We start from the raw sequence: 144,179 nt of genomic DNA, 5'->3' as shown, positions 1-144,179 counted from the left end.
TGTTTTCTGTGTTCTGATGCTTTGATATCCAAGGCCTTGCTGGCCTTTTGCAGGGTTAGCCAGTTTCTAGAGCTTTCCCAGGAGTGTATCTTTCAAATGCAAACCAACCAACCACCTCTCCCTTCACCTGTCGCCTGCATTATTGGCTTCTCACTTTTCAGGCCTCTATCTCCCTTCTATAATCACCCCAGGGCCAGGGCCAGGCACCAGACAACTGTCTGGGACAGTTCTGAAGTCCCAGAGCCTACTGAAATTATTCAAAGTAGCCAATCAGAAACCTGCTTACCTGCCTTACCTGATCCCTGCACACACGCGTGCACACATACACAAACACACACCCACACCCCGCCCCCGACCAAGAGGTCACAATAAAAGCTCTTGCCCTTAGTTTACCCAATTCTCTCTGCTTCCTGACTGATGGCCAATGCTTCCCCCTATGTGGCCTCCCTTTGTCTTGGGTTCTCTGAATATCACAAAATATCTTTTTATAAAAAAGTTTTAACTGGAGGATAATTACAATATCGTGATGGCCTCATACATCAACATGAGTCAGTCATGGGTATACATATGTGCCCTTCCTCACAAACCTCCCTGCTACCTCCTCCCCCATTCCACCCCTCTAGGCCGTCCCAGAACACCAGCTTTGGGTTCCTTGTGTCATACAACAGGGCTTCCCTGGTGGCTCAGATGGTAAAGAACCTGCCTGCAGTGTGGGAGAGCTGGATTCTCTCCCTGGGTCGGGAAGACAGCAAATTCCCACTGGTTGCTACTGAAAAGATCAGTAGCAGTTGTTTCCTGATCTTGGACTTAAGAGTACCTAAACAAACAATAACCAAATATAGCTTGAAAGTCTGTGGTGGGCAGAATTCTGAAGATGGCTCCCTCGAGATCCCTGCCCAGATTATTCAATCAGACACTAACTTAGCTACTGCTGTGAAAGGACTTTGCAGACACAAATAGTCCTGGGTTGCTTGGCCTTAAGACACAGACATTATTTGAGGGGCCTGATGCAATCAGGGGAGATTTTTAAAAACAGAGAGTTTTCTCTGGCAAGTGACAGGAGAGGAAGTCATGGGGAGACAGGCCCCCGCTGGCTTTGAGGAAGAAGCAATAAGCTGTTACACTGCAAGATACTGTGGAGGACACGTGCCACCAAACCAGGAAAGGGACCCTAGCCTCAGATAAAAACTGCGGCTCCACTGACACTATGATTTCAGCCCCTGAGACCTGAGCAGAGGATTCAGGTCAGCTGTACCCTAGCCTCCTCATCCACAACAATGAATGTGTGTTGTTTTACAGCAGCTGAGTTTGTGATGACTTGTTATGGCAGCAAAAAATGATGATTAGGAGGATGCCTCCTGCAGCCAGACTGGGTTCAAATATCCACTCTGGCACCTCCTAGCTATGTGAGCTTGATGAAATTACTTAGCCTAAGTTCCTTCATCTAGAAAGTAAGGATAAGTATAGAACCTGCCTCATAGTTTAGTTGAAAGTTAGATTGTGTGAGTTAATGCATGGAATACATGCATACAATGCTTAGAATACATCTGGTACAGAGTCCGTGCTCTATAATTGTTAATCATTTTTATGCCTCTAAATTTAGATGGAAAAGTCATCTGTTGAAAATAACCAAAGTGAAAGTGTCAGTTGCTCAGTTGTGTCTGACTCTTTGCAACCCCATGGACCGTAGCCTGACAGGCTCTTCTGTCTATGGAATTCTCCAGGGAAGAATACTGGAATGGGTTGCCATTCCCTTCTCCAGGGGATCTTCCTGACCCAGGTATCGAACCCAGGTCTCCTGCATTGCAGGCAGATTCTTTACTGTCTGAGCCACCAGGGAAGAAAATAACCAAGGAGAAGTGTAAAAGAAGATGAATGAGAGGGTTGACTCTGTCAGATGTTTTTTTATTAATAAAAAGCAAACTTATGAAGCTATGATAATTAAATCAATATGATAATGATTCAAGAGAATAGAACTGAGAGCCAAATACACACATGCACACACATGTATTCATTCATTTAACAAATATTTATCAAATGGGTGCTATTCTATACACTGGGGATATGACAATAAAAGAAAACCAAAACGTAACACATAAAGTTCTTTTTCTTAGGGATTTTTAGTCTAATAGACAGAGCCAGACAATAAATAATATGTAGCATTAAATAAATAAAGTATATAACGTTATGGTGGGGGATGAACATTACATAAAGAACCAGTTAGAATGAGGCCTGGGGAGAGATGGACTGTTGTTCTAGATAGAATGGTGGGAGGCAGGAGGGGCTTTTAATAAGTGGATAAGGAGTCATGCAAATCACAGGGGAGGAGTGTCTAGGTAGAAGGAGAAGGAACAAGGGCTGAGGCTGTGGCAGGCACAGGTGACCTGTGCCAGGTTGATACGTTTGCAGAAGAACAAAGGAAGGAAGCCAGTGGCTAAAATGAGACTTGCCTGAGTTTTTAACCAGAAACTTGCCAGATAAAATATAAGACACCATTTACATTTTAATTTCAGAGACACAATGAATAATTTTTTTTAGTATAAGTGTGTCCCATGAAGTACTTAGGAAATACTTATGCTACAAATTTATTTACCTGTCTCCAAAATTCAGTTTTAACTGGGTGTCCTGCATTTTTGTTTGCTAAACTTGGCAGCCTTATCTGAGGAAGATGGTTATGAAATAATATTACATTTAAAAATCACTGTTATAGACTGAACATTTGCATGCCTCCCCACAGTTCATATGTTAAAATCCTAACCTCTCAGTGTGATGGATTTAGGAGGTGGGGCTTTTGGAAGGTGATTAGGTCATGAGGGTGGCACTCTCATGAATGAGATTAGTGTCATTATAAAAGAGACTTCAGAGAGCTCCCTTACCTCTTTTGCCATGTAAGGACACAGTGAGATGACCAGGAGGTGAGCTCTCACCAAACACCAAATCTGCTGGCACCTTGATCTTGGACTTTCCAGCCTCCAAACTGTGAGAAATAAATGTTTTTTCAGGCACTCTTGTATTTTGTCATATAAGCCTAAATGGATGAAGACAATCATGATACAAAATTAGGTTTGTCCAATTTGTTCAAATCGGTATTATAAACACCTAGAAGAATGCCCTTGGTAGATACTGAATGATTGTTGAATTATTGAATTAATTCTACATGTGTTACTTTTAAATCAGGACATCTTCAATTCAACCACGGGGCAAAGTTGCTGTAGGTAAGTTCACAACCTATAGGGCTTAGAAGGGAGAGAGGAGAGAGTTTCCAGGAGGACCTCTGGGTGCTGACTGCCTTGTCTGTCCCAGCAGGAAGAAGCTGAGTGCTTATCTGAGGCTTCCATTCAGTGGGTGCAGGTTCCGTGAGGTTTGGCTTGGATGGTGTGATTCTGAGACCACGAGGTGTAAGGGACCATAGTGACAGGACTGGATGACTGTGGACCCTGTGAGATGAATAAGGGCCTCTAAAACTGGGTAGGTCTGGGGTTTGCAGGAGTATGCTTCAGGCTGCAAGTGGCCTGCCTTAGGGACCTACAGTTTCTTGAAGACAGTCTGAGTCACTTGCATCCCTCCATGCCCCTAGGTTAAGTATTTAGGGGAAATTTTAATTCTTTCAAAAGCTTAATGGATTCTGGATTAGTCCCTAAAAAGCATTTGCCTTGAATGGACTGACCCCCTCATGGCCTGCAATCTTATAATCGCCAGAGATTTGGAGTGTACTATTAGCAAGCATAACACTTCAATAATGCATCCTCCTGTTGGCAACCACAGCTTCCAGAATTCCAAACCTCAATGCCTGTGTTTGGGCTCATGTTAGAAAACAAACAAAAGAGCAATAAGCAGCAGTTGGAGAGCGGCTGTCAAACCCACACTGCGATCTTTTTCTGTGGCTTTGCAGGAGCAAAGCCCTGGACAGTTACTGATCAGCCTGACAGTGTAGGTGGGCCTTTGTGTTCTGTTTATGAGGCTGTCTCTTCTTCTAGGCTACTCTTCATTCATCCTCAAACCCCCCAGGCCAGTCTACCGCCCAGCACTTAGCAGACCAGGGCCGCACAGGTTTGTCAATCTCAGTTGGACGCTGCAGGCAGTCCTGCCAACTTACAAGTGGAAACCACGCCTAAAACACCTCCCCTTAGAAAACAAACTCCTCTGCCCCACAGAGCGAATGGCACCAGCATGGGGAGTCCTGAAGGCCTTGTCTCCAGCCTGGGTCTTTGAGGGTAAACCCAGGAGAAGCTCCAGGCAGCGACAGGACCTCAGAGTCCCTGAGTGTCTACGGCATCCTTCGTGGAAAGAGGGTTTGGTCTGGACGCTTCAAATAGAAGCGTCCCTTTTTTCCATATAGGGGTTGATTTCAGTATCCCAGAGACAAGCTTTTTCTGCAAAGAAGAGGGACTGAAGTCAGCTTTAGGGTCTCCCAGCTGAGAGATCCTCATTTTGATCTATCCCTTTCTGCTTTAGTAATGGGTTCCTGCCAGGAGAACCGCATGGCGGGGGGTGAGGATTCAAACCTGGAGGGCTGGAGGAGGTCTGTAATGGGAAAGCCATCAGTCACCACTTTCATCCCCCCAGGGCCACCCCTCACGGATGAATCTGGGCCCTGTCTCACGTATGTGTTCACTCAGCAGATACTTTTTAAGCACGCGTTCTCTGAGAACTCAGCTAGGCTCTGGGGCATGGAAAAGAAGTGAGGTTCTCCTGGGGCTCCCCTTGCTGACTGAGCCTTCCAGCTACTTTGCCTTCAGCTTGCATCCCAGCCCCTCCCTTCATTTACCAGGTGCTAACCACGCTCACCTCCAGCTGTCTCTCCAGCACACCAAGTTTCGGTCTATCTCGGGGCTTTGGTGTGTGCTGTGCTGTCTACCTAGGACTTTGCAAGATGGATTTCTTCTCTTCATACTGCTGTAAGATACCTCATTACCACCTTGGAGGGGTGCCCATAAACACATTTCTATGTCCTTATTATTCAAAATTCACTTTCTAGCATTTGCTCAGCACTGTGCTGTGTGCTCCCCTCCTCTAAAAGTTAGTTTCGTCAGAGCAGAGGCCCTTTCGGCTCTGCCTGTGCTTTCTACCTGGAACATGGAACAGGACATGGCAAAAGGCAGGTGCTGGGGAGGAACGCATTGGCTGGCTGGGCGTTCATTACCTCACCTGGCCTCTAGGGGCGCTCTGCTCAGCCAGAGGGATAAGCATTAACCCAGCCTTGCAATGTTGGAGACCCGAGTTTGAACCCTGAGTTGGGAAGATCCTGTGGAGAAGGCAACCCACTCCAGTATTCTTGCCTGGAGTATTCCATGGACAGAGGAGTCTGGTCGGCTGCCGTCCATGGGGTCGCAAAGAGTAAGGCACGACTGAGTAACTAACATTTTCACTTTGGCTCATACAGGCTGATGTATTTGGAAAGAAAAATTATGAAGGAAAGATAGAAAACTCAGTTCATTCCAAAAGTTGACTGTTAATCAAATGTGTATCCTAAGGTGACCTAAAATCTCATGGGCGTCTTGACTGCCACTGATACTGGTTGATCCTGCTTTCATTGGACATCAGGCAGCTGTGCCTCCTCACTGCCGGATTCAGAGGGACTGTCAGGCCTGCTGCCCAGCCTCCTCTCTGGCTGAGTGTTCTCCATGTGCTTCCTGGCCCTGAGTTGCCATGTGTATCCCTCTGCAGCTGTCCCGGCCTCTGGGGTTGACGTGGGCTTTTGCTCTGGCACAGTCACTTTACAGAAAGTGTCATGGGCTCCGGCTGTGCTGCACGGAACAGCAGGCATCTCCACTGTATATTCTGCAGGAAAGCCTCTCCCTTTGATCCTTTTAGCCTCCCTTTCTGTAGCATGATCACTAATTGACATATGGATGGTTTTCTTTCGTCTCACTACCTCATCTAACCCAAGGCCTGCCCCAGCTGCACCTGGGGCCTTATGGCCTTGAAATGAAAGGCGTCCACTCCCTATGTGGAATCTTGGGATGTTTGTTATAGAACTTCTGAGTTTTGTTGCTCTCAGTCTACAAAGTAGAGGTGATAAGACATGGCTCATAAAATTTTGTGAGGTCCAAAGAGATAATAAATGTACAGACATTGCAAAAAGTGGGGGAAAGGCAGAGATGATGATCCTTGTGACCATCATCAGGTCTTTAGCCCCATTACCTGCTGAGCTCCTGATTGGCTGGTAGGGGTTTCAGGACTCCCTGAAAAATGGGTGAATTTCTTCCCATTCTTAGGGGAAGGGCACTCCCAGGTTTCCCCCAGGCAGGCAGTGTGCTGAAAGGCAAGGACATTAGACTGGAAGTCAGGACCTGGTATGAGCCTGACTCTGGGTGACTATAACCAGGTATCCCCCATGTGATCAAGCATTTCCTCTTCAGATCTGCTGTGCCGGGCTTTGCAGCCTGTGTGTTCTGAAACCTACAGGAATAGCTGGAGAGCTGCTTTCAAGGACTGAGGAGGGGGATGTCGAGCCTTGTAGAGTGAGTGAGGGCTGTAGACAGTGCTTGCCCAGACCTGAAGGTGGTTTTTTAGAGATAAGGGGATCATTTGGATTCATGAAACCAATTTTGAGTGATCTCTGAAGCTGAATCCCTATTGAGAGTAAGATCCACAGGAGTTTTCCAAGCTCCTGAGAAAGCAGAAGGGGTTCTTTGCTTTGGTTATATTTGAGACATGGAACAACAGACTGATTCAAAATTGGGAAAGGAGTATGTCTAGGCTGTATATTGTCACCCTGTTTATTTAACTGCAATGCAGAGTACATCATGTGAAATGCTGGGCTGGATGAAGCACAAGTTGGAATCAAGATTGCCAGGAGAAATATCAATAACCTCAGATATGCAGATACCTCTCTAATGGCAGAAAATGAAGAGGAAGTAAAGAGCCTCTTGATGAGGGTGAAACAGGAGAGTGAGAAAGCTGGTATAAAACTCAACATTAAAAAAACGAAGATGATAGCATTCTGTCCCATCACTTCATGGCAAATAGAAGGGGGAAAAGTGGAAACAGTGCCAGATTTTATTTTCTTGGGCTCCAAGATCACTGCAGCCATGAATTAAAAGATGCTTGTTCCTTGGAAAGAAAGAGATGACAAACCTAGACAGCACATTAAAAAGCAGAGACATGACTGCAGAGAAAGGTCCATATAGTCAAAGCTATGGTTTTTCTATAGTCATGTACGGATGTGAGAGCTGGACTGTAAGGCTGAGCACTGAAGAACTAATTCTTTCGAATTGTGGTGTTGGAGAAGACTCTTGAGAGAGTCCCTTGAACTGCAAGGAGATCAAACCAGTCAATCATAAAGGAAATTAGCCCTGAATATTCACTGGAAGGACTGATGCTGAAACTCTAATACTTTGGCCACCTGATGTGAAGAGCTGACTCATTAGAAAAAAACCCTGATGCTGGGAAAGATTGAAGGAGGGAGGAGAAGGGGACAACAGAGGATGAGATGGTTGGATGGCATCACTGACTTGATGGATGTGAGTTTGAGCAAGCTCCAGGAGTTAGTGATGGATGGAGAAGCCTGGTGTGCTGCAGTCCATGGGATCGGAAAGAGTCAGACATGCGCAACAAATGATCACGGCAGTGGGCCCCACGGCCCTGGCACAGAGACATCTAAGGAATGTCCCTCAGGCACAAGAGAGAGAGAGAGGCTGGGCTGCTTTGCTGGGGATGGTCCAGGCGGTCCTGTGCTTCTCTGCTGTCACAAGCCATGAGCACAAGTCTCTGTCCGGGTCCTCAGGAAGCAGAGTGTAAGCGAGAGGGTCTAACCTCATTTAACGGCAGATGCTCCAGGTGCCCTGTTAGGGCACTTTGGGGAAAGCATCTAACCTCTAAGCCCCGCCCCCTTCCTCCTGCTGTGAACCAGAGCGAAGTACTGTGGTGTGATGATCTTTGCCTTGCCAGGATGCAGTGCAGTCAGTGAGACTGAGAAAGTGACTTCCTCACTTGGAAGATGCATGACTACTGATAAAACTCCTGGAGGAAGGGCGTCCACGTTATTTCAGGCGAAGAGACCTGAAACTGACTGATTTATTATTTATTTCCATGCTTCACCTCAAGTTAGCAAGCATTTAGTATCTTCTACTCTTGGTGATGCAAAAATGAACTGAACATGGCTTCTGCCTATAGAACTCACATTGTAAGTCCCCACTGTCTCCCCTTGGGTACTGTCACCCTTCATACGAAAGGCTCTGAGCCTGTCAGCATTCTGCTTGCCTTCCAGCCTCCTGGATGTGCTTATGTGTTTCACTTAAGTCTCATAGTGACACCCGCTACAGTTGCTATTTAAGCATTGCTTTGCAGGTGTGGCACAGAGGCTCTGAGATGTTTCTAGTGGGGTGGAGCCAATGTGAATGTGAGGAAGGGGCAGGGCTCCTCCAGAGAACCTGGAGGGCTTCATGGAGGATGTGACACCTGCCTGGATTTTCATGGACAAGCTGAAGGTCCCTGGATGGACAAGAGGGCAAGAGGATTGCAGGCAAAGGGAAAAAGTTTGCTCAAAAGCTTAGAGGTGGGAACCAGCTGCCCATGTAATGCAAAGAGCAGGCAGTTACAGTGGCACTTTAGAAAAGTCAGGAAGACCCTTGTGTACCAGGCTGAGGAACTGGGACTTCATCCTGGGGCGGGGCTGTGTTTGTGTAACCCTGTGTGTATGTGTGCATGCACGTGTGTGTGATGTGTTTACACTGCACAGAGTCGTCGCTTGGTTGTAGATGTGATCGCTGCTCTGATGAGAGGCAGATGATGCAGACAGAGATGGGGCTGGTGGTGGACAGACCAGTTGAGAGGTCCTCGCAACCGCCCAGCGTGTCAGCGTGCCAGCATGTTTACTGAATACTCTCCCCACGCCAGGCATGGTGCTCAGCGCTTGCAGAGCTTATCTCAGAAATCTTACAACAGCCCCTGAGACGGTACAGTGATTCTCCCCAGCATTACCCAAATGGAGACTGAAATTTTGAAAGGTTCAATAATTTGCCTGAGATCACACAGCTACCTGCGTAAACTGAGATGTGAACACAGTTCTCTCTGATCAGATTCCAAACTCTCGGCCAACATGACCTACTATGAACCTATGTTTGGGCAGAGACAGGGGGACTGACAGTAGAGGAAAAGTCTAAGGAACATTTGGGAGGCAAAGCCATTGAATTTGATGAGTGGATGGATGTGGGGAATGAGTGAGAGGGAGACTCCTCTGGCCCAGATGACTCTGGAGTGTGAAGAATAAAAATAATTTATGGAAACAGTGTTGCCTTTCTAACCCCAGATTCAGTTGGCACAGGTGTATTAGACCTGACTCTGCTCCCCAACACACGAGCTGCCTCTTCTTGTTTTGTTTATAAACTGATCAGCAATTCATCTACGCTGTTCTCCAACTGATAAAAAAAAATGTTGACCAAGATAAGCGCCCTGCCTGAGGACTCCAGGACCTCCTCACCAGATTGGTTATGACCCAGCTAATCTAATCTCTTTGGTATGGTCAACCCGTCCATCACTAAGCCCCTGACTGCATTATCGTCCAAGCCACATTTCTCCACTTGGGACCATGATCCTCAAGACACTGCACTTTGGCTATTCGTTTATCAACTCTATCAGAAAAGGAAATGAAGTATGTCAGGTGTGATGTATTCTTGATGGACCCACGTTGAGGATCACAGCATCTCTGCCTGAGGATTCAAAAGCCACCTGTTTAATAAGCAGTTCTGGAGTTGCACCTAGAAGACACTGCAAGTGTGCCATCTATCCTTTTGAGAAAATCAAGGCATTTGTTAGTCTCTTAACACTTCTCAACTGCATCCAACAGATTCTAACTTAGCACTTGCTATGTCCCAGGTATGTCTTTTGTTTCCTTTTCCATTCTGTGGGATTCTTTGAGGATTCACAGCAGCAAGTCCGTGCTCTGCATGTTATCCTCAGACGATGGCATGTAACTCTTCTGGGGCAAGAAGCTTGACCTCATTTTAACAATCCATGGACTACCGGATGCATCACTTCTCCTCGAGTGTCCATTCTAGACATGCTGATCTGAGGACTATTGTCCTCAACAGGAAGATGGAATCTGAAGAGTGATGCTTGGGGTTAATTTTAAACCATTAGTCACAGAGGATGGGAGGACACTGATAACTAGTACTTTTGGAGAGCTTTCCCCTATGCTAGGGTTTAAACAATTTTTTTTTTTTTTACAATGTATCATTCTATGTAATCCTCACAACAAACCCAGTGTCAGAACTATTATTTCCCTCTTACAGATAGGAAACTGAAGTTCTGAGAGGTTAGGAAAGTCGCCCAAGGTCATCCCGCCAGTCCTTGAGAGCAGGACGTAGCCCTTCCCTGCTCTCGTTGCTCTGACTGTATCCAGGGAAGCCTTTTGTGTTGTGGGTTCCTCAGCTCCTTCTGGCTTCTGCCTTGCTGGAATGATACTTGAAAGTCTATATCACTCCTTTGTATTCATCCTGTGCAACCACGTTTCTCCCATATTAGAGTCATCTGCAGTTGTATTGTCAGAATTTCATTTTTGAAAGTCATCCCTCCAGAGCTGTCTTTCTCAAGAGTGTAAGGTCATGAGATCAGCCCATCTTGTCCTCCGAAGGTTTTGCAATCTGCCTTCATAAAGACTAAAGTACATGTCAGACCGTGCCCAGCTTTATTCTCTGTGAATAGCATGACCTTTGAGATGACCGGGATACTTTTTCTCAGGATTTCTCTCCCTGTTCCTTCTCCAAGCTGTTCACCCTTGTTGGAGCAGAATTAAGTGCAAAATAGATGTCTTACCCTGTCCCCAACCTCTGCTTTGTGAGAGATTAAATTGCCATGGCAGAATAAGAAGGTGTTGAATATTCCCTGTTTTTACCTGTGGTGAGAGTTCCTGCAATGAAACGTAGTTGTAAATAGAATTGATTAGGTAACTCAGACTGGGAAATGATATTTCTGTGGGGTTTTTCAAAATAGAAATTTGATTTGTCTGTATGTCAGCTTATAGCAATTTACTTGAGTTTCTATCTGTACTTACGTAATATGAACACATGACTCTAAGAAGAGCTATATCGGAGTGCATGTGCTATTTTAGGGAAAACAACATTAAGTGACTTTCTATGAAGTAGACAATACAGAGGAGTGGTTAAGAGCATTAATTTTTGGAGACAGACAGGGATTTCAGTGCTTTCTCGGCACTTCATTAGCTCTGAGACTCAGTGGATTCCTAATATTTTTAATCTTTAGTTGTCGTACCTGTAAAGTGATGATGAAACAGGGTCTCTATCAATCTCTCAAGGGTGTGTGAAGACTGAAGGACATAATGTATGTAAATGCTTAGCACAATGCTGACACGATAAACTATAAAATTCACTTGGGATATCATTATTATACGTAAGCACACCTGTTCTTATGGGACATTGTTTTGGTTTGTGTCAGTGGGTGTGAATCTTAATGTGAAAGTCTGAGTATATGCTTCTGGAATATTTTAGTCTCATTGCTATTAATTAACCTTTACAGACACATTCTAGTGTGCCCTAGAGACAGGGAGACCTTAAGAGTGAGGAGACTGGATTCTGAAACCCTTTTATATATATATTACATTCCTTTTTAATATATAGATTATACTCCATTTGTATTTACTATAAAATGTTGATGATAGTCCTTGTGCTGTGCAATATATTCTTGTAGCTCATTCATTTTACGTATGGAAACCTGCACCTGTTAATCCACGACCTCTATCTTGCCCCTCCTCACTTCCCGCTCACTGGTAACCACTAGCACGCTTTCATATCTGTGAGTCTGTTTCTGTTCTGTGATAGTCTCTAGTTTGTTTTATTTGTCAGATTCCACATATAAGTGTTAGCACACAATTTGTCTTTCTCTGTCTGACTTATTTCACTAAAGCATAATACCCTCCAGGTCTATCCATTTTGTTGCAAATGACAAAATTTCATTCTTTTTCATGGCTAAGTAGTATTCCATCATGTGCATATACACACACGTGTGTATCTATGCTACTCTTCTTTATCCATTCATTCCTTGATGCGCACTTAGGTTGCTTTCATATATTTGCTATTGTAAATAACTGAGGTTCAGTCGTGTCCGACTCTTTGCAACCCAATGGACTGTAGCTTGCCAGGCTCCTCTGTCCATGGGATTTTCCAGGCAGAAAATCTGGAGTGGATTGTCATTTCCTTCTCCAGAGGATCTTCCTGACCCAGGGATCGAACCCGGGTCTCTCACATTGTAGACAGATGTTTTACTGTGTATGAACATTGAGGTACATATATCTTTTTTGAACTAGCATTTTTGTTTTCTTCAGATATATACCCAGGAGTGGAATTGCTGGATCATATGATGGTTCTATTTTTAGGTTTTTGAGGAATCTCCATATTTTTGGAGATTTTTTGGTTGCAAAAATTTACATTCCCACCAACAGTGTATGAGGGTTCCTCTTCCTCCGCACCCTCATCAGCATTTGCTATTTGGGCTCATTTTGGTCATGGCCATTCTGACAGATGTGAGGTTATCTCTTGTGGTTTTGATTTGCATTTCCCTGAGGCTTACTGATGTTGAGGATCTTTTCATGTGCCTGTTGACCATCTGTATGAAAGTGTTGCTGTTGTTCAGTTGCTCAGTCATGTCCAACTCTTGTGACCCCACGGACTACAGCACGCCAGGCTTCCCTGTCCTTCACTATCTCCCAAAGATTGCTCAAACTCATGTCCATTGAGTCGGTCATGCCATCCAACCATTTCATCCTTGGTCACCCCCTTCTCATCCTGCCCTCAATCTTTCCCAGCATCAGGGTCTTTTCCAATGAGTTGGCTCTTTGCATCAGGTAGCCAGAGTATTAGAGCCTCAGCTTTAGCATCAGTGCTTCCAGTGAATAGTCAGGGTTGATTTCCTTTAGGATTGACTGGTTTGATCTCCTCACTGTCCAAGGGACTCTCAAGAGTCTTCTCCAGCACCACAGTTCAAAAGCACCAATTCTTTGGCACTCAGCCTTCTTTGTGGTCCAACTCTCACATCCATACATGACTACTGGATAAACCATAGCTTTGACTATATGGACCATTGTTGGCAAAGTGATGTCTCTGCTTTTTAATATGCTGCTGCTGCTAAGTCGCTTCAGTAGTGTCTTACTCTGTGTGACCCCATAGACGGCAGCCCACCAGGCTCCCCCGTCCCTGGGTTCTCCAGGCAAGAACACTGGAGTGGGTTGCCATTTCCTTCTCCAGTGCATGAAAGTGAAAAGTGAAAGTGAAGACACTCAGTCGTGCCCGACTCTTAGTGACCCCATGGACCTCAACCTACCAGGCTCCTCTGTCCTTGGGAGTTTCCAGGCAACAGTACTGGAGTGAGTTGCCATTGCCTTCTCCCATTTTTTAATATGCTGTCTGGGTATTTCATAGCTTTTTCCTAGGAGCAAGCGTTTTTCAATTTCGTGGCTGCAGTCACTGTCTGCAGTGATTCTGGAGCCCAGGAAAATGCAACTGGAATGCTTCTGAACCCAGGGTCAGAAGACCCAGGGAGCATTTAGTTGGAGAAGAGAATTGGTCTTGGAAATGCAGGGGCCAGAACTTGAAAGAGCCTCAGCAGGGAGGGAAGCTGAGACTTGTGTGTTTTCTGCCAAGGGCAGAAGGAAGATCCGTAGCTGAAGGCGGTATTGGATTAAACTAGAGGCTCATGGAGCTCTGACGGCCAAGCTGGCTGTGGGGTGGGACGCCTTCGCCGGGGGCAGTGCTCACACTGGGGCCGGCCAGCTATCCTCACTCAGCCTCTCTCCCCAGACCAGGGGCCAGACTTAGGCTCTCCTGCCTGTGCTTGTGAGAGTGAGAAAGAGTGCAGACTGCATGTGTGTGCTTTCCCAGCTGAAACTCCAACTTTGATTTCCAGGCGGCACAACATTTGTTTTTAGAGAAAAAAAAAAAAAAAAAAAAACACGCAGCCAGCTCAGAGGTGATGAGGGAGACAGGGCTACAATTACCACCCGCTCCTCAGCACCTAGCGTATTGTGAGAGAGGCGCTGACAGCTCTGAACTCTCTTTGTGTGGGGAGCTGAAGCCCCCGACCTCTGCTCAGAATATTTGACACAGACAGACAGCTGTGGGACCGGCGTGGGGGTGCCTGGGGGTGGTGGGGGCGGTCACCGCCTCCCTTCTCTTAATTGGGCGGGAGGGGGCTGAACAGTCCTCCACGTGATTCCGTTTTTGGACGTACTTTTTATAATGCTCAACTAGCCTTTGTTTAAGAGTTTCTTCTGGGTGCTGGACTTTACCAAAAAAAAAAGGGAAGGAAACCAATGGGTATTAATTTGAAAGCTCACTGGTAAAGAATCTGCCTGCCAATACAGGAGATGCAGGTTCAATCCCTGGGTTGGGAAGAACCCCCAGAGAAGGAAATGGCAACCCACTCTAGTATTCTTGCCTGGAGAGTCCCATGGACAGAGGAGCCTGGTGGACTACAGTTTGTGGGGTCACAAAGAGTGAGACATGGCTGAGTTACTGAGCGTGAGCAGGAGCCCGACCTTTTAAGGGGGCATGATGGAGGAGGGACCTGCAGAGGGCGCCAGAGTGATTCAGTGTTAAGAGAAGTCCTTCCTGCCACAAGACCCTGGTTAAAAGCTGATTATGCTTCTTATTTAACACGTGACCTTGCGTAACTTATTTAACTTCCTAGAGCCTCAGCTTTCTTATCTGTAAAACGGAGGTAGGTATATCTACCTGTGTGTGAAAGTTGCTCAGTTGTGTCCAACTCTTTGCGACCCTATGAACTGTAGCCTGCCAGGCTCCTCTGTCCAGGGAATTCTCTAGGCAAGAATACTGGAGTGGGTAGCCATTCCCTTCTCCAGGGGATCGTCCCAACCCAAGGATTGAACCCAGGTCTCCCACATTGCAACTGGATTCTTTACCAGCTGAACCACAAGGGCAGTTCAAGAATACTGGAGTGGATAGCCGTTCCCCTCTCCAGGGGATCTTTCTGACCCAGGAATCAAATCAGGGTCTCCTGCATTGCATGTGCATTCTTTACCAGCTGAGCTACCAGGGAAGCCCATCTACCATGCAGGTTGTTATGAAGACTGTATGTGCTCAGTCTCTCAGTCGTGTCCGACTCTTTGCAACCCTATGGATGGTAGCCCACCAGGCTCCGCTGTCCATGGGATTTTCCAGGCAAGAATACTGGAGTGGGTTGCCATTTCCTTCTCCAGGAGATCTTCCTGATCCAGAGATCGAACCTGCATCTCCTGCATTGGCAAGGGAATTCTTTACTACTGCTGCTCCCTGGTCATCTGAATACTTGTTAGAAATGTAAAATCTTAGCCCTCTTCCCTCCCCAGATCTACTGAATTAAAGCCTGCATTTTAACAAGATCCCCAGGTGACATTTCATGTATTAAAGTCTGAGAATCATGCATTTAATTCATATATGGACTCCCATCTCTGCTCAATTATCTTGTGACATTTAATGCACATATGGACTTCCATCTCTGCCCAATCTAAGTATTACTTGTAGCTACTCAGCACCAGGGGCAGAGGACACAGTACTGAGAAATGGTCATAGACATCTTGGCCGAAGGGCAGAGTAAGCCAGTTAGCATCATTAAGCCCTGTGTGCTAGGCCTGTTATAGGTATGATCTAATTTTATCCTAACATCTTCTCTCCAAGACATCATGGTCCCCATACATGGAGGAGCAAACTGAGGATTGAGGAGGTTTGAAACTAGCTCACCGTTCCAGAGTTAGTAAGAAGGCTGAGTGCCAGTTAGACTTGGAGAGAGAGGGAATTCCAGGCAGAGAAACAGCCTATAGAGAGGCATGAAGATGGGAGAAAGCATCACTGGCATCATTGTTAAGAAATCCTATGTGCATGGCACTGGGCTGGATGTTCATTCATTTATTCATGTGTTCATTCCATAGCTACTTACCAAGTATCCATTCTGTGCCATGGTCTGTGCTGGGCAAGGTAGTTACAGTGCAAAATAACACAGACATAGTCTCTACTGTTACAGAGCTCTCTTTCTGCTGGGGAAATAGTGATTCACCAAAAAGGATTTAATTGAAATCCATTGAATTAATTGAAGTAAGAGCCATAAAGCTCCAGCTTTATGCTCAACCATGTTAGTTTTGGAGGAGGAGATACTTTATACAATCTTTCAACTGAAAGACATTGCTTCCTTTAGGGCTCTCAGATTTTTCAGGACTCCTGAGGGCTGCTATCTTCTGTCTGATTGACAGTTTATCTCCTTTTGTTCATAAGTCAAAATCATGGGTTTGTACACAGTGCCTGGCACAAGGGATTCTGGACAAAGGGAGCAGGAGCTGGCACTGATCCTGCTGGAGAAGGGGAACAGAGTGCAGAATTCCCCTTGGGTGGTGCATGGAGGAGGTGCTGTTGAACATAACGGTTTTTTCAAACAGCAAAAGTCCTGGAAGGCTGGAGTTCCTTGTGTTTTTTTGCTGCCAAGTGTGCTTGTGGAGAAGCTCCAGACAAAGGCAGCATCAAAGCTCAGCCTGACCTTCTTTTCTTCTCCCCAGCAAATGCCACTCACACTCAGACACAGGTGTGGCTCTTCCCCAGGTATTTCTGTTTTATGGTTGTGCTTTGATTTGGGGGTGTCTCTCATTTTCTCACTTGGGTTTGCTGCTCTGGTCCCAGCAAATGACCTTGGCACATAGAGCAGCTGCAAGACCAGCCAGGGTTGCCAGGGAGACTGTATTGCTACACTAGGAGTCAGGAACATGGGAATTTCCACGTGGGCCTGTTTCAGTTGTCTGTTGCTACAGAACAAATCACCCCAAAGCTATCGTAACGAATAGTGGCTGAAAGGAACAATGACATTATTTCTTGCAGTTCTGTAGGAAGACTGGGTTCAGCTGGGAGGTTCTTCTCTGCTCCACAAGGCGTAGCTGAGATCACTCATGAGGCTGCATTCAGCTGGAACCTGGATAGGGGCTGGAATTCCCTAGATGACCTACCATCCTTCACCCTCGTGGCCTCTCCTTGTTCAGTAATTCACTTCCAAAGTTCTCTACAATATGGCAGGTGGCTTCCAAGAGGGAGCCTTCCAAGAAGACAAGCCCCATTGTGCAAGGACTAACCTACCTTCTGTTTACATCATGCTTGCTGATGCCCCACTAGTCAAAGCAAGTCACATGGCAAAGTCCAGAGTTACTGTGGGAAGAAGAATGCTGTAACTTAGAAGGGTGCTGGAGACTGGGACAAGGATGTGAAGGTGAAAGTGTTAGTGGCTCAGTCATGTCCCCTTCTTTGTGACCCCATGGACTGTGACCCACCAAACTCCCCTGTCTGTGGAATTCTCCAGGCAAGAATACTGGAGTGGGTTGCCGTTTCCTTCGGCAGGAGATCTTCAAGACCCAGGGAGAACCTGGGTCTCCTGTACTGCAGGCAGATTCTTTACTGTCTGAACCCCAAGGAAGCCCCAAGAGAAGGGTGTAGCTATTCAGACATGTGGTGTAACGAGGACCACTAATGCAGCAGCCTACCATGCAGCCTGTGGGACTGCAACTGTGCCAATAAATGCTTAGGAAAGTAATGCAGGGTTTGATCGATAAGTCTTGAAAGTGGAAAAGCAGTCCTTGGAGGTGCACATGGCTTCAGCATATTTCATTCAATCAGTGTTCAAGAAGCAGTAAACCGCTCAAACAAGCACCAGGCCCCGTGCCGCCTACTGGGCACACCGAGATGACCGAGGCACTGTCCCTACTTTGAGGGAGCTCACAGATCACTGTTTACAGACAGATGAGGGTCTTGTATGTATGATCTGTACTGAGACCGAGTTTTGCCTTGGATCCCATAGAGTCAAAGAGGAGAGGAGTTTACATCAGACTCAGAGAGATGGCTTTCCTAGGAAGGAATAACTGAGCTGCATTTCAGGACAACAGTGGGAGCTGCCCCTGTGCATTTACAGTTGGGCATTCTGAACACAGGAGATCGTATATATGAAGGTCCAGGGATGAGAGATGCCTTGAAACCACCAGAAAGTTGGATGTAGCTCCTTGTTCCCCATATCTAGAAGGAAGAAATGGTGTGTGAGATGAGCCCAGAAAGCATGTAAGTTCTTGTATTTTTCATCCCCCAAGCCTTTGAAAGGGAGAGCATTAGAAAGACATCTTCTTTGTGCATAATATCACTTAAATGGTTTACTATAATAAACACATTTACTTGTGTAGAATATAATATAAATGGTAAATCATTATTCTGGCCACCATCCACTGAATGAGGAGGTTGACGCCAAAATTTAGTTATGATTTGATGGAAGTCTGAACTGAGTCAGAGCCTGATAGAAGGAGGAAGAAGGGAGACACAGAGAGCCACTTAAGGAGTCATAAATGTGAGATTTGCTGCAGTGAGGACTGAAGACAAGGAGCTATAAATAATGCCATCTCCTAAAAGCACCCCACCCCCCATTCATACATCTATCTTCAGAGGATGCAGAAAGTCTAGCACTGACCCAGGGAATTGCTCTGTAGGCTGGGTGTCTGAAAGAACATGACTCTGAAAGCAGGAACCTCTCAGAAGGGACAGAGCTGATCTATATTAATACACTGTCCACCTTGCGGGCAACCCACAAGTAGACATGCAGTGTGTGTATCGGAGGGATACTGGGGCTTCTGAGTACCCTTGCTAGAACTACCTGGGTTCAGTCTACCTGAGTACCCTTGCAGCCAACCCACAAGTAGACATGCAGTGTGTGTATCAGAGGGAGGAACACCTGGGGCTTCTGAGTACCCTTACTAGAACTACCTGGGTTCAGTCCTGGCTTGAGTGCTGGGTATTTTCTAGTTCTGTGATTTTTAGATAAGTTACCTGTGCCTTAGTTTCCCCACCTATGGAAAGTAGGCTACTATATAGGGTTATTGCAAGCATTACATGGAATCATGCTTGTAAAATCTTAGAAGCATGCTGGGAAGTAGAAAGCAATTGATAAATGGAAGCTAAAATAATTATTAAAACAGTTTTTTCTGCTTCAGCACACTCTGGTCACTGCATCCAGAGATCCTGCTGCCCAGCTCTGCCCACCAGTGAGGCAGTACCAGCTCTAGGAGCCCCTTGGCTTTGACTCTGCTCACCAGTGGTCTGATACTGACTCTGAGACACCTGGTTCCTGTAGCCAGAGACCCCAGGGCCTGGCTCTGCCCACCAGTGGCCAGCACTAGCCCTAGGACCTGGCTTCACCCACCAGCAGATGGACACCAACCCCGGGACCACCACAGCACCACAGCCTGACTTGTCAGGACCCAGCCAATACACTAGCAGGCTGGCACAAGCCCCAGGACTCCTGGGTCCTCAACCTACCACCAGCAGGTTGACACCAGCCCTAAAGTGTGTTGAACCCCTCAGCCAGCCACCCCAGGATCCAGCCCCACCCACCTTTAGACCAGTACTAGCTTTGGGACACCTCAGAAGCTGCAGCAAGCTGTGTCAGGAACTGGCCCAACCCACCAGCAGGCTGACACTAGCTCTGGAAACTTTGGAGCACAGCCGCCCACCCCAGAACCTGGCTCTGCCCATCTGTGAGCCAGAACTAGTCCCGGGGCCACTTGGGTTCCACAGCCAGCTGCCTCATGAACTGACCCTTTCAACTAGTGGTTGCAGCCTCTGCCCAGGGCAGGGCCTCACATCCAACTAGACTGCCCACAGTAGCCAGACCACCAAAGCGGACAACCACACAACCCACATAGGGAGCACCTGTAGAGCAGATAGCTCCAGTGACAAGAGGGAAGTGTGCTGCTGGGATGCATAGGATGTCTCCTCCAATAGGCCTCCTCTCTAAGATCAGGAAATGTAACCAACCTACCAAATGCACAGAAATAAAAACTGCAAATTAGGTGATAGAGGAACGTGTTCCAACTGAAGGAATAAGATGAACACTCCAAAAAAGAATTGAGTGAAAGTGGAGACAGGCAATCTACTAGATAAAGAGTTCAAGGAAATGATCATAAAGATGATCAAAGAACTCAAAAAAGAATTGTTGAACAGAGTGAGAAATGAGAAGTTTTTAACAAGGAGTTAGAAAATATATAGACCCAAACATAATGAAGAATACAATAACTGAAATGAAAAAATACACTAGAAGGAATCAACAGCAGATTAAATGACACAGAGGAATAAATCAGCTAGCTGAAGACAGAGCAGTGTAAATCACAAGCTAAATAGAAAAAAAAAAAAAGAAGAAGAAGAAGAAGTAAGGACAGACCTCTGAGACATCAAGTATACTAACATTCACATTATAGGAGTCTCAGGAGCAGAAGGGAGAAAAGGGGGCAGAAAACATATTTGAAGACGTAAGAACTGAAAACATCCCAACTGAAAAAAGAGACAGATATCCAAGTATAGGAATCAGAGAGAGCTCCAAACGGGATCAATCCAAAGAGGACCACATCAAGACACGTTGTAATTAAAACAGTGAAAATGAAAGATAAAGACAGAACAGCAAAGGAATAAAAATAGCAAAGGAAAAGCCACATTACATACAAGGGAACTCCCATAAGGCTATCAGCTGACTTTTCAGTGAAAACTTTGCAGAACAAATGGGAATGGTGTCATACATTTAAAGTGATGAAAGGGAAAAACCTACAGCTGAAAAAACAAAAAACAAAAAAACCTGGAGACAAATGCAAACAAAAGCACAATGATCCACAACCTGCATGACAGCCAAAGCAGTTCTAAGAGGGGAGTTTACAATGATACAAACCTCCCTCAGGCAATAAGAAAAAATATCAAATGAACAGCATAACCTTACACCTGAAGGAACTTGAGAGAGAACAAACAAAATCCAAAGTTAATAGAAGGAAAGAAGTAATAAAGATCAGAGCAGAAATAAATGATACAGAGATCATGCTGCTACGTCGCTTCAGTCGTGTCCGACTCTGTGCGACCCCATAGACGGCAGCCCACCAGGCTCCCCCGTCCCTGGGATTCTCTGGGCAAGGACACTGGAGTGGGTTGCCATTTCCTTCTCCAATGCATGAAAGTGAAAAGTGATCATAATACAGTAGAAAAGATCAAGGAAACTAACAGGTCCTTTGAAAAGATAAACACGTGATAAAATTTCAGCATCCTTCAGGCTCATCAAGGTAAAAAGAGAGGGGGCCCCAATCAATAAGATCAGAAATGAAAACAGAGAAGTTACAACAGGCACCACAGAAATACAAAGGGTCATAAAAGATTACTATAAACAACTATACACCAATAAAATGGACAACCTAGAAGAAAGAAATTCCTAGATATGTACAATATCCCATGACTGAACCAGAAAGAAATAGAAAATTTGAATAGCCCAAATACTAGTAATGAAATTTAATCATTAATTAAAAAAAAACTCCCCCCAAATAAAGGTCTAGGATTAGATGACTTTACAGGTGAATTCTACCAAACATTTAGAGAAGAGTTAACTATCCTTCACAAACTATTTCACAAAATTTAAGAGGAAGGAATGCCTCTGAACTCATTCTATGAGGCCAATCTCATCCTGATACCAAAACCAGACAAAGTTATCACAAGAAAAGTAAAGTTCAGGTCAATATCACCAATGAACATAGATGCAAAAATCCTCAATGAAATATTTGTAAGCCAAATAAACAATATATTAATAGGATCATATATTATGACCAAGTGGGATTTATCTCAGGGATGCAAAGATGGCTCAGTATCCACAAATCAATATGATATACCACATTAATGAACTGAAGAATAAAAATTGTATGATCATTATAATAGATGTAGATAAAGCTTTTGATTTTCATTTATAATAAAAACTCTCAACAAAATCAGTATAGAGGGAGCATACTTAAATATAATAAAGATCATATGTGACACACCCTATTAAAATAATGGCATTTTTCACAGAACTAGATCAAATAATTCTAAGATTTGTATGAAAACACAAAAGACTCCAAGTAGCCAAAATAGTTTTGAGAAAGAACAGAGCTGGGGTGATCATGATCCTGGACTTCAGGTGATACTACAAAGCTACAGCCATTAAAACAGGATGGAACTGGCACAAATAAAGACACATAGATTACTGGAACAGAAAAGATAGTTCAGAAATAAACCTACACGCTTATGGTCAGTGAATCTATGACAAAGTGAGCAAAATTCACAAGAGGAAAGACAGTCTCTTCAGTACATGGTGGTGGGAAAACTGGACAGCTGCATGTAAAATAAAGAAATTAGACTATTTGGTCATTCCATATACAAAAATAAACTCACAGTGGATTAAAGACCTAAACATAAGACTGGAAACCATAAAACTAGAAGAGAACATAGGGAGAAGCTCCTTGACATACAGTGTAGCAATAATCTTGGGGGATCTATCTCCTAAGGCAAAGGAAACAAAAGCAAAAATAAACAAGGGGACCTAATTAAACTTAAAGGCTTTTGACTAGAAAAGGAAACTATTGACAAAACCAAAATACAAACTACTGAATAGGAAGAAGGATTTGCAAATGCTGTGAACATGAAGGGGTTAATATCCAAAACATATAAAAAGCTCATACAACTGGATATTCAAAAACCAAACAATCCAATTAAAAATGGGCTGAAGATCCTTATAGACATTTTTCTAAAGAAGGTATACAGATGGACAACAGGCAAATAAAGAGATGCTCAACTAATCATCAATCATTGCTAATCATCACATAAATTAAAGTTAGAATGAGATGCCCTGCACCTGTCAGAATGGCTATTATTAAAAGATCTATAAATAACAAATGTTGGTGGAAGTTGTGGAGAAAAGAGAACTCTAGCACACTGTTGGTGGGAATGTAAATTTTTGCAGCCTCTGTGAAAAAAAAAACAGTATGAAGCTTCCTCAAAAAATGGAAACTAGAACTAGCATCTGACCCAACCATTCCACTCCTGGGTAAAAATCTGAAGACAGTGGAAATGCTAATTGGAAAAGAAACACTCCCAGCATTCGTTGCAGCATTATTTACAATAGCCAAGCTATGAAAGCAATCTAAGTGTTCATCAATAGATAAATGGATAAAGAAGATGTGGTGAATGGTAGAAAGTGAAGAGGAACTAAAGAGCCTCTTAATGAAAGTGAAAGTGGAGAGTGAAAAAGCTGGCTTAAAACTCAACATTCAAAAAACGAAAATCATGGCATTCAATCCTGTCACTTCGTGGCAAATGACAGTGAAAGTGAACGTCGCTCAGTCGTGTCCGACTCTTTGTGACCACGTGGACTATACAGTTCATGGAATTCTCCAGGCCAGAATACTGGAGTGGGTAGCCTTTCCCTTCTTCAGGGGATACTTCCCAACCCAGGGATTGAACCCAGGTCTCCGGCATTGCAGGCGGATTCTTTATCAACTGACTAGGAGGGAAGCCCTCATGGCAAATAGATGGGAAAAATATGAAAACAGTGTCAGATTTCATTTTCTTGAGTTCCAAAATCAATGTGGATGGTGACTGCAGATGCTTGCTCCTTGGAAGAATAACTACGACAAACCTAGAGTATTAAAAAAGCAGAGACATCACTTTGCTGACAAAGATCCGTATAGTTAAAGCTATGGATTTTCCAGTAGTCAAGTATGGAGGTGGTGTTGTTATTCAGTCGCTCAGTCGTGTCTGACTCTTTGTGATCCCATAGACTTCAGCGTGCCAAGCTCCTCTGTCCATGGCATTTCCCAGGCAAGAATTCTGGAGTGGGTTGCCATTTCCTTCTCCAGAGGATTTCCTGACCCAGGAATCGAATCCGTGTCTCCTGCATTGGCAGGTGGATTCTTTACCACTGAACCACCAGGGAAGCCCTACATTTATGGGACATCTTCCAAATCAGAATTCAAAAACTAAAAGATTATATATGTGAGAAAAGTCTTCTCTTACCACTGTCCCCTAGACATTTAGGTCTTCTCCCTGACAGTGACAAATGTTACTAGCTTCTTAGGCATTCTTTAAAGACAGAGCTTAAAGGTTCAGTTTAGTTCAGTCACTCAGTCGTGTCTGACTCTTTGCGACCCCATGAATTGCAGCATGCCAGGCCTCCCTGTCCATCACCAACTCCTGGAGTTCACTCAAACTCATGTCCATTGAGTTGGTGATGCCATCCAGCCATCTCATCCTCTGTCGTCCCCTCCTCCTCCTGCCCCCAATCCCTCCCAGCATCAGAGTCTTTTCTAATGAGTCAACTCTTTGCATGAGGTGGCCAAAGTACTGGAGTTTCAGCTTTAGCATCATTCCTTCCAAAGAACACCCAGGACCGATCTCCTTTAGAATGGACTGGTTGGATCTCCTTGCAGTCCAAGGAGCTCTCAAGAGTCTTCTCCAACACCACAGTTCAAAAGCATCAATTCTTCAGTGCTCAGCTTTCTTCACAGTCCAACTCTCACATCCATACATGACCACAGGAAAAACCATAGCCTTGACTAGACTGACCTTTGTTGACAAAGTAATGTCTCTGCTTTTTAACATGATACCTAGGTTGGTCATAACTTTCCTTCCAAGGAGTAAGCGTCTTTTAGTATCATGGCTGCAATCACCATCTGCAGTGATTTTGGAGCCCCCAAAAATAAAGTCTGACACTGTTTCCACTGTTTCCCCATCTATTTTCCATGAAGTGATGGGACCAGATGACATGATCTTAGTTTTCTGAAAGAGATGGGAATACCAGACCACCTGACCTGCCTCTTGAGAAACCTATATGCAGGTCAGGAAGCAACAGTTAGAACTGGACATGGAACAACAGACTGGTTCCAAATAGGAAAAGGAGTACGTCAAGGCTATATATTGTCACCCTGCTTATTTAACTTATATGCAGAGTACATCATGAGAAATGCTGGGCTGGAAGAAGCACAAGCTGGAATCAAGATTGCCGGGAGAAATCTCAGTAACCTCAGAGATGCAGATGACACCACCATTATGGCAGAAAGTGAAGAGGAACTAAAAAGCCTCCTGATGAAAGTGCAAGAGGAGAGTGAAAAAGTTGGCTTAAAGCTCAACATTCAGAAAATTAAGATCATGGCATCTGGTCCTGTCACTTCATGGGAAATAGATGGGGAAACAGTGGAAAGAGTGTCAAACTTCATTTTTTATACATATCCTATATATATATATGTATATATATATTTCCTCTTTCTTTTTACAACATAAGTGGTGGTATACTTTATAACGTTCTATTGCAACCCTTTGCACTTTTGGCCACAATTTCTCATAAGTACTTTCTTTAACTAGTTAACTACTGTCTAACTTTTTGCAGTCACAGTGGTGATGGAAAGAACAAATGAGTCTATTTCACTCATGCTGGAGTCTAGCCAAGAATAAATTTTTGGCAGTAGAATTTCTGGATCAAGAGTGTTCATGCATTTTTAATTTCACTAGATATTGCTAAATTATGTAGATGTTATACCAATTTACACCTCCATCAACAATGTATTGGGATATATGTTATCGTGCATTGTTAGAAGAAGTGTAAATTGGTATCACCTCTATGGAGAATAATTTAGCAATTTCTAACATTTTGATAATTGCCAATTTAATAGGTGACAAATGATATCTCAGCATAATTTTATTTTGTAGATCTCATCATCGGTGGAGTTATTTTTTCCCTGTGCTTAAAACCCATTTGCATTTTCTATCCAATAAAGTGTTCCAAATGTTTTGTGCCTTTTTCTATTGTTCTGTTAGATTCTTTTTCTTATTGATTTGTGAACTCTTTATATGTTAAAGAAATTGTGATACGACTTGCAAATATTTCCTCGGTTTTTAGTTTGTCTTTTCATCTTACATATGGTTGCTTTTGCTATGCAGGTCTTTAAAAACGTTTATGTTGATAATCTTTTTGGTGTTTCTTTTGTGGTCTTTGAGGTTTGGATCATATTTAGGTCATTTATACTCTAAGGTGATAAAAAAGTGTTCTCCCATGGTTTCTTCTGATAGTACCATGGTATCAGTTTTGCATTTGAAACTGTTGTTCAACATTTGGAATTTCTTCCTGTGGAGGTGTTGTATGAATAAAAATTAATTTCTTTGGGGGGGCGGTTTCTTCCTATTTTCCCAGAATTAATTTTTTAACAAGAATCCATTTATCCCTTCTGATTTCAGATGGTTTCTTTATAATGTACTAATTTCACAGGTTATTTGGATTTATTTCTGTTTTTTTTTTTTCTTCTGGACCAATGATCTGTCAGTCTATTCATATGCCATATCACAATGCTTTAACTTTTGTAGCATTATATTTGAATATACTTTTATACTTGCATATACTTAAATGTATAGTTTACATGAATTATATTCATAGATAGAGGAGAATTTGTATCTTCGCACTGTTAAGTGTTGTCAAGACCATTCTATGCCTTTTCATTTGTTCAAGTCTTCTTTTGTATTTTTAGTTTTCTTCACATCAATCTTGCACATTTACCATTCATTTTCATTGCTTAGTATTTCATCTTTATCTGTATGTGTATTTTTTGCTGTTGCAAATGGAATTTGTCTTCTATTATGCCTTCAAATTGTCATTTGTTGTTTGCTTATGTGAAGCTCTTAAGTTCTATGTACTAATTCTGCATCTAGCCAGTGCAGTGAAATCTCTCACTGCTTGTAATAGTTTATTTGGTGTTTTTTCCTCCTTGTTGTATTTTTAGGGTTTCCCCAAATGAAAATACTGAAAAATTTTCCTCCTCCTTTCCAATATTTATAACTCCAATTTCTTTTTGTGTCTAACTGCATTGGCTAGTACTCTAGAATAGCTTAATACCAGTGATAGTGAACATTTTTTTTCTGAATTTCTACCATCAATGCAAATGCTTCTGATGTTTCCTCTTTAAACTCTGGGGTTCAGAGAGATATATTTTATCATGTTGAAGGAGTTGTCATTAAAACCTCTTAGTTAAGAGATTCTAATGAATGAATGTGACTATGGTATGATTCAATTTATGTGAAAATTCCTAAAGAGACAAAAAAATGAGGACAATATTTCCCCTGTGGAGAAATTACAGGCTGCGAAGATGGATTGAAGGAGTTCTCTGGAGGGCTGGAAATATCCCGTATTAGGATCAGGACGATGACTGAAAAGTGAAAGTGTTAGTTGCTCAGTAATGTTTGACTCTTTGTGACATTATGGACTGTAGCCCGCCAGGTTCTTCTGTCCATGGAATTCTCCAGGCAAGAATACCGGAGTGGGGTGCCATTTCCTACTTCTACTTCCTGACCCAGGGATCGAACCTGTGTCTCTTATGTCTCCTGCATTGATAGGCAGTTCTTTACCACTATCGCCACCCGGGAAGCCCCCACATATACAGCAAAGAGCACAATTCGCTAAGTATATAACTCAGTAATGGTTTGCACACGCGCGCGTGTGCGTGCGCACACATACACACACACACACACACACACACACACACACACACACACACACAAAATCATCATCCAGTATTCTTGATTGGAAAATTTCACGGGCAGAGGAGCCTGGCTGGCTGTTGGGCATGGGGCTGCAAAGAGTGAGTAGGATGTAACAGAGCATCTGAGCACTAGTACGTATAAATGAAAACAAAAAGAGTGAGTATTGAATTCTATCATGTGCCTGTTTAGCATCTGTGCGGATAGTCGTATCATTTTTCTCTTTCTATCTGTTAGTACAGTCAATGTGTTAATGAATTTCTTCACATTGACTCTTCCTTGCATTACTGGAAAAAAAACCTCACCCAGTGTTAGTGTGTCCCTTTATTCAGAATTGTTGCTAATAATGTTTATAAGAGAGTCAGTTTATAGTTAGGTTTTGGAATTAACTTTATGCTTCCTTTATTCAAAAGAACTTGAAAGAATTATTTTCTTCTATGCTCTAAAAAATTTTCAGGGCTATTAGAAACCACTATTTTCTTTTTCTTCTTTTAAAAGTAGGTATAGAAAATTATAAACATTTCTCGCTTGGTAGTTTCATGGGGAGAAAATTTGCCAACATTCTCTATTTATTCTTTTGTAATTTTTCTATTTAGGTTTTCTATCTTTTATAGTCAGTTTAGAAAATTATACAATGTATGCCATTATTCATGTTCTTGAATTTTCAGATGTATTTATGTAGAGTTAAGTGTTTTAATTTCCTCTATATCTGTGGTTCTCCCCCTCCATATGCCTTATTTAGTAGTTTTGCTTTCTCTCTCTTTCATTAATTAGATTACTTATTTATTTTCCTAAAAGTCAGCTCCTAGATTTATCCAAACATTTTCCTTTTCAAATTAATATATTTATTTCTGCCTCCAGCTATTAAATCTTTCCTTACGCTTTCCAAAGGGTTGTTTTATTACTTTTATGGCTTCTAGAACTGAATTTTAACCCATTTATTTTATAGTCTCTTGATTATTACTACTATTTACTGAAATAAATTTCCTTCTTGATATTACTTTAGCTGCATTTTGTAGAATTTTTATATATTGTCTCAGTTGTCATGTTCTAGCTCTTCTACCACATTTATTTGTATACATTTTTTTGACTTAAGAGTTGTTTTAGAAAGTCTTTAAATGTTTTCCCCAGTGTACGAATTTTTTTGGTTTTGGTTTTATTATATATTTCTAGTTTTAGTGCAGTATGACCAGAGAATAAATTTTATACTAAAAAGTACTTTGAGTACATTTCAGATGAAGACATTTTGAGGATACAGAGTTGGAAATATATAAGCTAAATGTACTTACTGAGCTATGTTATTTTGGTATTCTATAAGCTTAATCTTTATCCACTTGACTTGTGATCATAGCTGAATTAAAACCATTTACTACTGATAAATTTTCATCTGTTTATCCTCGTGTTTCCTTTTATTTTTGTTTTGTAAATATTGGTGATATGAGATTAATATTTATCCGTAGGTAGTCATAACTTTAACTTCACTGTGAGTTATTATAAAGTGTTATTCTTTGTCTTACTGAGTACTTTCATACACATTCAACCTATCTGGTATTAGATGATGGCCCGTTCTGTTTTCCTGTACAAGTTCCTGGTATACCACTGTCTACCCGTTTGCTTTCAACCTTTCAAACCCCTTTGTTTTAGGTGGCTTTTCTATGCAGCAGAGTTGGTTTTGCTTTGTGATACAACCTGGTATCTTTTTCTTTTAATAAATGAGTTTAGTTCATTACATGGATTTATATGATGTATATGTTTGATCTTTCTTCTGTCATTGTGTAGTCAAGGCTATGGTCTTTCCAGAAGTCATGTACGAATGTGAGAGTTGGATCATTAAGAAGGCTGAGCACCGAAGAATTGATACTTTCCAACTGTGATGCTGGAGAAGACTCCAGCAAGGCGATAAAACCAGACAAACCTAAAGGAAATCAACCCTGAAAATTCATTGGAAGGACTGATGCTGAAGCTCCAGTACTTTGGCCACCTGATGCGAAGAGCCGACTCATTGGAAAAGACTCTGATGCTGGGAAAGATTGAAGGCAGAAGGAGAAGAGGGTGACAGAGGATGACATCACTGATTCAGAGGCAAGAACTTGGGCAAATTCCTGGAGATGGTGAGGGAGAGGGAGGCCTGGTGTGCTACAGTCTGTGGGGTCACAAAGAGTCACACGACTTGGAGACTGAACAACGACGACAAACATGTTTGGTCTACATTCTGCCATTGTTTTATCGTGTTTTCTGGTTTTTTACTTAAGAAAGTTCATCTTTGTGAACCATTTTCCTCCTTTTTCTTGTGTGTGTAATTTGGAAGATTTGTGTTTTTCTGGCAGTTACCTTCATAACTATAACTTTATATAACATGCTTAATCCTCTATTTCTTTAGACAGTCTGTTAATTATATAATGCATTCAATTCTCGATTTCCTTAGATAATAGGTAGTAATTTCGTTCATATCTTTGTTCAGTGCTTTTGCTTCACTGAGATAATTGCCTCATTACTTTCTTTTTACAAAATCATAGTGAAATATTTAGTCACAATTTGTTCAGCTCTGTGAAAACTGTTTCATGTTGACTCTGTTTCATCTGCTGTTTGTTTTCACTGTTTCTCTCCTCCTTTATTTTTGCTTTTTGTGCATAGACCTTGTTTTGGTTCCTTTTCAAATACTTTTGATGGAGGAGAGTTTTTCCATGAAGCAGCTCTTTCCGGTTGGTTTGTGTGGGGCGGGGTGGGTGGGTGAGTCTGTGATCTAGGTAACTAGAGTATCTTGTTAGTACTCAGAGTGTTGTATATGAGTGGCTGGGGCTTTACTTCTCTCTAGCCAGAGAGGACAGGCAGTCGTCGTGTGAATCACAGGGGAAAGACTCTCCTCCTCACTGTCAGAAGGATGGACCGTTTCTCACAATTATGGCTTGTTTGTGTGACACCTGGTCTCACCCCACCATCTCTGCTTCGTGGAACTGGGACCATGGACTCTCCTGACTCCACCGCATATACTCCATTCCTGTTTTTGAAACTACAGGGTTTAAGTTTTACATCTTGAGGAGGGCTGGCCTCTCACCTTTCAGAAATGTACTTTGAAAGTTCTTTCTGAACTCTGCTGCAAGGACTTCCTCTCCTAACTTCTTCCACCTGGGTCTTCACGGTGGATGACACTTTCCTCTTTCTATGGTTCTAAGACTCAGATCTCTCCTACTTTGCAAAGATGGTATTTGTGCTGCAGCCTGTCATTTGCCTTGTGGCTTGGAGGTGATTTCTCAGAGAAGAAAGGGACGCCAGCTTTATGTCACACCAGTCACGCTGGGAGCTGACTGTCCTAGCTAACATTATCATGACAAGTCCGTTGCTGGGGAGTGGGTCACAGTAAGGGTTGGCCCTGCCAGATGTCGAGAAGGTCTGCATTTCCAGGCTTAGAGGGGACCAGGTGTGGATGAAAATGATCTTACTGACAAGTGGGGCCCCAGCTTCTGATGACCAACCATAGGGGCAGGAGCTGAGGAAGTAAATTCAGCTCTGCTTCCTGAGCACCCAGATTCCCTCCACACGGCAGGGGTACCGTGACCTTCACCATGTTCAGTGGACAGAGGAGCAAAAGCATTCATCTTGCATGTACAGATGGTGCAACCAGGGGCTAGAGGGTAAAAAACATCTCCGCAAATGAGCTTTCCAGTTTCCAGCCAGGAGCTCGCTCTCATTTTGAACTTCCTGCTTCACAAATCATCCTGCGAGCCTTGCTCTTTAAGGAAGAGAACACCGTCAGCGTCCAGAAGGCTCTCTGCACTCTCAACCTCGGGGCCTGGCTTATCTGGCTCCTGGATGTGACTTCTTCCTCCAACTCCATTTCCAAGCCCTGACAGGCACAGTCCTCTTAGGCATCTCTCAGAGGTCAGCCCTCCTCGACTCTTTCCATTTCTCTCGCTTTGGTCTGATTAGGTAACTTGGACTTGAACTCCCTTTGTATCTCTCACTTGACCCATTGTTTGGAAAGATCCCATGCTTGTTCCTTTGCCTTCACTCTTTCCTATGCTTAGAGCTCTCTTTCCTTCCATTTTCCATTGTTTATTCCTTCATCTTCCTTAGGTGTTTGCTCAAAAGTTATCTGCTCAGAGAGGCTGTCCCTATCTTCCTTGCATAAAATAGCACCTCTGATTACCTTCTAACCAACTTGCTTCATTCATACAAAAATTACTGTACAGATGTTTTGTTTTTTACTTGTCTCTCTTCCTCATTAGAACATAAGCTTCATGAAAACAAGGATTTTATTTGTTACATGTGGCACGATGTTCTCAGAAACTAAAAAAGGGATGGTACATAACAGACATTACATAAACATTTTAGGGGGCTTCCCCAATGGCTCAGGGGGTAAAGAATCTGCCCGCGATGCAGGAGACACAGGAGACCCAGGTTCAATCCCTGGGTTGGGAAGATCCCCTGGAGGAGGAAATGGCAACCCACTCCAGTATTCTTGCCTGGAGAATTCCATGGACAGAGGAACCTGGTAACACACAGGTACTCACTGAGGGAGCTGGAAAACAGTGGCATCCAGTCCTCGCCAGAACTCTGGGAATTCACTGACAGAAAGGAGAATTCAGATGGAAGGGACTCGCTGGGGTTGGGAGTGCCTTGCTTTACCCACCCCTCACAGGAAATTGTTCGCTCCTCCTCCTGATCCCGTCACTCACCCTTGCTGTCGTTGTGTAGTCACTAAGTCGTGTCCGACTCTGCGACCCCTTGGACTGCAGCACGCCAGGCTCCCCTGTCCTTCAGTATTTCCCTGAGTGCGCTCAAAATTCGTGTCCAGTGAGTCAGTGATCACCATCACCCCAACATCGACTCACTCACCCTTAGCTTCCCCCCGAAGAAATCACTGCTCTGCAGCCACATTCTGAGAGCGTTTCTACAGAGGATCCATCTGGTGCTACCCAGCCGCGGTCCTCTGTAGGAGCCTGCGGTGCTCAAACCAGATTGTTCAAGCTTGAATAATTAATTGTGATGTTTAGTTCACATGGAAGAACATGAAATTGCTCAACATGCTGAGCAAGCAATTTGCCAAAAGAGGAAGAGACACCCTCAGGCTGGGGAAGCCAGGTCCCATACACAACACCTTGGCCTGTCCACCCACTGGAGCTGGTGGCATAGGACAGGCCGTCAGAGGGCGACTGGCTCTGAAGTTTCCAACCAGGGAGCTGGGAACAGCTGATGTGTTTGCTGGGACTTGGAGTGTGTGCTGCCCACAGCTGGGGACAAATAACCAAGTAATAAACAATGCAAATGATTTATTGCATCAAAAAAAACATAAATTATAATGGATCTTCAGTTATAGCTTGATCAGTTATAGTTGATACCCTTTCTAGGGGAAGAGAAAGAGCTGGGGGGTTATACTCACATGAGTGCCTTAGAAATCTCTATAGAAAAGGACTGAAAATTGCTGAGCTGATCCAAACTTCTTATCAATGATGGAATCCCTTCTGTACATCCTTGACATATTATCCGGCCTCTGTTTGAAAACTGCCAGCATGGCCTTTACAACCTCACACGGCAGCTTGATTAGACAGAAAGCTTTTATTGCTATTGAACTGTCTGTGGTTTCCACCCATCGCCCTAGTTTTCCCTCTTAGAGAGAAAGAATCTCTCCTGCAAGCTGCCCAAAGCAAATGCTGTGCTAATACCACCTTGGTTGCCATCATCATTTCTTTGTGACACCAGCTCCTGCTGGCAGGGCTACTAGAAGCTACTTGCCTGCATGACCAAGACAGAAATATCTTGGAATTAATATCTTCTCAGTGGCAGCCCTTCGCTGATAAGTGATGCAAGGAGGGGGTCCCTGGTCCCTTGGCTGAGCTAACTCCGAGGCATGTTTATTGATCTGTTTTTCCAGAGTTTTCCTGCAGGATTTGGCTCCAGTCATCTATTTGGAAGCTGGCTAATTTATGCAGGCTTTATTGGCTACCTTCCCTGGTGGCTCAAATGGTAAAGAATCTGCCCATAATACGGGAGACCTGGATTTGATCTCTGGGTCGGGAAGATCTCCTGGAGAAGGGAATGGCTACTTACTCCAGTATTCTTGCCTGGAGGAATCCATGGACGGAAGAGCCCGGCTGGCTAGAGTCCATGGTGTTGCAAAGAGTTGGACCCAACTGAGCAACTAACACTTTGACTCCCCACCCCCCTGCATTTCTTGTTTGAAATACATGGTTGAACCAAACCGTGCATTTGGTTTCAATAAACTCTTCACAATTGAATCTTTAGCTCAGAGACTGCTTCTGGGGGATCCCAAACCAACCTAACCACAAAAGTACAAGGCGTTTTTGGAGAAAATTGTATGAAAACAAACAGAGAGATGTAACATATTCGTTAACTTGAAGACTTAGCACTATAAGGTGACACTTTCTCCCCAGTTAATCTTTACATCTGATGAATTTGACTCAGACTCCCAGGAGGATACTTCAGAAATTTGATGAAATGATCCCAAAATTCACACTGTAGAATCAAGGGCACAAATAACTAAAACAATTTTGAGAAAGAAGAACAAAGAAGGGGACCTCCCTTGGCCATCTATCAGGATGAATTTAAAGCTGTAGAAATAAAACCAATGTGGCACTGGCCAGGAATGAACAAGTTGACTGTGACGAGAATGAGCTTCCCAGGTGGTTCAGATTGTAAAGAATCTGCCTGCAAAGTGGGAGACCTGGGTTCAGTCCCTGGGTCAGGAAGATTCCCTGGGGAAGGGAATGGCTACGTACTCCAGTATCCTTACCTGGAGAATTCTATGGACAGACAGATCTGGTGGGCTACGGTCCATGGGGTTGCAAAGAGTTGGACACAACTTAAGCTACTTAACACTTTCACTTTAAAGATGGCAGCCAAAGCTAAGCATGTGGGTGTGATGTAGGTGGTGGCAGCATTCAGGAGAGTGGGGGGGATCTTGGGAGAGGGTGACGGGCTATTGTCCATTTCTACAGAGACCAGAATAAAGGAAATGGGTTTGAACTCTGGGAGGGGTGTGGTTTAGACAAAAGCGAGAGGGTCAGGTCCCAGGCCTGATGGGTAAAGCAAACAGCAGCATATCTCACCGGATAATCGGGAGTGCCTGTCGTGCTGCGATTCATGGGGTTGCAAAGAGTCGGACACGACTGAGCGACTGAACTGAACTGAACTGAATTTTGAGGACACCAGAGTTTGTCCATCTCTCTGTATTCTGCGTGCCATTTCCTGGTTTGATAAACACATGCCACAGGCTTCTTGGGACAGCTGATTGCTGTATCAGCCGAGCCCTGAGCTCTTTGACATGACACTCCCCACTTAGTGCTGCTGCGATCTTGTAAAAAAAGGCCTGCACAGCAGGGTAATGGGAAACTCCCTGGACACTCTCTGATGTGTCATTATTACTGGGGAAGTGGCAGACAGCACGGCTGTGAAGAACAGGTGCTCATTTCCCTGGCCCTCAGTGAGCGCCACAGGCTTCCTGTCACTATCTGGTCACTTCCCGATACTCACCTCCAGAACCTGGACACAGAGCAACACCGGCACACCGCTCCTGCAGACGGGGACCCCCACCAGGAGACAGACAGCGCCACATTGGCCTGGGAACACGCCCGTCCTCACAGGCCTGAGAGCGACCCTCCCAGACTTACTGAGAGGCCATCTGCGTGAGCGTTGGTTTCTCATCACTGAATTCCATGGGAAGGACGCTTCCTGGTGCAGGGAGCTGGCGTGGGTGTGGGAGGCACTATGCCTTCCACTCCTCCCCAAACACCGTACAAACACACGCTCTGTGACACGGTTAGTTTCATGTGTCAGCTCAGCTGGGCCGTGGGGTGCCCAGGATATTTAGTCAAGTTTTATTCTGGGTGTTTCTGTGAGGGCAGGTTTGGATGAGATCAATATTTAAGTCTGTGGACTCTGAATAAAGCAGGTTCCCCTCCCTAATGTGGGTGGGCCTCATCCAATCAGTTGAAGGCTTGAAGAGAGGGGAAAAAAGCCAGCATCCCTTGAGCAAGAGATATTTCTTCCGCAAACAGCTTTTGGATTTCATCTGCAGCACTAGTTTTTCTTGTTCTCTAGTGGATGGCCTTTGGATTCAAACTATAGCGTCAGCTCTCTGAGGTCTCCAACCTGCCAGATTCTGGCAAACTACAGATTCTGGATTTGCCAGCTCCATAATTGCATGAGCCTATCACCCAAAGCCTTATAATAAGTCTCTTTATTATACACACACACACAAACACACATATACATATATATGTATAGGATATGCATGTGTGCTAAGTCGCCTCAGTTGTGTCTGACTCTTTGTGACCCTATGGACCATAGCCTGCCAGGCTCCTCTGTCCATAGGATTCTCTAGGCAAGTACACTGGAGTGGATTGCCATGTCCTCCTCCAGGGGATCTTCCCAACCCAGAGATCGACCCTCGTCTCCTACGTCTCTTGCATTGGCAGGCGGGTTCTTTACCACTAGTGCCCCTTGGGAAGCCATATATGTGTATATATATTCTATATATAATATCACAGTCACATCCCATTGGCTCCTTTTCTCTAGAAAACTCTGACTAGCACATGTGCACACACACACACGTGCACACACACACACCCACACACACACGAGTTGAATTTGCCTCTGAGGCTGTAGTTTAGAATGCGGTTTGGCAACATGACTGTCTCTCTCTCTGCCCATTTCTTGCCTGTTTCTCTGCCTCACACCCATCTACACAGCCCCCGCAGAGCCCAAGGATAGATAAGGATGGACGTAGGATCTCTAGACTCAGCATCTCAAGAGCAGACAGGGGACCCTGGGGCTGACCCTGGGAGACCCATCTAGAGGAGCTCGGCCCCCACTCTGTTCCCATAATTTCTTCAGCCTTACCCAGACCTTCTGGAAAGTTCCCGGAGGGCACTGCAGAATTACCTCTTCTGCCTGGGGGACAATAAGGCCTTAACAAGCTCCCATTTCTCTAGCCGATTCTCTTCTCTGCTGTCTCCCTCCCTCCTTCTCCCCCACCCCCACTTCATTTCCACTCCCCATACTCCTGGATGATGCAATCACTGCTATTCACTAAAGCTCAGGAACAGACCTCTGGTCTCAATGTCAGGAAGGAGCCAGACGAGGAGTCAGGAAGCAAGTCCCCGCGCTCAGATCACTACGTTCTGTTCAGTGACCTTGTACCTGTCACCGGGCAGTGCCCTTTCCCTCGTCTGTGAGAGGAGGAGGGTGGATAAGATGGTCTCCCAGGCTGGGATTTGGGGTTGGTGGGGGCGCTCTGTCCTGTCCCAGCTTGGGTGTTGTGGAGAGAATGTGCCCAGCACTGGTGGGGGCCCAGTGAATTTTTGCTGAATGTCTCTGATGATGGAGTGAAAAAAACCTAGATTTGAGGTCGCTGGTGTGACTTTCGCCAAGCCCTGCTACTGCTGCTAAGTCACTTTGGTCGTGTCCGACTCTGTGCGACCACATAGACGGCAGCCCACCAGGCTCCCCCGTCCCTGGGATTCTCCAGGCAAGAACACTGGAGTGGGTTGCCATTTCCTTCTCCAATGCATGGAAGTGACCAGTGAAAGTGAAGTTGCTCCGTCATGTCTGACTCTTAGTGACCCCTTGGACTGCAGCCTACCAGGCTCCTCCGTCCATGGGATTTTCTAGGCAAGAGTACTGGAGTGGGGTGCCATTGCCTTCTCCATTTGCCAAGCCCTAGACTTCCTTTAAGTCTCAGTTTTAGCAGAGATCAGTATCTCTGAAATGACCATCCTGGGAGGCTACACCTGGGAAAGGAATGTTCCCCCTCAAGGTCGTCTAATTTCCTGCATAGGGCACAATCCTAGAAAATTTACACGTTCAGAGTCATATTCTCTCAAGAATTTTCTGACATTTCCTGAGTGTCAGGCATTGTACTAGCCTCATAGCCACAAGTCCTCATCTCAGCAATTCTACGCCGGACGCTTTGTAATCAGTGTTCAAAGATGTGGAAGTTGAGACTCAGGTGGTGAAGTGACCCTTGCAAAGTTCTAGAGCTAGAAAGTGCCTGAGCTGGGATCTGAACACTCACTCATTCACTCGTTTATTCACTCACAATTCCTCCACGCCCTGTGCTGACGTGGGCGTGCAGCCTGGAGTCAGGACTGCAGGGCTCCTGCGTCCTTGGAGCTTGGTTCTCAGAATCCCGCCCAGAGCCGTTCCGCCCTCCCTTGTCATGTGGGCTCTAGGATGCCCCAGTCCCAACACTGATTCTAGGTCTTCTGATGGTTCTTGGTCTGGGGCGGTTGCCCTCTACCCCAGGCCAGCAGGGCCTTAGCAGCCCTTTGGGATCAGGTTGGGGGAATCAAACGGTGTCATTAGTCCATGTGGTATGATTCCCATTGGTCGTCCTGCCTTCAAACATTTGTCCAGCTGCTGGACACACCAATTCCAGAAGTCCAAGGTGGGACTGGCATCACTGTCCCTGTGGAGCCGGAGTCCAGAACAGGAACAGTGGAAGGAGACAAGAGAGAAGGCAGAAGGCAGCCAGGGGTGCTGGGCGCCCTGCGGTGAGACGGAGCAGACGTGACCACGTGACACCCTGTCTTGATCCTTCCAGTGGCTCCTCTTGCAGGGAAGTTAGAGAACCAGCCCTTACATGGCTCACAAAGGTCCCCAGATAATTCCTCCAATCCAGGCCACCCCCAGACTAGGTTAGGAGCCCATGCTTCGGGTGAATGTATCCAGCAGAATTTATTCTTAAGTATCTGATTGTGCACCTGTCCCCAACAGTCACCAGATTTCAAGGGCCTCCCAGGCACAGACCTCCAGGCCTTAATGCAGAGGCCTGGCACACACAGACGGTATTTAAGAAATAGTTGCTGAGTGAATGAGTGAACCCAGAGTTCAGCAAACATTCCTTGGGGGGCTGAGTGTGAGCCCTGGAGGCTGGGCTCAAAGTCATGGGCACCTTCCTCCTGCCACCTTTTCCAGATGGTCCCCGAGCACAGCTTCCTTCTTCCTTCCAGAGTCCATAATAAATGCAGCACCCTCAGTAATAAACATGCGCCTTGTGGCCCCCAATCTTTCTCATTAGAGGCTGAGGCAGATTGCTTCTCTTCTCTTCCTGGTGTTAATGAATGAATCATGCTGCCCAGCAGATGGCCCTGTGCTGCCCTGGGGGGAAAGCACTCCCATCCTCTCAGGATCTGAAGCCAGCGGCCAGCACAGCCCTGACACTGAAGGGACACAGGCCCAGAGTTGGGGTCTTCAGGTGGAAGGTGATCAGGGTGGCACCCATCCCTAACGGGCTTCAGGATAAAGCCACCGCTTCAGCCTGACACTCAGGCCCCACACAGCCTTAGTCTCCACTTGCCAGGTTGGACCTTCTGTTCTCTAAATGCATCCCTGCAGAGCACACTTTCCTCCTCCAGGAGCTACTCATAAATTTCCCTATTATTGATACCTCTTCCTCATGTGTCTCTCTGAAGTTCATTCTTTGCAAAAAAGCCTATGAAAGTGACACCTCTTCCATGAAGCCCTCCTTGATCAGCTCAGTGCAGAATTCCCAGGTCCTCCTCATGCACTTGGCACACAATGTCTTCTAGCCTCAGCTCTGTCACTGTGTCACTTTCCCTTCCTGTATCTCAGATTCCTTATCTTTAGAGGAAAGAAAATCCCTCCAGAGACTTTTTGTGAAGTTTAAATGACCTTCATTCATTGACTATTTACAAACATTTATTCTGTATTTAGTTCAAAACATGCAGGACTGGGTGCAGAGGACAAAAATGTGAATAAAATATAGCTTCACCCTCAAGTAGCTTGTAATTCAGTGTAAGATAAGGTAATAATAACAACAATAACCACATTTATGCTTTCCAGGACACATTGGACTAAATGCTTTATATAAAGACAAATATAAAGATCATAATCAGTACAGTTCATTTCAGTTCAGTCGCTCAGTCGTGTCCAACTCTTTGCAACCCCATGAATTGCAGCACGCCAGGCCTCCTTGTCCATCACCAGCTCCCGGAGTTTACCCAAACTTGTGTCCATCGAGTCGGTGATGCCATCCAGCCATCTCATCCTCTGTCATCCCCTTCTCCTCTTGCCCCCAATCCCTCCCAGCATCAGAGTCTTTTCCAATGAGTCAACTCTTCACATGAGGTGGCCAAAGTACTGGAGTTTCAGCTTTAGCATCATTCCTTCCAAAGAACACCAAGGACCGATCTCCTTTAGAATGGACAGGTTGGATCTCCTTGAAGTCCAAAGGACTCTCAAGAGCCTTCTCCAACACCACAGTTCAAAGCATCAATTCTTCAATGCTCAGCTTTCTTCACAGTCCAACTCTCACATCCATACATGACTACTGGAAAAACCATAGCCTTGACTAGATGGACCTTTGTTGGCAAAGTAATGTCTCTACTTTTGAATATGCTATCTAGGTTGGTCATAACTTTCCTTCCAAGGAGTAAGCGTCTTTTAATTTCATGGCTGCAGTCACCATCTGCAGTGATTTTGGAGCCCCTCAAAATACAGTCTGACACTGTTTCCACTGTTTCCCCATCTATTTGCCATGAAGTGGTGGGACTGGTTGCCATGATCTTCGTTTTCTGAATGTTGAGCTTTAAGCCAACTTTTTCACTCTCCACTTTCACTTTCATCAAGAGGCTTTTGAGTTCGTCTTCACTTTCTGCCATAAGGGTGGTGTCATCTGCATATCTGAGGTTACTGATATTTCTCCCGGCAATCTTGATGATATCAAGTACTAAAATGCTTTGAATTAAAGTTGCAAGAAAGTTGAAGATGATCTTGTTATCACGACTCATCTTTATATGTCTGTCTTTCTTAGCTTCCTCTTTAGACTGTAAGCTCCATGAATCAGGACAGGACTCACGCTTCTTTGTGGTTTCCGTGGTGCCATCAGCAAAGTGGGTCTCCATCCATGACTCTGCTGGCTGCTTACTGTCCTTCCAGAACCAGAAGACCAGAGGACATGCTACCCAGGCGGAGGTAAATGCCGTTGAAGCCCAGTCCAAAGGGCCTTAGAGAGGTTGTTTTGTCCAGTTCTGCCCTCCACCAGGCCTGGTGGGCAAGGAGCAGTTGCCCTTCCTAGAAAGGCTTCAGAGTAGAAATGTCTGCTTCTCCCAGTAGGTCCTGAGTTCTGACTTGTTCCTTATTCTCTGAAAATTCTTCTCTTGGTCTTACATCCCTCTCCCAGATCTTCTCTTCTCAACATCCCTCAACTGCAAGAACAGAGTCATGCCCTCACGGCCTCTGTTCTCACTTGCCCCCCACCTGGCAAAGTCTCCTCCTTCCCAACTCAACAGGTGCCCGATGGGGTCAGCCACTCCAGGGCCCACCTGGCAGGAAACGCATCCACGCTAGGTTGGTGGGAAGGACTGAGCATCGGAAGGCCTGGATGGGGGTCTGCCTCTGGAACTGGCCCACTCCCCACCCCAGTTCTGCCTCAGGAACCGTGAAGAGCATCTCCTGTCCTTCCCCACTTAGGGTCACTGGGAGAATCACATGGTCTCTGTATTTATGGGCTTTACCACCTGGATCATGTGAAACAGAGTCGACAGGTTGTGATTACCTGCGTTTTAAAGAGAAACACATAGGTTTTGTGTTTTAAAGTGGCTTTACTAAGCACACTGATGGAAGTTCGGACCAAGTTCAGACCTTTCCTCCTTTCTGTGGAGAAAAGTAATACAGGGACACTTGCTCAGACCCAAACAGGGGCCACCATACAAGTGAGCGCAAATCTTCGGTCACCTATTATCCCGTCACCATCACCCCGGGGTAGGGGTAGGCACTGAGGGGCAGTGGGGATGGAAGATGAACTCGTGTTGCCCTGGGCAGGAAGTGGGGCAGGTGGGGAGATGGATACAGGGTCCAGCTAGGTGCACGATGCTCCTTGGGGTCGAGCCAGTTTCTAGGCCACTTCACAAAAGGTCACTGCACCTGCATGGAGAATTTTCCAGCTTTTAATGAAGCCACCAAGGCAGCGCGTCGGTTAAGTTCAGCCACTAATCCCCAATTAAGGCGCTGGGCCTTAGCCGCATCTGGCATCTGGTTGCTGGTGGTGACGGTAATTGTGTTTCTCACTGTCTCTCCCACAATCCCCAGTACAGTTTCGAGTGGGAGAAGGTCCTTCCCTCCGGCTCCTGAAGATCAGAGATGTCTGGTCTCAAGGTGGTCTCAAGGTGACATCTCAGGGTGAGAATGGGGAAAAGGCTGGGCTCAGCCCTGCCTCCAGCTCCCCAACACCCCTGTCCTCCTTGACTCCCTTCAGTGTCCACATCCAATATCCCTAGTGGCTTGGATCTGTTTATTAAGAGCCTACTCTGTGCCAGGCGGGGCTTCCCAGATAGCTCAAGTGGTAAAGAACCTGTCTGCCAATGTAGGGGACATAAGAGATGCGGGTTCAATCCCTGGGTTAGGAAGATCCCCTTGAGGAGGGTATGGCAACCCACTCCAGTATTCTTGCCTGGAGAATCCCATGGACAGAGGAGCCTGGTGGTCTACAGTCCATGGGATCACAAAGAGCCAGACACGACTGAAGCGAGTCAGCACACACACACACACACACTGTGCCAGGCACTTTGCGTCTGTAATCATGGATTCTGTAAAATGAGTTTTTGAGAAAGACTGACGCCCCTGCACCCCACTTTCACCAGAGGGAGAGCTGGGGATCATAGAGCATGATATACTGCAGCCCCACAGATGGGAGAGGACAGAGCTCAGACTTACTCTGGGTCCGTGTGAACCCACCAGTTCGTCTCCATTGATGACGTGACATGGACTCTGCAGGGGCCTGGGGCTTAGGACAAAGGATGACCAGATTGCGATCAAACAGCCTATTGCAGTAGTAATGGTTGCCATTTTTGAGTGAGTGGCCAGGCATTTAGTAGATGGCGAGTTTTCAGTTTTTACATGAAAACAGTATATTCAGGTACTGTCCCAGCACATTATCACCCATCTCACTTAGCTTCACTGCAATGCTGCCAGAGAAGTAAATTTATCCCCATTTTACAGATGAACAAACAGAGACGTAAAGAGATTAAATTCTTTCTCAGTTGTAATACTTTTAATTGAAATGTAGTTGATTTACAGTGTTGTGTTCATTTCTGCTGTATAGTAGAGTGATTCAGATATCTACATATATATAGGCAGATATATGCACAATCTTTTAAAAATTTTCTTTCCATTACGGTTTATCATAGGATATTGAACATAGTTCTCTGTGCTATGTAAGACCTTGTTGTTTATCCATTTTAGACATAAAAAGCTTACATCTGCTAACCCTAACCTCCCACTCCACCCCTCCCACAACCCGCTCCCCCTTGGCAACCACCAGTCTGTTAACTATGTCTGTGATTCTGTTTCTATTTCATAGATATGCTCATTTGTGTCATATTTTAGACTCCGTATATAAGTGATTTCATAAGGTATTTGTCTTTCTTGTTCTGACTTACTTCACTAGTATGCTCATCTCTAGTTACACCCATGTTGCTGCAAATGGCATTATTTCACTTTTTATGGCTACTATTCCATTATACATATATATATATATATATATATATATATATATATATATATATATGCCACATATTCTTTATCATTCATCTGTTGATGGTCACTTAGTTTGTTTCCATGTCTTGGCCATTGTAAATAGTGCTGCTGAAAATATTGGCATGCATATATCTTTTTGAACTACAGTTCTGTCTGGATATATGCCCAGGCATGGGGTTGCTGGTAATTCTATTTTTAGTTTTCTGAGGAACCTCCATTCTGTTTTCCACAGCAGCTGCACCAACTTATATTCCTACCCACAGCAGAGGAGCATGCTATTTTCTCCATACACTCTCCAGCATTTATTTGTAAACTTTTTAACGATTATCATCGTGACCAGTGTGAGGCGGCATCTCATCGTTGTTTCAATTTTCATTTCTCTAATAATTAGTGATGTTGAGCATCTTTGCATACGCCTATTGCCTATCTGTATATCTTCTTTGGGGAAAAGTTTAGGTCTTCTGTTCATGTTTCCATTGGGTGGTTGTTTTTTGTATGGACTGTTTATATATTTTGGAAATCAAGCCTTTGTCGGTCACATCATTTGCAAATGTTTTCTCCCAACTGAGCAGCAGAATAGCCTGGGAATGTTTTTCAAAATATACGAGCCCCTTCCAACCCCCCAATCTCCTCCATGCATGTCTCCATCCCCTACTAATGCAGATTCAGTTTGCTTGCCTACAGTTTGAGTTGTGTGCTTTGAAAAAAACTTTTCAGGTGACACTGATGTGCAAGTTTGGTTAAGAAAAATGAACAAGTGAATGAATGAATGAAATATGAACTAATAGGAGGAGTTTTAGTTGGGACCAAGAAACTGCAGGAGCGAAGACAGATGAACCTTCTTTACGGTTTAGGAAATTGGTAAGGTTGATCTCTCACTAGTCTTCTTTCCTTTCACTCAATTGGCAAAATAAACACCACTAGCTGGGGAAGCAAGGAGCCGCTCCCTCCCCTTTCCTATCGCTCCTTCTTCTTTCTAGAAGTCAATAATTGCTCGGAAACAGGAGTCTGTTGTTAGTAGTAGGTTGGATTGGAAATTGAGGTCATGGTGAGGGAGGGAGCTACAAATGGGAGGAGGAATGAGCCAGTTCGAAATCTGGTGATTAATGCACCGTGCTCAGCTCAGTCCAGCAGGACTCTGGAGTCTGAGCAACGGTTTAAGTTATTTAACCTGGGCAGTAACAGAAAAAGTCAGAGATGAGGGAGAGAAAGAAAGAGACTAGCCAGTCAGCCCTGCAGGCTGTGTGGAGGGGACCCCTCTTGACTCACCTGCTAACAGAAAGAGGCACAGTATCTGCTCTGCTCTGTGAGGACACATCTTCTCGTTCTTCAGGGCCCTTAGCAGTCAGGCAGGAGGAAGCTAGGGGTGTGAATCAGGAACGTGAACCGAGTCCAGGAATCTGCAAACCACCAGTGGCTGGACTTACAGTAATATTTATTAGAAATAGCAAGATAACATACACAAGAGTAATGAAGCCCCAGAAGTGGTTTTGGCTATCAATGTCCAGTGATATTTTCTGCAGTGGTGGAAATGTTCTACAGTGGGCTGTCCAACAGACCAGCCACTAGCTGCATGGCTTCTCAGGTGGCGCTGTGGTAAAGAATCTGCCTGCCAATGCAGGAGACCCCAGAGGCATGGGTTCAATCCCTGGGTCAGGAAGAATTCCTGGAAAAGGAATCTGCCTGCCAATGCAGGAGACCCCAGAGACATGGGTTTGATCCCTGGGTCAGGAAGAATCCCTGGAAAAAGAATCTGCCTGCCAATGCAGGAGACCTCAGAGACATGGGTTCAATCCCTGGGTCGGGGAGATTCCCTGGAGAAGGAAATGGCAACTCATTCTAGTATTCTTGCCTGGAAAAGTCCATGGACAGAGGAGCCTGGCAGGTGATAGTCCATGGGTCCCAAAGAGTTGGCCATGACTGAGCACATGCGCACACACTCAGCTAGTGTGTCTATGTGTAAAGTGATTAGAACAAGGAACTGACTTAAATTTTATTTCATGTTATTGAATTTAAATTTAAATAGCCATGTTAGTCAGTGGCTGCTATATGGATAGCTCAGCTCTAGGCAGAGAGCTGAATGGGTGGGCAAGGAGTAGGAAAACACTGGCACATAAGTTGGGCAAAAATGACAAGTCCCTGTTGTGTGGGGTGGATTACTTTATAAAACATTGACCCTCATAGTGAGAGCCAGGCTTTCTGAGCTGTGGCTTCCTGAGATCTTGGCCTAATGCAGAGAATTCTCATTTTCATGGCACCATAAGGGGAGGCCAGCACTGCATCTTACAGCATTCAAGGGAGAAATGAATCTGTTCTTCCACTGCAACTGTTCTCAAAACACTTGCCTTAAGTTGGTGCAGCCACTACAGAGAACAGTATGGAGGCTCCTAAAAAACTAAAAATTAGAGCTACCATATGATTCTGCAATCTCACTCCTGAACATACATCTGGAAAAGACAAAAACTCTAACTCAGAAAGATACATGTACCTCAGTGTTCATAGCAGCACTGTTTACAACACTCAAGATGTGGAAGCAACCTAAATGCCCATCAGATGAATGGATAAAGAAGATATGGCATATACACACAATGGAAAGTTATTCATAAAAGGCTTCTCAGGTGGCGCTAGTGGTAAAGAATCCGCCTGCCAATACAGAAGACTCAAGAGACAGGGGTTTGATCCCTGGGTCCAGAAGATCCCCTGGAGAAGGGAATGGCAACCCACTCCAGTATTTTTGCCTGGGGAATCCCATGGGCAGAGGATCCTGGTGGGCTACAGTCCATGGGGTCGCAGAGTCGGACACAACTGAAGCAACTTAATACATATACTTGAACACATCATTGTAAATTAACTATACCTCAACTTAAAAAACCCTCCCTCTTGAATCTCCCTCCCACTCTCCCCCATCCCACCCATCCAGGTCATCACAGAGCATGGATTGAGCCTTCATGAATGGGATTAGTGCCCTTATAGGAGTTAAGAGAGAACTTGCTTTTTCTCTCTTTCTGCCACATGAGGTTATAAAGAAAACTGGCTGTTTGCAACTTGGAAGAGAGTTCTCACTAAGGCCCCTTTTCAAGTCCTATTCCTCTTTGTCAGTGGTAGCTGAGAAGCAGGGGAGGGGAAGACCTGTTGTCTCTAAGTCTGCAGTCAGTCTGGAGTAGTGAAAAGAGCCCTAAGTCTGGGTTACTGGCCATAGCTACCACTTATGAGCCTTGTGTTCCCTCCAAGCCTCATTTTTTTTTTCATCTGTGAAATGAGAATGGAACACCTCCTTCACTGGGGACCTTATGAGAATGGAAAGGGTAGTAATAGATACCCCTTTGTCTTGGATGGTGGACGGTGGAGTTTGGTTAACCTGGAAGCCGGGGGATGGACTCAATAACCTCTTTAGGTCACTGCCTTGCTTGAGAATCTATAACTCTAGGGAAACTTAAGTGAGTCCAGAAATGACTGTGCAATTGGCTGAGATAGGTGGGGCTTAACAGCTCATTACTTGTGTGGCTGACAAAGCGACAGGGCCCTCAAGCAATTTCGAGAGAGTCAAGAGAAGGTGGCAATAATGGGCATCTGTTTAGCATCCGGAGCGAGTATCTCAGGCATCACACATCAATTTCCACGGCTCCTGCTGATTCGGTTTTCACGGTGGTGTGGTGCGGAACAGCTATCGCTGATGCGCTGGGAAGGGGAGAACAAAGGGAACGTTGTCACTATTGAGTAATGTCGCCACTCAGCCAGGAACAAAGGCGCTTGTTATGCAATAGACGTAATGGGAAGGGCTAGCCCAGGGCAGCAGCCTTGAATTGTAGAGCCATGGAGCGACTTCACCAAGGGAGACAGAACCAAACTAACTTCAGCTTCCAGCCTTGGGCAATGGGAGGGAAGTGGCTAAACTGAAAGAGACTGGCCAGCCTTCAAGAAGAGAGATGTTCTTGATAACTACCCACCAGGGCCACTACTGGTTACTAGTCCAGTGTTACTAGTTTGGGTAGTAGCATAAGCTTGAGGGCAGTAAGTGATGGGTGCAGGGCTATAAAGAAAGGGCAGGTAATAGGTCAGTTACGGGAGCTGAGATACCAGGAAGCTGGTTAAGATAAAGGATCAGGTAAGTCTCAGTGACCAAGGGCGATGTGGATACCAGTAGGGCCAGAGCTTACGGTGCCAGTGAACCAGAGGCACCTCCCCACAGAAGCTCCCTATCATCTCTGCAGGATTAGTGAGGTTGAAGGATGCTGAAGCCAGAGGCAGAATGCAGAAGCTTGCTTAAGACCAGGGCAGAGCTATGAGGTGGTGTCCCTCATAGCTCTGGGACTTTCTTGTGGAAAACGAAAAGGCATCCCACATTCTGTGATGGATGATTTATTTAAAGAAGGGTGGCAGATGGTGCTAGTGGTAAAGAACCCATCTGCCAAAGCAGGAGATATAAGAGACACAGGTTTGATCTCTGGGTTGGGAAGATCCCCTGGAGGAGGGCATGGCACCCCACTCCAGGATTCTTGCCTGGAAAATCCCATGGACGGGGTTGCTGGCAGCTTGCAGTCCATAGGGCTGCACAGAGTCGGATATGACTGAGTGACTTGCACACACGCATGCAAGACGTCCTGACATCTGTATCTGCTGAGGAAAGAGAGTCTAATGGAGCAGTAAGACTGCCAGTGAAATCAGAGGAAGAGTTTCCTGATTATGAAGATGGTGAGCATGTGAACAGAAAGTTGGGGGATTTCTTTTCAAAGAGACAGGGTGACAAGCAGTATGGGAGGGGTTTCAAGGAGACTTTCTTTCCATCTGGGATGGTTAAGGGTAGTTTGTCTTATAGGAAAGGGCATGCAAATCATCTCTCTGATTGTCTGATTCTACAATCTTCTGATCCACCTGTGCAGTCCCCCTTGCTCCCCAAACCATCTAACCAGACTCAACGTATATGATAGGGGTGGGTGACTTAACAGCCATACTGTTTATCACAGCAGATCATGTTCCATCTAAATACCCGCCAGGACCCAGCTGCATGAATAGGAGGGCTATCATTTTTTGGTTTCCATGAATAATATTTCAAATATCTTGATATTACTTCCTTCTTCACTGTGCTGCTGTGTGAAAGTAGTCAGCCTTCTCTACCTCTTTTGTCTCTATTTCTGTCTCTGTCTGTCTGTCTCTCTCACACACACACGCCCCGATCAGAATCCAGCCCTGCACCATACATCTGAACTTGGTCTGCAAATCCTGATGTATTCATTGGCGGAGGGCACACAAGGGCCATTTGCATAAGTGAATCGAGACTAGTTATTACCAGGATACTGTTGTGATGGTTCTTCCCTTGGCTTCCTGCCATTCAAGTTGTCTGAGGACTGCATTCCTCAACTGCATGCAGAAATAACCAAAGAAGAAACACAAGGAGGTTCCGGAGTTGTGGAGCAGACAGCAAGGAGGGCAGAAGCAATTTTCTTGCCCTCTTTCCATCTCCAGGGGTCCTGGGAGACACTGCAGTCATGATGATAATGGTCACCATTGCTGAGCCTGCTGTGAGTGGATATGTACACAGAGATGCTGATATTGACATGTGTCACTCTTGAGTATCTGTCACTAAGATGTGTGTATCTGACATACATCACTGCATTTATTCATCTTACCAAGCTCAGGAGCAAAACATCATTATTCTCATTTTACAATTTTTCCATTTTACCACAGATACCTTCTACATAGGGTGAGGCATCTGCTCAGCCTCGCAGGCAACAGAACAGTCAGAATTTCCAAACCCAGGTTACTCTGGGTCTAGAGTCTCTGTACTCAGTTACCCACTGCTGTTTCCTGTTCACACATATATATGAATATACAGATTCTTTTCCAGATTCTTTTACATTATAGTTTGTTACAAGATATTGGATACAGTTTGCTTTCTATGTCTGTGAGTCTGTTTCTGTTTTGTAAATAAGTTCATTTGTATCTTATCTTATTTAATTTTTTTGACAGCACAGCACAGCCTGTGGGATCTCAGCTCTCTGAACGCGGATTGCTACCAGAGCCCTCGACAGTGAAAATACCGAGTCCTAACTATTGGACTACCAGGGAATTTCCTGTATCATATTTTAGATTCCACATATAAGTGATGACAAATGATATTTGTCTTTCTCTGTCTGATTTACTTTACTTAATATGATTAACTCTAGGCGCATCCATGTTGCTGCAATTGGCATTATTTCATTCTTTTTTTATGGCTAATATTATATTCTATATATCTACTACATCTTCTTTATCCATTCATCTGTCAATGGACGTTTGGGTTGTTTCAAATACAAAAGTTGCTTGACTATTGTAAACAGTGCTTCCATGAACATTATTGATCTGAAACGGTCTGAAATCAACACCAAGACAGCTAAAAATGTTCATACTTTGTAACCCAGTAATTCCTTTAATAAGAATTTATCTTATAAAAATGTTTACAATGTAAAGGCAAGTAAACTTGCAAAATACTTGTATAAATGGATGTGTGTATCTTTTTGAATTATAGTTTTACCTGAATATAAATATAAAACTAATTTTAATTTGTAGTAAATGTGAATCACTTATTTTTTTCCAAGAAAAGTCAATAAACTGCAAACACCTATTAAAACTCTTAAATAATAATAGTAATAATAAAAAGAAAACACCTTATTTCTATTCAGCTGAAGGATCTTGTTTAAAATTATAAATGAATGTCACATTTTTATCAAAAGACGTTCCCACAACTATTGGGATAGTCATATAGTTTTTCTCCTTATCCTATTAATAAGGTAAATGACCTTGGTTGATTTTTCTAATGTTGAACCAGCTTTGCATTTTAGCATTAAATCCAACTTACTCATGCTACATATCTTTCTACAAATCATTGGATTTGCCTTCTAAAATTTTTTTGAAAATTATTGCATCTATGTGCAAGAGTGAGATTTGCTTATAAGTTTCATTTCTTTTAATATTTCTGCCAGGTTTTGGTATCCAGGTTATGCTTGTGTTGGAATGTATTTACTTTTTATTTCTCAGGATCGTATACAAATTCAGTTTTCAAGGTACACTTACAACTTCCTGGACACTAGTTCCTTCAAAAGGTGGACCTATTCCACAAATTTCTGATAGACTCATTGGTGAAATCATATAGGAAATTTATATGGTGAATATAATAAAACTTGGAGTTTTATATTCAGAAATGTATATTTACTAATTCAATTTCTTTATTGCTTACCCAGAATTTTTCAGTACTTCTCCATAATTTAATTGACCTTTATTAATGGAAATGCTAATCACTTTGAGTTTTCACTATTACAAAGGATACTACAATGAACACACTTGTACAAGTATTTTGCAAGTTTCTGTGTTTTTACAATGTAAACATTTTAATAAGATAAATTCTTATCAGAGGGATTTCTGGGTCACAAAGTCTGAACACTTTTAGCTGTCTTGGTGTTGAGTTCAGACCGTTTCTTTCCTGGAGGAGCAGCAATGGAGACAGCAACGGCCTCTGTATTAGTTATTTATTGTGGATAACAAACAACTGCAAAACCTGATGGTTTAAAACAATTATAGACAATGATTATCCTCACAGTTTCTACGATCCAGAGGTTGGGAGTGGGTTAGCTGAGTGGTTCTGACATGAGATGGTCATCAAGATGTCAGCCAGGATTGCAACATATGAGGGCTTGTTGGAGGCTGGAGCACTACTTTCCAGACGGCTCCCTCATGTAGCTGAAGGTTGGTGCCAGTCCTCGCCGGGTGGCCTCAGTTTCTTCCCCAGTATGGCCCCATCACACGGTTCTTGAGTATCACAACATGGCAGTCGAGTTCCCCAGAAGAAGCTATCCCAGAGGGAGAGGCAGAGATACACACACACACACACACACACATGCAGAAGGAGAGGTGGGATGGGAGCAGCAATAGCTTTTGAGCAAACTTTGCAAATCACACATCATCACTTCTGCTCTACTCTATTCCTTAGAAACACATCATGGACTGTAGCCCACATTGAAAGGATGGGGAATTAGACTCCACCTTTTGAAGGAACAAGTGTCAAAGAAGCTGTAAGTGTGTTTTGAAACCATCACAGCCTCTCTGTACACCTAGTTTAAGTAGATCGATCTCCTTGCATGAACCTTCAGAAATGTGTTTCGTTTCAATGGGACTTCAGCCACTGAAGTCTCCAAGGCAAATGGCATCAGCTGGTGAGAGTGTAAAATTGGAGCTGTAAGCTGTCAAGCACCTGCTGCCCTTAGTGTCCAGTGTCTTTAGTGTCCTGGCTACTATCCAGCCTCAAGATTTATGTCTTAATTATGTAAATAGAGCAATTATCCCATCAGGGGCTCTGGTAAGCTAATTTCTAAACAAGAAATCAATGCCGCTGAAGTCAGGCTTAATGAATCCCAAGGCACCCAACACTCTGACTGTAACCACAATATTGGGGATCTTATTTCAATAGATGATGCTAGAGAGCTTGGAGGGATGAGGGCCCTTCTCGCCATGACCAATGCACTGAGACTCTATCCAAGCTTCCTTTTCTCATGGATATTGGGACCTGGAACCAACCCCTGGTCTTCCTCTCCCATCCCATGGCCACCTCTGCACATACCCAATCAGAGCTGAGGCTCTGGGAAGTGACCATGTGGATGATTAAACGGTGCCAACGTGCAGGGAGAGGCTCCAAGCAGAGCATTAGCTCAGCTGGATGTGACATTTACGTTGAAACAGAGAGAGAGGGTTTCGATGGGACCCCTTTCTCCCCAACTCTCTGCCTTGCATGAGATATTTGATTGCCCCTGACAATGGACAAGACCAGACAGAGAGGCCTCCTGACCCTAAAGGTCCATGGAGGCACAAGAGTACCTACTCTCCTCTTCCAACCCTTTGTCCTCCCCTACTTCCAAATCACAGGGCTCTGGGCTCTGTCTCTCTTGCTTTATGTAGCAACTTTCCAAACTGCTTTTCTCACCCTCAGCTTTTATCCAGTGCTGCTACAAGGAATAGCCACGTGCAATATGGTTCTGCAATTATTAAAAAAATACTGTTGAGGACCCTGACTTGTACATCTGTAACAGATGATGGGGGGAGGGTGTTGTCTTCTGTCCCAGAATTGTGAACAATGTCCAAGCCAAAGCAGCTGACAAGAAGCACTGAGGAACTCCTCATTCTATACAGTGCTGCCCAAGGACTTCCAGGTGGTTCAGCAACTAAGACCTTCCCATGCAGGGAATGCAGGTTCGATCCCAAATGTGGATCAGGGAGCTAAGATGCCACATACCTCGCAGCCAAAAAAAAAAAAACCCGAAACAGAAAGAAGCGAATTGTAACAAATTCAATAAAGAGTTTAAAAATGGTCCACATCAAAAAACAATCTTAAAGAGCACTGCCCAAGAGCAGAACCCGTGCATCCTGACAATAACAATGTAGTTTGAACACAGGCTGCAGAATCAGGCTGCCCCCTTCCAGCCACTCTCCATCCTGACCCTTGTCCCTTCACTCTTGTTTATATGAAAAGAGGGTCAGGGAATGTGGGGAGATGGCATCAGAGCTGCCAGCACTTAAGGTGCTCCTGGTGAGGGGCAATTCCATTTTCTCCCCATGGGAAGACACAGGTGATAACAGAGACCGCTGGCTACTTCTGGTCCAGAAGTTTCTGTAAGGTTTCTGTGGAGGTGGCCCATGCCAGCAGAGGGAGAAGGGACTGCAGAGGACCTAGGAAGGAAGAACTAGAGGAATCCACATCCCAGTTCCCCTTGCTCTTGGAGAACATGAAGGAAGTGCACAGTCTTCACTGCGGTTCCACCTACAGGAGCGTGGAATGAGGGGAGTCAGGAGCTACGACAAGTGAGGAGAGCCTCCATGCAGAGGAGGCTGGGGACCATAACCTAGGTTGAAGGAGGACTCTGCCAGCTCCACTGCGAGTGAGTCCTCCTATGAGAAGAAACGCAGGTCGAGTTGAGCATTTCTCCAAAACACGTGCCCCTCCCGCTTTCCAGGTAGAATCCGCCAGCCTCACAGGGATCAGACTGAACCAGGCCAAGGTTGAAGACGCCTCCTCCCCAGCACTGGCCTTCAACCGTGCTGAGACGTCTCCTGCCTCCCCATCCCTTCTTCCTGCCTCTAAACCTAGAAAGCAAGATCCAGGAGAGGGAGGAACAGCAGAGAGGAAAGAAGACACAACGCTGCTCATTCCTCCGGGTCCTTGGAGCCATGATCTTCCTGGGCTTTGAGGGGGAGGAAGAGCTTTGAATCAGATGCAGATGAGCAGTTTTAATCTGGACTGAGTTTTTAATAACTGAAAGTGACAGGAACATCCACTTTCTGCCCAAAATTTCATTAAGTGATGAGGAAAAGGGATTTGACAGAACACACAGAAGGCAGTGACTGGAAAAAATTAACTTTTGTGTTTATACCTCACTGAGTTGAGACCCTTCAATAACCCACTGCACATCATTCCAGTCAGTGCTCCCTAAATAAAGCCCTGTGGAGGGGAATTATTTTCAGAATTTTTTGCAAGGCTCTCCAGCCCATGAGGAAATGAACACACATGCACACTATGGGAGTTAAGGTAACCTGGGAAGGTCTTTGAGGAGGACAGTTTGGAAATGTGTATCATAAGCCTTGGAAAGTGCATACCTTTGACCCAGCAGCTTTATTCTTAGGAATATACTTATTTATTCAACAGAGTTTCACAGAGTCCCAGTTATGTGCCGAGCACTATTCAGGTACATTGAACAAGACAGGCATGATCCCTATTCTACGGACCTTACAATTTACTGAAGGGGAGACAGAGAAACAGGATATTACAGTATAGCCTGAATGATGCTCTAGCAGAATGAAGGGCAGGTGGCCACGATGGGAGGGATGTCTGATCCTGGTGATAATGGTGATGGCAGGGTGACAGGGGAGGTTCATCTGAGGAAGTGATGTCCAAACAATGAGGAGGGTGAGCCAGGCATGGGATCACAGGTGATGAGAGAATGCTCTAGCCCAGAAGAGTACGTACAAGGTCACAAAGGCAGAGAGAGCACGGCATGCTTCAGGAACATAAGGAAGTTTGGTTTGGCCAGAAAGAGAAGCAGAGCGAGAATATGAAAGTGAGGAAGGATGCAAAGGGAGGCAAGGGACCCTAAGGAAATAATTGAGGGTGCATACGAAAACTCACCACAGCATCAGTGATGGTTATACAGCTGAAGCCCAAAGACACCTTAGATGTCAAATAATAGGTTCTCAGTAACACCAGTACTACAGAACACTTTGTAGCAGAGCTACAAAGGATGCTGTGGAAGAATAATTGACACAGAAAGTGTTCAGTGCTATATTGTCAAATAAAAATTAAAGATATACAATTTTATGTATAGTATGGTCTTATTTTTATGTTTAAAATTATACAAAGACTCTCGGGGGGGGGGGGGCGGAGAAGAAACGTAAGTTTTTAACACTTATCTGGGTGCTCGGGTCATGCGTAAATTTCATTCCTTCCTTTTTGCTCAACTGTCGCTGTTACTGTAGTTGATCTGTGTGCAGGTACTGCACAAGTTACAAGACACAAAATCACTGAAATGTAAGCTGAAGCAATCAGGTGCCAGGAAAATCTTGGTCTTCCGGTTAAGCATGAATACATTATTCAAAATTGAGAAGGGGAAGTTGGTGTAAGAGCAACTGACATGGGATATTAATTTTAACATGTATGGGCTTCAATCGACTCTGCAGGCACATTCAGACTGCCCACCCCCATGCATGTTGCCATGTCCAGCCTCACGCAGGAGTGGCAGGGCCTCCAGGCAGCAACCACCAATTCTGGCTTCTTGGTCCTTGAATAACAAAACTACATTCTCTAGTTTCATCTCAGATGCTTCCTTTATTTTTTTTTCAGGCAGCTTTGTTGAGGCATAATTTATATACCAAAAAACCCCACACTTATTCAATGGATACAATTTGATGAGTTTGGACTTATGCATACACTTCAATCAAAGTAATAGACATGTATCACCTCCAAAAGGTTCCTGGTGCCTCTTTGTGATTTGTTTGTGTGCCTGTGTGTTAATAACACTTAACATGGATTCCACCTTCTTAAAATTTTAAGTGCACAAGACATCATTGTTCACCATAGGCTCTATGTTGTATAATGAATCTCTGGAATGAATTCATCTTGTATACTTGAAGTTCTAGGCCCTCTGAAAGATTTGCAAGCATGCAAATAGTGAATTCAAATTCACTATGAATTCCAGTGAACGCAATTGGATCATGTAGCTTTGTCTAAGGAATAAGCATCTTTTGCTGCTCTTACCAGGGTGGCCCACTTTGGTACCTGCATACACACACACACACATCTAGCAATTATGAATAAATATGGAGATTTGCACAGTCCAGGGTAGAGGAGCTTGTGGCATGCTTTCTCCCATTGGAGAACAATTCTTCGTTAGTCATCGTGATTCCTTTTTTCCCTCGATGCTTGTAGTCAGAGACCATGTGGTGCTCAGTTATTAGGTGAAAAAGAGCTGCTGAGAGTCAGCACTTTGAGTCCCATCTGGCCCTTGTATGTGGCGTTGCTCCAGCTCTGTGGTCCCTCTGACTCAAGCAGACCAGTCTCTTCTCTGTCCATTGAAAGAAGCATGCTTTCCCCTTCCCCATTCCTGTGTTCACATTGGTCCTTTCACCAAAGAGTCCTTCTCTCTACCACTTACAGTCTAGCCAAATGCCACCTGATCTGTCACAAGCAACTTGAGTCTCACCCGTGGGTCAGCCTCCCGGATGCCACAATTTACGTGTACCTGGAGTCTACATTCTTCATGGAAAGAGCATAGATTTTACCACTAGAAGCCCTAAGATCCAATTGTGACTTCACTACATACTAGTTGAGTGATCTTGGGAGGTTTACTTAACCTTCGAGAAATTCAATTTTTCACAGAAATGTCACAGAGATTATAAGATAATTTAAGTCCCTTAAATTACCAAACACTACATGTGTTCAACAAGCATTTATTGAGCACCAATTGTGCAACCAAAATTAAACTAGACGTTACACAAATGCCAGTTCTGTTATAAGACTCAATAATCAATAATAGTCTCCCAGGGAATCTAGAAAATAACATTCTGCTTTGTGTTTTTTGTGTGTCACCTGTGAATATCTTATTAACTCTTTTGAATTTTTTTAGGTTAACTATTTTGTGTTATGAAATAGTTATCAAATTCCTACTGTGAGCCCAGTGGGAATAAGATGGTGAACAAGAACCCGCCCTGCTGTAGTGACTTGAGTACAGAGATGAACTTTTGAAGGCTCTAAGGAAGGCAGTACTTTGGCCACCTCATGTGAAGAGTTGACTCATTGGAAAAGACTCTGATGCTGGGAGGGATTGGGGGCAGGAGGAGAAGGGGACGACAGAGGATGAGATGGCTGGATGGCATCATTGACTCGATGGACGTGAGTTTGAGTGAACTCCAGGAGTTGGTGATGGACAGAGAGGCCTGGAAATTCATGGGGTTGCAAAGAGTTGGACACGACTGAGCAACTGAACTGAACTGAACTGAACTGAAGGAAGGTGGTGATTTGATGTGATCTATACCTTCAAAAACATAGTTTTATCCAGTTTAGTTGGAACTTTCTTCTCTTCGTTGCCTGGCTAAGTCTTAATGTTCGTTGTTTCTCAAATTTGATATCACCTACTCTAAGGATGACTTCCCTGGTGGCTCAGATGGTAAAGCGTCTGTCTACAATGTGGGAGATCCGGGTTCGATCGCTAGGTTGGGAAGATTCCCTGGAGAAGGAAATGGCAACCCATTCCAGTACTATTGCCTGGAAAATCCCATGGACAGAGGAGCATGGTAGGCTACAGTCCATGGGTCGCAAAGAGTCGAACATGACTGAGTGACTTCACTTCACTTCACTTCACTCTAAGGATGGGCCTCCTAGATGGCGCTAGTGATAAAGAACCTGCCTGCCAGTGCAGGAGACATAAGAGACTGGGGTTCTATACCTGGATGGGGAAGGTCCCCTGGAGGAGGGCATGGCAACCCACGCCAGGATTCTTGCCTGCAGAATCCCATTGACAGAGGAGCCTGGTGGGCTACAGTCCATGGAATCACACAGAGTTGGATACGACTGAGTGACTTAGCACATACACTCCAGGAATACTTTTCTGACCTCCCATCCTGGGTTTGTGCCCTCCCACATGTACTTTTTGTTTAAATGTAAGTATAGTTGATTAACACTGATGTGTTAATTTCTACAGTAGAGCAAAGTGATTCATATATATATATGTATATATAATATACACATTCTTTTTAAAATATTCTTTTCCATTATGGTTTATCATAGGATATTAAATATAGTTCTCTATGCTATACAGTAGGACTTTGTTGTTTATCCATTCTAGACATAAAAACAGCTAACCCTAATCTCCCACTCCATCCCTCCCCCAACCCCCTTCCCCCTTGGCCAGCACTAGTCTGTTCTCTATGTTTCTGATTCTGTTTCATAGGTAATTGATAATCTCTAGTTGCATCCATGATTCTACAAGTGGCACTATTTCATTCTTTTTTATGGCCGAGTAACATTCTAGTGTATATATGTATCACATCTTCTTTATCAATTCATCTCTTGATGGACATTTAGGCTGCTTCCCTGTCTTGGCTATTGTAAATAGTGATGCTATGAACATAGGGGTGCATGTATTTTTAAAATTCTGGTTTTGTCTGGATGTATGTCCAGGAGTGGGATTGCTGGATCACATGATAAGCCTATTTTTAGTTTTCTGAGTAAACTCCATACTGTTTTCCACAGTGGCTGCATCAACTTACATTCCTACTAAAAGTGTAGGAGGGTTCCCTTTTCTTCACGCCCTCTCCAGCATTTGTTGTTTGTAGACTTTTTAATGATGGCCATTCTGACTAGTGTGCGGTGACATTCATTGTAGTTTTGATTTGCCGTGTGCACTCTTTACGTCTCCATACAGCTCTCAGAACACTGTCTTGTAATTATTTGGTTACCTGTCTAGGTAGCCCTAGACCATGAGCTCCATGGGCCGACAGAGGTCCTGTGTGTCTTTTAATATTTGCATTTTCAATATCCAGCCAGAGCACAGAGTACATGTTTGGTAAACACTGCTGAAAAAATAGTGATCCTGGTGAGAGCAGTTTCAGAGAAGTAGTGGAGCAAAGTCAGACAGCAACAAGATGAAGCACGAATGAGGGTTAATGAGACGAGACACTTCTTTTGAGACTCTTGAGAAGAATATGAATGAGCAAGGCAATAGCTAGAAAAACACAAGGGGAGATGGAGGGCATGTTTTGCAAGATGGAAGAGACTTAGACACATTTAAATACAGATGGAGACTGTTTGGAAGGAGATTCAGATATCAGAGGCTATATTAGTCAATACTACTAATGCAATAATGCTGAGTAACAAGCGAGCCCCAGTCCCAGCTGTTTATGGTGAGAATGAACATTTAATTGACTCACCTGTGTGGCTTCAGGTTGGCTCTGCGCTGTGTTGCAGGTCTGACAGAGGATGAGATGGTTGGATGGCATCACCAATGCAATGGTCATGAGTTTGAGTAGGTTCCAGGAGTTGGTGATGGACAGGGAAGCCTGGCGTGCTGCAGTCCTTGGGGTCACAAAGAGTCAGACACAACTGAGCGACTGAATTGAACTGAACTGGGTTGGAGGAGAGGTTGTGAGGCAGGTTGTCTCCAGGGAACCTGGAGAAGATACAGGTGGAGCGGGGAGGGACATAGGAAGGCAGGGTCTTACACATAAGCAAAGGCACAATTTGTGAAAGCTGCAACAGGGAGCTCGAAGGATGTCATTCCTGGCTCCTGACAGAGACATCTATGGGTGGTGGAATAAAGAGCAATTCCTCATTGAGAAGCCTGCAGGGAAAACAGCATTTGAAAGAGGTTCCAGTTAAGCTAGAATGAGAAGAACCATTCAGTTAAAGAGTCTGAGGGAATGGGAAAGTCTTTACTGAAAAGTTGGTTCTACAGGAAACCATGGGATCTGGCATTGTGGTGGAGGAAGCCCAAGGCAGTGGTAGAGGACAGAGACACCAGAGGAAAGAACATGGATGTGAGGCATGGTGGGGTCAGTGTGGGAAAGAAGTTTCCTGGGTATTTCTGGAAAGAAGGAATCCAAAGCCAGGGAGTTAGTTCCTGGTACTCTCTCTCATTATGTGGGGCAAACGACAGGTGTCCTCGAGGATGAGGCAGCCCTAACCAACTAGAAAAGTGCCAGGTGCTTGAGAGACACTTAATAGAATGAATACATGTCCAGAGAAAATACTGGATCCATGAGCCACCTTCTCCTCTGCCGGAAAGGGTGAGGGCTCTCACCTTGTCCCGAACAGGGAAAAGTCAGCAGCCAGCTGTGCTGTAGGAACCTGACCCCTGCAGCTCCCAAACTTGGGAATTTCCTGTCCAGAAATTTCAAAACCTTTGATTATTGGTTTTAATTTCTCATTCACTTTATGGGGTTTACCTTAGCAATTAAATTACATGTGTTATTTACCAGGTCATCTTCTCCAGTTGAGATGATAATGAGCTTCTGCGTTCTGCCAGATATGTATCAGCCTCTCTATGAAAAAGAGCTTAATGAAACACTCAGGACAGGTAATCACATTAATAAGGGGGAGCCCCTGGGGAGGATTTGAGATGTCTAACAATGGAGTGGAGGGTAATGGGACTTCATGGTAAACAGTACAGACAGTCACAGACCCAGTGGCCCTGGAGGAGAGTCTGGGCCAGCTGGGAAGACTGGGTGCGTCTTCCGTTGGCAGGTCTCGCAAACAGGACGCTGGTGCAACAATGTGGGCAGCAGGTCTGGACAGAATGAAGGCCGATGACAGTGTCTACTGCTGCTAAAGTCTGTCAAATGCCTACTATGTATAAGGTGCCAAGGGCTCTAAAAGCATTATGCCAAGTCAGACTTGCTGAAAGCTTCTAAGTACTACACTAAGCTGTATTTTCCTGACAAAGCAACTGAGGCCCAAGGGATGCAGTGACTTGCCTGAGATCATATGGCAGATAAGTAGCAAAGCTGAGAGAAAAACAAATATGTATTAATGCATACATGTGGAGTCTAGAAAACTGGTACAGATGAACCTATTTCTAGGGCAGGAATAGAGACGCAGACACAGAGACTAGACTTGTGGACAAGGGATGGGGAAGGAGGGGCTGGATGAATGGGGAGAGTACCACTGAAATACATATATACTCAGTCAGTTCAGCTCAGTCCTCAGTTGTGTCGGACTCTTTGTGATCCCATGGACTGCAGCATGTCAGGCTTCCCTGTCCATCACCAGCTCCCAGAGCTTGCTCAAACTCATGTCCATCGAGTCAGTGAAGCCATCCAACCATCTCATCCTCAGTCATCCCCTTCTCTTCCTGCCTTCAATCTTTCCCAGCATCAGGGTCTTTTCCAATGAGTCAGTTCTTCGCATCAGGTGGCCAAAGGATTGGAGCTTCAGCTTCAGCATCAGTCCTTCCAATGAATATTCATTTCCTTTAGGATGGACTGGTTGGATCTCCTTGCAGTCCAAGGGACTCTCAAGAGTCATATACTACTATGTGTAAAATAGATAACTAGCAGGATATAGCTGCTGTATAGCACAGGGAGCTCAATTCGGTGCTTTATGACAACCTAGATAAAAGGGATGGGGTGGGGGGGAGGTACGAGAGGGAGAGGATACATGTATACATACAGCTTATTCACTTCGTTGCACAGCAGACACTAACACAATATTATAAAGAAACTATACCCTAGTTTAATAAAGAAAAGAAAAAAAAAGTAATAAAGCTGAAACTTGAATTCTGGTTGAGAGTCCGCCATGAGGCAGGACAGCAATGTAAAGCAGAGAGGTTCTGGTTCCGACAGTGCCTGCCCCTAAGCCCGAGTGGCTGCCACAAAAATGGCTTTGACCAAAGGCGGCAAATATGTGACACATGTACTGCCTGTCACTCCCTCCGGTTCTCCCTGCGCCAGACATCTCTAATTTATCATGATACTCTCTCCCACGGAGCACAGATGTGGCCTTGTAATCCTTCTCACCACAGCACTCCAGGCAGTGACTAAGTCAATCAGAACTGACAGGTGAGATGAAATCTCTTTGCCAGCCCTGGTGTAGATGCTCCATAAAAACACGAGGGACCAAGCACTGGGGCGTGGAGTTCGAGGGACCCAGCTTTGAATCCTGGTTCTCCCTCTTTGAATAGTCCCAGAGCCCACCTTGCCATCTGTGACATCCGAGGGCTGTGGGGATTCAACATCAACGTAGGAAGCACAGAGCCTGCAGCAGAGTAAGCCCCAGGGAGGTGTCGTTTCCTTTTTCTGTAAACAATGACCAATGCATTCAGATTTGGATAGGAGGCAAGGATGTGTTTTCAGATCCATAGAAAATTCCCTGGAGGACACAGGCAGTGAGAGAATAGCCTGGATCCCAGGGAAGGCACGGAGACAGTCAGGGTCCCAGGGTGAGGACCCATAGTGATGAGAGTGACTGAGGTGCTCAAGAGCAGTCTCTCCAGGTTTGCAGAAAGGCTGCCAGGGAGCAGAGAGGCAAGGAAGCTACCAACTGAGGACCGACTCAGACCTCATTCTCTTCTGATTTCTTTCCAAAGATCCCAGAGTACAGTGGGCCTTCATGCAGTCCATGCAGTTCAGCTCCAGGGAACACCACAGATGGAGAAGGCTAGAGAGCAGGCTTTTAAGCTTTTCCCTTCTCCAGGAGATCTTCCCAACCTAGGGATCGAACCCAGGTCTCCCACATTGCAGGCAGATTCTTTACCAGCTGAGCCACAAGGGAAGCCCAAGAATACTGGATGTGTAGCCTATCCCTTCTCCAGCGGATCTTCCCAACCCAGTAATCGAACCAGGGTCTCCTGAATTGTAGGTGGATTCTTTACCAACTGAGCTATCAGGGAAGCCAGAAAGCAGGCTAGGAAGGGCAAATTCTGACATCTCCAACATGGAGACTTTTTTTTTTTTCCTTTAAAGATGTTTTATATTTTTATATTTTTAAAGTCTTTATTGAAGTTGTTACAATATTGCCTCTGTTGTTTATGTTCTGCTTTTTTGGCCATGATGCATGTGGGATCTTAGCATTCTGACCAGGGATGGAACCCTCACCCCCTGCATTGGAAAGCGAAGTCTTACCCATCGGACCACTAGGGAAATCCCTGGAGATGGTTTTAAATTGAGAACTTGATCACTGCTCTGTGGTTCCTTCATTTCCTGGTTTGAGTTTAGCCTGTCTATTACCCTGTGGCTAGCAAAGAACCAAGCAATCAAAGGAGAAGGAAGCCAAGGTAGCAGTAAAGCCCACCTGCTGTTGAAAGAGCAGGCCCCAGAAAACAGAGCCCTGCAGGCCTGGAAGGCTGGCCAGTCTGGCAGGTGGGTGTCTGGAGGACTGGGGAACAAGCAGCAGGGCACAGGGGGTCCACGTGGAGGCTCACAGATGGTCCATGCAGCTGGTTAGGCACAGCTATGAGGATGCTCAGGCTGGCTTGAGACCTCAGCAGATAAACTCAGCTCAACATTAAACAACATGAGTCGTTTTCTCTATTTCTGGCCTCATGGTAGGCACTGAGAAACTAAAGATGGGTGAAATAATCCTTCCTAGTAATTCCAATACAATGGTAAGTGTAATTAGGTAGCGGTACACACGGTGCTCTGGGGGCCCCACTGGGGACCTGCTGGAGAGAAGGATGCCTGGGGACAGAAAAGCATTCCACCAGATGGAAGAGTCTGAGCAAACACCTGCAGATGTGAAAGCCTGTGGCACGGTTGGGCACTGCTGCAGAGGAAAGTGGGAGAGGAGGAGGGGCGAGAGGTGTGGCTGCAGGCTGCTGGGAGGCCGGAGAGGCTGTGCAGCACGTCAGGAGCAGACATGGAGGACCATGCTCCCTCGGAGCCCATGGGCAGCCCTAGAAGGGCTTAGCAGAGGGGCAAGGTGGTTACATCTGCCGTGGGATGGCTCTCTCTGGACCCTGAGCCAAAGTTGGATCTAGTTAGGAGTTGGGGTAAGTTAGGAGGCAGAGAGAGCAGTTAGGAGGCAGAGAGAGCAGTGAGGAGGCAGTTACAATGGTCCAGATGGGAGGGGACCAGGGCCTGAGCTAGATAAGTGTGCCAGCCAGAACTGGTCCCACGGACCCCATCAGAGTTCAGCTGCCAGCCCTGCGCCCACCGTACCCACCGTGGTGCTGGGAACCCTCCCTCAAAGGACTGAAGGTATCGCTGCTGCTGCCTTCTTCTTGCAGGTGGCTTTCCCCAGCTGTCTGAGTGAGCAGCAATCTCCCCTAAACCATCCTTAGGATTGTCATGGTCCCCAACAAATTATATTGCCTATACATAATTATGGGACTATTTATGAGGCTAAGGGAAACCTGAGCAGTTCTCAGGTTTCCAGCCTGAGTGGAAAAGAGGGAAGCCAATGCCCTCTAGGAAGGCTTGATGGATGCTACTGGGAGCTAGGCAGGGTGGGGAAAGATGAGGAAGGATCCCACCCCCTCACTGGAGAAGATATCCCCCAGGAGAGTCACAAGAGAGAATGGCAAGCCTGTGAAAGCAGACAGGTTTCCTCCATAATTCCTATTAAGTCAGTGGCCATCACTAAAAAACAGCAAATCCCATGTAAAGAGCCCTTCCTATGGGTCAAACATTCTTTCTCAGGAAACTCCCACATACAGGATCACATGTAATTTTCACAAAACTTTTAAAAATAAATTATTATATCCATTTTGCAGATAAGAAAGTATGACTCATTCAAAGCCGCAGAGCTAGGCAGAAGCATACAACTTTGGGGGCCCTTCATGGGTGTGGTCATCTCAGTGCAGACCCCTGTAGTGAGTGTGTGATGAGAACTGGGGGAGGGAGAATCAGACAGGAAAGCTGGTTGCTTGGCTCTGTGGGAAGGTCAGGACACAGGCAAGGGAGCTCTGCTCCTAGAACCCAAGCAGACCAGGGGCTCAATCGGGCCTGGGAGACTGGTGCGGTGTCTTCTTTCTGTACTAGCCCTTTGCGGAGGAGAAGGGGCTACACCCCAAACAGGAATATGTCACACAACAGAGAAGGTCAGGTATGTCTTTAGTCTCATCATCCTCCTCACCTTTCTCCTTCTCTCTCTGCTACCTCTCACCTCTCCCTACAGTTCCCTCCCCCATTCTTCCCTTGTCTCCTTCGCTGGGACTTCAGAGTCAAGTCAACACCCAATGACCCTCTCGAAAGCCCTGATAATGAAACCCACTTGTCCAGCAACCGTCTGTCCACACTCTGGGCATCTGGACCTCTCTCCTTAGCCCCCAGCTCTCCCCATTCCTACTCCTATCAAAGCTTCCACATCCCCAGAGACTCTCAGCTACAAAGTTAGGAAGCAATGAAATAAAACAACTCACAGTAAATTGGGTACAACAGACAACTCTCCTTTAAGCCCTCAGGGGTGTCTGTTCATTAAGCCAAATGGATGACTAATTGGGGAGATTTCTCTTGATAAATATTACTGAGAGTCTGCTCGGTGCTGGGGGATGGAGCGAGGGACGCAGGGGAGCCAGGGGATTTCACTGTTTAGTCAAGAAGTAAGACAAGAACACAAATAATCATGCCATGAATGTCACAAAAAGGTGCATGAGTTTATTAAAACTGGGGAGGGGCATTATGTCTGGGTAGGGTGAGGGAGATGAGGAAAGGCCTGTGGAGCACAGCTATTAGAGCTAGGCTTTGCAAGACCAGTGGGAATCAGACATATAGATGGTGGCGGGGTGGTGGGGGGCGGTGTCAATCGTTTCAGACAAAGAGAGTACTGTGGACACAGCCCTGGAGATGGGCCTGGAACATGACTCAGTGGGCAATTCCAGTGTGTGAGAAAGAGGCTTCTGCTTGAAAGTAGGCAGAGAAAGGGATTTCTTTAAGTCTCATCCCCTGGCTTGTTACTGCAATGGAAGGAAAGACCCAAGATCTAGGATCCCTCTTCCTCTCTCTTCCCATGACACCCCACCCAGTCAGCTCCCTTCCTCATTGGGGGGAAGGGCCAGGGGTTATTTTGTCTCTCTCCAGTCTTTTTTGAAAAATATTTTTTCATTTATTTGGCTGCTCCAGGTCTTACTTGTGGCATGTGGGATCTAGTTCCCTGACCAGGGATCAAACAAAGGCCCCCTGCATTGGGAGTGAGGAGTCTAAGCAACTGGACCCCCAGGGAAGTTCCCTTTCTCCAGTCTTATCTAAGGGCTTGCCTTGAATCACCTCCCATCAACTCAGCTCCCGAATGACTCCAAATCTGTGGGCAATCTCACCTGCCATCAGACCTGCTGGAGCCCAGATGATAGACCTGGGGGCCCTCTATGGAGCCTTAGAGCTGCACCCCAAGCTTTCCCAATGGATTCTTTCACTCTCCCCATGAAGCTGATCCTCCCCAAATCTTTGATTTCTATTCAGTTCAGTCACTCAGTCGTGTTCAATTCTTTGTGACCCCATGGACTGCAGCACGCCAGGCTTCCCTGTCCATCACCAATTCTCAGAGCCTACTCAAACTCATGTCCATTGAGTTGGTGATGCCATCCAACCATCTCATCCTCTGTCCTCCTCTTCTCCTCCTGCCTTCAATCTTTTCCAGCATCAGGGTCTTTTCTAATGAGTCAGCTCTTCACATCAGGTGGCCAAAGTATTGCAGTTTCAGCTTCAGCATCAGTCCTTTCAATGAATATTCATTTCCTTTAGGATGGACTGGTTGGATCTTCTTGCAGTCCAAAGGACTCTCAAGAGTCTTCTTCAACACCACAGTTCAAAAGCATCAACTCTTTAGCACTCAGCTTTCTTTATAGTCTAACTCTCACATCCATACATGACTACTGGAAAAACCATAGCCTTGACTACACGGCCCTTTGTTGGCAAAGTAATGTCTCTGCTTTTTAATATGCTGTCTAGGTTTGTCACAGCTTTTCTTCCAAGGAGCAAGCATCTTTTAATTTCGTGGCTGCAGTCACCATCTGCAGTGATTTTGGAGCCCCCCAAAATAAAGTCTTTCACTGTTTCCACTGTTTCCCCATCTATTTGCCATGAAGTGATGGGACCGGATGTCATGATCTTCGTTTTCTGAATGTTGAGCTTTAAGCCAACTTTTTCATCTCCTCTTTCGCTTTCATCAAGAGGCTTTTTAGTTCCTCTTCACTTTCTGCCACAAGGATGGTGTCATCTGCATATCTGAGGTTATTGTTATTTCTGCCAGCAATCTTGATTCCAGCTTGTGCTTCATCCGGCCTGGCATTTCGCATGGTGTGCTCTGCATGTAAGTTTCTATAACTGCAATTATAGTCCCCCTCCGAGGGAGGACTCACTCCTCTGTAAGTTTACCCACTTATTCTTTAGTCGCTGTGTCTGACTCTATGCAACCCTAGGGACTGTAGCCTGCCAGGCTCCTCTATCCATGGAATTTCCCAGGCAGGAATACTGGAATGGTTTGCCATTTCCTCCTCCAAATTACCATGCTCTACATGCCCAATAATGACATGTACAGAACTAAATGGGTCCAATCAACTTTGCTCAAAGTTTTGCTTCATTGCAGCACGAAAACTGATTCATATACACTGAGTATTTAACCTGTCCAGGCCTTGGCTCACGTGTCTATAAAGGGAGGGGGCTGGATTAGACAGTGTTTCCTCACCTGGCTGGTGCTCAGAACCACTGGTTGAATTTTTAGAAATATTGGAACCCCTGTCCCCTGAATTCTGATCTGGTAGGTCTGATTTTGGGCTCCCATACCTGTATTTCTCTCTTAGTTTCCCCAGCATTTCTATTGCATCTAACCCAAGGACTGACGTTTGGGAAGCTCTGGGATACCTCATCTCTGTGACTCTTCCTGACACTCACTGATTCATTCTCTGCAGAGGGGGCACCAGCAGAGATAAGACTGGAGAGAGGCAAGGGACAGATGTGGCAGATTTAATCCATTTTAACAAGATTAGAATTTATCTCAAAGGCAAGGGAAAGACTTTGCAGGGTTTTCAGCAGGGGTGACATGATCAAATTTATGTTTTAGAAACAGCCTTCTTATGCAGCGTGGAAGATGGGCTGGAGGTGGGGGACCTGAGAAAAGGCTTTGGTAATAACTGTCTGAGATGCTCGCTGGTGGCAGCAAGGGCATGTCCAGAAAGTAGAGCGGACAGAACTGGGTTGTCTCTTGTTTCCTTTGGATCTGGGATGCGGTGGGTCACCACTGTTCGGCTCTGCAGCCTCCTCCCAAATCTGGAGAGCCCCTCACTGTGTGGTTCTCGGTCAGCTCAACGAGAGACAAGTGCCCCAGATTTTGACTAGGTGCTGATGACTCAGAGAGGCAGAGACCATAGAGCATCCAGTCCAGAGGCCCCACAAGCAGCCACAACTTTCAGTTTCCAGAAGCACCATGACAGTGTTGGGGAAGGCCGGAGTTGGATGCCGTCTGGTGCCCTGGGTTTCCCTGCAATAACTGAATTCTTCCTGGACCACTAGGTGGGCTTGATTTTAGTTACAGATCTAACATCATCAGGCTGTTTTGTTGCTGCCTGTTTTATAAGGCTGATGTTCTCCTCTCCCTCGTGATTCTGTGAGCCTTACAATATTTTCAGTGACTTCCTTTTTCGCTTAAACTGCCCAAGTTGTTTGTTTCTTGCATCCATGTTCCCTGATTGATACCCTGACTGCTTCGGAGGCAGCAAGGGCACGAGCAGCTGGGTAGGGTCCTCAGACAAGGCAAGCGTGTAAAGGCGCAGGGTGTGAGAGGGAATCCCGAATGCTGCCGGTTGGCTTACAGACTATGAACACCTCTGCTTCTGAGTTGTTCACCCTGGATGAGGAAAACTCGAATTGAGCCTTTCTTCACTATTAGAACTTTCTCTGAACTGTACCACTCCATTCAAAACCTGAGTGCTTGATTATGAGTTTGGGATTAACATATATACACTGCTATATATAAAATAGATAACCAACAACGACCTACTGTATAGCACAATGGATTATACTCAACATCTTGAAATAACCTATAATGGGAGAGAATGTAAAAAAAGAATACACACACATATATATATATATGTACACACACACATATAATTGAATCACTTTGGTGTTCATCTGAAACTAACACAACATTGTGAATCAACTGTATTTGATAGAAATTAAACAAACAAAGCTGAGTGTTTAAATGTACAGACTGTCTGAAAACTATCACTCTTGTCCGTTCCTATGTTCTAGCAGGGGAAGCCCCTTAACCTTTCCAGTGCTCACCCCAAATCGTAATATTTTTGACATCATAGAGCTCCTGGAAGGTAGATGAATCACAGAAAGGGCTGAGGAAATCTGAGGCAGTACTGAGTGAACTTCCCTAAATACAACTTCCCAAGTTAGATATAAATTGACCACTTTCTAAATTCAGTCACTTTTCTACCTATTTAATATCTGGTAACTTCCAAGATGTTTTATTTTGTTTTCACATATATGGTGACCTCAGTGGCTACTGAAACACAAGATTTATAGTATACATACTATATACAGTAAAATATAGATAACATATAATTTACCGTCGATGATTTTTAAGGGTACAGTTTCCTGACATCAAGTACATTCTTATTGTCACCACCATCCATCTCTAGAATGGCTTCATCTTCTGAAGCAGAAACTCTACCTTTTAAACACTAACACCCTATTCACCACTCCCTCCAGCCCCTGGCAACTGCGACTCGAAGCTCCTCCTTCTCTAGGTACCTCACCTAAGTGGGATCATAGCTATTTGTCCTCTGTGACTGGCTTATTTCACTTATCTTAAAGTCCTAAGTTTCATCCATCTTGGAGGATGCGACAGGATTTCCTGCCTCTTAAGACTGGATTAATACCCCCATTGTATGTACATACTTTGTTTCATTTATCTGTTCATCTGTTCATCACCATAGACACTTGGGTTGCTTCTACCTTCTGGCTGCTGTGAATAATGCTACTATGAACACGGGTGTAAAAATAAGGCATGTATTTTTATGACCTCTGCCCATCAAGCATTAAGTAAATTTTTCACATGAATAATTGCATTTTAATTTATCTGTTTTGTAACTCTGAAGTGTTGTATAATAGATGTTCTTAAAGTGGGTCACACCTGTATTCTTTACTGTTCCACAACAGGAGGATGCAAAGAGCATCTATAAATGTCCATTTCACACTGATGTGGAAAATCCCTGTGAGGAAATGAGTCTCTAAATGTGAACTGCACACACAGATGTCAAAACTCTCAGGTAACTCTCTCTGCTCTCCTGTCTTGGCCAAGGAGTGTGCCCTGAACCTCGCCTTTTATAAAATCCTCTCCTTCCCACCCACCCCTCTCCTTCTCCACCCTAGCCCTCCCACCCCCCGCCCCGCCCTTCAGTCCCTTCACTAGACTATTCTGACATGGGGCCATGGATCTCTCAGCAACATTGGTAACCAAGAACTCTCTATCTCTCTAAGGTTTTCTGCACTTTGATAAAAATAATGAATTCTAAAAAGGACAAGTGCATTTTCTTGGTGCCCCACACCTCCTCTGATGCAGAAAGATTGCCACCTTAGCGTTCTCAGAGTCATCTGCAACTGGGATAAGTGCAAAATGACAAAAGGGAAGAGGGCCAGAAAAGAAGCATTCCCAGAGCTTGAAAGTAACGATTCCCTTTTCATCTGTGAGGTAGGTTAAGAAATCTGAAAAGTAGGTTGGACACCACAAAGAGTTGTGTGCATTTCCGTCAGCGTTTCTCTGGTTGAAGTTTTCAGGGAGAACAGAAAACAGGCAAAACGTATTGATTGAGCACCGATATGCTGGTAGTCATTCCCACTTAATTTCCATGATAACGCTGCGATAGGATCAGCATCCCAGCTTCACAAACGAGGAAGCGAAGCAGGGGCTGGGAGACATTCAGAACTTCCCCGAGAGCATGGAATGTGGCCACGAACTTGTGTGACTCCAGCAATGCAGCTTCCCTGGTCCAGCTCTGCTTCCAACCCCTCCAGTGAGCATACAGCCCTCGTCTCTTGTGGAATGATTTCCAGAAGGGGTCCTGTGACAGCCTGTGTATGTCTCTCTCTGTGGGTGCAGGGCTTGACAGAGACCAGCAAGGGACTCTCCCTTCCAAGCCCCAGCCATCCCTCCTCCCCTGGCTCAGAAGCCATTCCTGGAGCACAGAGGGAGTTCTAGGTTTTCCTTCCCGTCTGTTGGATCCATCCTTTGCTTCCTCGTTACCATGGGCCAGCAAAATTTCTACCTGCCTCAACCCACCCTCTGCCCCTAATACTCATTGCTAGACATTGCTTTACCATTTTCAAGGATAAAGAGTAGAAATAAAGGTATAGGTAGCACACCAGGAACTACTTCCTGACTCTGAGGTTCTGGAACATACGGAAACTCAAGGAGGCTCCTGTGGCCCCCTTACCAGGAAAGCTATAAGGAAAAGGGCCACCCTGCCCCCGCCCAGCCTACTTGGACTGGGGACAGTTCTGCCTGGAAGGGAGGGGAGGGACCCCATGACCTCCAGAGGGCCCTGCCAGTCCAGGAAGCCTGAGTCTCCGGTACAGCCTCCTGCTTGGCCACAGATGTTCCCTGTCATCAATCATTGAGGGCATCTGTTTGCTGTGCCGCTTGTTTAAAGAGCGAGGCGTTTGCTAATTGAAAACTAAAAGATCCATCCGTCTCACTCAGAGCCAGCATGAAATCCACTCAGCCATGCAAGACCAGGGTGGAAAAGGCAGCACAGAGCTACCGCTAACGTATCTTCAGGTTGGCGCACCCCACGGAAGTCATCTCCTGTTTCCTGAGCAAGCCTGGCTCCCCTCCTCACCTCGAAGCAGCCAGGGGCTGCCCATGCTACCGTTTATCTAATACTTCCTCATCTATTATCCCCAGTGTAGTCCAGAGAGAAAGGTATTTTTAGCCCCAATTTATAGATGGGGGATCTGAGGCTTAGAGAGATTAAACTATTTATCCAAGGTCACACAACTGGTAGGTGACAGAAGCAGGACATCAGTCCAGGTCTTCTGACTGGTCAGGAGAGGAGTGGCCTGTCCACTGAGTGACTGTGTCCCTCAGTCGATGTACAGGTGCTGAGCTGGGAGGCACCAATTGCTTCCTTAAGTGGATTTTAAACCTTGGGAAGAGTGATGTGAGGCTATGCAAGGCAGAACCCTGAGATTTCAACTATGTCTGCAATGTTTTATTGCTTTAAAAGCAAATATGGCAAAACGTTAGGATTCCTGATTGTTATAATATCTCGCCATCAAGCCTGCAGGGAGACAGGAATGGTCCAGATCCACGTAGAGTGCCAAAGGCATAGAGTAGGGGAAGAGACATGTCACGCCCACTGACATCTCCTTCCGTTCCTCCAGTTTGCCTCCAGAGATGGTAGATGTGCTGGTCTGAGCCCCCAGAGATGGGGGACTGATCCAGAGCTGGATCTCCATGGCATCTGGAAGGGATTCCATTTCTCTGTACCTCTGTTCTTTCTTGCAGAGTGGTAAGAGTGGGATTTAGATGAATGCTAATTTGTTTTTCCAGCTCTAACTTTTGATAATTGTCTGTGTCATTGAAGGAAATGCTGAGTCAAATTTAACCTTTAGGGCCTAGAGCCTCAAAGTCCTGGAGCGGCTTGATTCCAGCCACAATGGACTGACTCCCTGATATATAGGTCTAACTCTGTCCTTGTTGTTCCCCTCTGCCTGGAACACCGCCTTTCCCCAGGGAACTGGTATTTGCTTCAATGCCTAGCTCCTGTCAGGCTTCCCTTTTTGTCTGTTCCATAGCACCGGTTTAAGCTGCAGGCATGTTGGCTTAAACTGGCAGGAGGTGACAGCAGGAGCCTGGTTTCATTCCTCTTTGTGACCCTTGAATCGGACACAGAGCCTGGCAAAGGAAGGACAGTCAGTAACTACAGCTAACCCTTGAACACAGTTGGGGCTAGGGGTGCTAACCCTCAAAAATCAGCATTTAATATACAGTCCATCCTCCTTACCCACCTTCTATATGAGTGGTTTGACCCAAACCCAGATAATGTAGGTGGTTTAGTCTCTAAGTCATGACTGACTCTTGTGACCCCATGGACTGTAGCCCATCAGGCTCCTCTGTCCATGTAGTAGTGTATTATTTACTGTTGAAAAATATCTCATTTTTGACCTGTGATGTTCAAGGGCCAGTTCCTTAAAGTAAAGGGAAGGGGGAAAGGTGGGGGGAAGGCGGTTCCTCTGCAGGCAAAGACCAGCGGCCGAGGACCAGCAGCAGGGCAGCCCTCGCCACCATCTCCCTTCCTCTCACTCCAACCCCTTACTGCTTCTGGAATGAAAGGTGAGCTGGAATCTCTGGGCGTCCTCTTGAACTTTCTCAAGTCAGCTCCAAGCAGGCTTTCCCCTGAAAATGAGTTAAGCAACGAAGCTTAGCACAGCTCTGTCCACAGCTTTGAAGAGGTCCTGGATCTCTCCTTCGATTCCCTGGATGGGAGGTGCCTCCCCCAACCCTCGTCCTCTGACTCCTCAAAGGAGGGAAGAGACAGGCGACAACACCTGTCCCTGCCGCCGGTCATTTACAGATTGTTACTTTGGGGGTATGGTGGGACGGCTCAGTTCCTGCCTGGGCTCCATCTGCCTCAAAAGTCAAGGATGGCGGCAATCCCCGCCTGCTAGTGCCTCGGGTGTTGCGGGCACTAGAGGCTGGCTTACCAACGCTCAGGGGGAGGGGCGGGAGGGGCGGGGCCTGTCCCGGGGGCGTGCCCTGTCCCGGGGGCGTGGCCTGTCCCAGGGGCGGGGCTCGAGGCGCCCCGTGGTCCAGGCGGCCCCGCCCCGCCCACCCGCGCTCCCCGCGCTCTCCGCGCTGGAGCGCCGCGGAGCTGTCCAGCTTTTCAGTGCCGGAGCCGGCCGCCTTCCCCGTGCACCGCGCCGCCTCCGCGCCAGGTCTCTGCGCCGCTCGCCCGCCCAGCGCCCGGCCGGCCCCGCCCCACCCCGCCCCGCCGCGGCCCGGCCACTGCTCCCCGCGGGCCGAAGCCGGCCAAGCGGCTGCCCGCCGGGGCTCTGAACGGCGCGGCGGGGCCGGGAGCCAGGGACCCGCCGAGGAGAGCGGCGGCCCCGGACAGCTGCCGGAGGGGCGGCCGCGCGTGGATGCGGCGGGAGCCGGAAGCCTCGTGCAGCCGGCGCCGTCTCTGCCCCCGGGCGCCCTATGGCTTGAAGGTAAGCGCCAATAGGGTGCAGGACAGGCGGCCCGGGCCCAGGCAGGGTCAGTGGGAGAGGAGGAGGGAGCTCGAAGGACGGAGCGGCTGGGATCAGAAGTTTGTCCTGCCACTCTGGCGCTCGTCTGCCCGGGGACCGACCTGCCCTGATCTTCCCGAACTCTCCGTCCGGCCGCTTCCCCGGGGGCGAAGGGAACGTCGGCGGCTGTCCCCTCTCCCACACTCTGGGCATCCTTCGCGCCGCCCGGGTGCGAATCCTCGCTCCGGACACGGGCGGGCAGTGCCGTGCAGCCTCCGGCGGAGCGCCGAGAGCGAGCCCCGCGGCCCGCGGCTTCGCAGGGCGGCCGGCTCCCGGACCATCTCGGGAGGTCACTTTTCGCCCGGCACCAAAGCTGGGGGCCCCCCGTGCGCGCGGCCAGAGTTCCGATCGCCCTGGAGGGAAAAGGGTTGTTCTTGGCAACTCTGCATTTGTGCGACCTGGAGACTTCATTTTCTAAGGACCGAAGCCAGGGGTGAGGGAGAGGCTGGTTCTAACTAATTGCTCTCATGGCTAATATGCCGCTGTCCTTGGTTCTGAATTTACGTTCTTGGCCGTCTCTCCGTTTGCGATTCAGTTGAGGAAGGAGGTTGGGGTTTCAGACCCATCTCAACCTGGGAATGGGGGTGACGATAGGCGCAGAGGCAAAGAGTGACTCTTCTACTTTGGAATGGACCAAAAGCCCCGGTAGGGTGGTGTACAGAAACAAGAGGCAGCTGTAAGCGCCAGACAGAGCGCGTGTCCATCCCTGGCTGCCGCCCTTAGCCTATGAGCCGTTCCTCTTGAAGAGCAGAGGTAAGAGGGTGCCTGTGCGTCTACACAGCAGGCTTCGTCATGGACACAAGTCACAGCACCGCGGCTCCGTAGGGACAGGTCCTTTCTCTCAGCCACAGGGAAGCTATCTGAGTGAATGAGTCATACTGTTCGCCCCCCAGCACCCCATACTTTTTGTCCTGGGGGATCCTGAGGCTGGTGAGGTGCAAGACACTTTGTGGATCCCTCTCTAGTTCCTTCTTCAGATCCAACTATTTCTGGATTTTGACCAGGCTACAAACCTTTCAGGCTAATTCTTTCTCCTCCCCAGGACGGCATGAACAGTGATTCTTACCCCATTGGATGCAAATACTCTGCTTACCCCTGATTCATCCTGTGGCATAAGGACCACTTGAAAAAGAAATCATTTTTTTGTTTCATTTTTCTCCCTGTTGCTGCTATTTAATGAGGGTGGACAGAAAGAGAAGCTTGTGGTGCATGTGACCAATTGCAAGAGAGTTAGTGAGCTGATTCATTGTGTCCCAGTCCCCTGCCTTTGACTTGTCTGCTTAGTATTCAGGATTCCTGATATATTTGACTGGGAGGGGGCTGCTGATGCCAGCTCTGAAATTAGACATCTGGTGGGGAAGACATTTGACAGGGTTAGACTGAGAGCCAAGTGAGGGCCACCATGGTTCCAGCCTTGGTCTCTTGAAGAACATTCTGAGTTCCTTCCATCTTACCTATACATCCTGGGGTGAGGGGGGGGAGGAAGGTGCCTGAAACATGGGAGATTCTGAATTATTACAGAGGTCTGGGATAGCATTTCTCTAAGGGTTGAGTTTTGTTTTAATAAACTCTGTATCTGAATCACCAGAGAAGCTAGTTTAAAATGCACGATTTTGTTTCTTATCTGAAGAACTGCCGAATGAGAGTCTCAAGCAGAGGCCCAGGAATGTATATTTTAACAATATTTCTGGGTGATTCATATGTACACTGGGTTAAGAAATCATCTCTCATACAAGTTATTACTTCCTTAACGAGAGAGAACATGATTAAGGTCTTGAGTCAACACCCTTGCCTTCTGCAGTTACACGTGTTAAATTCTTCGGATGTGGGACTGTGGATGAACCAACCTCCTGGTTCAGTCCCTTTGCTGTGATAGAGGATGCAGCCCAGTCTCCTCCCACAGGATCTGCCTGGGCCTCCCTTTTTTTCTAAAACAGATTTTTGGTCTCTCTAGGAATCACCAATATGGTTTTACATTGACCTGTGTAAATACTGAGTCTCCTCTGGGGGCCAACCCAGTGTGTTTTCCCTCCCCTCCCCTTCTAGGGGAATCATCGTCTTTCAGTATGCTTATGCCATGATCTGCTAACCCAACTGCTCCTTAAATGCCAAGGAGTGATTAGTTCAGCTTAGTAGCACACCATGTTCCCCAAGGCTGGTAGCCACATGTGCCCTATTGGCAGTGACATATTGACTGCATCGATTTGGTTCTTGTGCTCTATAAAAGCTGGGAAGCTTGTAGGGGCGAATAAGGCCAGTGATAAGGCTTGTGGGCTAGTCAGTTTTTTTTCTTCACCTGCAAGGTTGAATTATTTCTGTCTAGAATGTGCAGTGATGTAGGAGAGTCTGAACTTGAAAGAAAGCCTGTTTTTTCCCTCCTACCAGTGGAAACAAAGGGAGCTCAGGATCTCATAAGAATTTGGCCTCACACGTACCTTGGGCTGACCTGCTGAAGCTAGATTGGTCTAAGGCCCCTGTTCTCTGTATAAACATGTATCAGGGGAAAGGCTTGTGGACTCGGTCTGGAGGGAGCTGTCTCCATCTTCCCTGCATGTGGAAATTGTGTTTCGGTGTTGAGGAAGAAGCTATGAAGATAGCACAGGTGATGTGTGTGGTGGGGGTGGGGGGCAGAGGGTGATGAGACTTTCTTGAGCCAATCCTTCCCCTTCCAGTGACTCACACGTTCTCACCTGCCACCCTTTATTTCTCCCTCCCATGTGGTGTAATATCCAGAAATCTCCAACAGTGAAGGCTGAGGAGGGGAGAGGAGAATCAAAGTTGATTTACAATGCTGGGACCCCAAGCCATATCTCCAGCATCTCCCAGAATCAGGTCGTGTATCACACGTCACAGCAGCCTAAGATATGAGGGCTTGAAAAGAACAGAATGACTGCCCAGTCGGTTCCATTTCCCCTCAGACATAGTTACCAGGACTTTTTTTTTTTTTTTTTTTTAAACCTCCCAGCAGGCCGCCCGCGCGCCGGACGCCGCCACCGGAGACTGGCAGCGCCCGCGAAGCGGCCCGAGTTTCCCGGGGCAGTGCCCGGCGCAGTCCCGCCTCTACCAGGACTTTAAATTCCTTAGATTATTTGGACTTCCTCAGAAGTCATTCTGGATGTTCCTGACTCCAAACACGACAGCTTTTTCTTTAGTCTGGAAATATGGTTTCTGTCTTCTGTTAGGAAAGTTCTCCAAAAATTGAGTGGTGCAGACTTATAGAAAGAACTTACGGTTGCTGGGAGGAAGGGATAGTTATGGAATTTGGGATGGACATGTACACACTGCCGTATTTAAAATAGATAACCAACAAAGAGCTAATGTATAGCGCAGGGAACTCTGCTCAATGTTATGTGGCAGCCTGGATGGGAGGGGAACTGGGGGGAGAATGGATGCATGTATATATGTGGCTGAGTCCCTTCAGCTGTCCACCTGAAACTGAAGCTATTGCAACATTGTTAATCAGCTACACCCCAATACAAAATTAAAAGTTTAAAAAAATAAAATAAAGTAGGAGATCAACTTTAAACATATAGCCTATAAATAAATTTCTTTAAAAAAAAAAAAGAGTGGTGTAAACTTTGCAGTTCCAGTGTACCAGGATTGAGCTTGGCAATCAAAGCTTCTCTGTCTTATCAGGAGCTCTGCTAGCAGGAGAGCATCCTGCATTTAGGAAGTACTTGGAAACCACAGGCAGCAGGAAGGGCTCGACTTCCCAGTAGGCATCCTCCCCTGTGTGCGGCCTCTCACTTAGATGACCCCCAGTGTCATATTCCTTCCTTTCACCCCCCAGTAGGGCCTCTTACGGCCCTGGGAAGACTCCAGCATTTGCTTTGGGATTCTGTATGAGCTCTCCAGGTTACTAAATAGAGCCACTAAGCAAGTTGCTTATTTACCAGTTCTGGGTGGTAGACTGATATTATCTCCAGTCTATTTAATTATTGCAGCAGTGTTGGAATCTGATGTTAATATACCGCTGCCTCTAACCTGTCCCCATCACCAATGTAATGGAAGATTTCTTTCTTGTTGTTATTTTTTTAAACAATAGAATCATATTATCTAAATGCATAGGCTTGGAAAATAGCTTGATTATAGTGTCAGTACATGTGGGTGGAGGAGAAAAACTCCACGATTCAGCTACTTGGTTTGTTCGTGTTTGGGTCCAGAGAAAGGAGAGAAATTTGCCCTTCCGGTCTTGTACATTTCCCCTCTTCTTCTCCCTTTCAATCTGATGAATGAGGTAAATCAACACCCTTGGCAAGTGTGAAGCCCCCTGGGAGGGTGCAGCCTCCTCTTTCCCTAGGAGACCCGGGACTGTGTCTCTAAAGGAGCAGAGGCCCCTGCTGGCTTCAGAGAACAGGAAGGAGCCAGAGATGATGCCCTCGGGCCTGGGGACTCCCCCATCCCAGGGATGGAAAAGGCTGTGTCCACGCAGGGTCCCAAACTCAGAGCCCTGGAAGCCATGGGGGCCTCTGAGAGTGTGGAGCTAGTGTCATGGATGTGGGAGCTGAGGAGAAGTGAACTCTTGAGGGCCCTTGGAAGCAGTTGATGTTCAATATGCATGTGTAAGGCATCAGTGTGGCACAGATGGGCGATTTGTCATAATCTGATGGCACCTGCGAGGATTTGCACTTTTTCTAGGAACAGACAGGGGAAATTCTTTACTGTCTCCAGTGATGGGGGAGGGAAAGAAAGGAGGACCCCTGGCTTTCCCTGGAGCCCTCTGAGTGATATCAGCGTGTTCCCAGACAGAGGATGGTTAAGTGAAGTCAGATAGACTCGGCCCCAAGGGGCCTTGTCGATAAGCCCGCAGTCAGCCCGGGCAGACCCAGCTTCCAGGGCGCTGAGGTTCAGCACACAGAATGGCAGCCACAGTCCCCAAGGACATTCCCCCGCAGACGTCTGGGAGCCAAAGTGAGTCGTGGGGCCCGTGCATTTGTCACTGGGCTCCTTCAGAACGTGCCTCATTTGCACCCCCACGTTGCTGTTATTGTTTAGAGTCTAAGTGGCCCAGCAGGGGAAAGGCATTAGAAATGAAATTATTTTTGTTACATGCTGTATAATTGCCTCCTCTCCTTTCTATTACCCCAGGCAGCAACATCACTAGCAATTCCCCGGGAACCTTTGGTCTGGGAAAGTGGCTTACTCACAGGCTTCCTTAGAAGGGCTGCTCTGAACAAGTGACCCCACTCACCAGTCCCTCTGTCACTGACCTAATCATCATAACAGCCATCATTTGTCACGCATTTGCTCTGTGCAGGACCCTGTGCTGCACACGTGACATTTTTATTTCAACTCCCATTCTTATGACAACTCTAGGAAACAGGCACTATTATTATCCCCATTTTACAGAAGAAGTGTGGACTTAGAGAGGTAGATAGCTTGCACAAGGTCATGGCTAATAAGCAAAGCCAGACCATCTGATGCTAAAACAGTGCTTCTCTCTGACCTATGTAAGGGGCATACAGAATGAGGGAAGAGAATATGGATAAGAAGGCATTTTCTTTGATAAACTGAAGTGACTGTGACCTTTGCATATGAAGGCAGGAAAGGAGGAGATAGCAGAGGGGGAAGAAAGGATGAAATAACTTCTTGGGATTCTGAAAGCCGAGGACCATCTAGGAAGTAGTTTGGCAACTGGATCTAGGAGTTTTTTGGATGAAATGCACTGGGAATGAACCTCAGCAAGTCCTGGGGGCAGAGGTGGGGGAGGTGGGAGCAGGAGGAGGCCTGGGAGTGGAGGAGCAGGAGTGTATGGACTGATACAAGCTTTCCTGAAAAACACTGATAATATCACCTCCTGTGTCACACCTCTCCAAGGTGAACTGAACTGTCCAAACGGTAAAACCCAGACTTCTTCCAACCTTTAGGCCTTTGGTGTTGCTTTCTTATTATCACGGGATGAAAACTTGTTACATCTCCAAGACTAAACTCCTAGATTTTCCAGAGGCAGCAGGGGAGTGGGGTGGGGGAGTAGCATGGCCTGGGACTCTGCACAGATGCAGGAGTAACTCACGGGAGCTTGGTTGGTGGTCAGTGCTTTTCTGTCGGACAGAGGCAGTAGAGGCCCAGGAGCCCTGAGCAGGATGCTTGACCACATTGATTTCTTCAGGAATAAAATCAAGGGATTGAAATTCAGCAGCACAGAAGGCTCCACTGAAGTGATGAGATCATGGTGTTCACTCCGTAATGAGCTGGAAGACTTCTAGACCACCGTGTTGAATCTCCCCATGAATTCTGTGAATGATACTCACCAGCATTGGTTTCCTTTCTTAAAGCCTTTAAAAACAGTATAGTGTGGTGGTTACAGCTGTGGGCTCTGGGGCAAGCCTGCCAGAATTCGAATCCTGACTCTAAATACTGAACTGAACTGATGTTACCTTAAACAAGTTGGTTAGCCTCTATCATCTTGAGTTTCTCATCTATAAGTGGGTATATTAATACTGACTTCATTGGGTTGTGGTGATTGATTAAGGCATTTAGATGTAAGACATTTGGGAGTCCCTGACAAAAAGAAACACTCTATAAATGTTAACTCCAATGACTGTTAGTTATTATTAAGAAACTTCAGGAGGAACATTTTCAGCTGTTTTTCTTCTGCACGAATTCAGCCTCTGATTTTACATGTCTGAAATTAAGCATGTTTTTAGAACTTTCACAGAATTCAAGCTTACATTTCTTTCTTCCATTCTATTTATCTGCACCACAATTCTTTGGCACTTGCCTGTCGAAAGCTCTTAGTCATCTTGAGCGAGAGGGGTTCAAGTTGCTTGTCATCCCTTTGAATTAGGTTCCGCTGAGCTCCCATCTTACCACGCACAAGCCAGGAGGAGGCGTTGGTCTTCGTGGTGATGCTTTGGCACAGCCTCAGTTTTCTTCCTGGCTTCTCAGGCCCTTCATCTGCCTCCTCCTCCTCCTCTGATTGAAGTCTTCTTGACTGTCATTGTCATATGGTGTGGGGCACTCTGGCACAGACCACTTTTTATTAAACATGAAAAACAAAGAGAATATATTGGTGCCCAAGGACAAGGAGATTTTTCTTTTTCTAAGATCTCCGAAGCTGGTGGAAATGCACACTGTCCATCTTTTGGAGTCATTAATGGCAGTGAAAGGAGAAGGCAATGGCAGCCCACTCCAGTACTCTTGCCTGGAAAATCCCATGGACAGAGGAGCCTGGTGGGCTGCAGTCCATGGGGTCGCTAAGAGTGGGACACAGCTGAGCGACTTCACTTTTCACTTTGATGCATTGGAGAAGGAAATGGCAACCCACTCCAGTGTTCTTGCCTGGAGAATCCCAGGGACGGGGGAGCCTGGTGGGCTGCCGTCTATGGGGTCGCACAGAGTTGGACACGACTGACGCAACTTAGCAGCAGCAGCAATGGCAGTGAAAGGTTGTTGCTGAATCACACAAAGACGGCAGGATTCTTGGCCTCCAGAGGAGAAGAATTCAATCCGAGGTCAGAGACGAGGCTTGATCACTCAGAGCTTTTGTGTAATAAAGTTTTATTAAAGTATAAAGAAGATAGAGAAAGATTCTGACATAGACATCAGAAGGGGGTAGAAAGAGTACCCACTTGCTAGTGTTAGCAATGGAGTTATATACTCTCCAATGAATCCAAAGAATGTCTGGAGGTTGTAAAGACCTCACCAGACCTACTCCCATAATTTACATTTTAAGATAACAGGATTAGCCAGAAGGTTTAATCCAGAGACTGTCCTCAGGCAGGATACATTATTGTTATATAATTCTAAGGAATGTAGAAGAAAAAAAGTTTGTCCTTTCTTCCTCCTTGAGAATTCCAGACCCCTCTCGCTTTGGGGACCCCTAGATTTCTTATCAACCTGCCTAGGAAATGACTCTCTCAGCAGGAGCAAATGCTACCCATTTTTTTTTAGATGAAGTATGGGACCTGCCTGAGAGAAGAGGATGAAACATGATAGCTGCAGCCTTAAGAGTCTCCAATCATGAAAGAAACATCCATCTGTGGGGCTTTTTCTTTTCTCATGAAGCCTTCCTTGGGCAGGACTCTTTCTTAATTGACACATATACTTCTGGCCAATTAGAAAGGCTTATGGTAGGAGATTTCTGAGGCCACACTGGTATTCTGTTCCCTGATCGTCTTCCTTAGGTCATGTGGTCGCTCCTTTCTTACACTCTGGGCTCCCTCTCCTCTTTCATTTATTAATGGCAGGATCAACAGGAGAAATGTGTTGGCAAGCAGAAGCCAGCATCCAGGGTCCCAGGTGGAAGAAGTCAGGCACCCTAAAATGGATCCATGTTTCCATACATTGCCTTGAGCACTGTGTACAGCGGAAGGCCTGGAGTTGCTGTTGATGACTCGTGGCACAAACTCTGCCCTCTGGCCAGTCATCTCTGGTGAGCCAAAGGGGGTGGCGAGAGATGATGACCGCTTTCCATAGACCCATGATGCTGCCACACATTCTGCATTCTTCCTGAGTTTCATTCTGTGGTAACCAGCCTCCAAGATGACCCTCAATACTCCCTGCTTTCTGGTATTCATGTTATTTTGTAATCTTCTCTAACATTAAGTAGGGCAGACCTGTGTAGCAATAGAATAATACATCAATGACAGATTGTGACTTCTGAGGATAGATCATAAAACATATAATGATTTCCACCTTCTTCTGCTTTTGGATCACTCATTCTAGGGAAAGTTGGCTGCCATGTCATCAGGATGTTCAAGCAGCTCTGTGGAAGGGTCTACATGGTAAGGGACTGAAGCCTCCTGCCAACAGCCATGTGAATGAACCATCTTGGAAGCCCATCTTCCCTCCCCAGACAAGCCTTCAAGTGACCATGGCCACTGCCAAGGTCTTAACCACGACCTTTTGAAAGACCCTGAGCCAGAACCACCTGACTGAGCTGCCTGAATTCCTGACCCACAGGAGCTATGAGATAATAAATTTTTGTTGTTTTAAATTGCTAGGATTTAGAGTAATTTACTATACCTAGTAGAAAACTAATGCACACTCTGAAATATTCAGACTTTTCTTCTACAATGACATGGAGTCTCTTTGCTCAGTTGTGTCTGACTCTTTGTGACCTCATAAACTGTAGCCCGCCAGACTCCTCTGTCCATGGGGTTCTCCAGGCAAGAATACTGGAGTGGGTTGCCATTTCCTTCTTCAGGGGATCTACCCAACTCAGGGATCAAACCTAGGTCTCCCACATTGCAGGTGAATTCTTTACCTTCTGAGTCACCAGGAAAACCCTTTAAATTGCTAGGATTTGGAATAATTTATTATTCATAGTAGGAAACTATTGGAAATTATTCAAACTTGAAAGTTATTCACACTTGGAAATTATTCAAACTTTTCTTATACAATGACATGGAGTCTCTTCATTCTCCATGTATAAAGATGGATTCCTCCTATTGGATTAAAACTGCCTCTGTGAGTTTTAAGTTGTGCTCTCTGGTTTGTTATTTTAGGATTCTAAACCACTCATGCTTCACACATTGTGGTCATGAACTTCTCAGCCACCATCTTCCCAAGACCAGGTTGCTGATTTCTGTATTCTGCCTTCCTGTACCCAATCTTGCAAGAATGTCTTCTGATGTGGCAGCCATTCAACATACATTTCACTTTTCATTCTTTCATTGAGCAGAAATCATTGAGAAGCTACTCTATACTAGGTACTCATTTTGGTTGCAAATACACCAATGAAGAAACAAAGATCCCTGCCCACATTTTGGTGGGAGGAGAAAAATGATAAACAATAAGTATAAAGAGTGAATTCATAAATGTGTTAGAAGGCAATAAGTACTTGGAAAAAGACAAAATTAATTAGGGTTAGGTGATGTGGAGTGCTGAAGGGTGGGAGGAAAGGAAGGTTTGCATTATTAAATAGGTGGTCAGGATGGACATCATCGAGAAAGTGACATGTGAAAAATGACAAAGGACATAGGAAAGTGAACTACGTATATATCAGAAGGAAGAGCATTCAAGGCAGAGAGATTCTACAGTCTACATGAATTTTTAAGCATTTTAAGTAATTGTCTTATTCCCTAAAGAGCAACGGTAATGATAAGCTGCATTTGGAACTCCATTTTCATTTTTAAAACCCATGAGACAATAGTAATCTCTCTCATTTGTAACTCACTTTCTCATATTGTTGTTGTTCAGTCACTAAGTCATATCTAGCTCTTTGTGGCTGCATGGACTGCAGCATGCCAAGCTTTCCTGTCCTTCACTATCTCCCAAAGCTTGCTCAAATTCATGTCCATTGAGCTGGTGATGCTATCTAATCATCTCATCCTCTGCCACCCTCTTCTCCTTTTGCCTTCAATCTTTCCCAGCATCAGGATCATTTCTAATCAGTTGGCCCTTCGTATCAGGTGGCCAAAGTATTGAAGCTTCAGCTTCAGCAACAGTCCTTCCAATGAATATTCAGGGTTGCTTTCCTTTATAATTGACTGGTTTAATCTCCTTGCAGTCCAAGAGATTCTCAAGAGTCTTCTCCAGCACCACTTTCACAGTCATTAACCTTATTGATCTTTGCAAACCACTGAGATAGCTATTATGACCCCCATTTTGCAGATATGGACACTGAAGCTCAGAGAGGTTAAGTGAAACTTGCTCAGACTTGCACAGCTAGGGGGTATTGGAGTTACTGCTTTTAATTCAGTTCAGTCGCTCAGTTGTGTCTGACTCATTGCAACCCATGGGCTGCAGCACACCAGGCTTTCCTGTCTTTCACCATCTCCTGGAGCTTGCTGAAACTCATGTCCACTGAGTCGGTGATGCCATCCAACCATCTCATCCTCTGTCCTCTCCTCCTTGTGCCTTCAATCTTTCCCAGCATCAGGGTCTTTTCTAGTGACTCCACTCTTCACATTAGGTGGCCAAAGTACTGGAGCTTCAGCTTCAGCATCAGTCCTTCAATGAATATTCAGGACTGATTTCCTTTAGGATTGACTGGTTTGATCTCCTTGTAGTCCAAGGGACTCTCCAACACCCCAATTCAAAAGCATCCATTCTTTGGTGCTCAGCTTTCTGTCTGGTCCAACTCTCACATTCATGCATGACTACTGGAAATACCATAGTTTTGACTAGATGGACCTTTGTTGGCAAAGTAGTGTCTCGACTTTTGTAGAGCTTTTCTTCCAAGGACCAAGTTTGGCATAGCTTTTCTTCCAAGGACCAAGTGTCTTTTAATAGCTTTTCTTCCAAGGACCAAGTGTCTTTTAATTTCATGGCTGCAGTCACCATCTGTAGTGATTTTTGACCCAGGAAAATAAAGTCTGTCATTGTTTCCATTGTTGCCCCATCTATTTGCCATGAAGTGATGGGAATGGATGCCATGATCTTAGTTTTCTGAATGCTGAGTTTTAAGTCAGCTTTTTCATGCTCCTCTTTCACTTTCATCAAGAGACTCTTCAGTTCGTCTTCACTTTCTGCCATAAGGGTGGTATCATCTGCATATCTGAGGTTATTGATATTTCTCCCTGCAGTCTTGATTCCAGCTTGTGCTTCATCCAGCCTGGCATTTCACATGATGTGCTCTGCATGTAAGTTAAATAAGCAGGGTAACAATATACAGCCTTGAAATACTCCCTTCCCAATTTGGAACCAGTCATTGTTCCATGTCCGGTTCTAACTGTTGCTTCTTGACCTGCATACAGATTTCTCAGGAGACAGGTGTTCCCATCTCTTGAAGAATTTCCACAGTTTGTTGTGATCCACACAGTCAAAGGCTTTAGCATAGTCAGTGAAGTACAAGTAGATGTTTTTCTGGAATTCTCTTGCTTTTTTTAATGATCCAATGGATGTTGGCAATTTAATCTCTGGTTCCTCTGCCTTTTCTAAAACCAGATTGAATAACTGAAAGTTCTTGGTTCCTGTACTGTTGAAGCCTAGCTTGGAGAATTCTGAGCATTACTTTACTAGCGTGTGAGATGAGTGCAACTGTGCAGTAGTTTGAGCATTCTTTGGCATTGCCTTTCTTTGGGATTGAAATGAAAACCGACCTTTTCCAGTCCTGTGGCCACTGCTGAGTTTTCCAAATTTGCTAGCATATTGAGTGCAGCACTTTCACAGCATCAGCTTTTAAGATATGAAACAGCTCAACTGGAATTCCATCACCTCCACTAGCTTTGTTCATAGTGATGCTTTCTAAGGCTCACTTGACTTCACATTCCAGGATGTCTGGCTCTAGGTGAGTGATCACACCATTATGGTTATCTGGGTCATGAAGATTTTTTCTGTATAGTTCTTCTGTGTATTCTTGCCACCTCTTCTTAATATCTTCTGCTTCTGTTAGGTCCATACCATTTCTGTCCTTTATCGAGCCCATCTTTGCATGAAATGTTCCCTTGGTATCTCTAATTTTCTTGAAGAGATCTCTAGTCTTTCCCATTCTGTTGTTTTCCTCTATTTCTTTGCATTGATCACTTAGGAAGCCTTTCTTATCTCTCCTTGCTATTCTTTGGAAATTTTCATTCACATGAGTATATCTTTCCTTTTCTCCTTTGCCTTTAGCTTCTCTTCTTTTCTCAGCTCTTTGCAAGGCTTCCTCAGACAACCATTTTGCCTTTTTGCATTGCTTTTACTTGCGGATGGTATTGATCACAACCTCCCATACAATGCCATGAACCTCTGTCCATAGTCCTTCAGGCACTCTGTCTATCAGATCTAATCCCTTGAATCTATTTGTCACTTCCACTGTATAATCATCAAGAATTTGATTTAGGATATACTCGAATGGTCTATAGTTTTCCCTACTTTCTGTAATTTAAGTCTGAATTTGGCAATAAGGAGTTCATGATCTGAGCTGCAGTCAGCTCCTAGTCTTGTTTTTGCTGACTGTATACAGCTTCTCCATCTTTGGCTGCAAAGAATATAATCAGTCTGATTTCGGTATTGACCATCTGGTGATGTCCATGTGTAGAATTGTCTCTTGTGTTGTTGGAAGAGGGTGTTTGCTGTGACCCGTGCATTCTTTTGGCAAAACTCTGTTAGCCTTTGCCCTGCTTCATTTTGTACTTCAAGGCCAAGCTTGCCTGTTACTCCAGCTATCTCTTGACTTCCTACTTTTGCATTCCAGTCCCCTATCATGAAAAGGACATCTTTTTTTGGTGTTAGTTCTACAAGGTCTTGTAAGTCATCATAAAACCGTTCATCTTCAGCTTCTTCAGCATTAGTGGTTGGGGTATAGAATGGATTACTGTGATATTGAATGGTTTGCCTTGGAAACAAACAGGTCATCCTGTCATTTTTGAGACTGCATCCAAGTACTGCATTTCGGACTCTCTTGTTGACTATGAGAGCTACTTCATTTCTTCTAAGGGATTCTTGCCCGCAGTAGTAGATATAATGGTCATGTGAATTACCCATTCCAGTCCATTTTAGTTCACTGATTCCTAAAATGTCAGTGTTCACTCTTGCCATCTCCTGTTTGACCACTTCCAATTTGCCTTGATTCATGGACCTAACATTCCAGGTTCCTATGCAATATTGCTCTTTACAGCATTGTACTTTACTTCCATCACCAGTCACACCCCCAACTGGCTGTTATTTTCGCTTTGGCTCTGTCTGTTCATTCCTTCTGGAGTTATTTCTCCACTCTTCTCCAGTAGCATGTTGGTTACCTCCCAACCTGGGGAGTTCATCTTCCAGTGTATCTTTTTGCTTTTTCATACTGTTCATGGGTTCTCAAGGCAAGACCACTGAAGTGGTTTGCCATTCCCCCTTCCAGTGGACCATGTCTTGTCAGAACTCTCCACCATGATCTGTCAGTCTTGGGTGGCCCTACACGGCATGGCTCATAGTTTCACTGAGTTAGACAAGGCTGTGGTCCATGTGATCAGTTTGGTTAGTTTTCTGTGATTGTGGTTTTCATTCTGTCTGCCCTCTGATGGATGAGAATAAGAGGCTTGTGGAGCTTCCTGATGGGAGGAGCTGACTGTGGGGGAATCTGGGACTTGTTCTGATGGGCCATGCTCAGTAAACCTTTAATCCAATTTTCTGTTGATGTGTTCCCTCCCTGTTGTTTGGCCTAAGGCCAAGCTATGACAGGGGTAATTGTGGTAAAGGCAACCTCCTTCAAAAGGACTTATGCCCGCACTGTTCAGTGCCCCTGACCCACACCTCCTCCTCCGTCAGAGAGTCCTGGACACACACAGCCAAGTCTGGCTCAGTCCCTTGTGAGGACACTGCGCCTTTCTCCTGGGTCCTTGTGTGCAAAAGGTTTTGTTGTGTCCTCCAAGTCTGTTTCCCCAGTCCTGTGGCAGTTCTGTAATCAAATCCCACTGGCCTCCAAAGTCAAATTCCCAGGAGGTTCTCAGTCCCTTTGCCGGATCCCCAGGTTGGGAAATCTGTTGTGGGTCCTAGAACTTTCTTAACAGTGTGAGATTTCTTTGGTATAATTGTTCTGCAGTTTGTGGGTCGTGTGCTTGGTGGCTCTGTGTTGGGGCTGATGGCGACCTCCTCCAAGAGGGCTTATGCCACACACTGCGTGTCCCAGGTCTGCTGCAGGCAGAACCCCTGTCCCCGTGGCAGGCCGCTGCTGACCTGTGCCTCTGCAGGAGACACCCAAACACTTAAAGGCGGGTCTGGCTCAGTCTCTGTGGGGTCTCTGGATCCTGGTGCGCACAAGGTTTTGTGTGAGCCCTCCGAGCGTCTCTGGCGGGTATGGGTTTCATTCTAAATGCGATTTTGCCCCTCCTACCATTTTGTTGGAGCTTCTCCTTTGCCCTTGGACGTGGGGTATCTTTTTTTGGTGGGATCCAACATATATCCTGTGGATAGTTATTTAGCAGCAGAGTTGCAATTTTGGAGTTCTCACAGGGGAAGATGAACACACATCCTTCTACTCTGATGACAATTCTTGTGCTCCTTTCTTATATTGCCATCTTAATGTTCAATGCTAATCTCTCAGTGATGCATTTCTGGTCTTCCCCACCTGACTGAGATCTCCTTGAAACAGAGAGTCTGTCTCAAATTTCTCCTGAAGCTATGATAAACAAAAATGATGTTAAGCATTTGTTAGTCACTTAAATTTGTGAGTGAGGGAGTTGGGTGAGTGACAGTTTACCTCCCTGTGGCCACACTTACTTGAAGCCCAGCAAGGATGTCTGCTATATCTGGGGAATCCGCTACAGGTGGAGGGGTTCAGCAAGATGCTTCATCCCTCTTTCATCGTTAGCACTCTCTGGGTACCTTCATCAGTGAGCACCTTATAGTTTGGCTAGAAAATCTTCACAGTTGTGGGCATGGAAGTAGGGGTTATTGAATAGTTAGAGCCTGCTTCAATCAGACACGTACGCAGAGGAGAAGGTATTGGGTGAACTGTCAAGGAAACACATACAGATGTGTTGGTCCAGATCAGCCTGGCGGCCTGAAAACAAACAGGATGGAACACTCCTTGGGAGTGAGCTTTGGGGCTTTAGGTGGTTTGTTCTGAAGCTGGAATTTAGAGATTGGGGAACTAGGCTGAGCCTTAGTTTAAAAAGTACAGAGAAGCATTACCTAAGACCCTTATTTATTAAGTAATAATAGTTTAAATCTATCTCCTAAAATCACTTCCAAAAAATGAGATACCTACTCCCTGCCCATCTAACTATTCAATATAACAAAGTGATTCAGAAGATGAACTTGGAAGCCAGACTGATGCAGGCTCAGACTTGTGTTCTGCCAGAAACCTCAGTCAAATTACTATAATCCCTTTGAGATCAGCATTTTCTTTCATAGACTAGGGATGACCATGACACTTGCTTCATAAGGTTTTATAGGAAGTGAATGAATCATGCACATAAAGTACTTGGCCTAATGCCTGACATGTGGCAAACTTTTAGTAAACATTCACTATCATTATTCTATCATAATTAGTAGGAAGCATTTAAATGTCTACAGGATCCTTCCCCATCTCCTAGTTTTATCTTCTGTCTTCTGGAGGAAAGAAGGATGTCATTGCAGATGAGGAAATTAGACAAGTTGGGATTTGACTCATAGAGCATTATTCTGGGAAGGACCCACTGTCACACGGCAAGAGAGCAGAGCAGAGCAGGACTAGGATTCACTTCTGCCCACCAGGGCATTTTCTGCCATATTCCGCTGTCGCTAACCTCAGGTTAGAGTGTGGAGTATTCAAGGGACTCAAAGAAACTAAGGGCTGAAGAATGGAGTTTGAGCTGGGCACGGTAGATCCCCTGGAGGAGGGAATGTCTACCCACTACAGTATTCTTGCCTGGAGAATTCCATGGACCAGGCTACACTCCATGGGGTTGCAAAGAGAATGGATGTGACTTGGCAACCCAATCCAGTGTTCTTGCCTGGAGAATCCCAGGGACGGGGGAGCCTGGTGGGCTGCCGTCTATAGGGTTGCACAGAGTTGGACACGACTGAAGCAACTGAGCAGCAGCAACAGCAGCAAAGTGACTAACACAACAGTCCCAGGTGAGGCCAGAGGCAGGGGCAGGAGCCAAACTAGGAACCCTGAGGCTTTTGTGAAGAAGACTGGACTCCATCCTGAGGGCAACAAGAAGTCATCTCATCCTGAGGGCATCAAGAAGTTTTAGGCAGTAGAATAATTCAATTGATTTCATTTGCATTAAAATAAAAATCACAGAGGCTGCCCAGCGGGAGACCTGATGGTAGAGAAGCAAGTTGGAAGCAGAGCCACGAGGAGGGTTTCCAGTTGTCTGGGACAGTCATGCTGGAGGCTGATGGGCAGTGGCGATGGAAAGACAGGGGTGATTTGAAAAATTATTTAAAATTCAATAGAACTTGATGATTGATGGCCCAAGGAAGATGAAAGCAAGGGATAAGGCAAGGATGATTTAAGGACAACGAAGCAAGGAAATAAGGATATTTGTAAAAGTGTCTGAATGCTGGGCTAGAAATCTGATTCATCTAGAAAGGAAAGTGAAGACAGTCTGTGGATTTTAAAGGGGAATTAGAATCGGTGGACTGATGGCATGGATGAGGTCAGAGACCTGCTATACTTGGAGTAATTGATCGACTGAACTGGGATGCAGAGAGAGAGAACGAGATGTGGTCACAGAGGGAGAGAACAAAGTTTCTGACTTCAGAGAGGAGCAGTCCTGGCAGATGACAAGGTCCAGGACGCAATCATGGAAACAGGTGAACTGAAGTGGAGCATGTACTGGAGAGTGGTGGGGGCGTCAAGGAGCTGAGAGGCCAAGGTACTTGGAGCCGACTCCACCCATTCAGTGGCAGGACATGGGCTGGAGTGGAAGATGTTGAGCTACATGCCAGTCATCAGTGAAGTAGGGGATGTGACTGGGAATCTGTGGGTGACCCTGACAGAGAGGGATGGAGGGATCATGGAGGGGTGGCAGGTTCCTCAAGAGAACAGGGTCTTATGAGAGGATGGATGAGGTGGTCATGAGTCACAGGGAAGGGATGCGGGGGAAGAAGTGCCCTGTTGGAGGCTAGAAGGGGAGGAGCCCCCTCCTGGGACCCAGTACACACCTTTCTACACCTCAACACGCCAGATTTCTCCTCGCTTCCTCATTTGCTCATGAACTCATTAGGTTACATTCTTCTCTTTGTCTAAAGAGAATGGAAGAGAAAGATGAAAAGAAAAGAGAAAAAAAAGGGTAGTGTGATAGTATAAAGCTGTGGATTAGAGAGGTGAAAGGATTGGAGATTACAAGGAAGAGGAACAAAAAGGACTGGTGGACACTCGTTCCTCTGCGCTCACTTTCCCACACTCAGCCCCTGAGTATGTTGTTTTCTCTGCCTGAATGCTCCAGCCCTTGACCTGAAAGGCTAACTTCTAGTCAGCCTTTAAACTGAGCAGAGGCACCACCTCTTCCAGGCAGTCTTCAGTGATTTCCCCTATGCTGTTCCACCAGCCTGGGCTAGGGACCCTCTTTTATATTACTGTAGGAAGAAGTGTAAGATTTATCATGGTGTACTGTAATTGCCTGTTTACTTGTCCATTTCGCCACTAGATAATAAATTCCTCAAAGGCAAAAATGCAGTCCTTACTTTTCCAAGCTTAGTTACCAGCTTCACTGAATTCCACATGGCAAGACTGTGATCAGGGGAATTCCCCCGCACCCCACGTACATACAATAATAAGATAGGAGGGCATGCTGTCTTCTGCTCATCCTTAAATTCCCCCACATTATTAAGGCAGGCTAGAATGTTCCTCCAGCAAGAGATTTAGACAGGAGAGCCCCCAGAGTGTCAAGGCTGTAAATAACCTTAGGAACCTCAAATAACTCTTCACGCGTGGATGAAAAAATTGTGCCCAGAGAGGTATTGAGTGATGCCTCCAGAGTGTTGTTGCAGGAAGGGCGACCCCCTTCCAAGGCCCGAAAGTGGGCTCTTGTCTAACACTTGGAAATGAATTGTCTGAGGAGACACATATGCTGACAAAGCAAGAGACTTTATTGGGAAGGGCGCCTGGGTGGAGGGCAGCAGGGTAAGGGAACCCAGGAGAACTGCTCTGCCACGTGGCTCGCAGTCTCGGGTTTTATGGTGATGGGATTAGTTTCCGGGTTTTCTTTGACCAATCATCTGACTCAGAATCCTTCCTGGTGGCACATGCATTGCTCAGCCAAGACGGATGCCAGCGAGAAGGATTCTAGGAGGTGGTTGGACACGTGGTGTCTCCTTTTGACCTTTCCTGAACTCTTCTGGTTGATGGTGACTTAGTTCCATGTTCCTTACTAGGATTTCCTGTTGTAAAATAAGTCACGCAAATGGTTACTATGGTGCCTGGCCAGGGTGGATGGTTTCAGTCAGTGTGCTTCCCCTAACAGTCTCAGGGCTGCTACACCCAGACCAAACCCAGATCCCAGACCTGCCAGTGACCGACCCATTTCCCACTGCACCAAGCCTGTGTCCTGTACTGTGCTTGATAGACAGAGATGGTGTTTGCCACACAGTTTGGCCTCAGGTAGCTGCGGCAAAAGTTTCCTCAATGTAACCAAGCTCCAAAAACCATCCCTTTGTCCTTTCTTCCTGTTTCTAGGTCCAGAATTGTTGAGTCAATGACCCTTATTACTCAGATCTACTCTGTTGCCTGGAAAATACAGATAAGTGAAATGAAGTAGGACAAGTGGGCACTTTACGTATTTTGAGGGGCTTACAGCTTTGAGTGATGGGGTTGCCTTAATGGCTATTAATGTTCCCCTTTTCTCATAAAGAAGAAGACTGCTGGCAAGCTGGTGCTCGCTCTATATAGCGTATGACGTGTGAAGGCCTTTGAATGCTATGTTACTGTCATTCACAATAACATAATAAGGTACACTGGTCACTCCTTGGTCATCAGTCAGATCTTAGGGCTGGGCAGCAGGGAAAGAACAGGAGAAGGAGGAGTTTCCGGGCCCTACCTTGAGCATATGCTTGGTGGTTGGTAGGATATCAGTAAACAATTGTTGTGTGAGTGAATGAAGACTGTTCTCATGCAGAGCAGACTGAGATTTGCTCAAAATTGATCTGATTCATCACATCTTGAAGAAGCTGGATAAAACCCAGGAAACCAGGCTGGAAAAGCCAAACGTCTGCTGTCTTCATTTCTAATTACTTTTGCTTGGCTCCCAAGTGTGATAAGAAAAGAATTTGAAAAGAGATGGGTGCAAACCTCTGTGGATTCCCTGAGCTCTGAGGCATCAAGAAACCCGAAATCAAGGTGCCAGCAAGGCTGTGTTCCCTCTGAAGGCTCTAGGCTCTCTTTACCTCTTGCAGCTTCTCATGGCTCCTGGCTTCGTTGGCTTGTGGCAGCGTAACTCCAGTCTCTGCCCCCAGCTGCACATTGTCTTTGTCTCCCTGTGTCTGTTTCCTCTTCTCTTAGAAGGGTACCAGCTTTTGGATTTGGGACCCACCCTAACCCCATATGATCCTTTCTAGATCCTTAACTAATTATCTTTGCAAAGACTTATTTGCAAGTAAGGTCAGACGCTGAAGTTCTGGATGGACATGAATTTGGGGAACACTGTTCAACCCACTACCAGGAGCTTTCTGCCTCCCTCCTTCCTGGTCCCTAGAGATATCCTTTGCTTCCTCCCAACAGGACCACTTCCCTTCCAGACACCTGTTCTTCGAACAGCTGCTTTCTTATCTGATTGAAACCTCAAATCCTGAGTTAGAAAGCAAATGAGGACAAGAAAGAAAGCAATTAGTAAGACTGGGACTTCAGGATTAAAAGGGTCCACTGACTTGCTGCCTAGGTGGTTAGTAAGGGGGAGGCTAGGGGAAAAGTTTAAGGGGTGAGAGGAGAAAGAAGGGGGTCCCTCGAATGTTTCAGAAAGGAGAAGGTTTGTGGGGACCCAAATTCCTGCAGCAATTTAGCTGAGGCCCCATGAGGGTGGTGGTGGTGGTTGTTTAGTTGCTAAACTGTGTCCGATTCTGTGACCCCATGGACTACAGCACTCCAGGCTTCCCATCCTCCATCATCTCTCAGAGTCTGCTCAAGTTCATGTCCATTGAGTCGGTGATGCCATCTAACCATTTTATCTTCTGCCACTCTCTTCTCCTTTTGCCTTTTTCACCATGATGCTGGTGGCTGGGTGCAAATATTAAGTGCCTGATGTAGTTGGAAGGAGCACAGAGATGTGGAGTTGCTCACTCAACTTTCGTCCTACAGACATTTACTAAATGTCTCCTGTGTGCCCAGGTCCTCAGTCTAACACTCATTTCACAGGTGAAAACACTGAGGTTCCAGGGGGCCAAGGGAATCATCCAAGGTCTCTTAGGGGCAGAGTCAGGACCAAAAGCCAAGTCTTCTAACTCAGTACCTTGTACTTATACAAAGCATTGTTCTTCTCTCATATGCTCCAGTCTGCCAGGGAATCTCTGGACTCCACCAGGGAATAGTAATAATAGTAGCAACCTGTGTGTATGGACAGGGCTTGATCACGTGCAGGGTGTGTCTCTGGAAGTCATTTTACTACTGCTCCTTGAGGCAGGGGGACTGGAGGCAACAGTGCGGAGAGCTGGGCTCCTGCCCCGGAGCTCAGCTTTGCTGGGAGTAGAGGAAGGGAGGAATGAGATCCCCCTGGAGAGAAGGGCTGGGACCACAGTCAGAGGCTAGCAGACTCTGCATTATAAACCACAGATCCCGAGGGAACCCCATTGTCAAGTTTGTCCAGCTGGCCAGTCCTCCAGAACCTGGGAGATGCCGAAGGTGCTAGGGAGCCTTCTGGGCCCTTAGTGTGGATTACATGCTTACAAATAAGGAACCCACAGCCTTGCAGATTCACCTCCTTGGAGTCCTGCCTTAGAAGCCAGGGTGGCAGCTGCTTTTAGTGCTTCCCAGTGGGCCTACCTCCCTCTGAACCTTCCCTCCTGGACTTTTCAGTCTGGATGCTGGTCTATAATGACCTGGTTCATAGTAGATGTTCAGTGATTCTGTGTCAAGTGAGTGAATCTCTTCACTGTGATAGGCATGTGTGTGTGTGTGTGTGTGTGTGTGTGTGTGTGGTGGGGGAGGGTGGGAGTGGCTATAATCAGGGAAGGAGCTGCCCTGAGCCCCGCTTTGGGATTTGAAGTCTTAGAGGTTCAGCCTGAGGCCTGGCTTGGGACCTGCACCAGCATCCTGAGCATCAGAATGCCAGGGCCTCCCAGCTTCTCTGGTTTCCTGAGCAGTTACCTGCTCACCATAGCATTTCTCTATCTGTCTCCATGGCAATGTCATCGCCCAGGGGTCCATGGTCCTGCTGGGGGGAGAGGTGGAAAAGGACAAGGGCAGGAGGCCGTGTGTGTCCACGTGCCTCTTCTGGGCAGTGAGACTCCAACAGGCGAGGGCGGGCCCCCATCCAGGCTGGCAGTGAGGAGGGCCTCATGGCAGTGCCCCTGGACAGTTCAGAAAAGGAGCCCGGAGCTCTGGAGCAGCAGGTGGAGGGGACTTTTGGAGGCTCAAGGATCTCTTTGGATCCCTGCAGGGTCCTCAGCTACCAGCACTGGCTGCTTGGGCCCTGGGAGCAGCTGGATAAACTTAGGGTAATGGTCAAAACGTGCAACTTGTCTGAAGACAGCATATCGGATGGTGCTTCTCAGCATATGCTCTGAGTTTCAGTCCACCAGCCAGAGACCCAGGAAAACCTAACAAAATGGACACAAAAAGCGAAGATACACAAGGCCGAGTTGGACTCCTGCATGTTTCTGTCAGGTTATGGTGCTGCCCTTTGGAGCCCACTGCCCAGTTGCTCAGTGATCCCATCTGGCAATCTGCTCATTTGCTTTCTGTTTGTGCAACAAAGACGCACATGGGCCTTTTTAGGGGTCTAGGGAGTCAGGAGTCTTCAGTTATAGTCACAGAAAGCATTATTCTGACATTTGTGAAGACAGTAGGGGAGACTTGATTCTGGACTGTGGTCATAGGTGTCAAGATGATCACAAGACAGGCTGGAGGGCTGCCTCAACGCCAAATACACAAGGACGGTGGTGGTGGTGGGGGGTGGATTATAATCATGGGTAGAATGGGACTAAGGGTGGGGAGTCGGGGGCAGTGGATGGAAGATTGCTAAGCAGAGACATCAGGGAGAGGGGAATTCTTGCTCAAGGCAAAGCCAATGTGATCAGGTGCCAGGGGTGAGGAATTCTCTCTAAACCGACAGCAGGATTCTTGCTAAAACTAGGCTGGGCCAAGACAGGTCCCAAGGACAAAGTCTAGTAGAAAAAAGTTCTCCGTGGAGCCTGAGGAAAGCTTGATCAACCCTAGCTGGTGGCCTAGGGATATTTAACCTCCTTTGTCCTCTGATTCCTATTTCTGAAGATGGGATTGGATTGGATGAGGTCTCTTCCAGTGCAAACAGACCATGGCCAGCAGCAGCTGCTCTAATCCTGTCTCCCTTCACCCAGAGTGGCATTTGAGAGTCACAAACATTGCTTTGAAACACATCTACTATTTAGGTGTTAATTTTATAATCAGATGCCTTCTTACCAATGGTAGTATTCAAATTACAAGTGAATAATATCCACCAGTTTAAAATCCTGACTTTGCTACGTATGCTACATATCTCATACACATCGTCTTTAATCCTCATGACAGCCCTTGAAAGATAGGAACCATGATCCTCATTTTACAGATGAGAAAACTGCGTTTCAGAGATATTAAGTGAATTTTGTATTCAAGGCCTCACAGACGTTAGGCAATGAAGCTGTATTGAGCACAGTTCTGGCTGGTATGGCTGCCCGCACGTTGCCCCTGGGCCAGCTTAGGTTCTCCCATGTGCTTAGTTTAATCCTTCACTTTTATTACAGTACCTGCCACAATGTATTATAATGGCTCACCTCCCCAACTTCACCCCTGTAAATCAGGGCAACTTCCCGTCCTTGGTGTTTAGTGGACCCTCATGAATGATGCAGAGTGAATATATGAATGAAGGAGGATGTGTATTCCAAAAATTTGGAACCTGGGGAAATTGGAGAATATATGTATATATATTCTATAGTGTTATGCACAATAATGGAAATTCAGTGAATTCTAATTCATATGCGCGCACACACACACACACACACACGCACACACAGACACATACCCATAAGGAATCAGCGTTTGCTTGTGGTGATATTCACACGGCCTAAGTGGTGATGGACCAGCATATTTTTTTTTCCAGATCACAAATGATACATGTCCTTTCAAATAAATTAGTTCATTAATCGTGGCTGACACACTTAGAGGAAGAGTAAGCCTGCCCACCAGTGCAAGGGTGACCCCCGTGGCCTCTCCATCAAAATCCACCCAGAGCTGCCTCTCCACATGGCAAGAACATCGAGACGCAGTACACACAACCTTTTTCTCATTTTTTTTCCTAGTGATATTTGTAGGCCTACACCTGGCATTCTGTGTCACCCATGTGGGCCAGAGATTACAAATATAAGAGAATCAAGTCATGAAATGAGGGAATTGGAGAAAGAAGCATTTATCAAAATATGAAGGAAGCCTGGAAAACGATCATATAATTTGAAAAATTATATTTGTGTGTTTATATATAAAAATTACTAAATACTCAGGTTAGTTACAATTAACCAGCTGAGCTATTGCCTCGGGCTGTTGTTTTTCTAATTACAGGTCTCCTCTGTGTCACCAGCAAGCTAGGAGCCCCAGGGGGAGCTAAGAAAGTCTCGTTCTGTCCTTTTAATCCCTTTTAGAGAGTCTTGCTCCCTTATTCCCAAACCCCCACCCCGGCTGCATCTAGGAAAGTGCAGGTCTTCGGAGCCCCTCCCCAGATAGTCCTGGTGGGGTCCTGCCCCATGCCCAGTGGGCAGCCCTGGGAACCAATGGTTCCTGGCAAGTCTAGCTTCCAGGGCCAAGCAGTAATTGGCCCAGGCTGTATTGAGCAGGGCCAAGATGACAAAGCCCATCAGCTGCTTAGAAGTGCTACCTGCAGAGGGACCAGGCTGAGCATCAAACCAGCCACCTGGAAAGCTGCCACTTGGATGGCGCACATAATTTCCAAATTAGATATTTCTGAAGCTTGGATTTTGCGGTGCAGACACGCTCAGAGGTGGCTCTGGCTGAAGCTGCAGAAAGCAAACAAACGGAAATCTTACAAAGAAAGTGATTTCATTCACAGTCCATATGCTCAGATTTCCCTCTCCCTCTCCACCTTTTTCATTAAGATGCAAATAGAGCTATTGTTGCCAGGAAGTCCTGCTGCTCTCGTCCTGGTCCTGGGAGCAGTGGTGATCGCTAGAGATTCCAGCTCTGGTTACTGAGGACCCAGTTACCCAGTTACAGGGACCTGGAGGAGGGAAAGGCTTCCCTGGTGGTTCAGACAGTAAAGAATCCACCCGCAATGCAGAAGACTGGGGTTTGATCCTTGGGTCGGGAAGATCCCCTGGAGAAGGGAACGGCAACCCACTGCAGTATTCTTGCCTGGGAAATCCCATGGACAAGGAGGAGCCTGGCGGGCGCCAGTCCAGAGGAGGGAAAGGAGATGTTGGAGTTAGCGAAGCTGGAGCTGGCTAAGAGCCGTTTCTACCACACAACTTTGGTTCAGTGGAAGCAGAAGTACTATCAGCCCTATAGATTAATCCTCAAGTCCCCTGCCTAGAATGATACAGACACAGACCACCGAGAAGTCCTGTATGAGAGTGCAGGGTCACTGTTCCAGTCGCTGAGAGCTGTCCTTCTTGCTGTTTACATATAGCTCTCTCTGATAGAAAGGATGGATATTCATTGAACAAAGCAACACACTGTACGAGGCTTATATCCTTTAATCCACTGAGGGAAGAGATACCATCTCCACTCTACAGATGTGTCTGCTGAGCCTCAGAGAGGTGGCGTGACTGATCCAAGGAACAGGCACAATCAGAATTCAAAAGCAGCTCCATGCGACCTTTCCCACAGCTCCCCTGCACTGGCCTGCCTCTCCTACACACACGTGAGCTTTGAGAAGGAGCATACTATCTCTTTATCACCCCCACAGGGCCTAGCAAAGTGCTTTGCATCCAGTAGGCTGCTGCTGCTGCTAAGTCACTTCAGTCCTGTCCAACTCTGTGCAACCCCACAGATGGCAGCCCACAAGGCTCCCCTGTCCCTGGGATTCTCCAGGCAAGAACACTGGAGTGGGTTGCCATTTCCTTCTCCAATGCATGAAAGTGAAAAGTGAAAGTGAAGTCACTCAGTCGTGTCCGACTCTTCGCAACCCCATGGACTGCAGCCTACCAGGCTCCTCCGTCCATGGGATTTTCTAGGCAAGAGTACTGGAGTGGGGTGCCATCTCCTTCTCTATCCAGTAGGCATAGATGCATATTTCTTAAAATGAAAGCATACCTTTTTAGAGTTCTTCTGAAACTACTGAAACTTGTAGAATTCTTCTAAAACTGCTGAAACTCAGTTAGCTACTGAGACTTGGGCAAATTACAGACATTTTGTATCTCCGATTCCTCCCGGGAGTATCTTAGATGACAGCCACCTCCAGAGCTAGTTGGATATTGGATTGTCTGAGGTCTGTCTCTCAGCACAGTGGCTCTGGAGAGGAAGTCTGCCTCTCAGACAATGCACTGGAAGACTCATGGTAAGCCCCATGGTGCGTTCATACTTTTTGGGGGGGAGGTGAATTCCATTCTGAATCACTATTAATTTCTTTTTTTTTTTTTTAATTTATTTGACTGAGCTGGGTCTTGGTTGTGGCATGTGAACTCTCAGTGGTAGCATATGAGATCTAGTTCCCTGGTGGAACTAAATCCAGCTGGGGCTCCCAGCATTGGGAGCATGGAGTCTTAGCCACTGGACCACCAGGGAAGTCCCTTAATTTCTTTTTCTTTTCTTTTTTTTATGGTGGTAAAAATAAACCCATATAACATAAAATTCACCATCTTAAGTGTTTTTTTAATTGATTTTTATTGGATTGTAGTTGCTTTACAATATTGTGTAAGTTTCTAGTCTGTAGCAAAGTGAATCAGGCATGCGTATACACATGTCCCCTCTTTTCTTGGATTTCCTTCCCACTTAGGTCACCATAGAGCACTGAGTAGGGTTCCCTGAGCTGTACAGTAGGTCCTCATTAGTTATCTATTTTATACACGGTATCAATAGTGTATAGATGTCAATCCCAATCTCCCAATTCATCCCACCATCCCCCCTTGATGTCCACAGGTTTGCTCTCTGTGTCTATGACTCAGTTTCTGTTTTGCAAATAAGATTAACTCCCCAGGTGGTGCTAGTGGTAAAGGACCCATCTGCCAGCGCAGGAGACCTTAAGAGATGCCAGTTCTATCCCACGCACAGAGGAGCCTGGTGGGCTACAGTCCGTGGGGTTGCAAAAGAGCCAGACGTGACTTAGTGACTAAAACAAAAACAACGACTAGTGAGGTTGAACATCTTTTCATAGGTTCATTCATTCTTGGTGGAACTGAACAAGAATCTTCACAGTGGATAATCAAAAGGCAGGTATCACAGGGCTCCTTGGCCTGGGTCCAGGGAGCCCTGCTTGTACAAGGAGACTGAAGAGAGGGTGAAGCTCTTCTGTTCTGTCCTTCAGCCAGGACAAAGTGCTAATCGGCTGTTGATCGAGTCCACAAGGGCCTGACAGGGGAGGAGGGCAGTTGTAATTTGCAAAGAGAAAAGCCAGGGCTTTAGAATGGGAGCAGTTCAAGTCCTAAGTCTGCTTTCTGTGGCCTGTGTGATCTGGAGCAAATTACTTAACCTCTCTGAACCTTAATGTCTTCATCTTAAAATAGATTATTGTGGGAGATCCATGTGGTTTTGTGTGGTTAATGTTTTGACAACGAGCTTTCCAAGAGAAAATAATGGTCTGGTTTGTAGCATTTGCAGATTTTGTTATGTAAGTACTCAGACTGTGGCTAATTTCAAGCCACCGACTTGGTGTCTTTGGACGCAGTGGGGAGGAGGGATCCGCAGACCGGCTCCAGCACATCACTTGTCCTCCCGTGAGATGCCTCGCCCAGGATGTGGCAAGTGTCAGGGTCTCAACAAAGTTCCCTTCCTCACTGCCTTCCACTGTAGGGACTCTGTGTGACCTGAGAAAGAATTCTTGGGTTTATTTAACATGTTTATTCAACTATGTATTCGTATGTATTGAACTCCTATTATGTACAAAACCCTGTCCTTGGAGCAGAGTATAAGCACAGGAAGAACAGGCAGGAGGTCTGCTTTGAGCCTGTTGTTGTCAGAGACTCCAGGGTGGCTAGGAGATCCTCCCATAGGCCGTCATCTCTCTCATGTAGCATTTTAACCACCTTTGTGCTTATCTTTCCCGCCAAGCTGTGATCTCCTTGCAGACAATGACTGTGTGTTTGGTATCCACGCTGTCTGGCACCCTGAAGGTCTCCAACAAGTATTTGTCAGGTGATTTCTGAAACTCGAAAGCTATCTAAGGAGGAGATGAAGTTAATGCATCTGAAACATTCAGAGAGTAACACAAGAGCCATAATTACAAAACTTTCAATTTGATAAGCATCCTCGTGCTTCAAAGCATTTTCAGTTCAAACAGTTAACGCCCACTGAATGCTTGGGTATGTCAGGTATCAACAACCATTCAGTGTTGTCTCATTTAACATTTGCAACAGCCCAGTGGAATTGGTGCTCTTATTACCATTATCCCCATTCCGTATATGAGTAAACTGAACAACAGCCGTTAAATATTTGTTTGGGAATGGATGGGCCTTTTGGCCAACCCAATGGATTTCCCAGTGGTTTTGATTATATGCATAGTGCCAGGATGTGCACCTCAAACTCGATCATGACTGCCCCAAGAAGTAGAGAAAGGGGTTATGTTGTTATTTCTATCAATATTACAAAATTTCTCCTCCGTAAAGGTGAGAAAACAGGCTTCAAGAGGGAGAGAGAGATTAAGTGACTTGTCCAAAGTCACACAGCTCACAGGCTGTGGAACCAGGATTAAGGCCTAGGCTTTCTAACAGGATAATAAAGTACAATGTGAGGGGACATACAGAACAAACGCTGTGTCAGAGAAAGGTGGCACCACTGGATGTCAAGTGGTCAGGGAAGCTTCCAGAAGACACTGGGCTTGATTCGGAGCCTGGGGAGCTGGAGGTGGACCTGGATCCGCAGATGTCATCCTCCTGTCCTCAAACATGGACACACACACGCACAGCCCAGTGGCCCTGACCCCCGGTCTCCAATGTGGAAAGCAAGGGGATAGTGTTCAGACAGGCTCACCCCATCTTGTGGAGACTGCACAGGAGATGTGCCCAGCAGCAGCTGCTGTTTCTCCCATGTGGATGTTAGTTATTTGTATAAAGGATCCACCAGCCCCTAGGTTGCTTAGACGGCATTGACCTTTCTCATGGCCTTCATCTCTGACTCCAGGAGAGGCTGTCATGCTTCCAGTCACTTAGAAAGTGCCTGTCTCCTACACATAACCTAGAGTCAGCCCCTCTGACTTTGAGGGCAGCGGTGCAGCCACAAGGGCAGAGCCTGAAGCCATGAATCACCGCTTAAGGGGGCAGTGTGGACGGCATCCTCCAGGCAGGCAGAGTGTGAACTGCGCTCTGGGCTTCTGGGCAGGAAGCCAGATAAGGGAGAGAGAAATGAGACAGTGAAGTTCACTGCTCCATCCCCAGATGCTGGAATCCCTGTCAGTGCTTAATTTGTGAGTCATGCTGCTGCTGCTGCTAAGTCGCTTCAGTCGTGTCCAACTCTGTGCAACCCCATAGACAGCAGCCCACCAGGCTCCCCCGTCCCTGGGATTCTCCAGGCAAGAACACTGGAGTGGGTTGCCATTTCTTTCTCCAATGCATGAAAGTAAAAAGTGAAAGTGGAGTCACTCAGTCTGACTCTTAGCGATCCCATGGACTGCAGCCTACCAGGCTCCTCCATCCATGGGAGTTTCCAGGCAAGAGTACTAGAGTGGGGTGCCATTGCCTTCTCCGTTGTGAGTCATGTGAACTGGTAAATAATTTTCAAAAGGTTAAAAACATATTAATCAAACAATTACATGTCAACAATTTATTTACCTTATTAATGAAGCAACCAGTGAGATGACAAAGCTAGATTCGAAAGAGGATAAAGGAAGAAAAAAAATCAGTGAAAGAAAGGAAGCAAGCTGGAATAAGATTGCTAAATTTGATAAAGAACATGGATGTCTTATAGGGCAATAAAATCATAGAATCTGGGACTATCTTCTCTACTGGACGGAAGACATTTGTATATTACTGGTTTCTCTGTTAACATCTGTCTTACAGGGTTGGCCCCTAGTGGATAGTGAACAGCAAATGAACAAAGGACACGTCCCTCCCGTGGCCTTGTTGCCTTATTTCCACGTTTTCTGAACAGCTCAAAGGAACCCAGCTGGTCCTGTGCTCCTCGGGATTCTGCCAGTTGCTGAGTATGTTTAGTTCACATATGCATTCCCAGACTGGGGACAGAAGCACAGCACGGGTTCGGGGACCTGTTGGACCTATTGGGAGAAGCATTGAGCTCAAAGACCCACTGATCACCTGTCCTCCCTAAGCTCCTATGAGGACTGGTGGATCGCAGTGATGTTTGGGTTTCCTGGCACTGGTGCCTGTTCACAGCCAGAGTGCAGTATAAGCAGAGCTCAGAGAGATAGCGGCTTCCGTTCCAGACCGCCCCGTAAAGCAAGTATCTCAATAAAGTGAATCACATGAAATTTTTGGATTCCCAGTGCATACAAAAGTTATGTTTACACTATACTGTAGTTTATATGTCCCCAAAGTACATACCTTTATTAAAAAATACTCTATTGCTCAAAAATGCTAACCATGGCCTGACAATGCAGGGTTGCCACAAACCTTCAAATTTGTAAAAATGTAACATCTTTGAAGTGCAATAAAACAGGGTAGGCTGCAGTCCCAGAAAAGTCAGATTATTTCCTTTTCTCCAGTGCACGGTCACCCTGGTAACAGACTAAAAATCCTTTTGGGGAAGGCTGGGAGAAAGATTAACTATTAATTTTTCACCATGTAGTAAGGATCTTCCTCCAGGGGCCCTGGCCTCCCCTTCATTCAAGGGATGCTGGGTAAATGAATTGGGTCTGGGAATTGACTGAGGGGTGATGACTCCCTTTTTTGGTTATTCAAGTTAGACTTCTGTTCACTTGATCTAGAACTCTTCCACTTAAACACATCAGGTAAGCATTTAGAAGATGACCATTCATGTCTCTTCTGGGAACACCACGGTCAACCAGCTGGTTCAACAGATCCCTGTGAGTCAGACTTTTCTGACTGCTTCTCTGACTCTGCTGTCCATTAGGGCCTGGAGACAACGTGGGCTCTGCGGAAAGAGCCCATGAGAAAGAATAAGATGTGAATTCTGGTTCTGCCTTTGCTACTAACTAGCTGGGTGACGTTGGGCAAACTAATAAGCCTCTCTGAGTCATCTTCCTTAACCTTTAAAAAGGGAGTGTTAACCCTGCCCTGCTGGGAAAGAAGGCTGTTGTGGAACCTTTGAAAAATATAACCATGTCTTTATTATTATTTTTTAATTGGAGTATGGTTGATTTACAATATTGTGTTAGTTTCAAGTGTACAACAAAGTGATCCAGTTAAACACAGTGTCTTTAGACTGTGGCTACCTGTGTCGTTTTGGTGATTTAGACGGTGTGAGTGGAGGATGCAGGCTGCATCTGGTCTGTCAAAGTGCTTTGGCTCAAATGATGTGATGAATGTGTTGCCAGCATTTTTAAAATAAGGGGATTTCAACTAAACATCTCAATTCTGGTTGTTTTTGAAGCACTGGAAGTTCTGGCACATTCTTGTATGAGGATGATAGACTGTAAGGTATCCTTTAAGAGCTGCTCTTTCCAGTTTACCTGCCCTGCCCGCTACTCCACTCCTGAGGACTGAGTTTATGGAGGGAGACCACAGGTGCCTGGTATGATGCTGGGAAGAGATGCTTATCAAATGCAAACGCTGGATTAACAGTTCAGTGTGATAAGTGCCACACAGGGGTCGGTGCCAGTCTGAGTGGGAGCTAAGGAAGCCATCAGTTCTCCAGGATTGGGATGGACCTCTGCTTGCTAAACACCACCCTTAGACTCCTTCCTGGTTTTCAGCCATCTTGCTCTGACTTTGGGGCTGATTTTCACTTCTCTGGTCATCTCTCTAGTGCCAGTTCTTAGAAGACCCATCTGACTTGTCTGAGCTGATTCACTTGCCAGATACTAAGGCTAGATCTGTTCTCTTTCAACTATGACTCCAGCTTGAAATCTTGGCTTTGAACTCCCCATTGCTATCCCCCCCGGCAAATGCCATCTTGTTGGGAACAGCTCCAGGTCACCCTGCTACTCTGCCACCGGAGCGTTTACTAATTCAGCACCTTTTCCTGGGCATCTGCTATGGCTGTGCCCCGTGGGAGAAGCCCTGCACTCTTCCACCTGCCCTTGGCTGCAGTGACCTGTACCGGTGGGGGCAACAGCCGTCTCTCACAGCTCAGGGCATGGCACACACTTGCCTCACCTGAGCCTTGTGAATTCTGAGTTCTTGCCATCTGGCCTGACCACCTTCCCACCTGCCCAAGGCATCTTGGGCACCCCCTCCCCAGGGATCTAGGCTGCTTTTCAGCCTTATAATGGAAGCTAGTTAAGAATGTCTCCTTGTCTGAGCCTCATGTCACTGCTCTGAGGGAATCGGGGTGCTGAGTCCAGTGGTCAGGGAAGGTCTCCTTTAGGAGGTGGGCTTTGCCCTTGAAGGGTCCATGGGATGTGGAGAGTGGGACAGCAGCTGGATAAATGGCAGCTTTCAGAGTTGAGGGAACGGGGAGGGTGAGGCAAGAGGAGGATGGAAAAGCACAGATCAGCTCCAACTTGAGTCTCCTTCCCACAGCAGAGCAGCAGGTTTCATTTAGGGAGGTCAAAAATAGAAGGATCTAGACTGTCTTCTTTGGGGGAAGTGGTTGGTTGAAGGTATTTTGAGCGAGATGGTGACGGCAGCCAAAAGCCGTGGCTTGAAGAGGTGATCTCAGGAGAACTTGCAGGCAGTCTGGAGGTGAGGCTGGAGATGGGTTTGGGGGAGAGACTCTGGGTTCCGGCTCCCCCATCGTGTCGCCTCCATCTGCTCATGGCCTCTGGGCCTGATCTCACTCCACAGGCCACGCTTGGCGCAGCTCCTTGAGGGCGGCTGAGGAGTGCTGCCTGCTCCTTGTTGCCCCTTCCCACCTCAGGAGGACCCAAGTGAAGTCCGATCTGTCATTTACCAGCCTCTCTGGGAAGCGGGATGGGGCTTGAGGGAGGCACCAGGCAGACTGCACTGCCCTTGCCCTTGGGTGGGGCAGTCAGTGGCCCCAGGCCCCTCTGCTTCGGCCCTTCCCAGCTTCCTTCTTTCTTGGCTGGACTGGGCCTGGGAGAGGTGATTAATACTGCTGCCAGGAAGTACCACGTGGCAATTACTGAGACACCAGCTCCTTCCAAGGGGAAAATATTGTGGCAGGAACTCCTGGGCTTATTAGAGTGGGGAGCAGCTCTGGGAGGGTGCCAGGAGTCCTTGTATTTCCAGGAAAAAGCAGAACAGGGACTGTGGTCTCCAGCCACAGCTCCTCTGGGCAACGGTGGCCAGCCAGTTGCTTCCATGGCTGGTTTGCCCCATTGCTCTGGGTTCCTCTCTGGGCATGAGTGCTCTGCTGGCCCGTGGACCCTAGATCTCATCAGGACTTTCAGAAGGGTGTCAGAAGACAGCTGAGCCTTCCTGTCTCAGAGCTCATTATCCCCATGACTCACCCAGCTCTGTTTCTGGGCCCCATCTCACTGAGTGATGGTAACTTCTTGCCTGAAGTTCTTCTGAGCATGTTCTATTGCTGGCCCCCTCTCAGAGACCTCTTGGGGTCCTTTATGGGGTCTTGCCCTCATCACGACCACAGACATCTGCTTTAGTGTGCAGTAACTGTAGTAGACAGCTGTCCCCAGACTGATAAGGTGAATGGGGATCTGCCTAGGCCCTCTGATTACCCTCCTTCCACCCCGAGCCCTCAGCCCTAGCTGGGCTGGAGCTCGCGTGGTGGCAGGTGGGAGGACACTGAGGGGAAAGTCTTGGAGCTGCTCTAGGGTGGCCACATGTCCCTGTTAGAAAAGGAAACTGAGGCTCAGAGGTCGCATGGCTGGAGATGCAGGGCACAGCTGGCCTCCTGTGTCCATTCTTCCGTCTTGTCCCCAGGTATTTACCCAACTCCAGAGCTCTGCCTGGGTGCCAGGTGATGATAGCAGAATGGCTGGCTGACCTGTGTGTTCTCGGAACTCTGAGAAAGCTGGGTCTTTTCTATCTTTTTTTTCCCCCCCAGAGTGTGATAGGGGAGCCTTGAAAAGTGGTAAAGTTTTCTTTGTCTTGTTCTCACAGCAACTTCCATCAACCAGGCCAGGCCTCCTGTGCAACAGGGATGCAAATTCAACAGGAAACCTGAAAGAGTGGGCCAGGAAAGGTGCGGGAGTGGGAGATGATTTTACGATCGTTAAAAACAGCCTCTCGAAGCCATGCACTTGCCAGCGCAGAGCAGTGGGCACAAACGCGGGGACAGAGGAACGGAACGTTCCTGAGCTGGGAGTGGGTCTCCGGCCCTCGGCCCATGCTGCTCCCGGTCCAGGCCCCGGGTGTGGGGGAAAGGCTGCTGTCTTTGGAGGCTGGAGCAGAGTTTGGACTTTCAAGGGCTTGACATGCTACCGGGTCCATCCCGGTGGGTTCTGAGGGCTTCTGCACAGATCTGTGTCAGCTCAGTCTTCTAGCTCTGCTGCAGTCCAGGCTGCCATGGGATCACAGGGGGCCAGTCGGGGTTCTGTGACCCCAGCCCGTCAGCACGGGCAGCAGGCGGGCAGGCAGAGGGGACCGTGTGGATGGTCCCGTGGAGCTTCTCCCACTTCAGATCACAGAGAGCATGGCTCACTGTAGTGACAACATCACCTTCATCTGCCACAGACACCCACTTCCTAAATGGTGCCCCCATGACAACACAGCTCCCCGGGCTTTCTTCAGTTTGGTTGTGCTTTACCAACCAGTGGCCTGAGGCCTGGCTTTGATGATGGCAGAAGAAGTGTGGGCTTTGGGGGAGGCCAAGGGACCTGGCTGAGAACCCCAGATCTGTCATTTACCAGCTGTGTGGTGGTCAGGAAGTTTCTGGGGGGAATGACAGGCGAGAACCGTGTGTGCATGTGTGCTAAGCCACTTTAGTCGTGTCTGACTCTGTGCAACCCCATGCCTTGCAGCCTGCCAGGCCCCTCTGTCCATGAGATTCTCCAGGCAGAAATACTGGAGTGGGTTGCCATACCCTCCTCCAGGGGATCTCCCTGACCTAGGGATCGAACCCACATCTCTTAGTCTCCTGCATCAGCAGGTATGTTTTTTACCTCTAGTACCACCAGCAGCACGTTATTCCAGGAGAAATGGCATTCTGCTTTCTGTCTTCACACATTGGCATGATAGATGCTACCTGATTCTTCTTATTTTCACGATGACTTGCCTAAACCTATGTTGTGAAGTGGGGTTGTTGTACTGACTCTGGAGGACTCCTGTGAGGCCGAGTGGTGAGACGGGTAAAACCTCTGAGTGTCTTGCTTTCCAAGCACTTGGTAGGGGCTTCACAGCCCAGTGGACAAGAGGGACTCTGCTACTAGACACACCCAGGCTTCACTTACCCACCGTGCTAATTGTGACTCCCTTAGACTCCCCTGCTTCGTCTGTAATGAAAGAATTAATAGAATTTACTCCTTAAGGTGGTTTTAAGAATTAGGAAAAAGGAGTGTAAAGTGTGCAACACAGTACTGAGTACACAGTCAACAGTCAAGAAACAGTAGCTGCTATTACTATGACTGTTGTTGTTGTTGTAAATGAGAGCCCATTTTCTCTAGCACTTTCAGCAGTCCCATTTCTGACCCTCCATGACACAGGGGTAGACAATAGTTTTCTCAGCAGAAATGATTATAAAAAACACTTGGACGGCAAGGGTGCCTGGGTAATTAAGGGTGGGATCCGTGGACCTCAGGCTCAGAGAGCAGTTACAGGCGGAACTGGAGCTAAGACTGTCCATTTGCTTCCCGTGTGTGAAGCAGAGTCCACATGTCCCAGCAGAAGCAATCCAGGAAGCCCCAGGAGGAGGAACGGAGGACAGGCAGAGAGAAAAACTTCCTGGATCAGGACAGTGGGCAACTCACTGGAACTCACAGACTGAGGCCCCTGGAAAGGCACTGGAGCCTTGGCTGGGAAGCGCCTCCAAGCCAGGCGACTCTTAGCGTCTCTGTATCCAGCACAGGCTCTGGGGACAAGTTGACCTTGGGTGGAGACCTGCTTCCACCACCTTCCAGCTGGGACTGTGCGTAAATTGTTGACCCTCTGTGGGCCTGACTCTCTGTCTGTGCTGCATCCAAGGAGAAATGGATGGGGAACCTCCTCTTTGCTTAGGAGGAGTTCTGACCTCCTGTCTGCTGGTGGGAGCTATGGCCGTGCCCCTTCAGCCAGACACCTGGGTACTGGAGATGCCACCCATCTGACCATGCAACACTCCACACCTGGACGCCTGTTTTTGGTTGATATAATTTTAGACTTTCTGAAGAGTTGCAGAAGTAGTACAGAGAGTTCTCTTCTGCCTTCCACCTAGCTTCCCCTAATGTTAGCGTTCTATCTAGCCACAGCACAATGATCAAAACTAAGAAAGTAAAGTTTGTTCAGTGCTATAATTAAATGGCAGGCTCCACGTGGCACAGCAGTAAAGAATCCACCTGCCAGTGCAGGAGATGCATGAGATGTGAATTTGTTCCTGGTTTGGGAAGATTCCCCTGGAGAAAGAAATGGCAACTCATTCCAGTCTTCTTCCCTGGATAATCCCATGGACAGAGGAGCCTGGTGGGCCACAGTCCATGGAGTCGCAAAGAGTCGGACACGACTGAGCGGCTAACACTATTACTACTAGTACCCATTTATGATTAAAAAAAAAAGTCTTCAGAAAATGGGCATAGAGGGAATCTACCTCAACATTATAAAGGGCATATACAAGAAACCTACAGCTCGCATCATACTCAATGGTGAAAAGCTGAAGGCATTTCCTCTAAGATCAGGAACAAGACAAGGATGTCCATTCTTACCCCTTTACACAGCAGAAGCCCTCTTGCCCAGCATGGTTGATCGGCCAATTGAAAAACTTCATTAAAGAGAAGATGCATTAAAAATGATACTTCAGACATTTCATTGTACCTTAGAATATTTATGTCCATTAATTTACCAGGCTTTTGGTATATATTTTGAGTTTTTTCTTTGAGTATGAATCCTCCTACTAGAGTTTTGCCTCATCTTATTTGCATTATATCCCCATAACGCTTTAGCTACAACTTCCAGTATTTTTACTTTTATTTTTAAAAGCAGAGCAAAGATTTAAACTTACAAAAGAATATAAATGTAGGCTCCTGGATTTCAGAATTTTTTGTGTTATCTTATTCACACATAGCTAGTCAGTATTTTTTTAAAGCAATTTTTCTTTATCAAAAAATGTCCCCAGTCCATTCAAATTAGTTTTTATGGAATCAGTATTTTAATTTGGTATTCATGCTTTATTGTTTATTAAACAGTGAACTAGATTAATGGCAATTAGAAGGAAAACTAGCATGGGTGGGTTTGGGAACAGATGTGCCGGGAAAGCAGACAGCTCCCCAGGTGTGCAGGGAGAGTCGCAGAGCATGGGTTCCTACAGTGGACATGCTGTGTGCCATGGGTACCAGTCAGCATCTTTTCCTGAGAGTGAGAACTAATTCAATGGGCCAGCAGCGTGGAGGGTCTTGGAGAGCTTTCAAAGTATATGATCTTTCTGGCCCTCTTCCCATCAAGAGGTGGAATCCACGCCCTTCCTCTTGGAGCTTGGGGGGCCTTTGTGACTGTCCTGATGAGTAGAATGCAGTGGAAGTGGTGCTGCGTGAGGTGCAAGGCAGCATTTGGAATGTCTCTGAGGTATTTGCAGGCTTCCCATAGGACAGTCCCTCAAGGAGGGAGAGAAGAGAAATGCCCTAGAAGCCCCAGCTGCTTGAATCTTCCTAGCTCCAGCACCAGACCTGTAAGTGAAGAAAACTTCGAGACGACCCACATCCAGGCACTTTCTGACAGTAATTGCATGAGAGACCCTGAAGGGGAACTGACCCACGGACTCACCAGCTTTGTTAGTAACTAATGACATCATTACTGCTTTTCTTAAATGAGTCTGTTTATTTATTTATTTCTGGCTGTGCTGAGTCTTCCTTGCTGTGCAGGCCTTTCTCTAGTTGCTACGAGCGGGAGCTGCTCTAGAGTTGCGGTGCTCGGGCTTCTCATTATGGTGGCTTCTCTTGCTGCAGAGCATAGGCTCTAGGGCTCCCAGGCTTCTGGAATTCAGTGGCTGTGGCCCCTGGACTCTAGACCTCAGGCTCAATAGTTGTGGCACATGGGCTTAGTTGTTCCTCCACATGTGGGATCATCCCAAACTAGGGATCAAACCCGTGACTCCTGCACTGGCAGGTGGATGCCTTACCATGGAGCCATCAGGGAACCTCTGTCAGTACTGTTTTTAAACCACTATTTTGGAGTGGTTTGTTAGACAGTGAGGACCAAAAGGCCTTTCACTGTTAATCCTTCATACATTTTGAACTTTGAATCACATTGATGTATTTCTTATTTAAAAAGTAAATAAAACTAAAATTATCCACCCCCCTCAGATAAAGCACACGATCTTTCATCTTAATTTCATTGTTATTGTGGGGCTCCCACTTCATGGCTAGCGTGTCCCAGATGCTGGTGGTACAAAAGAGGAATAAGATACAGACCTTGCCTTGAAAGAGCACAGGAGATGAGAAGACACAGACTTGCAGGTTTTGATACCACAGATGCCAAAAAGAAAAAAAATCCTATTTGTGAAATCCTAGATAGCATATTCAAAAGCAGAGACATTACTTTGCCAACAAAGGTCCGTCTAGTTAAGGCTATGGTTTTTCCTGTGGTCATGTATGGATGTGAGAGTTGGACTGTGAAGAAGGCTGAGCGCCGAAGAATTGATGCTTTTGAACTGTGGTGTTGGAGAAGACTCTTGGGAGTCCCTTGGACTGCAAGGAGATCCAACCCGTCCATTCTGAAGGAGATCAGCCCTGGGATTTCTTTGGAAGGAATGATGCTAAAGCTGAAACTCCGGTACTTTGGCCACCTCATGCGAAGAGTTGACTCATTGGAAAAGACTCTGATGCTGGGAGGGATTGGGGGCAGGAGGAGAAGGGGAAGACAGGATGAGATGGCTGGATGGCATCACTGACTCAATGGACGTGAGTCTCAGTGAACTCCGGGAGTTGGTGATGGATGGGAAGGCCTGGCGTGCTGCGATTCATGGGGTCGCAAAGAGTCGGGCACGACTGAGCGACTGATCTGATCTGATCTGATTTGTGAAATGGAAGAGGAATAAACAAGTAATCCTCCCTTAAAGCAGATCATGGAAGGCTTCTTGGAGGAGGTGGCATCAGAGACCACAGGTGAGAATGGAGTTTGAAGAAGCAGGGATCACTGAGCATCATCCTCTCAAGGAACTCAAGATGGTAGTGTTCTCTGACAAGGATGCAGATGGTACCAGCTGTTCACTGTCATTAGCATCCTCCCTGGAGGGGACAGGACCCCTGGGCCTCCCCTCCAACAACTAAACCCTGGTGTATTTGTTAGAATTAACAGATAAGGGAGGAGGGTGGGGCGACAGAACCAGTCTTCCCTTGGGGAAGCCCAGCACTTCACAGAGTGAAGAAGGCAGCGGAGATACCTTGCGGGCACCTCTTCTAGCTCAGTAGCGGCGTGGCTGTCATGCTGGTACATGAGGCAAACTACAGACCTCGGTTTGCCACATGCCAGGAAGATGGAATGTTTTGTCTCAGCCTGTGATATGCACCCCATTTGCCGTAGAGATTACTGCTTCCTGGGCCGCAAGTGTAATTAGATGATCAATCACAGAAAGTCTAAAGCCAAGGCAGACTTGGGGGAGAGAGATTTGTTTTACGGTATCAGTTCGAATATCACCTGGGCAGAAAGGGCCCCAAGAGAGGCTGTGCTTCAGAAACAAGGGCCTCCAGCAAGAACACGGAAGCCTTCAGGCAGAACGAGGAGTGGTAGGAAAATCTCAGCTTTGTCCAAATAGCACTGGTGTTTCCTAAAGCCTCCCCAGCCCTGAGGGTTCCCATCTTCCTGCAGCCACCAGGCTTAAGGGTGAGGATCAGGTGGGGAGATCCTAGAGTACTGTTCAGACCAGTCTGTACAGTTCAGCAATGTCTCTGCAACTCAGTTACCCCGGATACTGTTATAAAACAGGGGCTACAAACTTAAATGTATATGCGGCCTGGAAAGAAATGTAACCTGAGTGACACCAGTTGGGTGCAGGGTTGCAAGGCTTGATGAGGGGGTTTCCCTGATGGTCCAGTGGCTAAGACTCCATGCTCCCAACGCAGGGGGCCTGGATTCGATCCCTGTTGAGGGAACTAGAACCCACATGCCCAAACTAAAGAGTCTGTGTGCAGCAACAAAGACCGGGCACAGCCAAATAAATAAATGAGATTGGTGGGCGCTGTGCCCAACTCTTTGGAAGGGGGAAGGAGGGGGAGGAGGGGAGCTCTGCCAAAGCCTTGGGGCCTGGCCCCTTGCAAACTGGGATGAGTGGGGAGAACGCAGGGGGTGAGGAGCAGAGAGTAGGGATGTAGCTCCCGCCGCCCCCTCCATCCTTGGAGTGCAGAGACAGTCTCTTCCCCAAAGCTGGCCCCTCCTCTGGCTGGGCAGGGCCACTGCTTTCTTTAGTTACTGGGTACTCGGTGTAAAGGGGGCCGCCTCTTTTGACCCCAGCTTGTTGTTCCCTTGTGAGAATGCTGACCCAGTGTTTCCAAAATCCAGTGATTCTTTTGATGAGAACCTGTATTTTCATGTGACATCTGCAAAGTTTAAATATTGGACACAAGTTGCAATCTTTCAACAATGCAATGTAAGCCCAACAAAACCTATCTGCAAACCAAATGTGGCCCAAGGCTGCCAGTTGGCAACTTCTGGTATGAAAAGGTTAGCTAGCCAGTACTGGGTCTCTGTTGCTGGGCTGGCAGAAACATAACCAAGGAGTCGGCAAACTTGTGACTAGAAAGGATTTTACCAGCCGGCCATTGCCAGCTTTCACTTTTCCCATACAACAAAATAGATGGATCCTGTGTTCTGGCATGTTCTGGCATGTTCTGGTGTGTTCTGGACTTTTTGTTGGGCTAATGGGCTGTCTCCTTCCTTTCAGAGAGGACTATGGCTCGGCTGTTAGGGACAGGAAGTGGGGGTGGACACCTACTTTAATGACAGACAGAACCACTGCTGAACTCCTATTCTATGCCAGTTACTGTGTGAAGCGCCAACCACATGCAATCATTTAATCTGCACAGCAGCCCTGTGAGATTCGATACTATTTCCATGTTAAGATGAAGAAATAGGCACAGAGAGAGTAACTCACCCAACGTCACCCAACCGCAGTGGCTTATGCACACAGCTGTATCTGCCTACAAGACCCAGGCTCCTTATACCAGGGGGTGAGTCTGGGTCTAGAGCGAGGAGTGAGTTCTGTGGGACCAAGCCCTAGAGGCCCCCAGGAGACAGCTGCCTTTATTTCCCTGCAGACAGGCTTCCATCATGAGTGTGTCCGGAGTCTTACTTCACCAGGCTCTTAGGGCTCAGGCTGGAGCCCACAGGAGGCCCTCGGACCCTTCACAGCCTTCTAAAGAGGGAAGATGCAGTCCAGGCCATATCTGTGTTTCCTCGGAGTCCTGGGTGCCTTTCGGCAACCGGACATTCTGGCATGTTCTGGCCGGGGCTTATGGCATGCGGCTCATTTGGAGGAAGAGAGCCAACTCTGTTTCTTGGATACCCAGCAGGTTAGACTTCTTGGACAGTGATTTAGTGTGTGACAGCACGAGGCTTGTGGGGAGAAGCTGAGGTGCCTTGGCATCAGTGGGTTATTTTCATGAACTTGGCAGCTCCAACTAATCCCCGAGGAGAACTTCCCCTCCCTCCTGCCACAGCCATCAGAGCTCGGGGAGCTGTCACAGCCTCATGACTGCTAATTCATCTTCACTTAGTGCATCAAAAGGCTGGCAGATTTATCAAATAGGGTGGGTGCACGGGAAGTTTGATTAGCGACGTTGTGTTGTTTGCCCTGTTGGGCTGAGAAAACTTAGCTGCTCTGTGTCCCAGGAGTCCTAAGACAAGACCGAAAGTATTTGTGTTCTGCCTCAGATACTCTCAGGATCAGAAGCTAGAGTGAGAACTCCAGCCAGAGGTGTTTCCTTAGTGACTTCCCCGAGGGGCACCTTCTCCGTGTGTCTCTCCTTCCCTCCCTTCCTCTGTCTCCTGACTCCATAGGTGGGTTCCCAGCTGAGCAGGGTTTCTGGTCACATCCCTCATCCTTTGTGGCAGAGCAGCTCTGCCCCCTGGGAATCCTCTCTCTCACACATCCCTCCTGGACCCGGGTTATTGGCTTCTGCTATTGTCTCCAGCCTTGGCCTTGTCAGGCTGCTGAGCAGCAAAGCCAGAAATTCAGCCCTTTCCTTAGACTCCTGGGGAAGAGTGTGTGTGTGTGTGTGTGTGTGTGTGTGTGTGTATGCACGCGTGCTCAGTTGTGGCCCACTCTTTGATACCCCATGGACTGTAGCCCGCCAGGCTCCTCTGTCCACGGAATTTAGAAAAGAAAAGCCTCCCCTAAAAGTCGTCTCAAGGAGCAGCATCACACAAAGAAACCTAACACACCCTATGGCCCCAGGCTGTTCCCTGAACAGATGTTCAGGACACAGTCCATGAGCATGTAACCTGCGATGTACAAGCCTTCATCAATATCCAGGGGAAAGCGAGAGCAGAATGTCAGGCTTAGAGAGCAACACTTATAAAGAAAGGATTATTTCCAGGGTGAACGGGCTGAGTGGGGACTGGATGTGCAGGTGTATAGACTGGATGTATAGACAGCTGAGCAGGAACGCACACATGTCATCTATACACCCAGGATCTATACTCCTGGATGCCTGCTGTTGCTTATCTCTGCTGACATATCTCTAGGGGAGATGAGCATACACAAGAAACTGGATAAACTCAGGTTAGACTGAGGAGAGATACAGAGCCTCCAGAGTCTCTTTAGCTGACTAGCTGATGATGACGATTATAGAGGCCATGATGGTAGCTAATACCTGCTATTTATTGAGCCCTTTGTAGGAGCCACGGAGGCCATGTAAGGTCAAGCTGGGGGCCGATCTAGAGACCTTAATGGCAATCCTGGTAATGAAAACCACCAGCTTCGTGAACTTGGGTGAGTTTTTTCACTTTTCTGGGTCTTAGTTTTTTGATCTGTAAAATAAAGGGACTATATTAGATAAGATTTCTTTGACAATCAAAATTCAATATTCTATACTTTTTCCCCGTCAGGAGAATAGGAACAACTGAATGTCTCCTCTGGGCTAGAGACTGTGCTAAGGGCTTGATGTATCTCATTTAACCTTCAAAATAACCCCATAGGGAAGGTGGTCTCACCGTGTTTTAGAGCTGCACTATTGCTGTCAACGCCCACCAGCCCTACCGACATACATTAACTCTTAGCAAGCTGGTATCCTTCTCAATAGGGGCTCCCCAGGTGGTGCAGCAGTGCAGAATCCGCCTGCCAAGGCAGAAGACTCAGGAGACCCGGGTTCGATCCTTGGGTCAGGAAGATCGCTAGGAGAGGCAAATGGCAACCCACTCCAGTATTCTTCCCTGGGAAAGCCTATGGACAGAGGACCCTGGTGGGTTACTGACCATGGAATTGCAGAGAGTGTGTCCCACGACTGAACGACTGAGCAGGCACGCACGCATGTCCTTCTCAGTAGATGCTAAAGATATACATGGGTTTAAGACAACCTCTGCCCTGAAGGCTTCACAGACCCATTACAGAGACTGAACAGATACCGAAGCCAGGAAGTACCAAAGAACATGTACAACAGCGAGTGAATCGTATCAGCCCCCAACTCTCTAGTGGGGATGTCTGTGGGATCAATTTACAGATGACAAATGGAGGTCTAGGTTGAAGTGCTAATAGTTCACTAACATTTTATAGGACTTTAGACTTTGTAGGACACTTTGAAATATATCAATTTACATGATTATTTCAGGTATGACTGCTCTCGTTAAATTATCTATTATTAAATTGAGAATTAGGGAAGTAGCTCATCTAAGGGAACTGGATTATTCTTCTGCCTGTCAGACTCCAGCAGGTGGATGAAATAATCCAGTGCTGATGGTGGACTCTCAGAGTCCCTAAGGTCTCACTGGATGTCTGGCCCTCCTCTGCCTTAGAGAGTTGAGACAGCCCATAGCTGTTTTATCCATAGTATTTATCAGGAGGGTTCCTGGCCAACTAGAGTTTTCCTTGAAGTCAAGGTGGCTGCAGATCCACGTGGGACACCCTGAGAAGACTGTAACCAAGGTCACCTGCCAGGTGTCCCCAACATCTCATGGCTTTTAGCTCAGGGCTGGTTGCTGCTGCTGCTGCTGCTAAGTCGCTTCAGTCATGTCTGACTCTTCGCGACCCCATGGACTGCAGCCCACCAGGCTCCTCCATCCATGGGACTTTCCAGGCAAGAACACTGGAGTGGGGTGCCATTGCCTTCTCCGACAGGGCTGGTTGGTGGGAGCCAAATGTTGGCTGTGACTGGAGTCCCTCCAGAGTGTTCAGAGGATTGGGGGCCATTGAGAAGTAGGAGGTCTCTTTCTCTCAAGGGCACTCATGGCAGCGTGGGTCTTTTGCTAGTGGTACCGGTAGGCACTGACAGCAACAGTGCTGCCCTGCGTGGCCCTAAAACAGGGTGAGACCGCCTTCCTCATGGATTATTTTGAAGCTTAAACGAGACGCAATGAGCCTTTAACATAGTCTTTGGCCCAGAGGAGACCCTTTTGCTGGGACCTGGCAGAGTTCCACACCCCCTACCCCTGCCCCCAACAGTGATACTAGTTTCTGATTATTGAGCCTCTTCTTGACCCTTCATTTTGCATTTTCTACATTAATTTCACAATCACTCCAATGAGGAGGGATTTATTGTCCCCATTTTACAGATAAGAAAACCGAGGCCCAGAGTTATGACATTGTCAAGGCCACAGTGCTCGCAGATGTTGGAAATGAGACTGAAACCCAGGTCTATCTGATTAAAAACAACCAGGCTGCTCTCCTTCAATCCTCAGGATAGAAGGAAGCCCCTCCTCTTTCTTCTCTGGTCATCACTGCTTAAAAAAACCTTAATGTTGAGGACAGGGATGGGGGAGGGTAACGCAGTACCAGTGGGAACACAGCTCACCATCAAGGCTCTGTGCCCATCACCGACACTGCCCTTCTGATCTACCGCTGTCCTGTGGGAGAGGAAGGTGAGGCTCTATTTGAGACCCCCAGCCTTTTGCTGCAGCAGGGAAACTGCCCCCCACTGCCTTCTGTGACTGTGTGGTGCGCCCCTCCCCTGAGTGAGGTGCCAGCAGCCCGGGGTGGGGCTGGGGGAGTGGAAGGGGGCACTGGAGGCCTGGACCCGCAGTGCCCCACCCCATGGAAGGAAAGGAAATACAGGAAGGACAGGAGGAAGGTGGGGTGCCCTGGCCCAGAGGGATGAGCCTGGAGGCAGTCGACACTCTTCCCTGCCATGCAGAATCCAGCGTGTCTGTCCTCCTCTGCCTCACTTGGTCCAGGCAGCCTAATGCTCTGGAGACCTCTAGAGTGCTGTTTTCTGGAAAGCATCCGGTTGCCTAAAGGCAGTCAGGACTCTGAGGAAACATGGGTGAGGCTGGGACTGCATCTTCCCTCTTTGTAAGGCTGAGAGGGCTCTGAGGGGCTCCTGTGGGCTTCAGTCTGAGCCCTAATAGCCTGGTGAAGTTACTGACCCAGACTCATCCCCTGGTATAAGGAGCGGAGCCTTGGTCCTGTAGGCAGATACACCTGTGTGCATAAAGCACTGCGCTTGGGTGAACTTGGGCAAATTACCCTCTCTGTGCCTGTTACTTGGTCTGCAACACGGAAATAGTATCTAATCTCGTAGAACTGCTTTGCGGGTTAAATGAATGCATGTGGTTTGTGCTTCACACGGTGACTGGCATAGAATAGGAGTTCAGTAGTGGCTATGTTTGTCATTAAAGTGGGCGTCCCTCTTACCTCCTGTCGCCATTGTCCTCTGTGAAAAGGAGATAGCCCATTAGATCAAGGAAAGGTCCCAGAGCTCCAGCTGTCTTGGACAGGGCACAGCAGTGATGGGGAAAAGGAGACGGTCTATCGGGCCCCCCCACTCCCGGCAAGAAAGGAAGTCAGCATTTATAATAAGGGAGCAGGATGGGAAGGCTGGTTTATATCCAGGTTGTTTAGGGGGGAGAGTGGGTGATGAGAGCTAAAGAGAAAGTTAGATTTTTAAGAAACAGTTATAGAATATTGTAAACATGCACACAATTAGAAAGAATAATATAATGAACCTCAATGTATCCATCACCCAGCTTTAACCATAATCAGCTTACAGTGGATTTTGTTTCATCTGTTCCATCTCATCAGATAAATCCCAGGCATCATATAATTTCAACTGTAAGTATCTCAAGTGTGTTTCTTTAAAAGATAAGGGCTCTAAAGCGATGAACTGGAATGCCATCGCCACAGCTAAAACTTGTTATCAGTAACTCCTTAATATCATCCAAAATGTACTCTTTAAATATTCAGTTGTCTCATGAATGTCACAAAAAGTTGGTTTCTTTTGAATCAAGATTCCAGTAAGGTCCACACGTTGCAATTGGCTGATAGGCGTTTAAGTTTCTGTTATTATGAAGGCTCTCTCCCCACCCCCAGCTTTTTCTATTGTGTCCTTGCAATTTAATTTTGGAAGAAACCATACCATTTGTTCTGGTTCATTTTCCACAATCTGGATTTTGCTGATTGCATTCCTGTGGTGAAGTTTTACCCTCCATTCGTCTTTGAGATACAGACGCCAAACAGCTATTTGCCTGGGAGTCCTGAAGTTATAGCTTGCTTGCCACCACACCCAACCCCCCACCCCCATTCAGAAAGGGCTTTATCCTTTGTGGAAAAGAAATGTCCCTGGTGTCCCCTGAGCCAGCCTGCTGGGGCTGAAGGATGGGGGGAGTCGGGAGAGGGGCTTCCAGGCGGTCTCCAGCACATGACGGATGTGGGCTTTTATTTGGACTGGCCGCTGTCTCTGTTTTTACGAACAGGGACGCCTTTTCATAAAGCAGAACAATTTTCTACCAGATAGCGAGGATTGTTTTTCATCCTTCTAGAGCAATAAGGTTCAGGATTTGTCTCCCTCTTGACTTTCAAGAGCATGTTTTCTCAATTCTTTCCTGAAATTAAAGTAAAGGTCAAGGAGGCTGGTCTGAGGCCCGGTCGTCCTTCCTCTCCAGCTCCTGCTGCTGAGTTCGGCAGCTAAGTGGGGTCCTGCCCACTGAACTCGGGTGACCCAGCCCGGCCCCGGGGGGCGAACCGAGCTCCATTTCCCAATTCTTTTCTTCCTGGGGGAAGCTTAAGGAGGAAGAGGAAGGAAAACGGAAAACAGAGCCAGCCTGTGGACTGCCTTCTGACTTTAGACTTCCTGAGCAGCTTCTGGAGGTTTCGTCCCCACAGGGTCGGGACCCAGAACCCCACAACTGCTGCCTGGCTTCCCACCTGCCCTTCTGCATGTGAGCTCCCCCAGGGATCGGCACTGCTGAGCGCTGAGAAGTTTTTTCATCAAAAGGCAGAGCAGGCAGAGAACGGTGCCGCCGCCCCCCACTCCCCACCCTCTCCCCACACTGAGTCACTCCAGCTAACAGTTAATTAATTTGTGACACTTTGACAGTTTGTGAGGAGACTTTTTTTTTTTTTTTTTTTTTTTTACGGAGCCATCAAAATCCACAGAGACGGGGTTGTCAGGCAGAGATCCGTTCCCGCGTGCGCCCTTCTCTCTTCTGTTAGACACAGGGACCCTGGCCCAGCCCCCAGGAGACTTGGGGCGAGGCCATGATGCCCTGACGGCCTCTCCCAGCACTTCAGACCCAGGGACACTCGGCCAGGCCCAGGGACGCTGGCCGCCTTGGGGAGAAGCGGAACCTCAGAGGGGGCGTCCGAGAGGAAGCCTCAGAGAGGAGGAGGCTGGTTGCGTTCTGCTCTGGTCTCCTGCTTTTACTCAGAGGCCCCCTTCCCCAGCTATGGGAGCTGTGGGTGCCTCTCCCTGGGACGCCCCCACCCCCACTGCAGTTCCTCGGATGGGCTGGCCCTCAGCCGTGCCCTGCGTGCCCTGGGAAGGCTTTAGAGCTTCCGGCTGGTGCTCAGTGAGGAGCTAACTCCTGGCTACCGCCTTGGCCGGCTGTGACTTCACACCCACAGGGGGCGCTAGTCTGGATGCCGCCGCCAAACCCTGGGTCCCCAGGCCTTCCGGTAGACCAGAAGCCCTCCCCTCCAGCCTCTGTGCTCCCCTTTCTACAGAATTCTGTAGAATCTCCCCACCCATCTCCAGACACACCTACACTCACCTTCATGGGGTGTTCTCTTTTTTCTTTCAATGCTTCTTAAACCTGTGTGATCACGGATGGCCTACATGGATGACTCCCCAACCATCTGGACATTTAACCCCAGCTACCTTGTGACTGGGACCCAGGGGGCCAGGGAGCGATCTCAAAGGAGGCTCCTGGGTACCCCTTGAGGAGAATCCAGGGGAGAAACAACAACCAGGGTAGAGAAAGACCAAGGGGCTGACTCCTTCACACCGGAGTGAAGCACTACCTTCCGTAGACTCCTCTCAGACATTTAAGGCGCACCTGGCGTAGCCAGGCGCCGTGTTGGGAGGCGAGAAAGCCACGCTGAGTCGAGACAGGTGTGAGTTGTACACTGGTGAAGCCCACACTTTGGCAAAAACAGACACCAAATAAATAATCAGATAAGTAACAGCTTAATTTTACCTGTGATAATGCCACCAAGGAGCATGTGCACCGGGAGAGCTTGAAGTAACAGGATGGCTCTGTGCTGGAGCATCAGGGAGCCTTGCTGGGGAGGGGCTGCCCCGAAGGGTGAGAAGGAGGAGGACCTGAGCCAGGAAGGGGTCCTGAGCCTGGGTGGGAGGGCTGAGCAGGGAAGGACAGGAGACACTGCAAGTTCAGTCTGAGGCTCTGGTGAACTGATGTTGGGTGAGTGAGCGTCCCGGGGTAGCTTCTGTTGGCTCTGAGGTGGGAGATGATGCCTGACCACGTGTAACTCCAGGGCAGAGTGGGACCAGCTCACCAACTTTAGAGGTGGGGTAACTGAAGGCCCTCAAAGGCCCACCCTCCTGGCTCCAGCTGGGTGGGACCAGACACAGCGGGACAGCAGGGATGGGAGGGCTTCCCCCAAGTTGTTGCACACACTCTAAGGAGCCCTGGGCAGTTCTCCCCACAGATAAGCGGTCTGAGTTCTGCTGCCGAGCTGCCCTGTGGGACTCTGGGTTGGGCCAGGGAAGCTTGAAAGCTTGGAGGAGCACTAGGGGGTGGGGTCAGTGTGGCCTCCCCTCCCCCTAGGCCACTGCAGACGGGTTTACCCACTAAACCTTTTCCCAAACAAGGTTCCTTGTTTGTTATTGTTCAGTTGCTCAGTCACATCTAACTCTTTGCGACTGCATGGACTGCAGCACGCCAAGCTTCCCTGTCCTTCACAATCTCCTGGAGTTTGCTCAAACTCATGTCCATTGAGTTGATGATGCCATCCAACCATCTCATCCTCTGTTGGCCCCCTTCTCCTCCTGCCCTCAATCTTTCCCAGCAGCAGAGTTTTTTCCAATGAGTCAGTTCTTCACATCAGGTGGCCGAAGTATTCAGTTTCAGCAGCAGTCCTTCCAATGAATATTCAGGGTTGATTTCCTTTAGGATTGACTGGTTTGATCTCCTTGCAGTCCAAGGGACTCTCAACAGTTTTCTCTGGTACCACCATTCAAAAGCATTGATTCTTTGGGGCTCAGCCTTCTTTATGGCTCCTTATAGCAGTCCAGATCTGTCCCCCTACAAGCAGCACTGAGTTTCTGGGAGGAGGGAGGCAGCCACGTGGGCAGCCATGGGGAGAACCTAGGAATTTCTGGGAGCTGGACCTTGTCTGAGCCCCGGAGGGTCCCTCTCCAACAACTGCAGAAAAGCAACTGGGATTCTGTCTTCCAGCTGCTGCTGCCTGACAGACTCGCAGCCTCACCACCCAGCTCCCCTGTGTGTGTGGGCCTGGGATGCTGGGAAAGATGCTCAAGGCCAGGAGAGGCTGAGCCCTGGAGCAGCATTCATTCACCCATTGCACCAGCCCCACAACTCAGTCTCCCCTATTCTTCTCCCCAGTATGCCTCCATCTCCACTCCTTCTGCCCTCCCCCATTCCAAAGACTCTTCCCCACCGTCCCACCCCCTCCCCCAGCTCAGCAGCCTTTCTGCTCCTTAGCCTTTCCAGGTAAGACGGGACTGCACCTGTCAATGCTCCATGCCAGCCTTCCTAAGATCTGGGTGTGGAAGGCTCTTGAGGCTGCCTGTCCTCGGGCCCTGGGCACCCCCTGCCCTGCAGAGGCCGCTCTCCAGGGTCAGTAAGTGAGGCCTTGTTCAGGGACTCTTCTCCTTTTTCCTTTGGAGAAGGAAGGAATGGAGTTGGGGTGGGGGCTTCTCCCCCCCTTCCCCTCCCACCCTTCCTTCCCAGAGCTGCCTGAGGAGCTGGAGAAGTGCCCACCCCAAGTCACAGCCTGGACCTTGGTCTGGAGGCACAGAGGGTGACCTGAGTCACTGGGGTTGTGGGGAGGAGCCCCCTTACCACTCACTCCCAGTTCCCACCCAGCGCCAGCAAGCTGCTTTTGAGATGCAAATGCGAAGCACCTCCCGCCCCCCCTTCTTTTTCATTGAAATGCTTCAAGTCTCAGAAAAGAGGGAAAAATGATGTGTTTAAGACAGCAGTGTCTCACCCGCCATCGAGCCCGGTAAGGAATTGTTAAATTTTAATTAGACAATTTGACTCCTTCAAATGCCAACCTCCCAGGGGAGGACGCAGCCGGGAAACAGGTTGCCGAGTGTTCCTCACCCCTTCCTCCCAGCCTGTGCCCTGGAGTTTCGCTGGTGGATGGAATCCAAACCAGAGATCAGGATCCTCGCCCCTCTCCTCCCTGACGCCTCCAGCTCTCCTCCAGGGTCCCAGGCACCCTAGCAGACTGACCCTGTTGCCCTCACTCTGCTGGGCTAGGGACCAGGGCGACCACTGCCTCTCCGTCCTTCCTGAGAGGAAAATATCAGGCTGAGGCATCAGCCTCGGACTGTGGAGCTTCAGAGGAGTTTTCCCTCTTCCGACAGACCTCTTAGAAGCTGTTTCTGTTTACAGGCTGGAAAGTGACCTGTAGCTCAGCCCTCCTCCCAGCTGCCCTGTCTGCCCATTTCCCACCCCTGGGCAGGGCGGGTCTGAGCCTGGTGGGCTGCTGGCCTGGGCCCTCTCGGTGGGCCAGTTCATCCCCAGGTGGCTGTCTGGGCTCATAGAGCACTTCTCAGCTTGAGAGCTAGCATATTTTCAAATTAGAGCACACATACAAAATGCTAACGGTCAGAAAGCTGGTAGTGTAATGGCAGAGGCCCTGGGGGCTGGACAAGCCCAGGTCCACAGTCCACTTGCCCTGATTGCCCCACGCAGCTCCATCCTCCTAGACATCTCCTGAGGAAGCTCTGCTTCGGAGACTCTGAAGACAGCAGGTATCACACCAGGCTGGAGTCAGACTGGCCATTAGGGAGAACTTGATGGAGAGGTCCTGCCTTCCAACGCAGGAGACATAGGAGACGCCGGTTTGATCCCTGGGTTGGGAAGATCCCCTAGAGTAGGAAATGGCAACCCACTCCAGTATTCTTGTCCAGAGAATCCCATGGACAGAGGAGGCTACAATCCATGGGGTCGCAAAGAGTCAGACACAACTGAAGTGACATAGCATGCACGCACGATGGTGCGGTGCTGACCACCAGCGTGGATGATTCTGAAAGATCTTTCAGTAGGTCTTTGGCCTTCTACGAGGGGTGGGGCAGTGAGTCCTGAAGACACACGAGGCCCGGGTGAGCTCTAGCACTCTGACGGCCAGAGGCGTGCAGGCACCCACATAGATGGGGTCTCCCCTTGCTCCTGGCTCCCTCCACTTTCCCCCACACTAAGGCAGTTAAGGAAGAAGAGCCCAGGTGATGCTAGAGCACACCTGGAAGCCTTTGCTGGTGAGGCTAGGGGTCAGGGCATGGTTGCCACACCCCACAGTTGCCCCTCTGCTGGTGAGGCTGGAGGTCAGGGCATGGTTGCCACACCCCACAGTTGCCCCTCTGCTGGTGAGGCTGGAGATCAGGGCATGGTTGCCACACCCCGCAGTTGCCCCTCTGCTGGTGAGGCTGGGGGTCAGGAGCAGTGGTTGCCCCACTTTGCTGCCCAGGTGAGGATGGTACTTAGGGGAAGAGGCCGTGAGTGAGGCCTGGTATCTGCATGTGTCTTTGTCAGCTCGTTTGGGCTGCCTTCATAAAACACCCAGACTGGGGGGCTTCAACGAGAGAAATTACTTTTCTCATGGTTCTGGAGGCTGGGAGTCTGGGACCAGGGGGCTAGGGTAGTCAGGCTGTGCTGAGAGCTCCTTTCCTGGCTGGTAGAGGGCTGCTCCTCACTGTGTGCTCACATGGCAGGGAGAAAGAGGTCAAGCTCTCTGGTGTTTTTCCTTATAAGGGCAGCCACCCCTACCCTCAAGCTTTCTTGTTGGCTCAGAGCCTGAGAAAGAATCTTGGCAAAGACTCTGCCTGCAATGCAGGAGACCCGGGTTCAATCCCTGGGTCGGGAAGATCCCTGGAGGAGGGCTTAGCAACCCACTCCAATATTTTTGCTGGGAAATCCCATGGACAGTGGAACCTGGCAGACTACAGTCCATGGGATCGCAAAGAGTCAGACATGACTGAGCGACTAACACACACATCCCTACCCTTATGAGGACCCTTACCCCCTTGACCTTCTAATGACCAAAGGCCCCATCTCCAAATAGGATCACGCTGAGGGTTAGGACTTCATATGAGTTTTGTATGAACACAGTTCAGTCCATTGCAGCAGGCTCAGATCATCCATCCCTCTCCCAGAAGACAGAACCAGATAGTTAACCCCCCCAAGAGCTTAGAAGCGGCCATGACCATGCATGTGTTTGGAGTTCACTGAGTGACATTGATTGGGGACTGCAACCTGGAGCTTTTATGCATGTGGCAGGTGCCACCTGGGAGGAAGACGGAGGTGGCATGTAGAGGCTGGTGAGCAAGTTGATCATATTCTCATAATCCCAAATCAACATGCTTGTTCTAACAAAAAAAATTTTTTTTCAATAATTTGAGATCTTACTTATCTGAGGTCTTTTAACTGTAAAAACAATTCTCCTTGGGTTATACAAAAAGCCTAACTCTTTTTTAAAAAAGAGCAAGAAATGTGGACCATCCTGGCATATCCAGGGAGCCAGCTTTGTGTGGTATTTCCCACCTATAGGAACCCCTGATCTCACCTGGCTGGTCTCACCTGGCTTCTCCAGACCCAGGGCCAGACCAGACTTACCTAGAGCTCTCCTCTCCCCCAACAGGCACAGGCTCTGACACAGATGAAGTTTGAGGGGCAGGGCAGGGGCAGGAATTGGAGGGGTGCCTCTGGAGTGAGAAAGACCACAGCCTGGCTTCTCCTTTGTTCTATCTTCTGACGGATGCCCCTGGAAGCCCTGGGCAGAAGGAAAAGAGGAAGGGCTGGGGCTGGAGCTGGAGCAGGGGGAGCCTGGGGACCAGCAGGTTTTCTTAGAAAATTCCTCCTGAGAAAATGCCAGCAGAGAAATGCCTGCAGGTCACTGTTTTATGCATTCTAAGATGCGGATCCTCTCCGACATTTTAAAGTCTCTGAAGTCATAATGCCTTTTACAATCAATGCCATCTAAAAGCTGTATTGGAGTTTGATGGCATTTCTTCTTTCCGAGTGGAACATAAGACAACGGTGCACTTTACTTTTAATTCTGTCTTGAAACCTAGGAAATACGGCAGTCTCCAGTGAGGAGCAAGTGGCCTGGGAGAGCTGGTCCTTCCAGGCCAGCTGCTACCCCATCCCAAGGGTCTTTCAGATTTATCCGGCAACCACAGTCTGGGAATACACTTTACCTTTTCTTTCCTTCACTCCTTCCCAAGGGCTCAACTGCTGCATCTCAGAATTTTCTCCTCGTCTAGTGCCCACTTTCCAAGGATGAGCGGCCAGGTGTCACAGGAGGAGCCCAGCAGGTCCTCTGACCTTGATGGGCTGCATTTGGACAGCACCTGTCACTTCATCTCTTGGGGGTCTTAGACTTGTTCTCTGATTGCTTGTTTCTTTGGATTATTTTGCTTGGTTTGTTTTCTCAAAGGTTTGATTTTTCCATGAGGGTTTACCTGTGCTGGCCACATATGCATCACCTTACTCAATCCTCACAACAAAAACTGCTGTCCCTATTTTGCAGATGGGAAAACTGAGGCTTAGGAAAGCCAAAAAATATGGCCAAGATGCCTGAGTTAGGAGAGCTACAGTTGGTATTTAACCCAGGTGTTCTGGTCTCCAGCTCCTATGTTATAGCAGTGTCTCTCTGCCAATAAACCCCACCTGTGGGGGTGGATTTGCTGATGTCCAGATCCCAGATCAGTCTGAGAGCCAGCCGGGCAGCCCCTATGGTTAAGAGATGTCAGCCCCGCCCCGATTAGGAAGGTTGCTGAGGACACAGAAGAAGCTGGAGCTCACTCTGAGCACTGGTTAGCAGGGTCTACAGGTAATTAGGCATGTTCCATACTTTCCCGTTTTTTTCTACAATGTAATTATGTTACATTTGTATCAGCAGAAAGCTACAAGAACAATTAAGAATAAATGTTCAATTTGAAAATTAAATGCATGAGGCCTTTCCAGCCTTTGGCAAGACTTACTCTGTGGAGTAACCAGCACCAAAGGGGAGTAAGTGTTACCCCCAGCCACCACCCCTGCCCCCCATCTCACCCATCAATACTCACATTTGCCATCAAAATTGCACCCATAATGTACGTCTCAGTTGAAGTTCTCCCCTCTCCAGGAAGCCTTCTGTGAACACTCCAGCTGTGCCCACGCACACATGCTCCCTGGGGCCTGAGCATCACTGTATCCCCAGTAGATCTGCATGTTGCCCTCCTCCTCTGTCTGCCTTCTGGAGACCAGCGTGTAACACCCATGATATTCTTGGGTTGCATCTCCCCTTTGTCACTTGTTGATCTGATGGGTTACATTTCAAGTGTGGAGGGATTTTCTTCCCAGTTGGACTCACCCTTTGATTCAGTTCTGCAAACATCTGTTAAATACTTACTTGTCTGCCAATCATATCATTAAGAGTCAGAAGGGAAAAGCAAGATAGTATGCTTTTTGTTTATCCCACGAATAAGATGAGGCATGAGCAAGATATGGTGTAACCCTGGAGATGCTTACACACACACACAAATGAACCAAATAGACACATGAAGGGAGAATGTTCCAGAACAGAACCATGAGGCAATGCCTTGGGAGCCCCCAGTAAGGAGGGAGATGGTCCAACCAGGAGAACTTGGAACAGATTCCAGGACAGGAGGATTCTGGGAGGGGCTTGCTTTGAAAGACATGTAGGACTAGCCAGTAGGGGCAAGGGAAAGAAGTTTTCCAGGTACTTTTCTGATTCGTAGAGTGAGGATGAGAACTACAAGCCTTAGAGGTTATTTTGAGGGTAAATGAGATAATATATCTAAAAAAGAAAAAAACTTGGCAAACGATCACATCCTTTGCAGGCAGATGAAGCTGTCATCATATGTAGGGTCAGAATCGTGCTGCAGAAATGAAAGTCTGGTTGGGCATGGAGATGGGTGGGATGGGAGGGACAGGGGGCTGAGAGTCCCCAGCAGATGCTGCTGGCTCTACAGAGGAAGGAACCAAAGAGGTGGGAGCAGGGCAGAGGCGCAGTCAGGATTGTGGGGAAGGGAGTGTGTCTCTGATTTCTCAGGCCCCTGACAATGCTCGGCACAGTGCTTTCTGCCCGGCAAGCTCGATAGATGCTGATGGAGTAAATGAACGGCGGGAGCAGCCCCTGCTGCCTGATCAATACAGACATGCAGGTCTCCTGCTGTGGCCTCCAAATGGGAAGAGGAGCCAGTGGGCTTTGCAGAGGGCAGCCTCCACAGGGCACAGTGCTTCGCTCCCTTGGAACTGGAAGACTTGTTGCAAGGATGGCATTCCATGTCACTCCTCATGGAATTAGGCATTTTGCTTTCCCCTAAGAGGCTCCGGAGTGGTGGTGCTGGGTTGGACACCATCTACACTCTGCTGAGAGCTGGCAGAGCAGATGTGTTAGCGAGGTGAAGCTGGGCAGACTCTTCTCCAGGGCGCCCCTCTGACCTGTCGAGGCTGGTGTGCCCTCCTCCCTGATTTGGATATAGTACCATGTTCAGACCTATTGGAATAAACTGCTGGATTTCAAACCCGTTCGGGTAGCAAAACACCCAGAAGTTGTGGAGCTCTGTATGGAATGCCTTGAAGTACTGTTCATTTAGTTCCATTGTGTGAAATAGGAACACTTTTGTTAGCAGGAGAGCCAACTGTATTATGTGTGCATTATGTTTCAATCACAACCAAAACACAGGCTGTCAAGCTCATCCATGCCTGCTGCCTCTGAGCCCCTCCGCTTTCTTTTTTCAGGAAGGAGCATCTCCAAGCCGCTCAGAGCCCAATACAGAAATCTGAAGTTATCCTTGTCTCCTTCTTTCCCGACTTGCCTACTCCCACTCCCACCCCACATCTATCCAGTGATCAAATTCTATGAAATCGACAGGTTAGCTACTGACTCTGAACATGTCGCTCCATGTTCATCCCCACACCATCATTCAGAGGACCACCATCTCTTATCTGAATTACAGTCACAACCTCACTTCCTGCTAATATCCCTGCTGACTGCACAGTCAGCAACTTTTCCTAAAAACAAATCCAATGGAGTCATTCCTCTGTACCTGGACTTTCAGGGACTCCAAGCTTATAAGACACATTCTGCCCCGTGAAGAGCCCTCTGGTTTAATTTTCCCCAGCTTCTCCATCATGCTTTACAGTTTTAGCCAAGCAGAATTGATTGCTATTTGGGACCACATTGTGTTCCCTCTGGCTGGGACATAGCCCCTGGACTCAGTTGCCTGGCTCACTCCTCTGTCTACTTCATCTCCAATGACGCCTCCCTCAGGAAGTCTTTTCCCTCTGAGATGAGATGCCCATTTCTCAGGGCTCTCAGTGCACAAAGGCACTCATAAGCTCTTCCTGGAGTCCCTGCAGCCTCCCAGCTGGTGACCTGCCTCTCCACTTAACAGCACCCTTCTATTCTCTGCACGGCAGTCAGCCTCTTCTCTCTGAAAGGCAAATCTCATCATGTGGCTCCTGCTGCCCTTAAGGTCAAGTCTAAACTCCTGGAGTGATTTATAAAACCTTCTAGGATCAAGCCCATTGCGGCCTCCAGTTCAACTCACTCTAAACTCTGCGCTCCAGCTGCCCCGGATCCCCTGCTATCCCTCTCACATGGCACCCACTCTCCAGCTCCATCATTTGCTTACCTGCTTCCTATGTCTGGACCCTTCCCCTGGTTCCCAACTGTTTACCTGGCGACACCCTGCAGGTGTTTGTTGAACATCACTTCCTCAGGAAAGCCTTTGAATCCCTAAACTAGGTTGTGTCTCTCTCCTCATTCCATTTCCTAACGCCTACCACTCAGACATTTAATTGCTTGGTTAATTGGCTATTGTTCCTTGTATATTTTTTTCCTGCCTGTTTCTGGCATTATACAGAACAATGTTCAATAAGCAATTACAGAATCAAGAGGGAATGAATGCATATCTCCTCGCGGATTTGTGTGGGGCATGGGATGTGCTTAATTGTTTGTTGAATAAGTGGGTGAATAAATGATCAGCTCTTTTCAAGCTCATTGATTTTATTATACTTTGAAAAATGGTACTTTCTCATTTGTTTTACCATCAGCAAGAACCTGCTAGCAGAAGAGTGGCAGTAGGCTGCAATATTTCAAGAAAATTTTGGGATGCAAACTTAAAATCCTGAGGCTGGAGAATTCTCTTGTAACCTCCAGTGGTGGGCGTTAGCCCCGAGCCTCCCATGGGTAACAGCATGCTTTGGGAGGTCCTCCTGCTCACTCCCTGTGTCCGTTTCTCCTGGCCAGAGCCTGGCCACCCAGTGGCCCCGCTGCCCCCATGGATCCGCTGAACCTGTCCTGGTATGATGATGATCCAGAGAGCCGGAACTGGAGCCGGCCCTTCAATGGGTCCGAAGGGAAGGCTGACAGGCCCCCCTACAACTACTATGCCATGCTGCTCACCCTGCTCATCTTCGTCATCGTCTTTGGCAACGTGCTGGTGTGCATGGCTGTGTCCCGCGAGAAGGCGCTGCAGACCACCACCAACTACCTGATCGTCAGCCTCGCTGTGGCTGACCTCCTGGTGGCCACGCTGGTCATGCCCTGGGTGGTCTACCTGGAGGTAGGTCTGGGCCCCCGCAGTGCTCTGGCACCTCCCCTGGAGACGCTCCTCACTGGTTCCCATCCGGTGAGGAGTCCAGGCTCCTCGCTGGTACCCCTCAAGAGTGTGGCTTCTCAGGAAGGCCCTCTCTCCACTCTGGGCTCAGTCTCACAAAAATGGGTGGATTGTCTCCTTAACAGCCCTGACTACAGGTTATAAGGTGCTTACTAAGTAAATGCCAGGGGCTTCCCAGGTGGGGCTAAGGGTAAACAACCTGCCTGCCAGTGCAGAAGATGTAAGTGATGCGGGTTCGATCCTTGGGTCGGGAAGATCCCCTGGAGAAGGAAATGGCACCCCACTCCTGTATTCTTGCCTGGAGAATCCCATGCACAGAGGAGCCTGGCGGGCTGCGGTCCATGGGGTTGCACAGAGTTGGACATAACCGAAGCATGCATGCGCTAAGTGTCAGGCTTTGTGTTAGTCCTTCAAAGAAGCATCTTTGAAGCATCTTCCCACTGAGTCCTCACGGCATCTTCTAGATGGTGAGCTGGATGGTCAGAGAAGTTAGGTGACTTCTCCAGCCTCACACGGTGACTGGAGCCGGGGCCCCAGAGTTGGTTCATTAGGTCACGTGGAGGATGGGAGTCATTGATGAGGATCCCTGAGGACGGCAGAGGCTTGTGCTCCCAGGCCTGACGTCTTCACCCCTCTCCCCAACTTCAGAACGGGGGCTGCGGCTCCACACTCTCCTCTCTGCCTCCCCACCCCACCGTGTGTCCGGGACCTCGAGGTTGAGGTGTCTGTCAACTGCACTCCAGCTCCTTTCTTCAGGAAGGACCACGCAGTGACCCACTGCTAGGCTGGGGACAGAGCCCACCCAGCCTGAAGCCCCCACTGTGGGCCAGGAACTACCAGGCTCTTTACAGACCCACTCTTAGCAAATACTCCTGCTGCTCCTGAGTTGATACCATTCTTCACACTTTAAGGAAGGGGAAACAGAAGCTGTGAGAAGTTGCCTGTCTGTATCCAGATCATGCAGCAAAGGGAGAAACCTCTGGGATTCCCAAAGTGGGGCCCCGCCTCCAGGAGGACACACTCTAGAGGTGACAGGTAGATGAAGGGGGGACTAGGGGCCTGGAGTGGGCACAGGCTGGGTGCCCTTTTCTCTTCTCAGGGTTCTGGGGTGCTGTCTGGCTACATGGGAAACTGGGCATGTATTCAGACACCAAGGTCACTAAGATCTCTGTGTTGTGACCTTCCTGCCCTGGATGCGAGGGGAAATTACCTGTGCTATAGAGGCAAGCCCCTGCCTGGGAGGGAAAGGCTTCCACCATGTAAAGAAAACAAGAAACTGTTGTTGGTTGAGGTTGAGCAGAGGAGACATCAGGAGAAGAAGCAGAGGCAGGGAGGGGAGCTTGGTCCCTCTGTCTCCATGTACCCAGGGCCTCCTGTTGTCACAACCACAGGGAGCTCTGGGCCAGCACTCCCCTGGTTTCCTCTGGCATGACCCAGACAGGTTGTAGCTTTCAAAGTGACCGGAATGTTAAGAGAGAACCAGCAAGAAACAAACAATAGAAACAACACAAGCTAAAAACACACAGGTACCAGGGGCCAGGCATCCGGTTCCTCCATGATGGCACGTTCACGGGGTCCCCGAGCCTCGGTCGGGCCCACGTCCTTTCTGAGGGCCTCCCCCTCCGGAACGCCTTTCTGTTTCTTGGGGCTATTCCCCTCCTGCTCCCTTGTAAAGTGGGTTCCCAGGCCACAGACAAGTAGGAAAAAAAAATGATGGGTGTCTGGCCAAGCAAGCAACTTCTCTGTGCTTGGTCTTCTCATCTACAGAATGGAGATCATCACAGAACTTACATCGTAAGCGTTGTTTGAGAATCACGTGGGTTAATATATGAAGAGTGGTTAGAATGACAGCAGGCACATAGTAAGCAGCGTGTACGAGTAGCCATGCAACGGTGATGAAGACGAAGGTGACAGTAGATCGTTACCCCCTCCACCTTCCCCGTATCCAGGCAAAGAGACGCCCTCTTCCAGAGGAATGCTCTACCCAGGGCTCTGGGTGTGGGTTCTGGGGCTTTCAGACCCACCACCCCTACCTAGACCCTCTAAGGCAGGACCCAACGTGTGTGTTAGGGCACCTAGGAATCTTTAAGTCCTTCACACGGATATTTTAAACATTATCTGTTCACATTATTTTAAAGGTGAAGTTCAGTCTTTCAGGGGAGAGAGGAGAGTGGTAGTTCAGACAGCAGTGCTCAAACTCTTCCATCAAAACAAGAGCTGGACAGTGGGCCTTGCTTGCATGACATCATCTCAGCTACTTATTGTCCCTAGAGAGTGTGGAGTCTCACCCTATGCCAATATCCTGTTAAAGCATCCTCTCAGCCTATACTGTGTTCTCTCCAGGAGATGCCCTGGTTGTCCAGAATTTTCCATCTGGTTCCATTTCCACGGATGTTAAATCCTCTGATAACATCAGCCGGCACCCGGCTAGGTGGGACTGGGTGTGCATCCTTTATTCTGCTCAGAATAAGGAAAGCACGCTGGTTTTGGGGTGAGAGGACCCAGTTCCGGTCTTGACCCTACCACCTTGCATCTGGAGAAGCTGAGAGAAGAGAGCCAGTTGCCAGCCCGTGCTGTTTTGGCCTCACAGTCCTTTGAAGGGAGGGTTTGCTGGGTGCATTTTCCAGAAGCGCAGATGTAACAGACTCAGATCACAGTCACTGACTTAGTCAACAGCCACGAGCATCCCTGGGGCTGGGGTCTGAGGCCCCGGCAGGGCCATTACAGTGGAGTCTGATGGAGATGACAAAGCCCGTTCTGCAGATCCCAGCCTCATGTAAGCAAGGATGTTGATGAACGTTGTCAAAGGTTCCGAGGAAACAGCCCTGGAGTGGGGCTAGCAGTTATAATCGCTGCTTTCCCACTTTATGCTTATCTAGTGCTTGTGCTTAGTCAGCCGTGTCTGACTCTGTGACCACACGGACTGTAGCCCACTAAGCTCCTCTATCCATGGAATTTTCCAGGCAAGAATACTATAGCAGTGGGTTGCCATTTCCTTCTCCAGGGGATCTTCCTGCTCCAGGAATCAAACCCATGTCTCTTGCCTCTCCTGCATTGGTAGGCAGATATTTTACCACTGACGCCACCTGGAAAGCCCTGTTTATCTAAGGACTTTTTACGTAATTGTCTCCTCTTCTGACAAACTAGATGGTCCCTTCCAAAGCAGCTCGGGAGAGAGCATAGGATGTGCTGCCCCCAAAACTCGCTTCAAATCCCAGCCCTGCTGCACATGATCTGGGTGTACTCCAGAGCTTCACCCCTCATCCAGGAGTGGGCATAAGCAGCACCCTCTTGTATGAGCTTTCAGTTCAGTTCAGTTCAGTTGCTCAGTCGTGTCCAACTCCATGAGCTTTAAGTTACAATAAATGAGGTAAAGTGCTCGTGGCAGATATTCTATAAACAGTGGCTACTGACACACTTTCTTGAGCCTTTGATTCAGAAGCCCCAACCTGCATTCTAGAGCAGCTGTTCCTGGGACCTTGCAGGAAGCCCCCCTCCCACTTCTTCTGTGCTCCGGGAAACCCTTTAGGGACAGGGGTTGAGAGCTCCCTAAAGACTTTGTCAGGATTGTTCACCGCTGTGCCCCAGAGCCTAGGACAGAGCTGGACACATAATAAGATGCTCAGTATGTGTCTATTAGAAGTAATGAAGGCAGGGAAGAGGGAAGGAAGCGAGGAGGATGGAGGAGACGACCCTGATATCTCAGACCTAGGTTGCCAGGTGGGTGAGAGCAGCTTGGAAATACTGGTCCTACCCTAGGAGGATGTCAAGGTGGGGCACAGAGCCAGGTGTGCCTGGGACTCTCCCAGGGGTGCCTTAAAGGTAGACTCTGTTGATGCCAGGGAAGCCCCTCCTATCCCACGCCCCCTACCCTGGCAGCATGGCTGCCTGGCCAGCGCTTAGATACCCTTACCCCACGTGAGCCCCAGAGACGGCAGTGCCCACACAAGAAGCTTCCTGTCTTCCAGGAAAAGCTACAGTTTCCTCCATGCACTGCCCATCACTGTCCTTATGCCAGCAATTGGCTTTATGCCTGTGAGCAGCTAAGAAGGCAGCACTGAGAATGAGCTTTGTAACTAGCCCTGCTGTGCCGCACAGAGTGGCTACTGCTCTGCTCCCATCACCAGGATGGGCTTTCCTGCTCCTCTTTCTCCAATAGGTAATGACCCAAGTTTTATCTCCCTGTCTTGACTCTTGTCCCCAGGGATGGGGCTGCTCCAAGCTTCCACAGCTGCCAGGGTAGCCTGCTAAGTGAGTGTGTGTGTCTGTATGTGTAAAGGGGAGTTGTGGGGTGGGGGTGTGCATGTGGGGTATGCGTGTGTGTGTCAGGGGAAAGAAGGGTATGAAATGCTTGTGTCATAAGCTGGCCTCATGGTTCTGCACTGAACCAGGGATGATTTATTACACATCTCCAGCCCATTCTGTTCTTCCTAAAGCTTCCCCCTCTTTCATTCTCCAAGTGCAGCAAGGAGTAGAAATGTCTTCACTGTTTCATAATCACCATTGCTCTTCACAGACACTTACTGAGTCCCAGCTCTGTGTCATACCCCATGCTGGGCACTGAAGGAGCAGCCCAGTCCGCCACCCCAAGATACCTGGGCCAGGGCGAGTCCAGAAACATAGCTGAAAGGCCTCGGGCGAGTCCCCACCCTTTTCTGGGGCAGTTTCCCTATTGGTAACATGAGAGTCGTAAGGTATTCACACAAAGGTTTTACAGATGAAGGTTCAAAGCTGAAGCACTTGTACAATTTCATCATCTTTCTTCTCCCAAATGTCTTGGCACAGAGTGAGTGGCCTTACGTGTCTAGGAGGAGAGGTGAGCCGGGCAAGGACCTCACTGACCCACGAGCACAACTCCCATGGCTGCCCCTTTTCTCCCCAGGCTGGAGACCCATCACTGAAACCCATCAGACTGCAGCTGAGCCCATCACCCCAGGAGACCGAGCTCTGGTGCATGGGCCAGTATCCTGGGCTGTCCACCCATTATGTTACTTTGTCTCCAGGTGGTGGGCGAGTGGAAATTCAGCAGGATTCACTGTGACATCTTTGTCACCCTGGATGTCATGATGTGCACAGCCAGCATCCTGAACCTGTGTGCCATCAGCATCGACAGGTGAGCCCAGCCAGGGCGGGAGAGGCGACCCAGACCATCCACCTTGCGGGCTGCCCTGCCTCTCCTGCAGGGTCAGGCTCTATCCATGATGCTGCGCGGCTGGCTGTGTGCCTGAGTCCACATGTTTGTATACATGTGTGTGTGCATATGTGTCTGGCTGGGAGAGGACAGACCCCATAAAGGGAGGTGTCTGTGGACAATAATGTGACCAAGCACCCCTGGACAGAGATCAGCATAGAAGAGAACGCGCTTGACATGACTGCAGGAGGCCCTATCTCTTCTTACTTACATGACCTTGGGCAGATTGTGGATGTTCTTAGAACCCGAGTTTCATTGTCTAGAAACCAAGATGATGACACCTGCCCATGTGTGACTCTACTGTCAGTTGAGTGTTTTCTGTCCCGCATAGGGCACCTTGCCAAGGGGGACTCAGGCTCAGCTCACTTTGCTAAGTTCTACATTTGGAGCCTTTTACTAAATTGCACACACAAGTCATATGGGCTTCCAGAAGCCCTGGCTCTCTGCCCTTAACAGAATTCTTGGAAGATGAATGGAGCTGATGTCTGAGACGTGCTGAGCAGAACCGTGTGTGGCATCATAAGCAATTACCGTTGTTATTCTTTTCTGCTGAATGAGACCTAATCCTTGCTTTATGGGTCCCAGGTAGCAATCCATCAATAAACACGTCTACCCTCCCTGGGCCCAGCACAGGTGCAGCAGGTCCAGTTTCAAAGATGCAAAGACCCAGGCCATGGCCCCTCACGCAACCTAAAATCCAAGCAGGGAGATTGGAGTGGCAGACACAGCCTAGGATTGAATGGTAGCCTGTCAGTCAGTAAGCACTTGATGAGCGTCACCAACTTCCTTGCTAAGTACGGGACAAGAAAGGGTTGATTTAGGGTAAACAGGAGGGGGACCAATTTTCCATCATCCCAAAGTGGGGTGTCTCTGTGGAGTGAGGAGTCCCTGGGCCTGCGCCCCAGACTCAGGGGCCACCCCCGCGCCCTTGCAGGTACACAGCCGTGGCCATGCCCATGCTCTACAACACACGTTACAGCTCCAAGCGCCGGGTCACGGTCATGATCGCCATCGTCTGGGTCCTGTCCTTTACCATTTCCTGCCCGATGCTCTTCGGACTCAACAACACAGGTGAGTCCTGCCTCTGTCCTCCTGGGGCTCAGCTGGCCCCTGAGGGAGCTGAACCCTGGCGTGGACATGGGTGGTGGCCCACCAAGAGCCTGTTCACCACCTTAGACTGAAGCCAGGCTGAGTCTCCTGGGTCAGGGTGACTCCGGTCTCCTGGATTGTTCCTGGTAAGGTCAGAGAGGAAAAATGGCTTGGAGCACAATGGTGTTGGGTGAGGAATGGGGATAATGCTTCAGGAGGATGCCTGGAGATTTTCAACTTTATTAAATTGGAGCCAACCAGACAGCCTGGCAGACTGCATGTCTGTGCCTGTCTGTGTGTATGCACCCAGGGTGGGAAGCTGCTGGGCCTCCATCACCCCTGATAATGAAGCTTCAGCCCCAAGGACTGGCCAAACTCAGGCCAGGCCTGAGCCACCTGGAGCAGAAAAGGTAGAAAAAAATAAGAGGCTAGCCCATCGTGACCGGGTCCTGTGTGAGGCAGTCAGGAGCATCTCAGAGAAGGCACAGCCGCCATGTGGGAGCCTCTGGGGGCTCATAATGCCTCACATAATGCCTTGCACATAATGCCAGCGTGCCTTTGGAGACCATTACTGGACAGGACACAGGAAGACTCAAAAGCATGTGGTTAAAAATCTAAGAGTCATGGGAATTTCAAGAAGCAGGAATGGGGCTATACATGGTTGAATTAATCTGGAAAGGCCCTGGGAGACAGCACAGTCATCTGCTAGATCTGACAGGGAACGTGGAAAGCCAGTGGAACACAGGTTGAGTTTAGCAAAGAGGACCAAGTGGTCTTGTTCCTAAAATTAAAAGGTGTCAGATCTCCCCCCGCAACACACAGGAAAAGCTAAAATAATAAGCTACTTTTTAAAAATTGTTTTCTCCCATTATTTTTTCCAAAAAAAAACGTGGCTCCACTTGTGGGCTCATGGATGACAAAACCAATGACGAAGCAACGAGGGGTTATTAATGGAAACACTTGGAAGCAGCTTTTTGTTCATGGTTGTTTTTAATACTCTGATTTGCGTGTTTACATCTAAGGCTTCCAGGCCACCTTAGGCATCGAGCCGTACTCTCTGTAAACATTGCTCCTTGGTGGCAGGCAGACACTGTGGCCCCAGGTGGGGGGGCCTCGCTGACACGCCCACCCCCAGGGCTTTCCTTCTTCCCTCCCCAGACCAGAACGAGTGCATCATCGCCAACCCCGCCTTCGTGGTCTACTCCTCCATCGTCTCCTTCTACGTGCCCTTCATCGTCACCCTGCTGGTCTACATCAAGATCTACATCGTCCTCCGCAGGCGGCGCAAGCGCGTCAACACCAAGCGCAGCAGCCGGGCTTTCCGGGCCAACCTGAAGGCCCCGCTCAAGGTCCCGAGACCCGCCCCCCCCCAATGTCTCTGCCTCACCGTGACCCGGGGGGCGGGGTGGGCTGGGGTCCAGGCTAAAGGAGCCAGGAGGAGGGCAGATTTCAGAGCTGGGACCTTAGTGGGCAACTTGAGTCTCCAGGATGGGTAGGTGGGGAGGGGGTGGAGACCACCTGGGAGGAAACCTTTGTCTGAGCGCAGCAGTTCTTGCACCCGGCTTGCTCCTCTCCTTTGCTTTCCTTCCTCTTCCTTCGCTCACTCTAGCCTTCCATCTCCCTTTCCGTCCCTCTGACACCTTCATCCCATTTTATTTCTTTTCTGTGCTCCATCCTCTTCTGCTCAATTCTCCTGCTCACCTGCTCTCACCTGCTTCCCCCCTTTGCCCCCTTTGCATTTCCATCCTTGTATCTTGTGACTTCTTCCTCCCCTCCACCCCCACTCAACCCTTCCAGAGGAAGATGGTATGTGGGCACAGAAGGAATAAGAGCTTGGGGCTTAGACACATCATGTTCAAATCCTGGCACTGCTGCTTTTTTGCTGAGTGTCCTTGGGCAAGTTGCTTAACCTCTCTGAGCCTCTGTCTTCTCATCTGTTAAGCGTGAATAAGAACACTGATCTCACAGGGTGGTCTTGAGGATTCAGCGTGAGAGGGACTGGGCATGCCCGATAGGGTGCCAGATCCTTAGCAGGTGCCACTTAGAAGTCAGAGTCCTGTTGTCCCTCCTCCTGCCCACCTCATCATGTCACAGTACCGACCTTCAACCTTGCCTCAGTTGCCTGCTCAGGCCCCACCCTCCTAATCTCTGCCTTTCTCTGAGCTCCCGTGCCCAGCCTGACTACCCTGCATTGGGTTTCTGTCCCCACCCCCCTCCCCATCATGACCCATGTACTGGCTCACTCCACAGGGCAACTGTACTCACCCCGAGGACATGAAACTCTGCACCGTTATCATGAAGTCTAATGGGAGTTTCCCAGTGAACAGGCGGAGAGTGGTAAGTGTTCAGGTCAGGGACCCAGAGCCCTGCCTGTCTACCTCCAGGGAAACGATCCGCCGAGACCTCACCAACTGGTCCGAGGGATGAGCCCCTCCCAGGACCCCCACTTTGCCTCAGCTGAGGCCAAGCTCACCACACACACTCATAAGTAGGCGTGGAGCAGGACAGCTCAATTAATTCTTCAGGGCACAAAGAATTACCCTTAGTGTAAGGAGGTGGATGGGAGAAAGCACTTGGCCATATAACAATAATATTAATGGCTATGACCATTAATAGAACATCTACCATCTTTCTATTTTCTCATCAAATCCTCACAGCGACCCTGAGAGGTAAGTCTTATTGATTTTATGGATCTTCATTTTACAGAAGAGGAAACAGAGGCTCAGAGAGGTTAGGTAACTCACCCAAGGCTAAACAGTTAGCGAGAGAATGAATAGCTGAGCCCAGACCTAAATGACTCTCTGAAACCCATGCCCATGTTCTTTTTATTTGCACATACCGCCTGACAGACAGGCAGGTTTGGGGGCTGGAAGCTGGGAGCTTGTGGCAGGAGGGAGAGAGCAGAGCACTCAGGGCTCACGGTGAAGTGCAGCCTGTAATTAGAGCCCAGAAACCCACAATCCCAGCAGATCCCAGGCTTTGCCCAGGGATAGTAGCACCGGGGTCCAAGCAGCAGATGTCCCTTCCCCCAGCATGAGCAGAGGATGGGGGCCAGGGAACACACGGAGAACTGTACACTGAGTCCAGGTCAGGTGTCTTCAGCAAGCAGGGCCCCCACTTGTCATCTGAGCAGTTGACGTTCACCAGCAAAGGCAGGACTCCACGGAACCACTTGAGGGCAAGGATCAGGGCACAGTGAGGCTGCATTTCAGAAGCTCAGACTGAGACCCCAAAGCCTGGAATAAGGGGGCATGGGGAAGGACCTGGGGAGCCGTGAAGACCTGAGGTCAGGGCCCTCCAGATCAGCCCAGCAGGGAAGATGTGGGGATGGGGGGTTCACCCTTCGGCACCTCCAGCAGTCTAGCAGAAGTGGAGCTCACCTGTGAGTGCTGGTGCAAGTGCCTCAGGTCAGCCGGGGCAAGAAGAACAGGGTGCCCTCTCTGTGGTTAGAACATGAGCTCCTGGAGAGGCAGGCACTAAATGTCAATCACTAACTTACTCTCAGCATCCAGCTTGGCTCCTGGCACTCAGCTTGGCACTCAGCAAGTGTTGCTCAGCTCCTGGAAGAGAAGTGCCTGGGTATGAAGCCCCCACAGAGTGGTGGTGAGATCACTGAGGCTGCTTGAGGATTGCTCCAGGAAGGGGCTGGGGGTGACCCGGCAGGCGGAGGCTGCCGTGGGCCCTGGGTCCTGTACCCACACAGCCCTTGCCTCCCAGTGACCATCCCCCTTGCCTCTCTGGCAGAGGGACCCTGGGATGCTTGCAGGGGTCTCCAGAGGAGATAAGGGAGCCTGGGTGAGGCCAGGGAGGCCAGGGCTGCCAGGCGAAGCTGGGTGGCCGAGGGCTGAGAGCTTGCCTGGCTCCACCCAGTGCTCTCTGCCTCTGTGCAGGAGGCTGCCCGCCGAGCCCAGGAGCTAGAGATGGAGATGCTCTCCAGCACCAGCCCGCCTGAGAGGACCCGATACAGCCCCATGCCCCCCAGCCACCACCAGCTGACCCTCCCCGACCCATCCCACCACGGCCTGCATAGCACACCCGACAGCCCCGCAAAGCCAGAGAAGAACGGGCATGCCAAAGACCACCCCAAGATTGCCAAGATCTTTGAGATCCAGTCCATGCCCAATGGCAAAACCCGGACCTCTCTCAAGACCATGAGCCGCAGGAAGCTCTCCCAGCAGAAGGAGAAGAAGGCCACCCAGATGCTCGCCATTGTTCTCGGTGAGTCGGCCCTGGCCCCTGGCCGCAGCCCGGCCCTGCCCAACCCCGGCTGGGCGACGGACCCAGCAATGTAGTCCTGCCATTGCTCCCTAACCAGGGCTGGTAGGTCACAGGACTGGCACTTTTCAGGCACAGGTCAAACCCAATGACATACCTGACTAGGTAGATGCTATAATTATGCTCATTTTAAAGATGGGGAAATTGAGGTTCAGAGAGCTTCTGTCACTTGATCAGAGAGGATGCGTGATTTAAACTCAGGCAGCATTCTTGCCTGGAGAATCCCATGGACAGAAGAGCCTGGAGGGCTACAGTCCACAGGGTTGCAGAGTTGGGACACCAGTGAAGCAACTTATCACACATGCAAACACGTGCTGATTCTAGAATCTGAACTTGACCAGTGTACCATGGTGGCTCTGAGAACCTAGTGACCCTGAGCAAGTCACTTCTCTCAGTCTCCTTGTCAGCAGAGTAGACTACCTCTCAGGGTTGTTGTGGTCATCAAGTGATGCACGGTGGTGAAAGCATTTTACAACTTCAAGTCAGCACCCTGCACTGTTGTTAATGCTGCTATTGTTGAGGAATCAGGAAGTTTACTTGCCTCAACCAAGACCCAGTGGAACTAACGCTGTGAACAATTAAAGGGGCAGTGAGGAACCCCCCTCAACACCCCCCCCCCCCCGCCAACCTCCCCCTTAACCGCCCCCTCGACCGAGATAAATGAGGGTGAACGAGACAAGGCTTTTGGGCGAGCGCACTGGTGCCTGGGCGGGGCTGCAGCAAGTGATCCGGGTCCAGTCCCCCTGCCCCTCCCCACCCCGTGCGCCCTGGGGCCCCGCGCTGCCCGCCCCCGCGCCGGCCCCCTGACCGGCGCCCTCTCCCGCAGGCGTGTTCATCATCTGCTGGCTGCCCTTCTTCATCACCCACATCCTGAACATACACTGTGACTGCAACATCCCGCCCGTGCTGTACAGCGCCTTCACGTGGCTGGGCTACGTCAACAGCGCCGTGAACCCCATCATCTACACCACCTTCAACATCGAGTTCCGCAAGGCCTTCCTGAAGATCCTACACTGCTGACCCTGCTGCCTACCTGCACAGCAGCCCGCCTCTCCCCTTCCCTGCCCCGCGGCCCCGCCTGGGGCCCCGGGAGCCGCGGGCAAGGGGGGCGCAGGGCAGCCTGGGCCATGTCCTCGCCCGCGGGCCCTGCAGTGTTAGCTTGGCTCCTGCCCCGCACCATCCGCGCACCTTGGAGCAGCGGGGGGCAGCGCTGGAGAGCGAGGCGCCACGGGCGGACCCCCGGGCTCAGGGGCAGCTCAAGGGGGCCCCCGCCCACTCCCAGACCCTCTCTCTTTGGCACCAAAGACGCAGCTGCCTTCTCCGACCTATCTCTGGGGCTTTGGGGCTCTGCGGCTGCGGGGCCAGTATCGAGGCTCTGAGGCCTGGTTTTCACAGGCCATGCCGGAGCTGGTGGTGGGGAGGAGTGGACAGTCACAGCCACCCAGGGCCCACACCTGAGAAGCCAGAGCTCTGGCCACGACCCCAGGCAGTGTCAGGCCTGGGAGACCCGCGTACACCCCAGGTCTGGACGGACCCCAGAGAAGCAGAAGCCCAAACTCCTCACCCCTTCTCCCACCTGGCCTGGCAGGAGCTGCTCAGTTATCCACAGCAGTGGTCCTGATCCACCCGCTCACCAGGAGGTTTCCATGCCCCTGAGATGGAGGATCCTGGGTCTCCAAGGACCTGGGGCAGGGGTGGAGGTGGGGGTCCTGTGTGGACAGGACTCCCCCATCCCAAGCCCACTTTGCTGACGGACATGGGTACAGCCCTTTTCTTAGCAAATGCTGGGCTAGTGGGGGCTCTGGCAGAGAAGGTGGGCTCGTCACATGTCTGGGGCCGGGGTTGGAGGTGTCTGGGGTCCTTGGCAGGGGGCCTGCCACCCTCTGCCGCAAACCACTGTCCTTTTCTCTTCCTCTCGCCTTTTCGCAGTCCTGTCCCCTTTCTCTGTTGCCTCTGCCTTAGAGGAGCCCACGGCTGAGCAGCTGCTGAGGGGAGAGGGGAAGCCTCTCCTCAGGCCCCACACTCTGTAACATCACTACACATGCTCCACACTAATAAAACTTTGACAAGAGTCCCCTCGAGGCTCCCTCGGGCGAGGGGTGCAATGTCCCCTCCGTCCTCCTCATCGGGTGTGGCCAGGGCTCTGTGTGTGCGGGGCTGTGAGATGGAGAGACCCCAGGGAGGGGGGGCCCTGACACCGTCAGAGGGACAGGACTGGGTGCTGGTGGGGATGGGGGAGGAGCACAGGGGCTGTGCCGGGAGGACCAGAAGAGGCATGTGCCTGTGTGTGTCCTACTCATCCCGGCCCCTCCTCCCCAGTGGATCTGAGCACTCAGTGCTGCTGTGGGGTGGCCCTGAGCTTCAGCTGTTGGCCAGGATGGCAGGCAGAACATTTCCAGTGGGAATCATGTGGCGTCCCCAGGGCTCCCTAATCACCAGAGCCACAGGGCAAGCCAGGCTGCCCCCTGCCCTTGGCCTCCTCTCTCCAGGTCCGAGCACCTCTGCAGGCCCAGGCTTCAGCCCTGCTCACCCACCAGGGCGGACGAGGCTTCTGGAAACTGGCCTTCGAGGTGCAGCCCTGCCCGGGTCCGTGTCCACCCCTTGCCCTGT

At 47.7% G+C, this 144,179-nt stretch overlaps 1 protein-coding gene across 2 annotated transcripts; it reads left to right on the top strand.

Moving 5' to 3' along the window:
- Positions 1-72,787: 72,787 nt before the first annotated feature.
- DRD2 (dopamine receptor D2) lies at positions 72,788-143,640 on the top strand. 2 transcript variants are annotated; one of them, XM_070803448.1, is made up of 9 exons: positions 72,788-72,995; positions 115,634-115,737; positions 130,645-130,960; positions 136,018-136,127; positions 137,140-137,276; positions 138,453-138,643; positions 139,545-139,631; positions 141,185-141,512; positions 142,396-143,640. In XM_070803448.1, exons 3-9 carry the CDS (start codon positions 130,676-130,678, stop codon positions 142,587-142,589), a joined length of 1,332 nt encoding a protein of 443 aa, XP_070659549.1. In that variant the 5' UTR covers positions 72,788-72,995; positions 115,634-115,737; positions 130,645-130,675; the 3' UTR covers positions 142,590-143,640. The 2 variants fall into 2 exon arrangements, with proteins under 2 accessions (XP_070659549.1, XP_019830078.1); XM_019974519.2 differs by lacking the exon at positions 115,634-115,737.
- The last annotated feature ends 539 nt before the right edge of the window (positions 143,641-144,179 follow it).

The sequence above is a fragment of the Bos indicus genome, chromosome 15, assembly GCF_029378745.1.
Source record: "Bos indicus isolate NIAB-ARS_2022 breed Sahiwal x Tharparkar chromosome 15, NIAB-ARS_B.indTharparkar_mat_pri_1.0, whole genome shotgun sequence".
In the NCBI taxonomy this organism is placed as follows: Eukaryota; Metazoa; Chordata; class Mammalia; order Artiodactyla; family Bovidae; genus Bos; species Bos indicus.
This window is presented reverse-complemented; position numbering and strand designations above follow the sequence as displayed.

Bases quoted from the DNA above. Each gene is read 5' to 3' on its own strand.
- DRD2 (XM_019974519.2), top strand. From the start codon at position 130,676: ATGGATCCGCTGAACCTGTCCTGGTATGATGATGATCCAGAGAGCCGG. The intron at 136,128-137,139 runs GTGAGCCCAGCC...GCGCCCTTGCAG, and splicing joins TGTGCCATCAGCATCGACAG to GTACACAGCCGTGGCCATGC. The intron at 139,632-141,184 runs GTAAGTGTTCAG...GCCTCTGTGCAG, and splicing joins CAGTGAACAGGCGGAGAGTG to GAGGCTGCCCGCCGAGCCCA.